At 40.0% G+C, this 144,179-nt stretch overlaps 8 protein-coding genes across 9 annotated transcripts in view; 5 read left to right on the top strand and 3 right to left on the bottom strand.

The window, feature by feature from the left end:
• LOC121986808 (GTP cyclohydrolase 1-like) overlaps positions 1 to 14,302 on the bottom strand; it is a 20,364-nt gene extending 6,062 nt beyond the window's left edge. Inside the window, exon 1 of the mRNA XM_042540745.1 lies at positions 14,198 to 14,302. Coding sequence (XP_042396679.1) covers positions 14,198 to 14,302 — 105 coding nt within the window. The remainder of the gene's footprint in view (positions 1 to 14,197) is intronic.
• A 17,636-nt stretch (positions 14,303 to 31,938) lies between these two features.
• LOC121984818 (COP1-interacting protein 7-like) lies at positions 31,939 to 52,929 on the top strand. The gene is made up of 14 exons (XM_042537961.1): positions 31,939 to 32,073; positions 32,163 to 32,275; positions 32,385 to 32,573; positions 33,116 to 33,295; positions 33,467 to 33,587; positions 33,666 to 33,705; positions 34,239 to 34,291; positions 46,162 to 46,223; positions 46,589 to 46,741; positions 46,894 to 47,114; positions 47,706 to 49,306; positions 50,163 to 51,047; positions 51,453 to 51,846; positions 52,559 to 52,929. Exons 3-14 carry the CDS (start codon positions 32,515 to 32,517, stop codon positions 52,627 to 52,629), a joined length of 3,840 nt encoding a protein of 1,279 aa, XP_042393895.1. The 5' UTR covers positions 31,939 to 32,073; positions 32,163 to 32,275; positions 32,385 to 32,514; the 3' UTR covers positions 52,630 to 52,929.
• A 2,171-nt stretch (positions 52,930 to 55,100) lies between these two features.
• Positions 55,101 to 57,766, top strand: LOC121984819 (60S ribosomal protein L17-1-like). The gene is made up of 7 exons (XM_042537962.1): positions 55,101 to 55,233; positions 55,325 to 55,361; positions 55,745 to 55,785; positions 56,728 to 56,958; positions 57,035 to 57,137; positions 57,221 to 57,288; positions 57,545 to 57,766. The coding sequence occupies exons 1-7, from the start codon at positions 55,231 to 55,233 to the stop codon at positions 57,584 to 57,586; spliced, it is 525 nt and encodes a 174-aa protein (XP_042393896.1). The 5' UTR covers positions 55,101 to 55,230; the 3' UTR covers positions 57,587 to 57,766.
• Positions 57,767 to 59,062: 1,296 nt separating this feature from the next.
• LOC121987587 (NAC domain-containing protein 21/22-like) lies at positions 59,063 to 60,483 on the top strand. 2 transcript variants are annotated; one of them, XM_042541334.1, is made up of 3 exons: positions 59,063 to 59,460; positions 59,546 to 59,814; positions 59,925 to 60,483. In XM_042541334.1, exons 1-3 carry the CDS (start codon positions 59,259 to 59,261, stop codon positions 60,261 to 60,263), a joined length of 810 nt encoding a protein of 269 aa, XP_042397268.1. In that variant the 5' UTR covers positions 59,063 to 59,258; the 3' UTR covers positions 60,264 to 60,483. The 2 variants fall into 2 exon arrangements, with proteins under 2 accessions (XP_042397268.1, XP_042397269.1); XM_042541335.1 differs by having other exon boundaries at positions 59,928 to 60,480.
• Positions 60,484 to 62,173: 1,690 nt separating this feature from the next.
• LOC121984820 (cryptochrome-1-like) lies at positions 62,174 to 67,439 on the top strand. The gene is made up of 6 exons (XM_042537963.1): positions 62,174 to 62,430; positions 62,538 to 63,041; positions 64,117 to 64,338; positions 65,157 to 65,869; positions 66,343 to 67,008; positions 67,215 to 67,439. The coding sequence occupies exons 2-6, from the start codon at positions 62,729 to 62,731 to the stop codon at positions 67,275 to 67,277; spliced, it is 1,977 nt and encodes a 658-aa protein (XP_042393897.1). The 5' UTR covers positions 62,174 to 62,430; positions 62,538 to 62,728; the 3' UTR covers positions 67,278 to 67,439.
• A 25,644-nt stretch (positions 67,440 to 93,083) lies between these two features.
• On the bottom strand, positions 93,084 to 95,886 carry LOC121984822 (phenylalanine ammonia-lyase 2-like). Its single transcript, XM_042537964.1, has 2 exons — positions 95,371 to 95,886; positions 93,084 to 94,968 (listed from the first exon to the last, which is right to left on the bottom strand). Exons 1-2 carry the CDS (start codon positions 95,784 to 95,786, stop codon positions 93,213 to 93,215), a joined length of 2,172 nt encoding a protein of 723 aa, XP_042393898.1. The 5' UTR covers positions 95,787 to 95,886; the 3' UTR covers positions 93,084 to 93,212.
• A 4,355-nt stretch (positions 95,887 to 100,241) lies between these two features.
• Positions 100,242 to 103,005, bottom strand: LOC121984823 (small nuclear ribonucleoprotein Sm D2-like). The gene is made up of 5 exons (XM_042537965.1): positions 102,865 to 103,005; positions 101,343 to 101,366; positions 101,133 to 101,207; positions 100,645 to 100,749; positions 100,242 to 100,565 (listed from the first exon to the last, which is right to left on the bottom strand). The coding sequence occupies exons 2-5, from the start codon at positions 101,358 to 101,360 to the stop codon at positions 100,449 to 100,451; spliced, it is 315 nt and encodes a 104-aa protein (XP_042393899.1). The 5' UTR covers positions 101,361 to 101,366; positions 102,865 to 103,005; the 3' UTR covers positions 100,242 to 100,448.
• Positions 103,006 to 108,782: 5,777 nt separating this feature from the next.
• On the top strand, positions 108,783 to 110,275 carry LOC121986809 (paramyosin-like). The gene is made up of 2 exons (XM_042540746.1): positions 108,783 to 109,901; positions 110,117 to 110,275. Exons 1-2 carry the CDS (start codon positions 108,783 to 108,785, stop codon positions 110,273 to 110,275), a joined length of 1,278 nt encoding a protein of 425 aa, XP_042396680.1.
• The last annotated feature ends 33,904 nt before the right edge of the window (positions 110,276 to 144,179 follow it).

Below are 144,179 nucleotides of genomic sequence, written 5' to 3' on the forward strand. Positions count from 1 at the left end.
TTGCCCTGAACTAAGGGATCATACATATCTACCTAGGCATTTTGATGGTTATGAACATCCGCCAAGGATGTTACTTGTTAGTGAATGTCATTGGTCCTTAATTGCAAGGAATTAAACATGATGCATGATATGTTATGACATACATCAAAAAGAAATAATTTTCAAAAGAAAATTTCCTATAACTACATGATGTATGTATGACATGACATGATATTTTTGTATTTTTCATAATAATCATGAATGTAAAAATAAATATGATATCATGACGTATGATGGGCAAACAAAGCATGGTAAATTAGCATAAATAAAATACCTGGATTACCTATCTAAGTGTCCTTAAATCTTAGCTAATTTTAAAATTAAATCCTAGATTGCCCAATTTCATCAAGAAAGTGCCAAACCCCAACTTGGCATTTCTTTACTCTCTTGATTTATTTATGCCAATTAAAATTAAGCACATTTCTCAAATTTTGACATATTTATCCTTCCAAAGGAGTAATCACCTTATATTTTAAGCCCGGATTTGCCCTTGACTCCCTAAGAACATACCAAAATCCCAACTTGTTCATATGATTCCCCAAATTGTGTTAATTTAATTCAAACATAATTCCTTAAGATTTGACACATGTTACTCTTTCCAAGAGTGACAATTTGGATTAAGGTTTACATTTTCCTTAATTCCATAAGAAAATGTCGAATTTCAAATTTGTCATTACTTTTGCTTCTCTCAAGTGTGTCAATTTAAATTAAATTCAACTCCTCAAATTTTGACACATTTTACTCTTTCAAAGAGTAACGCTAATAATCCTTTTTCATTTTCAAAGGTTAACAATAACCTTGAAAATGCTCTCAAATGTCAACTTTATCAAGGTTGGGTTACCTACCCTTCCAATTAGAGTTGACATGCTCTAAATCCATCTAGGGTGTAGAGAATATGCTCCTAGGAACCCAATACCTATTGGTGCTCCTTGGATGCTCTAGAAACTCACTAGGGATGACTTCCCTAGATACCTTCCTAAGGACCTTTCTAGGCTTCTTAGAAGCCTTGGTCACATCTACTAGGTCACTTCTAGGAATAACTTCCCTTGTAACCTTCTTTGTGACTTTATTAGGCCTTTTTGGAGCCTTAGTCACCTTTACTAGATCAACTTTAGGGATGACCTCCCTTGTGACCTTCTTTGTGACTTTGTTAGACTTCTTAGAAGTCTTAGTCACATTGGTCTTGTCAAAAGTACTCTTAGGGATTCTTTCCCTAATATCTTTGACTTGACCTCTACACCTAGAGTTGGCCCCATAGCTATATGGAACCCTATGAAAAGAAGTCACATCCTTCTTGACTTTAGGTTTGTATCCCAAACCTATATAGCCATTGGATGGCTCTTGTCTAACTTTTCCAAGGTTATGCTCATTTTGACCCCTAAGCATGTTTTCCATTCTTGCTAGAGTCCTTTCTAAATTATCAAGTCTTGACCTCAAGACTTGGTTCTCCGTCATTAAATCCATAGATTTGGATTTTTTTTGACCCCTATGAGCATTTCTATATTTTGGCATATATCTATAATCCTTAGAGTTATTGCCTCAGATACTCTCTACCTTCCTAAACTTAGGTATGGTAGTTCTAGCATGAGGAGGAATATATTTATCCTTAAGGCTATCATGACTCCTATTCTCATGATAAATAGCATTAAGATGATAAGAATTATTTCTAGCATGCTTTTTATCATGTGTCAAAGGAATGGATTCATTAAATGATACCTTTGTTTTAACCTTGGAAGCTCCCCCTAGACTTGTGCTTCCTCCTTTGACTTTGGTTGTGTTATTCCCCTTTGGACATTGGCTTCGATAATGCCCATTTTGGTTGCACAACAAACACACAATGTGTTCCTTACTCTTCTTTGTTGTGGGGATTGTCTCCTTTGGCTTCTCCTTGCCCTTGGGTACTACTTGGCCTTTTTTCTTGGCCAATTTTGGACACTTGCTCTTATAGTGTCCATGTTCCCTACACTCAAAGCAAATGATATGATTTTTATTATTTACAATCGAAATTTCTATACCTTTGCTTGTAGGGGTGACACTTGATCCTCCATTTGGTTTATCTTGCATTGTAGAGGTTGCATCATCTTCTTCTTCTTCTCCTCTTGAGGGTGTGGGTGCTTCCACCTCTTAAACTCTTGAGGATGTGGATACTTCCACCTCTTCCTCTCTTGAAGATGTAGAAGATCTCTCATCTTCTTCCTTCTCCTCCTCTTCCTTCTTCTCCTCGAATGTTGACTTTATGTCAACATCGGATTGGTCCTTCTCTTCTTGGACCAATCTCCTTAAGCTCATCCACTCCTTGAAATTGTGATGAGTCTTCATGATAGGCAATGATATTTTTCCAAAGATCACATGCACTTGTGCATTCACCTACACTCACAATGATATTAGAAGGTAATAAATTTAACAAGATTTTTGTAACCTTCATATCCGCCTCCGCTTGCTCCCATTGCTCCTCGCTCCAATGTTGAGGTCGGAGGTGCTTACCCTTTTTGTCTATTGGAGCTTCAAATGGGTCCTTCAAAATAACCCATTGGTTCCAATCCATTTGGAACCATGTCTCCAACCGAGTTCTCCAAAAATTGAAGTCCTCTTTGTCATATGGTGGTGGAATCCGGATGTCCCATCTGAGCGGTCCTTTGGACTCCATCTTCTTCTTCCTCTAGCTTCTTGCTCTCTTGGCGGTTAGTCCGTAGAAGAGCGACCTTGCTCTGATACCAATTGTTGGGACCTTTGTGCCCGCTAGAGGGGGGTGAATAGCGTTTCGTCACGCACTTGTGCTTGCTTCGTCTTGATATGCAGCGGAAAATAAAATACAAACACACTACAACGCTAACACATGGATTTACTTGGTATCCACCTCAAAATGAGGTGACTAATCCAAGGATCCACACACGACGCTATCTCCACTAATGAAACACTCCTTCTCGGTCGTAGCCGGAGGTGGAGAAGCCTCGTACAAACTCACACAACAACACAAACAAAAATACAAGAAGAGAGTACAAGATTCAAATGAAAACACTACTTCTTCTTGCTTACTTGTTGCTTGTTGTTTCCTCTTGAACCTTGAGAAAACACTCCAAGAGCCTTCAAGAACTAGCGGTGAAGATCGAAGAAAGTCACTGAAGATCGCTGTAAGCTCCCAGGAAAGAAATCGCAAAGATCTGCGGAGAAAACGCTCTGCAACGGCTATATCATGTGCTCCCAATCGATTGAAATCAACCCCAATCTATTGCCACGTCAGCTCCGCACAATTCCAGCCGTCCATCACTTGCATCCTGTGTAACTGTCACTTCCTGATCGATCGATCAATTGGGACTGCTTGAATTGATCACTCGATCGATTCAGTGCCTTTCTGTACTCTCGCGTCCGCGTGAGAGCTTCTGCTGCCCAATCGATCGATCTATCGATTGGCAACTCCCAATCGATCGCCCGATCGATTAGGAAAGTCTCTGTGCTCATGATTTCACATCCTAATCGATCGCCTGATCGATTGGGCCTTCCCACAATCGCAACACAGTCCAATCGATCAACTGATCGATTGGACCCTGGTTCAATCGATTGACCAGCCTGGACTTGACTCAATCTCAAGTCCAAAGTCTCCAACCCAACTCTCGGTCAACCGTGACCTATTGGGTCTCCATGCCTAGCATTTGGCCACACCCGACCAACCTCAAACTAGCCTTCTAGCCTCCTCCACCAGCCTCGCGTCCCTCGGATATCTCCCCATCCTTCACGCCTTGCCTTTAGGAGTTTCCTTCGGCCTCATCCTAGTTGTTGGGTCTTCCTTGCCAAGTCATGCCAGGACTTACCTTACCAAGACCACATGCTTGGACTTACACCCTTTGCCAAGATTATACTTGGACTTTCCAATTGCCTGGCTCCTCACCAGGACTTTCTCCTTTGCCAAGATCACACTTGGACTTTCCAACTGCCTGGCTCCTCACCAGGACTTTCCACTTGCCTGGCTCCTCACCAGGACTTTCCAATTGCCTGGCTCCTCACCAGGACTTTCTCCCGCCTAGCTCCTCACTAGGACTTTCCCGTTGCCTGGCTCCTCACTAGGACTTTCCCTTGCCTAGCTCCTCACTAGGACTTTCCAAATGCCTAACATCCAGTTAGGACTTTCTCAGTCAAGTCTCCTGTCAACCTTGACCTACTTGACTTGTATTCTCATCAACCTGGTCAATCCTTTGACCATCTCCACAACCGGACGATTGCTCCAGCAATCTCCTTATATTGTCAAACATCAAAACTCAAATCCCGACTCAAGCTTGACTCAACTGAAGCTTAGTCAAACTGGTCAAACTTGACCTAGGGAAATTGCCCCAACATAGGATCCATGAGTATGTGAAGGGGGAGGGGGAGGGATGAATCACGTGTATTTTAAAATTTTTATTTTTTTATTTTAAAAAAGCAAGTGTGCAACCAAATTTAAAATAAATAGAAAACAAAAAGACCCACGATCTCTCGGATCTTATTGATAGAAAATTCACAAAAAACCTCTGCTAGAACCATTGAAAAAGAGAATTGAGTACAAGAACAAAGGAAGTGTAACAACCCTACACTTCCTTATGTAATAATTAAATTAACTGAAAAATAATGTTACCCAACACGAAGACAGAAATTTGGTTGCACTCGAGTATCAGTGTTGGTCCATCTGTAATAGTTAGGCGTAGTGGAGTTGCAACACAGCAGTATTGCGAAGATGACATAGCAGGATGATCGTGGAAGCTCATAAGAAAGTTGAGTCCTTGAAGTTGCTCGTGACCTCCTTAAAGCTCATTGGAGGCACCTCCAATGACTCCAAGGCACCTTCTTTGTGGCTTATGAGATTCAAAAGCTTCACAGCTTATCCGCACAAAGACCGCAGCTTATCCACGCGTGGGTGTCTCCAATAGATACACGAGGACACCTCCAATTTGTCCAGGGCACCGACAACCCGTGCGTGAGGGTGCCTCCAACCCATGCTTTAGAGCGCCTCCAATGTGTCCAGGGTACCTCCAACACTGTTCATAAGAGGTTTAAAATGCATTTGACCCTTGCAAAATGTGTTAGTCCAAATAATAAATTATACCCTACAAAATAGAGTCAACACAATTAAATATACAATTTATAAATTAGATCATGTCTTCCTAAGATCGGGATCTAGCCATTGTAAGTACCCCATAGTAGTTTTGATGTGATCAACAAAGTTAAGTTATGTCCTGTTTATGATACCTTATGTCTAAGTGGACAGGAACTTAGGAGCACAAGAAGTCGAGAGGAAGACACGACGAACAAAAAGAATGACACGGGAAAGGAGCCGATGGGATCAGTGCATCTAAGGGACGAAAAGTTACTGAAAAGTACACCAACAGACGAGAAGGACGCGCATGGCACCTCCGAGGGATAAGAAGTCAGAGAAGAAGTCTGCTCGAGGAGAAGGTTGAAAGATGGGTTCGGGTGAGCTCAATTCCTGATAGATGAAACCACCAACACGAAGCTGCTGGAGTCTGCCAGCAACTACTGGAGGAAGGCACCTTCAAGCTCTCATGGAAGGCGCCTTCTAGCACCTTAAAGGCACCTTCAGATAAGTGTTATCCGAAGATAAAGTTTGATCTTCGACGATAAAATTTGTCTCATTGGAGGCACCTTGGACCACCTTGAAGGCCCCTTCAAGCTTCAAATAATATTTTCCAAGAGCTATAAAAAGACCTATGGACCTAAAGAATTACAACACAATTCGAACAACAACTACTATAATCTTTCTTATTCTTTTTCTTGAGCTGTCAATGTTTGTAAGAGGCTACTCCACCTTTAACAAAGGAGTATTTTTAGTAGAGCTTTTCAATGCCTTAAATTAACAACCACCTAAGTTGTAACCAAGTAAATCCAACTTTCTTACTTTCTTTCTTTAGTTGTTCATTTTTTTTATGCACTTCATTTTTTTATTTAAATTAATTGTGTTATCTAACTAAGTTGAAAGATTAAGAAAGAGATTATTTTTATTTTACAGGCAATTCACCTCCTCTTGTCGGTCGCACGAGACCAACAAGTGGTATCAGAGATAAATAGCTTCAGAAGGACTAACCACCTCTAAAGCAACAAGAAGATGGTTGGTTCAAGTATACATCCACTAAAGTTTGAGAGAGACTTCGCGCACTGAAGCGTCGGATGGTGGTATTTTTTGAAACATACTTTGAAATTCTTTTAATCATGAAATATGATTTTGTGGCCCCCAAGGACCAAGGAGCTGAAAAAGAAGAATACTCATGAACAAAGAAAGCAAAAGTTGATTTCGTGGCGAACAACAAATCAGAGTGCCATCTACTGAATGTTCTTCCTCCCTAGGAGGTTAATCGGATTGGTAGGTATGACTTCGCTAAAGAGCTCATGGAGAAATTCTTGGAACTATATGAAGGCACTTCGGAAGCTAAGTTAGCAAGATAAGACATCATCTGAACTCAGCTAACGAACCTCTGGATGAACAAGGGAGAGAAGGTAGCTCAACTCCAATCAAGGATCAAAGAACTCATCACTCAACTTAGCAATCTCGGAGAATCGGTAACGAACAGTGATTCTATCTGGTACGCGCTCAACGCTTTTTTGAAAATTCCTTGATGCGGTGATGATGAGGGGCCCCACCCCCACTGCCATGATGGAGGTCAAACGAGGTCAAAGTCAAGATGGTCAATGAGTGGATGGTGTTGGCTGGTCAGGCGAAGCATACTCCGACCAGGGATTAAGCACCGACCTACCATCCTTAGCACAAGGAGTAACCAAACTGATGCTCAAGGAACGCGCAGAAGTTGAGCCGAGCGATTCTTCTGCTCGACCTGGTAGCAAACTCGACATCAGACGAGCACGCGGACAGGGAACTGCCCGCCGAGCGGCTATCCCACTTGGCTTGACAGTGGAGTTTCAGCCGAGCAGCTATCTCACTCGGCGTAGCAGACAGTGCAGGGATAACAAAACTCTGACCGAGCGGTGATTTCGCTCGGCCAAGCAACAGACACGGCAGGATATCTTTTGATATCCTTTTGGGAGCTAGTGTCACTGACAGGCGACACGATCAGACAAAGGATCGTACGGAGGAAGCTTCCACTGCCACTTCAGGGTTATGCTCGGTCCGTTAAGGTACTGTGTCAGGGACACTTTATTGACACGTCTTTTTAGGAAAAATTTTGAGATGCATGCTCACCTTGGGAAGCATTTACGTGTACTTCCGGAGCTCTATATAAAGGGGGTCCAAGCTGTTGGTGCGGTTAGCACTAACGATTTAACTCAAGTTTTGATGAATGACAAAGTAGGTTAAGTTAGTTTTATATTGATCTAAACACTTTGACGAAGTGTGCAGGAGAAGTCCAGCTAGGTTAACGGGTCGACATGATAGCTGGCAAGAAGCCCAGACTGGTCATTGGGCTGACCAGATGTCTGGCACGAAGTCTAGACGGGTCGACGGGCTGACCTGACGTCTAGCATGAAGTCCAGGTAGGTCGATGGGCTGACCTGATAGCTGGCACGAAGTCCAGATGATTCGAAGGGCTGACCAGACGTCTGACAGGTAAGTTAAGGTAAGTCACTGGAGGGGAGTGACTGTGAGGGCGCGTTCCCGGGAAGGGAACATTAGACGTCGATCCAACTTCGATCCATTTTGGAAATCTAAGTTGAGATCGTGACTAGATTTTAGTCTCGAGGAGATGGAATCTAATTACTGCTTTTATTACTCTTATAACTTACTGTGCTGACACTTTGTTTTGCATGGTAGTTTTGCATTTTACCTCGGACTAATGTTTTTTTATAGGTTGCTGAAAAAGTAAAGGTCCGGGCACTCGGAAGGGATCCGGGCACTCGGAAGGGATCCGGGTGCCTAGGATGCAAAGTTTATCCCTTCGCCGCGTCGCCACGTGGAGTTTCATGTTTGGACGAGCTACATCACACTCCAGGCGCCCAGAAGGGATCCGGGCGCTCGGAGCCTCCAATATAAGGAGGATGCACCCTGGAGCAATCAATCAACTCACAACAAAACCTTCCAAAACTTGCTCTGCTGTGCTGTGCTCCTGCGACGCTGAAGACTCTCCGACACCGCGTTATTTTCTTTCGTTCTTAATTATTGTCGGTATTTAATCTTCTTAAGCATTCCTGTACTTTCAATTTGTAAAATATTATTCGAATTGCTAGTGAATTGCCCAATGAAAGCACTCGACGAGTGTAGACCTTGGAGTAGGAGTCGACCAAGCTCCGGACCAAGTAAAAAATTACTTGTGTTGGCGTTGCTTTAATCTTATTTTTTTCACTGCGTACTTGATCTTCTTTTTGACGTTTTTTAAATTGATATTCACCCCCCTCTATCGACTTTCATGATCCAACACAAGCATCAACGGAGGTATGCTTTAGACGTGATTTCTACTATTGCGCTATAGTTCTTGCTCTTTGCTTCTTCTTGCTTCACTGGAGACTGACTTGAGCGTCAGAGGGCCATCGCCGGGGACCCCTTCCCTGGCTTGGCACTGACACTGCTTGTGTTGCAAGCGGGAGCGAAGTCCACAGGAGGTCAGCAGGAGCGCCACGTCCCCAGCATCCATCTCATCGACTTTCGGACAGGATCATATTTGACGTCGTATGTGGGAACGTCATTTGAATCCGAGCCAAGAAGATGGAAGATGCTGGATAACTAACCACCGTGACGCTCACTCAAGAGGAGCTAGAGATGCTCGTGCAAGCACGAGCAACAAAAATGATAAAGCAACAATAATAACAGGCGTTAGCCGATCGGCTAGCACCGCAGCCTGCGACATCAGCGGCCGCCAAGCGAGCGGGGCAAGAAGACCGAGCGGAGCAACTATCCGTATAGGGACAAAACCGAAGGTCGACCGACACACAGGGGGAAGCGCCACTCGTGCCAATATCTTTCCATCGAGCTCTGTTCCAGACCCCCTCGGAGATAGCCCAAGTGCATCAGGAGCAAGGATCATCTTCAGACGATGCTCCCTTTTGGGATGCACGGAAAGACAAAGCACCCCGAGGCAACATTTCTCTCGAACGGATCAACAAGCAATTCTCAGAGGAGATCTTGCAAGACCCTCTTGTAGGTCCCTTTGGAGGCCGGCAAGAGGGGAGGGGTGAATTGCCCTACAAAATAAAACCAAAAACCCTTCTCGGATATTCAACTAATTTAAAAGAACTTGTAATTAAAAAGGCAGAGACTAATTTAAAACAGAAAATAGACACAGAGGAATTACTTGGTTTGCAATCAGAGGATTGCTAATCCAAGGTAAAGAAGGCGCACTAATTGATTCTCCTCTGGGCGGAGTAGCCTCTTACAGCGTTGAAAGCACAGAAAGAAATAACACAAATGAAAGCACTGGATTACAAATAGTTGTTCTTAATGTACGGATCAGTACTTTATTTATAGTACTAGTCCGGGCGCCTGAAAGTGGTTCCGGGCGCCCCCGGGGGGAACGGTCAGATTACGAAAATCGCGATCCTGGTCAAAATCATGCTCCGGGCGCCCCGGAGCAAAAAGTCAACTGCAGTTGACTTTTTGTCCGGGATCACTTCTCCGTTAAGTCCCAGTCTCGGTCCGGGTCTGTTCGCTCCGGCTCCGCTAGCTTGGGTGATCTCGGCCTTCCGGAATAGGGCTCACCCGAACCCATGTTCCGGCCTTTTCCTCGAGCAGCCTTCCTTCCCGGTTTCTCGTCCCTCGAACGCCACGCACGCTCTTCTCGTCCACCGGTGTACTCTTCCGCGGACACCTCGTCCCTCAGACGCACCGAGCCCGTCGGCTCTCTCCCGTGCCGTCCTTCTCGCTAGCCGCGTCTTCCGCTCGACTTCTTGTGTTCCTAAGCTCTTGCACACTTAGACACAAGGGTTAAACAAACGCAGGACCTAACTTAGCTTGTTTGATCACATCAAAACACCTTGGGGTTCCAACAATCTCTCCCTTTTTGATGTGAGCAACCCAAGTTAAGTTAGGGTAACCATATGCAATAAAAACAATTTATATTAAAATAAGTCCAAATATTTTTCAATTGAAAAATTATAGTACCTCCTCCTAGACTTAACATACTTCTCCCCCTTTGATCACATAAAAATTGGGGTTATAAACAAGCCTAAGGTAAATTCAAACAAGAAATTTTAAGTGTAAAATATTTAGAAAAGACACTCTTCAGAATTTTTCGTTTGAAAAAAAATATTTTTCAGATAAGAACAGTCACAAGTGTAAAAAAAAATTTAAGTTTTAAAACTTATCTCAGCATTCCCAAAAAAAATTTCCTAATTTTTTTTTTTAAAAAAAATTCTAAGTGAATATTCATAAGAAACAATTCTAAGTCAATTTTTTTTAAAAAATGATAAGGCAATTTAAAAAAATAAGTTAACCTTTAAAAAAAAATTCTAAGTCAATTTTCATGAAAATTTCTAAGATAATAAAAAATTTCTAAGTTAAGTTAGAAAGTTTTTAAATATTTTCTAACACAAATTGAATAACTCTTTTAAAGCATTAAGTAATTTAAATTAATGCTTTTTCAGTTAGTCAATTAAACTTTTCATTTCGATAGTTGGCTTCCAGGTCGTGGCGAGGTACTAGGCCTTCTTGGTTATTGGAGCAACAACCACTTCCTTAGACAAAGCCTCATAAAGAAATTAGTTGTTTAATTTCCTTGCTGAAAATGCTAAGTCTGACTTTAATTTTAAGTTAAACAGGTTTTTGGAATCCAGTAAAGGTTCCTACCTACAGGATTAACCAAGTATTTCCTAGGTATATAGATTTTTGATATATTTCTAATTTGACTTTGATGAAATCTATAATACCAATTTAAATTTCTAAAAGTAGGAATATTTGAACCATTAGATTTTTTCAATCTTTCTATTTCTTCTTTTAGTTTTTCATTTTCAATTTTCAATTTTTCAAAATCCTCTATAAGACATGATTTTGCCAAAATTCTCTTTGTTTCTAAAATTTCATTTTCTAATTTGGCATTTTTATTTTCTAATTTATACATGGATTTAGTCATAGCTTTGATACCAGAGTAAAGTTGATCAGGGGGTAAGAGGCATACCTCACTTACCATGTCGGACTTGAAGCCTGAATCTCCCCCTGCTTCACTGCTTTCATCCGAGGTCGCTCCCCCTTCATCGATGCTAGGTTCTGATATACTTTGTCTATCGTAGCTTGCCATTAGTGCTATTCCGGCATATTCTTGAGCTTCTGATTCGGATGAAGAAGTGTCGTCCCAAGTTGCTTTTAGGTTGTGTTTCTTGGGAGACTTCCTTTTAGCCTTTTTGAGTTCTGGGCAGTCTTCTCTTAGGTGTCCCTCCTTCTGACACTGGTAGCACCGCACCTTTCTTCCACCTTTTTGATTCCTTTTATTCTGCATTTTAAATTTATTAGATCTAAAAAACTTTTTAAAATTTCTTACCATGTGTGCTTCTTGATCGTCTTCGGAGTCTGACTCGAGTTCATCCTTCTGGGTTGCGTTCAGTGCCATAGTTTGGGTTGTATCCTTTGTCGTTCCTGCACACCTGGTTTCATGCAATTCAAGAGTAGAAAACAACTCTTCTAAAGTACTTACCTCCAGGTCTTTTGAGATGTAGTAGGCGTCGACGATTGATGTCCACTCCGGAGTTCTTGGAAACGCGTTGAGCGCGTAGCGTATAGTGTCCCGGTTTGTTACCGTTTCACCAAGGTTTTCGAGACAAGTAACTAGTTCTTTTACCTTCGCATGTAGACCAGCTACTTTCTCACCTTTCTCCAGACGGATGTTCATCAGTTTGTTGCGGAGGATGTCCCTTCTAGCGAGCTTCGCTTCGGACGTGCCTTCGTGGAGTTCCAAGAACTTCTCCCAAAGTTCTTTAGCAGATAAATAGTTTCCGATGCGGTTGACCTCTTGAGGCGGTAACACGCTCAGCAGGTGATGTTCCGCACGGCTGTTTGCTATCGACTCATTCTGCTCCTTCTTTGTCCAATCGCTCTCTTCTTTTTCTTTTCCATCTTTATATATTGGAGCTACAAAACCATATTTCATGATAAACCGAATTTCAAAATCTGTTTTTAGGAATACCTCCATACGTCGCTTCCAGTCTGCGAAGTTCCCCTCGAATTTTGGTGGGACGATGCTTGGTCAGGCCATCTTGTTGCTTCGATCGGCGGTTAGTCCTCCTGAAGCGTGCCTCGCTCTGATACCACTTGTAGGTCCCTTTGGAGGCCGGCAAGAGGGGAGGAGTGAATTGCCCTACAAAATAAAACCAAAAACCCTTCTCGGATATTCAACTAATTTAAAAGAACTTGTAATTAAAAAGGCAGAGACTAATTTAAAACAGAAAATAGACACAGAGGAATTACTTGGTTTGCAATCAGAGGATTGCTAATCCAAGGCAAAGAAGGCGCACTAATTGATTCTCCTCTGGGCGGAGTAGCCTCTTACAGCGTTGAAAGCACAGAAAGAAATAACACAAATGAAAGCACTGGATTACAAGTAGTTGTTCTTAATGTACGGATCAGTACTTTATTTATAGTACTGGTCCGGGCGCCTGAAAGTGGTTCCGGGCGCCCCCGGGGGGATAAACTTTATCCCCCAACGGTCAGATTACGAAAATCGCGATCCTGGTCAAAATCATGCTCCGGGCGCACGGAATCATTCCGGGCGCCCCGGACAGCTCCGGGTGCTCGGAATGGTTCCGGGCGCCCCGGAGCAAAAAGTCAATTGCGGTTGACTTTTTGTCCGGGATCACTTCTCCGTTAAGTCCCAGTCTCGATCCGGGTCTGTTCGCTCCGGCTCCGCTAGCTTGGGTGATCTCGGCCTTCCGGAATAGGACTCACCCGAACCCATGTTCCGGCCTTCTCCTCGAGCAGCCTTCCTTCCCGGTTTCTCGTCCCTCGAGCGCCGCGCACGCTCTTCTCGTCCACCGGTGTACTCTTCCGCGGACACCTCGTCCCTCAGACGCACCGAGCCCGTCGGCTCTCTCCCGTGCCGTCCTTCTCGCTAGCCGCGTCTTCCGCTAGACTTCCTGTGTTCCTAAGCTCCTGCACACTTAGACACAAGGGTTAAACAAACGCAGGACCTAACTTAGCTTGTTTGATCACATCAAAACACCTTGGGGTTCCAACACCTCTGCCTCGACATTACACCCCGTTGGCGATCGGGATGTACAACGAATCGACCGACCCGGATGATCATCTGGATCGGTTCGATAATGAAGCTACACTGCACCAGTACACGGACGGAGTGAAGTGTAAAGTCTTTCTCATGACTCTCTCTGGATCGGCGCAGCGCTGGTTCAGAAGGTTGCAGGACGGCTCGATACGAAGCTTCAAGGATTTCCGAGCCATATTCTAGCACCACTTCACCAGCAGCCAACGCTACTAGAAGACAAGCATCAACCTCTTTACCCTAAAGCAAGGGCTCAAGGAAGCGCTCCGAGCATACATTCAGCGTTTCAATCAAGTAGCGATGGACATCTCTTTGGTCTCATCTGAGACCATAATGAATGCCTTCACCTAGGGGCTCACCGAGGGAGATTTCTTCCGGTCACTCGTCTGGAAGCCACCCAGGGACTTTGACCACATGCTCAAGAAGACCAACGAAAACATCAACGTGGAAGAAGCCCAAGTAGCCAGAATAAATAAGGTGCCGACCGAGCATTCAGCACCGACTGAGCATTCGACATCGATCGAGCATTTGGCACTGACCGGCGCCGACCTTCAAGCAACCGTCAACCATCTAAAGGGCCGAGGGCTGAAGGAGTACAGCCGCACCAGGAGATCAGGGCACATGCCGTACAACATATGGCTTTCGATCGGCCTAAGGTATCGAAGGGCAAGGTATGAACACCTATGTTTTGTTCATTCCACTAGTCAATGACACACAACACGCGGGACTACCGAGGACTGCCACCGATTATCAGCCGACCGACCCCCGAGAGGATACCGCTGTCGATCTCCCTCTCCCGATCGGCGACAAAGACATCGATCAACCAGACGATGAGAGGAAGAAAGAAGGGAGTCCGAGTGCCATCACCATCAACGAAGGGAGGAAATCGATCCCTCCAGGATCCCAGCCGAGCAAAATAGGTCATCCACTCGGGAAGAAGAAAACAAGAATATGCTTCCTGAGGAGAGATAGGCATGATAGCCGGTGGACCGACCGGTGGTGACTCCAACTGATCTAGGAAGTCATACGCTCGACGGTTGGAGATCCATGCTGTAGGGTGCAATAAGGAGAAGGCTGATGGGCCTCAAATCAGCTTCGTCCCCAGCGATCTCGAGGGTGTCGAGATCCCTCATGATGATGTCCTGATCATCCGGGTGGTGATCGCCAACTACACCATTAACCGGACTTTCGTCGACACAGGAAGTTCGGTGAACATCATTTTCAAGAAGACGTCCGATCAGTTGTAGATTGATCGGAGTGAGCTGCTGCCTATGGCTACCCCACTCTATGGATTCACAGGCAATGAAGTTTCGCCGATCGGCCAAGCAAGGCTGACCATCTCGCTGGGAGAAGAGCCGTTGAGGAGGATCAGAACCACCAACTTCATAGTGGTGGACGCACCGTCGGCCTACAACGTTATCTTGGGTCGACCGACCCTCAACGAGTTCTGGACGGTAGTGTCAAGTTACTGCCAGAAGATAAAATTCCCAGTGGACGATCAGGTGGGCGAGGTCAAGGGTGACCAACTGGCCACTTGGCGTTGCTATGTGGAGATGGTCAAGATCGAGGCCAAAGCCACTCGGAAGACTCCACGGCTAGAGGTAAATGCTATCACCGAAAAACCTCCCACTTTAGTATATGAAGAAAAGGAGGAGGTTCATATCCACCCAAGCCGGTCGGAAGCCACGACCTTCATCGTCGTCGACCTGGAGGAGAAGAAGAAGGCGGAGCTGATCGCCTGCCTCAAATAGAATCACGATGTGTTCGCCTGGTCGACACATGAGCTGCCCGACATTTCCCTGAGCGTGGCTCAGCATGAGCTTCATGTCCGACCGGACGCTCAGTCGGTCAAACAAAGGAAAAGAGATTTCAGCGCGAAGCAGAACATGATCATTCGGGCGGAGATAGAGAAGCTAATGGAAGCCGGCCATATCAGGGAAGTCCAATTCCTGAGCTGGCTAGCAAATGCTATGCTAGTCTCCAAGATGAGCAACAAGTGGCGGGTTTGCATCGATTTTCGTAACTTAAACAAGGCATGTCCAAAGGACTTTTATCCGTTGTCCAGGATAGACCAAATGATGGACTCAACGACGGGTTGCGAGCTGATCTGCATGCTTAATGCGTATCAAGGATACCACCAAGTGTCGCTCACCCGCGAGGACCAAGAGAAGGTCAGCTTCATCACGGTCAACAGAACATAGTGCTACAACGTCATGCCGTTTGGATTGAAGAACGCCAAAGTCACCTACCAGAGGCTAATGAACAACGTGTTCTGACGGCAGACCGACCGTAATATGGAGGTATACGTCGACGACATACTAATTAAATCCCTCCGAGCTGATGACTTATGCGTAGATATCGACAAGACTTGCCGGACGTTAAGAACATACAGAATAAAGCTGAACCTGAGCAAGTGTTTGTTCGGTGCGAAGAGCGGACGCTTCCTAGACTACATTGTAACCGAGCGAGGTATCGAAACCAATCCGAGCAAGGTTAAAGCTTTGAAGAACATGCCTCCACCTCAAAATTTGAAGGAAGATCAGAGGCTGACCAGTCGGATCACGGTGCTATCCAGGTTCATATCCAAGTCGTCCGATCGAAGCATGCCATTCTTCAACGTGCTTCGCTGAGCCACGAAATTCCAATGGGACGCCGAGTGCTACCGGGCACTAGAGGAGCTGAAGAAATATCTAAACTCACTGCCTGTATTATCCAAGCTAGTTGTGAGTGAACCGCTCTGGATCTACTTGTCATCTAATGAGCATGTAGTTGGGTCGGCTCTAGTTAGGCAGAGTAGCCAAGAGCAGCAGTCTGTGTATTTTTTGAGCCATATATTAAAAGATGTTAAGCTCCGCTACACTGGTCTCGAAAAGTTAGCTTATGCATTAGTACTCTCCGCGCGGAAGCTTTGCCCGTACTTCTTGGCGCACTCAATAATGGTGATAACTAATAGCGCTTTGGGAAGAGTCCTCCTCAATCCAGAGGCATCCGGCAACTGATTAAGTAGACGATAGAACTCAGTGAGTTTGACATTCAATATCAACCCCGATTGACGATCAAGGCTCAGGCCTTGGCGGATTTCGTCACGGAAGTCCAGAGTGACGAGCCGACAGCAACATGGAAGATATATGTGGATGGCTCGTCCGCTCAACAAGGTAGCGGGATCAGCATATTGCTTATCTCACTGAAGGAGGATCGGATGCAACTTTTCATTAGGCTTGACTACCGAGCCACTAACAACGAAACAGAGTAAGAGACGCTGATAGCTGACCTACAAGCAACTCGACACGTGGGAGCAGTTAAAGTCCTCATCCACTCGGACTCCTAGCTCGCTGCCTATCAATTATCCGGGACCTTCGAGATAAGTAACACACAGCTAAGGCTCTATGTAGAGGCTTTTGAGAAACTAAAGGCCAACTTCTAAGAGGTTGTTATGCAGAAGATCCCTCGATCGGAGAACCAAGCAGCGGATGAGTTGGCAAAGCTAGCCAGTTCACTAACACTGATCGTCATAGGTTAGCTGATCGAGCAAGTCTCACTGGTGGCGTACATTGATCAGATGGAGGGAATAACCTTCCCGAACGACTGGAGGATGGCCCTGACAGAGTTCTTGTGTTCGAGAGCTGCACCTACCGATCCGGAAGAAGCTCGCTTGCTAAAGAAGAGGGCTGAACAGTTAACTTTGATCGGCGATCAGCTCTACAAGAGAGCCTTCTCCCGGCCCCTCCTCAAGTGCGTCAGATCAGAGGACGTTGAGTACATTCTGAAGGAGGTGCACCAAGGCTCTTGCGGAGGTCATCCAGGCGACCGCACGTTAGCCCGAAAAATACTTTTGGCGAGATATTTTTGGCCGACTATCAAGGAGGATGTCGCTCGAACGGTGACGACCTGTTTGTCCTACCAGAAGTATCACAACCTGCCGCACCGACCTGTTGGTTGCTACTCAGAAAACCTAACGGTTCCACTGTACAAAAAATTTTGTACAAAGGTCTAAACCTTTTCCTAGCTACCATGTGTTCTTTTAAATTAAACTTGGATCGCCTGCGGAACTTAACACGTTTGATCCAAAGTTTAATCTATTTGTTCTTTTAGGTTTAGACTCGGATTTCCTGCGGAACTTAACACATTCGATCCAAATCACCTAAGTTATTAATTTCATTAAATATTAGTTTCCAAAATTGGCTTCCAGTACTGACGTGGCGAGGCACATGGCCTTCTTGGATATGGGAACAACCACCACCGACTAGACAAAGCCTTTAAAGGAAAGTTAATATTTAATTTCCTTAAATAACGTTAGGTCAACCGAAAAGAACAATCAAATCACAAGGAAAAGAAAAAACAAAAGAACACAACATCGAAAACAAATTTGAAATACTAGAATCGCATGCCTCTTGTATTTGGTATTATTTCCAAAAATAACTAGTATGATACGGAAAGGAAAAATACTAGTTATACCTTTTAGAAAGACCTCTTGATCTTCTACCGTATTCCTCTTCTAACCTCGGACGTTGTGTGGGCAATGATCTTCCGAGATGAGAACCACCAAGCACCTTCTTCTTCCTTACAAGTTTCGGCCATCAAAACTTCTCCTAGGATGAAGAGGTTCGGCCACCACCACCATGCTCCAAGGGATGCTAGAAACAAAACTTTCTTTCTCTCCTTCTTCTTCTTCTTCTCTAAACTTGATCCGGCCACCGTATGAGTCTCCATAAGAAGGATGAGGTTCGGCCATCAAAGAGAAGAGAGGAGGAGAGGATGGACGGCCACACCAAGGAAGAAAAAGAGGGAGAAAATAGAATAGAGTTATATGCCATGAAGCCTTCTCTACCCCCTCTTTTATAATCCTTGGTCTTGACAAATAAGGAAAATTTAATAAAAACTTCCTTAATTCTTTTGCCATTGAAAAGGAAAATTTATTTAATTAAAAACAATTTTTCTTTTCAATTTACAATGGCCGGCCACACCATAAAATTTCCAAGCAAATAAAATTTTAAACACAAATTAAAATTTCCTTATTTGCTTCCGAAAATTTATAAAAATTTCTCCAATAATTTTTATCCCTTCATGATTGGTTAAAAGGAAATTTTATAAATTAAATCTTTCTTTAAACATGTGGATAATTTCCGGAAAGTTATCTCTAAAAATTAAAATCTCCTTTCAATCTACAAATAAGGAAAGATATCAAATCTTTTCTTAATCTTTTGTAGAGACTAATAAAAGAGAATTATTAATTTTTTTTAAACTTTCTTTTAAATCATGAACATGGTTAAAAGGAAAGTTTTTACCAAAATTAAAATCAACCTTTTAATCTACAAATAAGGAAAGAAATTTAGCTCTTCTCTTAATCTTTTGTAGAATCTTATAAAAGGAAAGATTTAAATTTTTAAACTCTCTTTTAAATCATGTTATCCACATAAGAAAATTTTAAAAAATAAAAATCCTTTTATTTTAATTTGGGCCGGCCACACCAAGCTTGAACCCAAGCTAGGGCCGACCACCTTGAAGCACCCATGAACCAAACTTTGGCCGGCCCTAGCTTGGTCTCCAAGCTAGCTTGGCCGGCCCCTATGGGATGGGTAAGAAGGTGGGTATAGGTGGGTATAATACTCTATAATTAAGAGGCTACGATAGGGACTGAGAGGAGGAATTGGTTTTGGTATCCCGATAAAATTAAGCATCCCGTGTTCGCCCCGAACACACAACTTAATTTTATCAATAATAATTCATTCCACTAGAGAACTATTATTGAACTACCGCACCAATCCCAAATTACATTTTGGGCTCCTTCTTATTATGAGTGTGTTAGTCTCCCTGTATTTAAGATGTCGAATGCCCACTAATTAAGTGAGTTACTAACAACTCATTTAATTAATATCTTAGTCCAAGAGTAGTACCACTCAACCTCATCGTCATGTCGGACTAAGTCCATCTGCAGGGTTTAACATGACAATCCTTATGAGCTCCTCTTGGGGACATTCTCAACCTAGATTACTAGGACACAGTTTCCTTCTATAATCAACAACACACACTATAAGTGATATCATTTCTCAACTTATCGGGCTTATTGATTTATCGAACTAAATCTCACCCATTGATAAATTAAAGAAATAAATATCAAATATGTGCTTGTTATTATATTGGGATTAAGAGCACACACTTCCATAATAACTGAGGTCTTTGTTCCTTTATAAAGTTAGTATAAAAGAAATGACCTCTAATGGTCCTACTCAATACACTCTAAGTGTACTAGTGTAATTATATAGTTAAGATAAACTAATACCTAATTACACTACGACCTTCCAATGGTTTGTTCCTTTCCATTTTGGTCGTGAGCTACTGTTTATAATTTATAAGGTACTGATAACATGATCTTCTGTGTGTGACACCACACACCATGTTATCTACAATATTAATTGAACAACTACATTTATCATAAATGTAGACATTTGACCAATGTGATTCTTATAAATATTTATACCAAAAGCTAGGCTTTTAGTATACATTCTAACACGATCGACCGAGCAGCGACGTTAAAATCTTGTCTCCACTAATAGTCGAGCGGCGACATTAAATGCGGGTCTACCACAAATCATCGAGCGCCGGCGTTAAAACCTTATCTCCACCAACCGTCGAGCAGCGACATTAAACGCGGGTCTTTATCGACGGTCGAGTGACGACCCTGAACGCTTGTCTCCACCGACGGTCGAGCGGCGATCTTAAACTCGAGTCTTCGCACATTCTCCATCAACGGTCGAGTGATGACCTAAAACCCGGGTCTTCATCAACAGTCAAACGACAACTATAAACTCTTGAGTCAAAGACTCTCGTGCTGCTCGGCCGGGTTTGAATTGTATTTAAATAATGTACTCGGCATTCAGATCTCATATCTCCCCCGTTCGAGGTCGAGAGGTCGAACTAGCACATTGGTCTCCTTGTCTTCCCCATTCGGGGTCAAGTAGTCTTCAAAAGCTTATTGAGCAGGCAAGCATCGGTGAATGGCCAGCCAAAATTACGAAGTCTTTAGAATATGACGATCGTTCGGTTCTATTCTGTGAAGAACTCCTCGAGCCGAGCAGGAGATTGCGAAATCATAAACATTGAATACTAGAGGGCCAGTCGACTGATAGAAAAATTATGAGCAAAGTTAGAAGCTTTGGAAAATAAACAGAAGTCGAAAAACATGCAAGGAGGTAAAGCTTGTCTTAACGGACGAGTATGTATTAATACTTCAAAATTTACAAAAGGGAGATTACAATGATAGAGCCCGCAACCTCACTCAAGGTAATCTAGGGCATTGTCGGGCAGCACGGCTGTGAGCTTGTCCCAGCTTATGACCTTGTTAGTCAGATCGACCGGCAGGTGGCCTCCCTCTCGAAGCTGATCGATCATCCTGTAGATCGCCAAATCGAATAGTCGGAGGGCCCGGTCAGCGACTTTATCACAGAATGCGTCCGAATGGATATAGGTCTGCTTCATGGCCTCAAACCTACTCCCCTCGGCATCCTGATAAATCCTCAAGGCCGCTCGGGAGCCCTCCAGCTCGTCCTTGGCGGCAGCTAGTGTAGCGTCCTTGGAGGCAATTTGGCCACGGAGGGTCATTTCTTCTACCGAGCGGCTATTCCTCTAGACCAACAAGAAGTCTGCAGCCTCCTTCAGCTTCTGGGTGAGAGCCCGGGCCTCCTTATTCTTCTCATCGAGGTCGGCGATGACTCTGTTCTTCCTCGTGATCACCGACTCGATCTTATTGTCAAAAGTGGTGACCTATTTATTAAGTCGCTCCAGCATGGTGGTCTGACCAGCGCTTTTGGCCCATTCAACCTCAAGCAATTTGTTGCTCTTCTCCAGAGCAGCTTATAGCCTGGCCACCTTAGCATCAGTCTTTTCCTGAGTGGCGGAGGATTGTCCGCTCGACACCTTCAGTTGTTTTACTTCCTCCTCCAAAAATACGAGCCTGTGGCACATGGCCAGGCTCTCTACCTAGTACCGCGGACAATCAAAAAAGAGTTCGTGAGTGTCGATCGGAGGTAAATTATGAATTTACATTAAAATAATTACTCCGGTGGACATTTGGGTGTGACTGTTCATGAGGGTGCTCGGAGGCATGATCCCCGCACGGGCTCGTGCATCCTCCTAGATCTGGGCTAGCGACCCCTAGATAATGATATGATGCTCAGGGCCCCGATATCCGACACTCAGCTCGCTGTACTCTTCGGTGGGCAAGTGGAGGATCACAGTGATATGGCACTGGCGGCTCGGGACCGACTGCGCCGAAGTTGCTCGACTCGAGTTGCGAGACACCGTCGTCGGACGGATGCAGGACTTCTGAACCTTGGAGAGCTTCGAAGTCGGTGGCATGAAGGCCACTGGCGGCGCGACCAAAGTCCCTTGTGGCAGCTCGGCAAGGAACAACGTCCGATCAGACGACTTAGAGACCACAGTTTGTTGAACCGATGCAAGGGTCGAAGTTTCGACCCGCTCAGCCGACTATGCCCCCGAAGTGGCGGAACGCGATGAGGGTTCGGCTCGGCATCTCTTGCGCCTGTTCAGTGGCACATCGGAGGAGACCAAACTTGATGGCTCCTCAACGGGAATGATGGGGCGTCACTCGACTGGAGGCTGTGAGCTCGTGGCGGTGCCCCCACTCGGTGCATGGATGGGTTCCCCTTCGCCCACCATGACGGGCGCCTCCTCGCTCACGCCGAGCGGATTTTTATGAGAGTCGACCGGTTGCAGGCCTCGGCCAACCAGTTCTTCACTAGCCACTACATCGATTGTTGTGTCCTTAAGCTTCGCCTTGCCGGCCACGCATGCTCGCATCATGACTTCGGCTGCAAGAGACAAAGAGAAATCAGTTAGCATCAAAGGAAGAATTAAATGAGTTCCATACCTAGGTTGGTCGGTAGCCGAGTGCGGATCGGACTCAGGCCGAAGATGTATAAGACGCCCTCCAGCAACAGCTTATGAATGTCATACTTCTGACCAGCTGGCATGGAGGCTACGTTTAAATAGTACGATTGGCTCTCGTAGCTTTTCAGAGGAGGCTGATGCGCCACTTCGAGCTGCCAGCTGGTAGGGAAATCTGGCCGCTCAGGAAGGCGCATGAAGAAAAAGTATTCCTTCCAGTGCTTATTGGAGGTCGGCATCTTGTTGAAGAAAACTAAATCGACTCGAGACTGGAAGAGGAAAGTCTCCGGATCAATCAGTTTAGAATAATAAAAATAATGGAAGATCTGGGGAATAAGAGGAATGTCGTGCAGACGGAATAAGATAATGACTTCGCACAACAGCCGAAAGGAGTTTGGCACAAGTTGAGGAAGGGAAATATGAAAATATTTACAGACTGCTGGAATAAAAGGATGTAGGGGAAATCACAGACTAACAATAAATTAGTATCGAAAGAAACAGAAGCAACTGGTTGGCAGGGAGTTGGGCCGATCGGACGAAGAAGGTAGAATGATCTGATGACCAGAAGGAATTTCAAAGGCATTGTGCAGGCTCTCAACATCACCCCCATCAAACCTAGACTCCTAGGATGTGTACCAGAGTCAGGGACAGGAGCAAGCGACTGAGAAGAGCTGGCCATCGTAAAAACAGAAGAAAAAGGGGAAGAAACACAATTGAAAAGGAAGAAAGGTCACTTGAAAACTGTGGGAGCAAAAAAGAAATGTTGAAAAGGATCAAAAGCAGACGCGAGGAGGAGAAGGCTTACAACAGGAAGGTCACCAGGAAAGCGGAGGTTGTCAGAGAAGAAGCACAGAGTGTTACCGGAGAGTGGATTGCATAGGAACACAGACAGCCGCCGGGGAACTCTAAACGCAAAGTGTGCCAATGAAGCGACGCAACGGGCTTATAAGGATCGGGCTCGGCCGACCGGAGCCGTTCGATCTAGGTCGCGGAAACCCAGGCCAAGATCTCACCATTGAATTTAAATCGTCAAATGTCACATCAGCCTATCACGTCAGGCGTGCGGCGACAACGGGCGTGACACGTGGCGTACCACCACAGGTCGACAATTAAGGAAGATGTGGGAATTGTTAGAGCGTATACTAAAAGCCTAGCTTTTGTATAAATATTTATTTTATAAATTAAGAATCACATTGGTCAAATGTCTATATTTATATGCTAAGTGTAGTTGTTCAATTAATTTATATTGTAGATAACATGGTATGTAGTGTCACATACAGAAGATCATGTTATCAATTCCTTATAAATTATAAACAGTAGCTTACGACTAAGATGAAAAGGAACAAACAATTGGAATAGTCGTAGTGTAATTTGGTATTAGTTTTTCTTAACTATAAAATTACACTAGTACACTTTGAGTATATTGAGCATGACCATTTAAGGTAAGTTCTTTTTATACTGACTGAATAAAAGAGCAAGACTTTTGTTATTATGGAAGTGTGTGCTCTTAATCCTGATATAATAAAAAATACATATATCTAGTATTTATTTCTTTGACTTATCAATGGGTGAGATTTAGTTCGATAAATTAAGAGGTCTGATAAGTTGGGAAATGATACTATTTATAGTGTATGTTGTTAATTATAGAAAGAAACTTTGTCCTAGTAATCTAGGTTGATAATGTCCCCAAGAGGAGCTCATAAGGATTGTCATGTAAACCCTGCAGGTGGACTCAGTCCGACATGACGATAAGGTTGAATGATACTACTCTTAGAGCTAGATATTAATTAAGTGAGTTGTCAGTAACTCATTTAATTAGTGGACATTCTATATCTTAAACACAGGGAGACTAACATACTCATGATAAGAAGGAGCCCAAAATGTAATTTGGGATTGATGCAGTAGTTCAATAATAATTCTTTATTAGTATGAATTATTATTGATGAAATTAAGTTGGGTGTTTGGGGCGAACACGGGAAGCTTAATTTCATTGGGAGACCAAAGCCAATTCCTCTTCTCGGTCCCTATCATAGCCTCTTATTTATAAAGTATTATACCTACCCATACCCACCTTCTTACCCACCTTAAGGTGGCGGGCCAAGCCTAGCTTGGAGCCCAAGCTCGGGCCGGCCAAACCAAGGTGAGTTGGTTCCATTGAGTGGCCGACCCTAGCTTGAACCCAAGCTTAGGTGGCCGGCCAAAATAAAATAAAAGGGATTTTATTTTTTAAAATTTTTCTTATGTGGAAGCCATGGTTTTAAAAGAGAGTTAAAATTTTAAATCTCTCCTTTTATAGCTTTCTACAAAAGATTGAGAGAAATGTTTGATATCTTTCCTTATTTATAGTTAAAAGGAATATTTTAATTGGCAAGGTATTATCAGACGTAAGGGTATGGTTGTCCAAACAATTTGATATGAAGGACTTAGGAGATTGTGCACACATTCTTGGGATCAAAGTTATAAGGGATCGTAAGAAAAGAATGTTGTGTCTGTCCCAAGCTTCATATATAGATACAATCCTTGCTCGTTTTAGCATGCAGGATTCCAAGAAAGGTTTCTTACCTTTTAGACATGGAGTAGCTCTATCTAAAGAGATATCTCCAAAGACGTCGAAAGAGATAGAGGACATGAAAGCAGTTCCTTATGCTTCGGCTGTAGGAAGCCTAATGTATGCAATGCTATGTACGAGACCTGATATCTGTTTTGTCGTGGGCATGGTCAGCAGATATCAGAGTAACCCTGGACAAGGACATTAGACTGCGGTAAAGCATATATTAAAGTACATGAGAAGGACTAGAGATTATATGCTAGTTTACCAAGCAGACGATCTGCTCCCTGTGGGTTACACGGATTCAGATTTCCAATCAGATAGGGATAACAGTAAGTCTACATCAGGCTATGTGTTTACTTTAGGAGGTGGAGCCATTTCATGGAGGAGTGTTAAGCAGAAATGCGTTTCAGACTCAACCATGGAAGCTGAGTATGTAGCAGCCTCTGAGGCAGCTAAAGAAGCAGTATGGCTCAGGAACTTTTTAATGGACTTAGATGTGATTCCTGGTTTGCCTAAAATCATCACAATTTATTGTGATAATAGCGGTGCAATTGCAAACTTGAAGGAACCACGAGCTTATAAGGCAAGTAAACATATAGAGCGCAAGTACCACCTGATACGAGATATCGTGAAGCGAGGAGAAGTTGTCATCGCCAAGATTGCATCAGCAGATCCTTTCACTAAGGCCCTTCCGGCGAAAGCTTTCGATCGGCATGTGGAGAGAATGAGAATCAGATGTATGGTAGAAGATATGACAGCTTAGTCATTAGTATAAGTGGGAAATTATTGGAATGTATACTGAAAGCCTAAGCTTTTGTAAACATTTGTTTTGAATAAAGAATCACATTTGGTCAAATTATCTACATTTGTTTGTAGTTGTTCAATTAATTTATATTGTAGATAACATAGCATGTGGTGTCACATGCAGAAGATGATGTTATCAGTACCTTATAAATTATAAACAGTAGCTCACGACCAAAATGGAAAGGAACAAATCATTAGAAGGTCGTAGTGTAATTAGGTATCAGTTTATCTTGACTGTATAATTACACTAGTACACTTAGAGTGTATTGAGTAGGACCATTTGAGGTCGTTTCTTTTATACTGACTTTATAAAGGAACAAAAATCTCAGTTATTATGGAAGTGTGTGCTCTTAATCCTAATATAATAACAAGCATATATATTTGATATTTATTTCTTTAATTTATCAATGGGTGAGATTTAGTTCGATGAATCAATAAGCCCGATAAGTTGGGAAATGATATCACTTATAGTGTGTGTTGTTGATTATAGAAGGAAACTGTGTCCTAGAGATACTAGGTTGATAATGTCCTCAAGAGGAGCTCATAAGGATTGTCATGTTAAACCCTGCAGGTGGACTTAGTCCGACATGACGATAAGGTTGAGTGGTACTACTCTTGGACTTAGATATTAATTAAATGAGTTGTCAGTAACTCACTTAATTAGTGGACATTCGATATCTTAAACACAGGGAGACTAACACGCTCATAATAAGAAGGAGCCCAAAAATGTAATTTGGGATTGGTGCGGTAGTTCAATAATAGTTCTCTAGTGGAATGAATTATTATTGATAAAATTAAGTTGTGTGTTCGGGGCGAACACGGGATGCTTAATTTTATCGTGAGACCAAAACCAATTCCTCCTCTCGGTCCCTATCGTAGCCTCTTATTTATAGAGTTCTATACCCACCTATACCCACCAATAGGGGGCCGGCCAAGCTAGCTTGGGAACCAAGCTAGGGACGGCCTAGGTATAAAATTGGGTGGTCGGCCCTAGCTTGAACCCAAGCTAGTGGGGGCCGGTCAAATTAAATTAAAAAGGGATTTTAATTTTAATTTTTATTATGTGGAAGAAATAATTTATTAAAGAGAATTACAATTAAAATATCTCTCTTGTAAAAGATCTACAAAAGATTAAAGAAAGAGATTAGATCTCTTTCCTTATTTGTAGATTGGTGAGATATTTTATTTTTTCTTTAAAATTATCCACATGTTGATAAAATTAAAATTATAGAAATTTCCTTTTATCAACCATGAAGAGATTTTTAAAGAGAAATTTTATTTTTAAAATTTTCGGAAACAAATTAGGAAGTTTTAATTGTTGATTAAAACTTGTCTAATTTTTTCCTTCATTGATGTGGCCGACCATTAGAGTTTGATTTGGGAAATTTTATTTTATTTTTCTCAATTAAATCATGTCAAGGAAATTAAGGAAATTTTATTGTAATTAAATTTCCTAATTTGCCTAAGCCAAGGAATATAAAAGAAGGGGTAGGGGTGCCTTCATGAGATACAAACCTCTATTATTTCTCTCCCTCTTTTATTCCTTGGAGTGTCCGGCCATCCTCTTCCTCTCTTCCTCTTTGTGGTGGCCGAATCTCTCAAAGGCTTGGAGCTCTTGTGGCGGCCGGATACTACTTGGAGAAGAAGAAGAAGAAGAAGGAGAGAAAGCTAGCATCTCTTGGAGCTTGGTTGGTGTTTTGATTTTCTTCCTTGGTGAAGCTTCTTTATTGGCCGAACCTAGCTAGGAGGAGAAGAAGGTGGTTGGTGGTTTCTCATCTCGGAAGATCGTTGCCCACACAACGTCCGAGGTTAGAAGAGGAATACGGTAGAAGATCAAGAGGTTTTTCTACAAGGTATAACTAGTAATTTTTCTTTCCGCATCATACTAGTTATTTATGGAAATAATACCAAATACAAGAGGCTTACGTTCTAGAATTTCGAATATGTTTTTCGATGTTGTGTTCTTTTGTTTTTTCTTTTCCTTGTGATTTGATTGTTCTTTTTGGTTAACCTAAAGTTATTTTAGGAAATTAAATATTAGATTTCTATAAAAGGATTTGTCTAGTCGGTGGTGGTTGCTCTCATATCCAAGAAGGCCGTGTGCCTCGCCACGTCAGTACTGGGAACCAATTATGGAAATTAATATTTAATGGAATTAATAACTTAAGGTGATTTGGGTCGAACGTGTTAAGTTCTGCAGGAGATCCAAGTCAAAACCTAAAAGAACAAATAGATTAAGTTTTGGATCAAACGTGTTAAGTTCCGCAGGCGATCCAAAATTTAATTTAAAAGAACACATGGTAGCTAGGAAAAGGTTCAGACCTTTGTACAAAATTTTTGTACAGTGGAACCTCTAGGCTTTCCGAGTAGCAACCAACACCCTCAATCGGGATGTGTCCTCATAAGGTCACTCTCCTCTAATGACTTACCTTAACTTACCAACTTGTCAAACATCTGGTCAACCTGTCGACCTGTCTAGAATTCATGCCAGCTATCCGATCAACCCGTTGACCTAGTTGGACTTCATGCCAGATATCTGATCAGCTCGTCGACCTATCTAGATTCTGTACCAGCTATCCTATCAGCCCGTTGACCTAGTTAGATTTTCTTCTAGATATTCGGTCAACCCGTTAATCTATCTGGACTTCTCTTGCACACTTGATTAAGTGATTAGATTACAACACAGCCTAACTTAACTTACTTGTCATTCATCAAAATTTAAGTTAGACTGTTAGTGCAAACTGCACCAATACCACAGGGTACCAACATATAGTTTCACCGGGACTCGTCCTCACCGGATCACTTTCCTCCAATGACTCACCTCACTTACCATTTACAGTCACTTGAGTTCCCTTTTGACCACCAGGTCTTCCCATCAGTTGTCATGTTTGCAAACTCAATTGGACTTCAACCAGCTGTCAGGTTCCGCAAACGCAGCTGAACTTCCTACTACATATCAGGATGCACCTTGACCTATTTGGACTATATGCAGTTATTAGGTCTCATGCCTAACTGGGCTTCAGCCTGGTATCAGGTCTTCTAGACTCGTCAATTCCTACACACTCAATAAAGAAGTTAGACAAATATAACATTTAACTTTAATTCATTTGTCATTTATCAAAAACCTAAGTTTGACAATTGGTGCTAACTGCACGAACACCGAGTCTCGATCTCAATCTCAGATCCCAACATCACTCATGTCTCACCCTCGGTCTCAAATCCCAACTTTACTCAGTCATAAGTCTCAAATCTCAACATCACTCAGGCTTTAGTCTTAGATCTTAATATCACCTTGGTCTTAGTCTCAATTTCAATCTCATATCTTGGCATCACCTAGGTTTTCAGCCTCACTCTCAGATTTCGACATCACCCGTGTCTCAGTCATAGCTGTCAACACTCTCCATACCTCAATCTCAAATTCGGGCATTATCTAGATTTCACCCTCAGCTGCTAAAGCCCTTTCTGTCTCAATCTAAGATCTTGACATCACCCATATCTCAGCCTCAGTTGTCGATTTTATCTATCCTCAAAGTTACTTCACATTGACATCATTTGCTCATTTGTCCTCGAATCAGAACGACACTAAACCCTCATTGATGAGACTAATTTTTCTAGAAGATGCAGACAACGATAACGAATATTTTAAAACACTTGGCACTAGGTGAATGGAGAAACCCTTCTGTGGTTATCAAATCTGATCTCTTAGATGTCCTCCTTTCAACATGTGGTGCTTTATGAAATGAGGGGCAACTAATGGTTGACGACTTTGGTCCCCCATCAGCCCATACGAGGATGATGCAGTGTTTAATGTGGAGATACTCTTTTGACAGCTATATAAACCACTAGAGAAAGTAAGTGTAAGAGGCTCTCAATTTCGAAACTCTCACACATGCTCTCTATGATACCATCTACTCTTCTTCTTCTTTCAAAATATATACGATCTTAAATAAATATTAACTTGAGAGTCAGAGTGATTTATAGGACTCTCAACGCTAGTCTAATGCTCCTTTGGAATTTTCTTTTAGGTTCTCTCATTATCCTCATTGCCAATTTCCGGAGAAAACGTATGTCAGTTGATGGCTTGATAATCCATCGTATTTGGCTGTAACAAATATCAAAGATAATATTATAAAAAACCTAAATAAATAAATGAATGAGAATGACTTCGTGCCTACTTAAAAATCAAATCTATGGTGGCACGACAACATCGATCCAACTCGATCCGAGAGGGTGGCCCGAGCTTGCTTGCTTGAGATTAAGTCGTTCCTGGGCACCATATGCCTACCTATGTTATCTAGATATGAATATATAAATACTTCATATATATCATACTTTAATATTGGATGTTTATTTTTTCACTTTATCCACTTTTATTTTATTATCAGTTTTTTTGATAAGATAGTTACTTTACTATACCTTATTTTATTTTTTAAAAAAATCAAAGTACAAAATTGAGTAAAACCAAAGCACAAAATATATAATAAAATAAACATTTCTATTTGTTCTCCAACCAAGTGTGTACTTGCACAGCTAGGTTGAGTTGTAACTTTAGAAGTCAGCACCTAATAATAATAATAATAAGTGAAAGATATATTACAACCAACGCCGACACTACTTTAGAAGAACTTAATTAGATTTTTTATATGCTCGAATCTCATGTGGGTAGCCAATTTTTATATAAATATAGATATAGAATTATATATCTCCCATCACAACCACCACAAGAAGGCCAAGTGGGCCCTTCCACGTATATTATATATAATAACTTTATTTTTTATCCATATATAATTCAATGATTTAATTTTCTCTATATATATATTTAGAGATAGTAATTAAATTGTTATAATGACAAATTAAATGTAATTATTCAATGAATATTAATAGTACTAAATACATGTGACAGAGTTTTAGGTATGTATAATTTTTTTAGTTTCTAGAAGGATCCATGTACTATCTAATTGGACTTAAGAAAAAGGAAAATTACAGAATTAATAAAGATTGAGTTGGAAAATTATATATTGTTTTTTAAAATGCAACTTTAATGAATTATAGGCTAATGATAAATGCACATGGAATAGTCGTTTAGAAAAAAGACATCACAATTTAATTAAGCACGAAATGGAAGTCTAATGATGCTCTTAATCGAATCATTAATTGCCCCAATAAATATATTTAAGCTGAGCTAGAAACATCGCAGTACATGCAAAGCTTGGAAAGTTGGCAAGTTAGTCCATTTGTTCATGTAATTTTTTTTTGTTTATTAGTTATTTTAATTATCTTGTCTCTCTGTCAAATTCCAGATTTCGGTTTCTCATTTGATTTTGTCGTAAATCAAACTTGTACTTTTTAAAAACAAATAAAAATACAAATAACTATATGGCTTATGTGTAAAAATAAAAAAATAAAATCATTTTTTTACCATAAAAATGATAAAGCTTTTTAAGAAGGCCCCAAAAGCATATAAAAAGAGTGTGAAATGGGTAAATTATATATGAATTTTAAACAAATTGCATTATTAGCACCATTTTTTTTATATTTGTTTTCTTTTTTCTTTTTTAGTTTCTTTTAGGAAAAAAAAAAGAGATTAGGTGAACGAAATCAGAAAAGAATTTAAAGCTTTTGCAACGCCAAGTTTGCCTCTCCTTGTCAAAAGAATCATCAATTCTTCCTACCTTTAATTAAAATGCTTAGGTTGCACCAAGCCCTCTCTATCGATTAATTATAAAGATGATCGATTTTATTTTATAAATAGTTTCTATCGACTGTTAAAATAAATATGAAAGTACAAGTGATAAGTAATCTAAGAATTCAATATCCTCTTAACTTTTTCATCATACTCAAAGAAAATGTCTCATGGTGCGTCATATAATTAGGAATTAAATCATGAGTGCTTTGAGAAATTACATGAACACTTTGTTGATGTACCTTAGTTGGGAGTAACTCGCTTAATCTCTTTTTTAGTTGATATTAAATATCTAATTTATACCGATTAATTTTGAGATATTCGATTTTCCATCGATCATAAATGTAATGCGAGAAGTACTCGTAGTGAGATATAATATTCAAATTTATAATTTGTAATTTATAAAATTATATTATAAATAAGCTTAAATTAACTTATAATTTATAATTTAATTATTTTTATTAGAATAAAAAGTGATATCATTTATTCAGAACAGCCTACAATAAAATACATATAAGTAAATAACAGGGAATATTTTTATTCTAGTACCTAGATAGACATCTAATAAAATATTTTCACATTCATGAAAAAAAATAATCCTAAAGCCTATTAAAGTAAATATCTATATAAATATTACGATGAACAAGGATTGGGTTATGTAAAAATGCAGAACGATTAGATCGTAATTAGCTAAAAACATGGCAATTAAATATGTTTAGCCCAGGAAAATACCAAGCTTGGGAGTTTCTGGTGCGAGAAGACATAAGAGGTGAAAAGGCGACGATGTATACCCAAAATGCCCTCCCTCCGCCTTCCTGCTCCTTCAATTGTTTCCATTCCACTTCCACTCCATATTTTGCACCTCATTTGGCTTTTTTTTTAAAAAAAATCTGCTTTTTAGTAGTGTTCCACCATTCCCCCGGTTGTCCTGTCCGAATCGGAGGCCTGTCTCTCTCTCAACTGTGATCACTACTTTATCTCTTCTTTGAATGAAGAATTTTATTGCTTCAAGTGTCTTAATTGTTTATCTTGTTTACTCTTTGTTGTTCAGGATCAGGAATCCTCTTTCCTGTGACCTCTCCTCCGCCTGACCTTTACCTTGTAGTTGTTTTCTTCGAAGATCCACTTGCTACCTTTGTTTGGAGGAGTGTTCCAGCATTAAAAGTAACTTTTTTAGTTTGTTCTTTGCCTACTGCCGCTCCAAAATTTGTTTTTGTACGAGTCACCCTCGCTGTTAACAGCTGTATTCATTTGTTCTCCATTTTTTCTGAAGTGGGATCCGTGGAGAATAGGGAGGATAGAGGCAAGTAGTGGAGGCGGGAGAGAGGGAGGAGAGGGATCAAAGATCTGGGCTTTGTCTGAAGATCTAAGCTTTTTTCCGAAGGCATTTGCTCTCTAGGGCAATGAGGTCGGACTCTCTGCTAGATTCGGCGGTCTTCCAGCTCACGCCTACTCGGACCAGGTACGTTTCAGATCATTGTTTCTTGTTCTAGGGTTTCATCGAGGCAAGTGAATAGGATCTGGCTGAAGATTTTCTATATCGGAAAAAAGTTCTTTTTTTGAGAGTTTTGCGATGATTTAGAGTGGGTTTGTTCCCTCAAAATGAAAAGAGTCTGACTGCTATTAACTTGGAGTTTAGATGCATGAATCAAGTGAAAATATTGTCAGCAACATTGGTTGCTAATAGAAATTGTTAATTTTGTTATTTTACTTGGAAGAATTTGAAAAGGGATGTTGCCATCGTGGTAAGAGTTCATGCTTTCCTGCTTTCTTACTTAGTAAACCAAATTTCATATAAGCCAATGTGGTATCGATCGGATTATTATGAATCCATCTGTCTTGGGTTATCTCAGTGGATGGTGGCTTGCAGAATATACTGCCGTTCAACTCAATTCTATTAAAGAATGTTGTAGACTTGGGGTTGACTGGATCTTTACAAGAGATATTTTTGTAGATTCCTGGATGTTATTGGGAAGTAGTTTATTTTTTTGTAATTTTCAACAGGTGTGATTTGGTCGTCATAGCAAATGGTAAAACGGAGAAACTTGCATCTGGCTTGTTGACTCCTTTTCTTCCTCATTTGAAGACTGCCCAGGATCAGATCGCCAAAGGTGGTTACTCCATAGTCCTTGAGCCAGATCCAGATAATGATGCTGCATGGTTCACCAAAGGAACTGTGGAGAGGTAAAGAAAAAGGCCTCAAGTGCTTAGCTCTGCAATAAACTGCTGTGTATTGTTTTTTCTTCATAAACTCCTAACTTCTCTACATTGTGATTATACTTTTATCTTCTGACGAACTTTTGGCATGTTGTTAATTACTGGTCCTGAATTAGCTTCTAATTTTGATACAAGCAGATTTGTTCGTTTTGTGAGCACACCTGAGGTCCTAGAGCGGGTGACTACCATTGAAAAAGAGATCTTACAGATTGAGAATGCAATTGCTATTCAAGGAAATGAAAATGCTGGCTTAAGCACGGTAAATATCCCTTTTATACTCATTGATATGTCAGTTATAAAACTCATGATGATTTTTTTTCTTCTATTGTTTTGGCAGGTAGAAGATCATCAAAGCAAACCAGCAGAAACTTTTGAAGGTGAAGTAGATTGACCTAATTACTTCATTTAGTTTTGAAATTAAAGGTATGAAGGGGCTATCAAAAATGTTTACACTCAGATTACTTAGGCATATTAGCAGTGACTGACCAAGTGGCTAAACTAGTTGAGTCCATAAGACTAGTACCATGGTCATGTCATTACTTGAATAGAATCCTTGCATTAATTTTTTGTCACCTGTAGTACGTAAGCAGAACTAATGTAAATTACTTCAACATGCTCAAAGCATTTCATAAGCTTTGAAGTTCTTCTATAATCACATCTCACTAGGTTGATGACCTTAACATCATCTATGCCAGTATAGGAGTGTCTTGTTATGGAACCTCAGTATACTACATCATCTATGCCAGTACCTTTTTTCATTTAAATTTTGTAAGATTTAGCAAAGTGGATGACTGTATTTTCAACGTGTATGAAATAGATTCATCATATTGTTGAGCAGATTTCAGAGGTTTATTCAACTCTTGTACTTCTGGTTATACTAACCTTGCTACCATCACTTGCTTATGTGTAGTTACCAAGACTTCAGTTGATAGTGATGCTGGAAAGGCAATTGTTCTATATAAGGTAATGATTATAGATGTGTCATATATCCATATATGCTTTCATAACATTGCATATACATAAACCTCTAAAGTACCATGAATTTTGTCAAATAATTGAACATTGGCATGCCGCTGTATATTGATGAAAAGAGGAGACATGATGTATCAAAACATGATAATTGCACAACAATAGCATTTCATATGTGATCCTGTCCGAACCAGGAGTCAACGAACACTGGGCACGTGACGCTCCCTGCTGGATCCTCGAGTACTCCGGCGAACCTGCAACAAAACCGAGCCGGGAGGGGTGTCCCGGCGACGGTCCTCCGACGCTCAAGTCAGGTAAATTACGATAAATCAGGTGGCTCCCAAAGTCTCAGAATACCTCCTCTAAAAATTCCCCTCCCGGCGAAGTCTGAGGTTCTTTATATAGAGCTGTGAAGGGTTTGGACACGTGTATCGAGGGGCATACGTGTCCTCTGTCCCTTCCTAGGTATGCGGCTGTCAGAAAGCTTACCTGACCCATATCGCTACAGTCAAAGCCTGCCCTTGATGGGACAGCAGAATCCCCTGTCACAAGATTTGGAGCATGGCACACACGTGAAACCTACCGGTTGTCAGAGAAAGAAGTCCTCTGTCCTTTTCCCTTGCTCCAAGCTTGTCGTCCGGGCGGACAGCTCCATCCACATCCGACCGGACATCCGCAGCGGTTTACTTGTGCTTTGTGGAGACTAATAAACAGGGGTGCTTTATGACTTTGATCGGTCAAAAGGTCAGCTCGGTCCATGACCTTTTCAACTAAGCGTCGGAACCCCGTTTTGACTGGGTGCCTTCCAACCATAAGTACGAGCCGGCCGGACCCACCCGGGTATTCGATTCAATCGTCCGGCCGGCAGTCCGGTCGGACCGGCCGTCTACGGCAGTCCGGTCGGACCGGCCGTCTACGGCAGTCCGGTCGGACCGGCCGTCTACGGCCGTCCGTTCGGTCGGACCACACTCTCCTCGGACAGGCGGCTGTTCCGGTGACTTCCACTCGGCGTTGACTTTGCAGGAGGGGGGGCCCGCTCTTACTGCCGGATCACTTGCCTCCCCTTCAAATCTAGTCGAAGGAGGCGAATAGTCCGACTGACTGGACTGTGAGTCTAGCCGAACGGCTATTCCATGCTAATACTCTCCGACCGGTCAGTCGTAGAGATATCCTTGAATGAATCAATGATGACTTTCACCGAATCTCCTCGCGTTCTGCGCCAATCTTCGACATCAAGGTTAATCATACCTTCATTAACTGCTCCGAATGATTGACTGCCACGTGGAGCAATGCCATCAGAGTACGGAGGCGGTGGCATGATATTTTGATGTGATCGAAGCAATTCGAAATAAACGGCCAGATGCATGCTTTGATTCCCGTGACCTGGATCCGACGGTGGGGGCCGCCCGGCCCTCACCCTATAAATTCTTCGTTTCCCTTTCACCTTCACTCGCCTCCGTTACCTCTACTGTTGCCCTCTGCGCTTTGGAGCTCCGGCGATCTTGCTTCTGCCCTCTGACGCTCTCCGGCGCCTTTCCTTGATCCCTCTCCCCTCAGTAAGGTTTTAGGTCTTTCCTTTTTCCTTCCCGGTATCTAATTCGCATTTCTTCCCCTAGCCCCAGTCTTTGCAACTCCTTCTCTTCGCCTTTGAAACTTCTTTTTTGATTTCTTCTGTCCAGACCATGGCCAATTCTTCTTATCCCGAAGAACAATCCCTAGGCCCATGGTATACTACCATGCGGTCCCGTTTCGAACAACGGGATTTTGATATTTTGGATGACAATTTCGAAATCCCCGAGGATTACGAAGTTCGCCTAGCTGGTCCCGCCGCTCGGCCACACAGACCGCCGCGTGGCGGTTTCTGTGTTTTTCGCGACCAATTTACCGCCGGTCTGCGGTTCCCCGTGCATCCTTTTATAGTAGACGTCTGTAATTATTTTGGCGTGCCGCTCGGAAGTTTAGTACCAAATACCTTCCGTCTCCTCTGCGGTGTTGTCGTTTTGTTTAAGATTCACAACATTCCCCTCCGACCGGAGGTCTTCTTTTATTTTTATTACCCTAAGCAAGCCGAGCCGGGTACCTTTATGTTCCAAGCTCGGCCCGGTCTGGTCTTCTTCAATAAACTACCCACTTCCAATAAACATTGGAAGGACTATTATTTCTACATCCGCATGCCAACCAAACTTTCCGACCCAGTGGCAAGTCAGCCTACCTACTCTCGAGTTGAAGAAATTCAAGACCCGACCGAATTATCTTCACGCCGCAAATGTAGGCGACTTGACATCAACAAACTTCTTCGTGAGGGAGTGATGTACATTTTGGGCTGAGTCTATACGGACCCCACCCGGCTTCGGTAAGAATTTTGCTTGGGCATTTGCTTTAATTGCTAACCGATTTCTTCTTCTTTTCCTGCAGTGATAATCGTCATGGACTCGGTGATGTCCGGCGTTCGAAGAGAAAAGCAGCGGCGCTGGAAAATGGAGGCACTGGGTATTCAGCCGGTCGGTTCTCACGAAGGAGAGAGCGGCACCAGTGAATCGACCGCTCACCTCTCGGCGGTGGCGGAGCTACCCTCCGAGGAACCAACGGCCCCCGAGGAAGGGTCCGTTCGGGAGGAGGAACAGCCATTGCAAAAGAGGCGCCGGGTGGAGACTCCGTTGCGCTCGGCTACCTCCGCGGTCCAACCCTCCGACCGGGCCGCCGTGATTGCTAAAGGCAAGGCGCCTGTGCCCGAGACCATTTCGTCCGACCGGACGCCTTCTGACTGGGACGAGTTGACTGACTCCGGTTGAGGCCACTCCGGTCGACACTCTCCCCCCTGCTCGCCGTTCAGTCCAACGCTCGACCATCCATTCGCGGTTTTCTGCGCCAGCTTCTGATCCTGGTCGAGCGATCCCTGGTCACGGCCGCACAGTACGGGTCACTCTTCACCTCCCGACTGAAGAGTTGCTACCCGAAGCCGATCGACCAACCGTGCCCGAGCACACCATTACTTTGAAAGGGCCCCTCGCCGAGATGTGGGCCGACGCTCGAGCGCGCGTAGCGATGATCCCCCTCCGGAACTTAGCCGATAGCCACATGCGGGAGGCTACGGGGGTAAGTTAGTTTTTTTTTTTTTTTTTTTTTTTTAATAATTTTTCCGCTCGGCTTTTAACAATTGCGCCTTCTTGCTTCAGAGATGGGTGGAAGAGATAGCGGTTTCCAGCCGCCTGGCTATGGCGGACGAGGAGATAAGGCAACTGCGGGCGGCAGGCGGTCCGAGCGGCTCTCAAGGCCCCTCGTACGCCGAGTTACAAAAGGAGCTGAAGAAAGCTCAAACTCTGCTGGCTGCTGAGCAGAAGAAAACAGCTGCACAAGCCCACGCCCTAGCCGAGTCCGAGCGACAAATCAAGTCGCTTGACACAAAGATAACTCTGGCCACCACTCGGAAGAACACAGCCATCTCCGATCTGGAGAAGAAAAACGTGGAGGCCCGGGGCCTGGAGTTGAAGATAAAGGAGCTGGCGGAGCAGCTTGACCGGGAGAAGGCAGGCCGCTCGGCCGATGCGGAGAAGATTGAACATCTGAATGAGGCCCTCACAAGCTCCCAGGCGACCTTCAAAGAATACCAGGATGCCGAGCCGAGCCGAGTTGCCGCTCTCCGACAAAGCCATATCCGATCGCCCGAGTTCTCGGAGAAAATTTGCGAGCGGATGTATTCAGCTTTCGACTTGGCCATTACGACCACTATGACCTATCTGAAGTCGAAGGGCCTCCTTCCGGAGTCCACCAATATTCCAGCCGGCGATCAGGTGGAGCTCCTGAGCAACATTCCGAGGGACCTCTACGACTACATCGAGTAATTCTTGTAATTTCGCTGCTCGGCTGAACGTGAATCTTTTTGTACCTAGGCCACTCGGCCTAAGGTTTTAATTTTAATGAAATGCTTTCTTTTCGTGTACTCTATCTTTTTGCACTGTCCCCTTGCTAATACTTGTGCTGCCCGCTCGTCTACTATCACCCCCTTGGCCTTCGAGGTGCATTCTTGCAAGTGTTTTCCCCTGTCCTTCCGTTCGGCCGAATATCATTCTGTGTGGCTAGCAAGAATCGCTCGTTTATAAGCCGATCAGAACCTTTTATACCTAGAGTCTGAGCGGAACTTAGCGTCGGTCTAACTATCGGCGGAGAATACGGATAGACGCCGGCTCGTCTCTCGATCTTTAACGTCGGAGCTCGACGGCGCGGATATTTATAGCCGGTCGGCTCGGCTTTACGGTTTAACGTCTGGGCTAGACGGTCTTCCGCTCGGAGGGTTTATAGACGCCGGCTCGTCTCTCGTTATTTATCGTCGGAGCTCGACGGCGCGGATATTTATAGCCGGTTGGCGCGGCTCTACGGGTTAACGTCTGGGCTAGACGGTCTTCCGCTCGGAGGGTTTATAGACGCCGGCTCGTCTCTCGATCTTTAACGTCGGAGCTCGACGGCGCGGATATTTATAGCCGATCGGCGCGGCTCTCGATCTTTAACGACGGGGCTCGTCGGTCTTCCGCTCGGAGGGTTTATAGACGCCGGCTCGTCTCTCGATCTTTAACGTCGGAGCTCGACGGCGCGGATATTTATAGCCGATCGGCGCGGCTCTACGGTTTAACGTCTGGGCTAGACGGTCTTCCGCTCGGAGGGTTTATAGACGTCGGCTCGTCTCTCGTTATTTATCGTCGGAGCTCGACGGCGCGGATATTTATAGCCGGTCGGCGCGGCTCTACGGGTTAACGTCTGGGCTAGACGGTCTTCCGCTCGGAGGGTTTATAGACGCCGGCTCGTCTCTCGATATTTAACGACGGGGCTCGACGGCGCGGATATTTATAGCCGATCGGCGCGGCTCTCGATCTTTAACGACGGGGCTCGTCGGTCTTCCGCTCGGCGGGTTTATAGACGCCGGCTCGTCTCTCGATTTTTAACGTCGGGGCTCGACGGCGCGGATATTTATAGCCGGTCGGCGCGGCTCTCGATCTTTAACGACGGGGCTCGTCGGTCTTCCGCTCGGCGGGTTTATAGACGCCGGCTCGTCTCTCGATTTTTAACGTCGGGGCTCGACGGCGCGGATATTATAGCCGGTCGGCGCGGCTCTCGATCTCTAACGACGGGGCTTCAAGGCTAACTCCTTACCAGGTCAAGCGACCCTGGCCTTCATATCTTATCCCGTGCTCGAGCAAATTTTATGCCCATCCGACCGGCACGTGTCATTTGCTTACGAATCTAAATGCATACGCCGTTCAGCGGAGAATGCTCAATGTGTTTTCATCTTTGCTCCTGCTTCGAAGCGTATCGGCGACCGACGTGTATCAATTTATATTTAGCGCACCTCTTACCCAGCGTCGAGAACGTACTCTCGGCCGAACGGCTCAGGCTCGACCCATTTACCTCCGGCCGAGCGGCTCGGGGCCTTCGTTCTTTCGTTGGCTGTGCCTTATTTGTTCTCTTGATTTTTCGTTTCGCATTTCAAGTATTCAATCGAAAAAATACACAAGATGATTTACATAGGCACACCTTTCACCCCTCCCGGTAAGGTGGTTCGCGCTCACGGCCTATCTAGCTGCCGACCTTCCTCGTCCTCCAAAAATCGCACCGAGCGGAGCTTCTCGATGATTTTGAAGGACCTACCCACGGGCTTCAAGCTTGCCGCGTCGCCGGCGACTTTCTTCGCACAAGATCGCCAGACTGGAATGATGGGAATGGCCGGTTGTAGTTTTGCTTCATCCGTGACGGTATGCCATCAGCCGACGGATGCCTTGGCCCGCTCCTCGTCAATCAAGTCCACTCCACATTCCTCCGATCGGCGTTGCCTTCATCGTACTGATTGGACCCGGACGGACTCGGCCGACTTCACCGGAATAAGCGCCGCGCCGTACACGGATGAAAAGGTGTGGCGCCGTTGCTTCCTTAGAGTCGTCCGGATGGCCCGTAAACGCCCGACTTCATCCGCCAACTTCCTCACGTGGTCGAGCCGAGCGCGGTCGGAGAATTTCCGGTTGGCTACTTCGCTTGACCGTTGCTTTGGGGTAAGCCACGGACGTGAAGTGTTGCTCGATCGTAGCTTTTGCACGATCTTCTAGCACCTTCCACATGGTGCCGCCCGTTGCCGAAACCAATCGGCGAGGGATACCGAACCTACAGATGATGTGTTGCCAGATGAATTTTTTGACCATCTGTTCGGTGATCCTGGCTAGTGGCTCGGCCTCCACCCACTTGGAGAAATAATCGACCGCCACCAGCAAAAATTTCCTCTGCCCGGTCGCCATCGGAAATGGACCCACAATATCCATCCCCCATTGATCGAACGGACATGAGACGGTTGATGCCTTCATCTCCTCTGCCGGTCGGTGGGAGAAGTTATGATGCTTTTGGCACGAAAGACACGTAGATACTGTCCGAGCGGCGTCTATTTGTAAGGTCGGCCAAAAGTATCCAGCTAGCAGGATCTTCTTAGCTAGTGATCGTCCGCCCGGATGTCCCCCGCATGATCCTTGATGTACTTCCTGGATGATGTAAGCTGAGTCCTCCGAGCTTACACATTTCAGCACGCGAGAAAGCTTTCTTGTAAAGCTGATCTCGATGAGTGTAAACCGGCCGGCTCTTCTTCCGAGGAGCCGGTCATCGGAGGGTGTGGCGCCCGAACGGAGAAATTCTATAATAGGTGTCCTCCGGTCGCTTGGAAGCGTGAGGCCTTGCATCCGATCGACGTGCGCCACCAGCAATTGTTGGATGGCGACCGGCGTTATTGAACTCGCGAGTTTGGCTAACTCGTCTGCTGCTCCGTTCGGGGGATCTTCCGTATAAAACCTCTCGGAAAGTAGCTTTGAGTTTTGAGGCCTCAGCGTAGAGTTTAAGCCGAACATCTGTTGATCTCAAAGGTGCGAGAAAGTTGTTGAGCGGCCAACTGTGAATCCGACCGACTCCCACATGGCGTGCTGACTGCAATCCGGCTATGAGGGCCTCGTACTACGCTTCGTTGTTGGTAGCTTTGTAATCTAGCCGGACGGATAGGTGCATCTTCTCTTCTTGAGGTGAGAGCAGCGATATTCCACACTACCTAGTCGGGTGGAGGACCCATCCACTATATTCTCCACATAGCTTCTGGCTTGCCCTTCGGTCACAAAATCAGCCAAGGATTGTGCTTTGATCGCACGGCGGGGCTGGTATTGGATGTCAAATTCATTTAGTCCACCTGATGAGCCGTCCGGACGCTTGGATTCAAGATACTCTTCCGGTGTGTTCGTCGGACAATGATGGTCGTCATTGAGCCGAAATACGGTCGGGCGTCGATCGGCTAGAACAAAGCGAGGCCAACTTCTCGAGCCGGTGTAACGAGATTGATCTTTTAAAATGTGGCTTAGAAAATACACGGCTGCTCTTCGCCCCTCACAAGTGCTGAGCCTACAGATGCTCGATTGACGACAAATAAATATAAAGTGACTCACCCGATCGGCTTGGCAAGACCGGAAGAGAATTCATCAATTCTCCGAACGCTCGGTCACATTCTTCATCCCACTGGAACTTGGTAGCCTTGCGCAGGATCTTGAAGAATGGTAGGCTCCGGTCGGCGGTTTTGGAAATGAATATGGACAAAGCAGTTATCCGACCGGTCAACCTCTGCACTTCTCTTGTATTTCTCGGGGGCGGCATGTCTTGCAGAGCTTTCACCTTGCTAGAGTTTGCTTCGATTCCCCGCTCGGTCACTATATACCCCAAGAAGCGCCCTCCTTTTGCTCCGAACAGGCACTTCTGGGGATTTAGTTTGACTCCGTATTTGCGTAGCGTTCGGAAGGTTTCTTCCATGTCCTTGAAAAGATCGGCCGCTCGGACGGATTTGATAAGAATGTCGTCCACATAGACTTCCAGATTACGCCCGATCTGCTCCTTGAACACTTTGTTCATGAAAGTGGCCCGACATTCTTCAATCCGAACGGCATCACATTATAGCAATATGTGTCGTTATGAAGCTTACTTTTTCTTGATCTTCTCGATGATGATATCCTTGGTAGGCGTCGAGCATGCAAATTAATTTGCAACCAACTGATCTATCCGGGGCAGGGGATAAAAATCTTTGGGGCATGCTTTGTTTAAGTCCCGAAAGTCGATGCAGACTCTCTACTTGCCGCCCGGCTTGGAGACCAATACTACGTTAGCCAACCAGCTCGGGAACTGCACCTCACGTATATGGCCGGCCTCCAGAAGTTTCTCTACTTCCGCCCGGATGATGGCATTCTGCTCGGCACTAAAATCCCTTTTTCTCTGCTTCACTGGCCGAGCGTCCGGTCGGACATGCAACTCATGCTGCGCTATGCTTGGCGAAATTCCGGGTAGCTCATGTGTTGACCAGACGAATACATCATGATTTCGTCGGAGGCATTGGATCAGCTCCTCCTTTTGCTTCTCATCCAGATCAGAGGCAATAAAAGTTGTAGCCTCCGATCGGGTCGGGTGAATCTGTACTTCCTCTTTTTCTTCATAAATTAAAGAGGGTGGCTTTTCAGTGATGACATTTACCTCGATTCGAGGTGCCTTCCGAGCAGAGTTGGATTCTGCTCGGACCATCTCGATATAGCATCGCCGAGCTGCTAACTGATCTCCCCGTACTTCTCCCACCTTGTCTTCGACGGGGAACTTCATCTTCTGGTGGAAGGTTGAGACGACCGCTCGGAATTCGCTGAGCGCCGGTCGTCCCAAAATGACGTTGTAGGATGAGGGAGAGTCGACCACCACGAAATTTATGGTCCTAGTCCTCCTGAGCGGCTCCTCTCCCAGCGAAGTAGCCAGCCGGATCTGTCCGACCGGCTGAACTTCGTTGCCCGTAAACCCATAGAGCGGGGCTGTCATGGGTAGCAGCTCGGCTCGATCAATTTGCAGCTGATCGAACGCCTTCTTGAATATGATGCTAACCGAGCTCCCTGTGTCAACGAATATGCGGTGGATAGTGTAATTTGCTATTACCGCTTTAATGAGCAGAGCATCGTCGTGGGGCACTTCAACTCCTTCTAAGTCCCCGGGTCCGAAGGTGATTTCCGGTCCACTTGCCCGCTCCTGGCTGCAACCGACCGCGTGGATCTGGAGCTGCCGGACGCCCGCCTTTCTGGCTCGGTTGGAGTCTCCTCCGGTCGGCCCACCAGCAATAACGTTGATCTCGCCTCGGGAAGTGTTGCTCCTATTTTCCTCTTCCCGAGCGGACGGCCGGGACCGTTCTCTGGACGCTCGGCGATTCTCCTGTCTTGGAGATCGGTGCCGATCGGGCGTCTGCTGATGTCGCCTCTCGGTGCGAGTCCGGTCGGCTTCATGGGTCCTTTGTCTTCGGTCGACGGAAGGAGACCGTCGTTCAGCCTTCCTGGGCACGGGATTAACCACGAAGGGAAGACTTCGACAATCCCTCGTGTTGTGCGTATCCGTCCGGTGGAAGGAGCAGAACATAGGGGTCCATTTCTTCTTTGGCTTGGGCCGAGCGGCAACTACCTCTTGTACGTGCGATCTAGCGTGGGGGGATCGGATTGCTTCGGCCCTCGGTCCTCTGGGCGGCTGCTGAGCGGCGTTCTGTTTCCGCTCGGCCTGAATAGGCGCCCTCTCGGTTGGAGTTTCCTTTTTCCGGGCGGCTTGCGCTCTTCCACGTTGATGTATTCATTGGCTCGGTGTAGCATGTGATCATAATCTCGGGGCGGCTTTCGGATGAGCGACCGGAAGAAGTCCCCATCCACTAGGCCTTGTGTGAAGGCATTCATCATGGTCTCCGATGTGGCCGTTGGAATATCCATTGCCACTTGGTTGAATCGCTGGATGTAAGCTCGAAGCGATTCTCTCGGCTCTTGCTTGATGGCGAACAAGCTGACACTTGTCTTCTGATACCGCCGACTGCTGGCGAAGTGGTGGAGAAAGGCCGTTCGGAAGTCCTTGAAGCTAGTGATGGATCCGTCCGGCAGCCTCCGAAACCACCGTTGAGCCGATCTCGAGAGAGTTGTAAGGAAGACGCGGCACTTTACTCCATCTGTATATTGATGGAGTGTAGCTGTGTTATCAAACTTACCCAGATGATCATCCGGGTCCGTTGTTCCGTTGTACTCGCCGATCGCAGGAGGCACGTAGTGCTTGGGTAGAGGGTCTCGTAGAATAGCCTCCGAGAATTGGCGATTGATCCGCTCGGGAGATGAGTCCGCCCGGGGAGCTTTCCCTTTTCATCGTCCGGCATTTCGTCCGAAGAAGATCCTCTATCTCTTCGAGTCGGGGGTGCGAAATAAGGCCCGATGGAATGCGACGGTGGCACGGGGTGCTTCCGCTCGGCCACCCGACGCTGATGTTGCTTGGCCGTTGACGCTGCTGTTTTGCTCCACAAGTTTGGCGGCCTCATCTCGACCAGAGCGCCGAGTTCTTTTGAAAGCGCCACCGTGTGTTGTCGTCCGCCCGCCTCGTCCGCCGTTTGTTCGGATGCGGTGCGTTCCCACGACGGCGATTTGATCTGTCCGAACCGAGTCAGCGGACCTGGGCACGTGGCGCTCCTGCTGGATCCTCGAGTACTCGAACTGCAACAAAACCGAGCCGGAGGGGGGGCGACGGTCCTCCGACGCTCAAGTCAGGTAAATTACGATAAATCAGGTGGCTCCCAAAGTCTCAGAATACCTCCTCTAAAAATTCCCCTCCCGGCGAAGTCTGAGGTTCTTTATATAGAGCTGTGAAGGGTTTGGACACGTGTATCGAGGGGCATACGTGTCCTCTGTCCCTTCCTAGGTATGCGGCTGTCAGAAAGCTTACCTGACCCATATCGCTATAGTCAAAGCCTGCCCTTGATGGGACAGCAGAATCCCCTGTCACAAGATTTGGAGCATGGCACACACGTGAAACCTACCGGTTGTCAGAGAAAGAAGTCCTCTGTCCTTTTCCCTTGCTCCAAGCTTGTCGTCCGGGCGGACAGCTCCATCCACATCCGACCGGACATCCGCAGCGGTTTACTTGTGCTTTGTGGAGACTAATAAACAGGGGTGCTTTATGACTTTGATCGGTCAAAAGGTCAGCTCGGTCCATGACCTTTTCAACTAAGCGTCGGAACCCCGCTTTGACAGGGTGCCTTCCAACCACATAAGTACGAGCCGGCCGGACCCACCCGGGTATTCGATTCAATCGTCCGGCCGGCAGTCCGGTCGGACCGGCCATCTACGGCCGTCCGTCCGGTCGGACCACACTCTCCTCGGACAGGCGGCTGTTTCGGTGACTTCCACTCGGCGTTGACTTTGCAGGAGGGGGGGGCCCGCTCTTACTGCCGGATCAATATGTTAGAACTCAAAATTTAGTTGAAGAATGTGAGGCTAAAGATCATGATAGATTGTAACTGATTAACTAGAATCCTTGACATATTCATCACCGAGGAAATCATCTTTTGGTTTTTAAAATAATACATATACTAATTAAAAAAAAAAAACTTAAGATATTTGAATATCAAGGTTATTCTGATTTTTATCCATTGTACGTGATCTAAATGTTTTACCAAAAGTAATCTGCTATGTCAACAGTTGCATATATTTGTTTTTACTGTACAGATCAAAATACAAAATAAGCTATATTTCAATTGAATTTGATCTTAAACCTTTCAAGTATCACAAGGGAAGTGTGGAGTTTGAAAGAAAAAATAACTTTCATTAAACAATCAAATGATTATAGAAAATACATGCAACTTATTCAGGAAGTATTGACAAATATTTGTATCAGCTCATTTTTTATTATGATATATCGAACTTGTTAAAACATTCCTTCTTAGGCATGTATAGATGGTTGTATGCCACACATGTTCACATTTTTATACAAGTATTTGTTTGCTGTACGTTGTTCTGAGTGTGTTGTCTTATGTACAGCCTGGCTCACAACCTGACCCACCTGATTCTAATGGATCTGCCAAGCCTCAGGAAAATTCAAAGTATGAGCAATTTAACATGCTGTTCATATTTTATTATCTGTAATTTGCTCTTCTAAGCGTGCAAAAGTAACAGTAGTTGTATTGTCTAAGATGCAAGGCTTTCTGCATAAGATGTTAAATAAATAATTAATTGGTAAATAAGAGAAAAAAATTCAATATCTATATTTTTCTGCTTTGCTGTTAATGAAATAATTTGATCATGTGATTTGAATGGTACTTGAAAAACTAGTCTTCTGCTTCTATGGTTGCCAATATTGCCTTCAAGTATTCTTTGTCAATTTGTCCTCTTGAAAGCTTCTAATGTAAACTAAATCTTATTCTTATGCATTTTACATTCCCCCTTTTTTTTCTCTCTTTTTGTGCAGAGTTCATCTTTTGAAAGTTCTTGAGACTCGGAAAATGGTATTGCGCAAAGAACAAGGCATGGCCTTTGCACGTGCTGCAGCTGCTGGTTTTGACATGGACACGCTGCTAGATTTGATCTCTTTCTCTGAAAATTTTGGTGCCTCACGTCTAAAGTATGTGTTTTCGATCAAATTTTCTTTTGTTAATACATTCGGAAACCAGTATTGGTTCTTGTATTCATAACTTGTACTTGTCATTTCTTAAAATTGTGGTATAGTGACAATGCAAACCTTAAGGCTTTCACATATTCCACATTGTAAAACAGGGAAGCCTGCGTATCCTTTATGGATTTATGGAAGAAAAAGCATGAGACTGGACAATGGCTTGAAGTCGAGGCTGTAGAAACAATGTCAATGCGGTCTGAATTTTCTGCTTTGAATGCCTCAGGCATTATATTTACTGCAGATGTTATGGCTCAGAAAGATCATGGGGATTCACAATCTGTGTATGCTGGTGATATGGTTGCTGATAGCAATGGAAAATCTGGTATATATGCTCTAAATATGTTTGCTAAACTCACTTTACATTAATATCACTGTTAAAGAAAGATGGCTCCAATTCAAATAATTCATACTATTTTAGTAAAGATGAAGTTCGGCAATGTTATATTTAGCTATCTAGAATATGTTAGTTGATGACCAAATGCCTTTGGAAACTCAAGGTTTGTGTGCAATTGAAATTGTCAAGAAGCTTCCCCATATTGATGCTCTCAACATTGCAATTTCTTGTGTCTTACAATAAATCAATTCTTATTTTGTCTGGTTGGCTTTCTAATCCTGGTTCAAAATTTTTGAGAAAAATGATCAGTTCTTAATCTCACTTTTGATGGGATTATTATTATCTAAATCTTATATAATATTATTTAAACAACTGTTGTTGAGATTATTGTTATCTGAATCTCATGTAGCATTCTTCAAATGACTAGGCTGATTAAATCATGAATGGAAAAAAATACTTCAGTGAAACAGAAGTACTGTTTGCAAGAACATTGTCTGATTCATCCCATTTCTAACTTTATGTTGGTTCTAATTCGTACATTGCAAACCACTGTATCTTAATCATCAGTTTCTTTTCCAGATAAGAAGATCCCTTCAGAATCAAAAGTACCACCTCACCCGGAGTATTTTCAAGGTCAATTTCAGCCTCCCACTTATCCACAGTGGCCTATGCATACTCCACCAGGTCAGCCTCCTATGTTTCAACCATATCCCATGCAGGGAATTCCCTATTTCCAGAACTTTCCAGGAAGTGCTCCATATTTTCATCCTCCTTATCCTCCAGTGGAGGATCCTCGATATAACAATTCTCGCAGAAAGGGTTCAAAAAGGCAAGCAATGGATAGTAAAGATATTGAATCCGAGGCTTGGGATAGGAGCTCACAATCACAGGACGATACAGATGGAAATCCATCAGATCTTGAGAATGAAAGTTCTCATGGGCATAAATCTCATAAAAAAAGTGGTCGTTCGGGAAAGAAGAAGTCTGGTGTTGTTGTTATTCGCAACTTAAATTATATTGCATCCCAGAAGCATGGAGCTAAGAATTCTGAAGGTGACCAACAGTCTGCTTCTGGATCTGAATCAGAAGAAGAAAGTGAAGATGCACATCCCGAAGTACGAGAAAGCAAGCACAAACACTCCAAGCGAATTTCAAAAAAAGATCATGGAGCAAAACCTGTTGAATATTCAGATGCATATGGCAACGATAAAGGTTTATTTGGAGAGGAGGCAGATTCTGGAAATTGGCAAGCATTTCAAAGTTTCTTACTAAATGCTGAAGAAAAATCAAGAAGAGCTGATAAAGACATGTTTGCAGGAGAAAAAGATCCTCCATCAAAAAAAAAACAAAGCAAACTTGAAGCTGATCCCATTGTCCCTTTTGAACAAGATTACGATGAATTCAATGACCACAAAATACTAGGAATTGATTCTATTAATGGGAAGGCAAGACGAATGAAGCAGGCAACTTCTGATGATCACTTGTTAGTTTCAAGCTACGGAAGAGACTCAATAGATAACCAGTTCAAAGAGATAGAAGGCTCAGGCGGAGCATATCGGCAGAGGAGTAGTGAAGAGTTCATGATTTATGGGGAAGACAAGCAATTGAGTGTTATGAGGTCTTCTGATCCACTCATTGATCCTACCAATGAGCGAATTGACAATGCACTGAAGAACTCTTCATACACTATGACAGATGAGTCCTTCTTGATCCCTTATAGGTCAGACTTGCCAGAAGTTGGATCAGGCAACATAGCTATTATTGGGATGGATTCTGAGATCCCCACAACTCATGAGGAGCCTCAAGACTCTAATGATAATGCTAAAACCCAACTTTTTTATGAACCAGATGAGTTGTCTATGGTTCCTGATCGTGCAATGGAAAGTTTATCTATAGGATATGATCCAGTTATGGATTATGATTTTGAGCTTCCTGTTGAGAACACCATCAAAGTGATAGCTAGTCACGAAGAAGACCTCTCTACAAACACAAAAGAGGAACCAAAGAAATCAGACAAGGAGAAAAACTTGAAAGCATCAAATGACAGCTTGGAGAAAAGGAGGGATGCACTGGCAAAAAAGGGTGCATCCTCAAGGCTTAGTTTGTTGACAGAAGCTCAAAAACGAGCAGAAAAGCTGCGATCTTATAAAGGTGATCTCCAGAAATTGAAGAAAGAAAGGGTAATTCTCATGATTCATTCACAATATCTTTTTGGAAATTGTACACATTACTCTAATTGCTGATCATAAACAAAGTGCTAGACATAAAATAGTATTTAGAAGGGTAATCACATTCTAAAAAACATGCAGGATAAACAATCATCATGTTTGCCCTAGTTTCCTTAAAAACTCGTATGTGATTGTTTTTTTCTCCCCTGAAAGTATTTCATTCACTGCATAAGTCTTCAACTGTTCTTTGAGTAATCTTTTAAGCATCTTTTTGATGAAAGCCTTAGTTAAGTGCATAAAGAACAGTGCTTATGACCTCACATTCTACACTACATTATTCGTATTAATCTGCAATGAACTGTTATTCGAGTTTTTGTGGGATTTTTGAGTGTGCTTCACAATTCTAAGCCAACATGTTTAACATTGTAAGGTAGTAAAAATTGCAATTCAGTTCTTCAGATGAAACTGAGGTAACTCTTCTTTGGCTCTTCTGATGTAGTTGTATATATGTATATCTTGCAAATGATATATTTCCAATGTGGTGTGAGGACACGTTATTGAGACCCAGAAAAACTATAGATATAAAAATAATTTTATAAATATTTGCTTAGTCTAGTGCTAAATGAGCTAGATCCAGTTCCGGAGCACTTTCGGCCAAACATCAGATTTGAATCTGCTATAATAGCGCTATTAATGGATTGTTCAAGGATTTATTTCACATCCAATTTGGTGTAGATTTACACATAGTGGTCAAAGACCAAAAGTATATTTTGCAAATAATCAAGTATAATCATATTAATGTGTCCTACTAGAATGCCAGGTTTCTTTCTCTGTACTTTTTTCTGACTATGGATTTTCCTAATTCTAGGAAGAGGAAGAAAGAAAGCGTCTGGATGCATTGAAAAGAGAGAGGGAAAAGAGGATAGCTGCAAGAAGTGGGCCCACTACCACCCAGCCAAAATCCCATTTGGCTGCAAAACCTTCACCAAGTCCTCTCAAAGGATCAAAGTTTAGTGATGCAGAGCCTGCTTCTTCACCCTTAAGGAAATTGGCACCCCAAACCTCTTCAAATGGTTTCAGTGATCTCCAGAAAGCTACCAAATCTAGCAGATTAAATGGAATTAACAATGGCTTGACTCGATCAACATCAGCTTTGCCTGAGGTTAAAAAAGAAAGTAGTGGACTCATTTCAGAAGCAAAGACAGAGTCTCTCCGTATGAAACGACTCTCAGATCCGAAAAGCAGTTCCACTTACCGTGCTTCTACCATTAAGTCAGCAACTGCAGATCAAGGTCCCAAGAGAAATGTGGCTGATGAGCCCCAGAAAAAGATTACTGAAATTACACAACTAGATCAAAGTAAATCAACAACTCTTCCAGAACTCAGAATTAAAACAAAAACTTTATCTGAAAGAGTTGAAGCTAAAATAACTACCAAAGACCCAGTGAAGAAAGAACTTCAAAGCAGAACTTCTCAAGTTTCTGATGGCACAAAACCAACCAATGAAAAATCACCTAGCACTAGTGAGGACAATCATGTCATCGAGAAGACGGTGGTGGTGCTCGAAGACAATGTGGTTGCTGCACCTACTGTCCAGCAACCCGATGAGATAATAGGCAAGAAAGAAAGATCTCATGGAGATGGTTCAGTTATAGCTTATGCATCTACTCATGCACCACCTTCATCTATTACTATAAGTCAGGTTGGGGATTCTAGTCAAAGCAAGCTGGATGAACTGCAGAATCACCCAGAGGTATACTTAAATAAATGCTACATTTCTCTTAGAAAAAGATTATAAGAGTGTATGCCCTTTTTTTTTTTTTTGGCAAATATCCTATTTCTAATTGGGATTTCATTTGAGGTAAACAGTGATTTGTTATTCTTAGTTTGTAATTTCAAATTCACATATTTATTCCATTAAGGTTGATGGTTTTGCTCAGTGCTTTCCTTTACTCCATTCTTGAGGGGATAACTGTTGTGGAATGAAAATGGCTACTAATCACCTTAGGAACTTTATGCTCTCAATACTTTGCTAGTTGACTGTCTCCCTGATGCTTTTGCTCAGAGCACTTGCATTGTCATAAATGAAACTTCCATCTTCATTGTTCCATAATTGTTCATCATGCACTGATTCAGGATTGGTTCTCATTCTGATCAGGTTGTCATTCCTCAGCCAAGGAGCGAACCTCCTAAATTTGTAGGCTCAACTTCAATGGAAAAGCCTTGTGAAGCCCCTTATGCCAAGTTAAGTTCCTTTGACAATCCTATGAACACTGTTTCAGAGTATGATGGTGGTCTATCTGCAACGGATTCTGAAACAGTTGCACTGCATGTTGAGGATGCTATGGTTCATGTCTCCAATTTTGAGGTTCCGGATTCAGGGCATCAAACTCATGAAACACTTGAGAAGCCTCGAAGCAAGGAAGCAAAAGGTTTTAGAAAGCTGCTGAAATTTGGCCGGAAGGGCCACAACTCAACTTCAGCCGAAGGTAATCAGGATTCAGATACTACTTTGGATGATCAAGCTATTGCTGCCACTTCCTCCAATGATGGTAAGATCTTAGCCACTAGGTATTGTAGCTTACATACGGTTTTGTGTTTAGTATTTGGCTCAGCTGCTTCTACAACTTAATTAAAATAATTGAACACATCAAGAATGAAAAACTCCTTTTGTCTGGAATACATTGTTATTCTTACCAACAACTTCTATAGCATTTATGCTGTCAATACAAGAAGTTTTGGAAGCCATACGTGAGCTTGTGGTGGAACCACAGTTGAATAAATAAGTGTGCAAAGTATTTATTTCTATATCTAATATTATTTAAAATGATCTTATATCCATATGCAATTCTGGAGGCCGCTAGCTTCACTGCTTGTGTTTTCCGCAAATGATAATGTAGAAAAGAGGTGATACTCAAATGCATCTCTTTAATCTTTGTGGTTGCCTCCATCACCACTTGCCTAAGCTCAGGTATAGAGTTCAAAATAGAGTACGGACATGTGGGAGACCTTCATATTCTGATTGATGTATTTATGAACTTCTCTTATGATCATACTTATACTGCACCATCTAAAGGTAAAAGGTAAACTTCCAACCTCTTTATCAGATTTACTATGAAGTTGAATGCTCTGATAATTTCCAGTCAAAAATTAGCTTTCTGTTTTTTTTTTTTCTTATAAGTAACAGGTTACTCGAATTGCTGTAGCTGTTCTGATATATTGTTGGTTTGATAGCACTTTCACATAAGTTGTATTCTGTTGCAGTTTCACGGTCTTTTTCCATCCTTTCACCATTCCGAAGCAGGAACAGTGAGAAGAAACAGGCGGTGGCATGAGCAGCCGGAGAATGAATATGCATGAAGAGCGGGAAGAGAGTGATATATTTCTGCCAGGCAGATAAACACATGGATTGGGATATTTTGGTTCTCTTAGGAGTCGCACATCATTGTTCTATAGTCATAGTAAAGCTTGTGTTATTTATTCACTACTGTCAATATTGTTGTTTGCTGCATTCTTATACCGTTTGTTTGTAGAAGAATTAATTATGGATTGCTATTCAAATTTGTTTCTTGAAGCACTCAATATGTATGCAACATATCGATTGTTCAGAGATCTAGTAAAAGAACTTGACGCAATTGTACATTGATTGCAATTATTTTTATTTTCTTTTGATATATAGTCAACTTTGTAGACCTTGTGAGCATTGTGTAAATTTTTTTTTTTTTTTTTGATTTTGATTTTTTTATCTAAAAATTTGATTTAAAATAATTTTTAGCTATTTTTATATAATTTGTCATTTTTATGTTAATATTTTATTATTATCATCCTGATATTACTAAATATAAAATTATTTTAAATTTAATTTAATAAAAAAAATACAGATTAAGTGATTAAATTTTAAATTTGGGTCAACTTGATTTGATTTAAAAATTTTCAATCTAAAATTTCTTCAATTTGAACTCGATCCGAATTCAAAAATAAATTTAATTTGTTTCGAATTGACTCGTGCAGTCAGATTGGATTTATTTTTGACAACTATATTATAGGTCAAATCTTAAACTTTAAAGATTAAACCCTAAATTCTAGATCGTAATCTCTACGAAAATAATATATATATATACACAAAAAAACTTATACTGCGGTGCTTTCTGTGTGGGACAAGCTATTCGCGTCATCCGAGCGGGCAAAAAACCTGCTGTACTTACACATCAGCAGCGTGGGTAAAAGAAAAAGCAAAACCTTCCTCTCCACAAATCCTAACTGAAGCAGCGCCGACTCCTCTCCTCATCGCGTCCTTCTCCTCCCTCTCAAAATCCCCTCCTCTCCTCGTCGCAAAACAGAGCCGCCCCCCTCTCTCGCCGAAGCTTGAATGTGATCCTCTCCGCAAAACACTAGATGAAGCAGAGCCTCGGACGCGCACTTTCTCTCGGAGCGAGACCCCTCCCTCGACACTAGGGCATTTCTCTCCGTCGAACTAGGGAAAAATCCGTGTTGCCTCTTGTAAAATCTTCCGAGTTAGGTTTTTCGCTATAAAATCCTTCTCTCTTATAAAATCTTGTTATCTATTCTTTTGTCCTGAACAATGCTCTTGTTTTTTATTGTATTGTGCTTGAAGATTCCTTATCCCTCTTATACTAAATGATACGTTACAAACACTCTTGATAAAAACTGAAGTTTCTTTATTTATGCAATGTGTCGTGATTTGTGATTGAGTTTTGCTTAGTTGTGTCAATCAGACAAGCATGTGAGTTATATATATATATATTACACACGATCGCTAGCATTGTCTATGCCCAGTTTAACATGTTTTTTCTATTTATTTATTTTTTTAAATTTATGATTATGTCAATTAAGTTTTATCTTTAAAATCTAGGAGTTAGTCATAATAATAGAATATTAACCCAAAAAAAATTCAAAACCAAACTGTTTTTTTGAAATATATATATAAATCTGATATCTGACTATTCATCCACGATTGAGTGGTCAAGACACTCAGAAATGGTCCGAGCATTCCAAAATAAATGCACTCGGAGAGTCTAAAATATTTTTGGGTAGCCGATCACTTAATCGTGGATGAATGCCACAGATGGATGGTTAAGCAACGTGTGTGTAAATATATAATTTTGATACGTACACGATAGATCCTACGTGACATGACATGATTCGCAAGTCACAACTTAGGGCACTGGGCGTGCCATCAGTCGTGTTTTTGCATGCACCATAGGAACCCAGATCCTCTGGACCGCAAAAAGTGGTCCAGGGGATGGTCCCTTGATTTGGATTGGTGGGAATGAATGATCCCCATCTATTTTATGAATGGGGACCATCCTCTGAACCAATCTAGATCAAGGGACCATCCCCTAGACCGCTTTTTGCGTCCAGAGAATCTGCCCTCGCACCATAGAGATAATTTTTCTCTTGGTTCGTTTATAATGTATCATAATTTATGCACATTTAGAAGAACATTTGTACCATTTGTAAAATGAGTTATTTGTATTCACCGTCTGTTTTGTTGTTACAATTTTGAATATAATATATTAGTTGTATTTAAAAATAAGAGTAAAAGAAAAAAAATATTTTTCACAGAAATAATTCTTCTTTTTAAAAAAGTTTAACATTAATTTTCTTTTTATAAGAATTAAGAAATGCAGTTTTTTTTACTAACTGTTTTTTAAAAAGATTAACATTAATGTCAAAAAAAAAAAAAAATCAACAACAAATATTTGTTTATATGATTATATCATATAAGAAATTTACATATTAAGAACTTTTGGAAATCAAACAGGCCCATTAGGGTTTCCTTGGAAGCCCACTTTAGCCCTAGTTTCGCTCATCCCAATCGTGTATTTAAAGAGTCGCAGGGTTCCATTCAGCATCCTAAGCCGCCACTCTGCTGCACAGGGAGACTCGAGGATCCTGAAGAATCATTTGCAGTCATGGTGAGATCCATCATTCCGGTTTCCTCGAGAAGTTAGGTTTGGTGGTAATCCGATGCTAATCTGTTTTTTGTGTTACAATCTTTTCAATCAGGTGAAGTATTCGAGGGACCCTTCCAATCCAACCAAGTGTAAGTTTCCTCCTACTTGCCTTTCTTCTTCTCGCCGGTGTCTTCTTCTCTTCAAGTTTCGATTTTGGTTGTTCTCTGCTGTTTTTCTTTGAATCATGCTTTTGAGTTGGTTTTACCCTCTTATTTATCCATTAGATTGGCGTGATGAAAGCGGAAGTTTTGAAATTTGGGGCCTATTTGTTTTTCTAATGTGGTTTCTATGATTTAGTTTTTTTCCTTGACATGATCGGGGCTGGACTTGTGATTATAACCACAGTTTTGTGTTGCTTGAGGGGGAACGTTCTTCCTTTACCTTTACTGTTGTCATATACTACTTTAAGTTCCCGATTATCTTGTTTAAGTTACTTGTTATTCTTCTTAAGGTTTTTTTTTGGTTCATGCAGCTGCTAAGGCTATGGGTCATGACTTGAGGGTTCACTTCAAGGTACATTGTAGATATTTGCTATTCTATTCTTAAAAAAATTTTTTGGAAAAAGTTTACTTGCTAAAAATTCTAAGACAATGCATCTCAACTCCCCTTTCTGAGAATGGTGTCAGTGTGATTGATAAAAAACATGATACTAAAAAATGATTGCTTTGTTGGTAGTATGTTTCAAATCTTATGTGCTATTTGGATTGGTAAGGATTAATTATGTATCTGATTAATGAAGAAGGTTTTTCATGATTTTAGTTATCTAATAGGTTTTAGTTTATTGTATAAGACATTAGTGCGCACATGGCAAATTGTTATTGTATACAGAAGTTATTTTATTGGTTATTTTTATGATAATGTATGGCCAGGCAACAGATGCATATTTTTATATGTGCATTGCTGCTCATTGATTTATGTCCATTGAATGCATAAATAATATGCATCTTTTTGTTGAGCTCATTGATTTATGTCCATTGAATGCATAAATAATAAGCATATTTTGGTTGAGCTTATTGATTAACATACAAAAACTAACATTTAATTAAAACCTATATTTAAACATATCTAAATTACCCTTTTTCTTCTTATTTGTAATATATTTTCAATAGACATTTTTGTGAATTTAGTTGTATGTTTACTTGTATCAATAGTTTAATAAAATTATTTGCATTGCTAGAGTATATTAATAGTTGTACTTGCTAGAGTATATTAATAGTTGTATGTTTCAATAAAAAGTTATTATTGTTGGAAATAAGTGTTTATTATTGAGTATCATAACATTGTTATTTGTAATCTTTGTGACCTTTATTGATAAGAGTTTTGACCATTTTGATTATTCTCAGTAGTCATTAAGCAAAATTACATGTTTACATCTTGATTATGTCACCAGAACACTCATTGATAGTGCACATTCATATAGTACATTACATGTTTAAAATTTGATTATGTCTACAGAACACCCGTGAAACTGCACAGGCGATTAGGAAACTACCTCTATCAAAGGCGAAAAGATATTTGAACGACGTCATTGCTCATAAGCAGGCTATTCCCTTCCGGAGGTTTTGTCGTGGAGTAGGTCGAACTGCTCAGGCCAAGGGCAGACACCCGAATGGGCAGGGTCGTTGGCCTGTGAAATCAGCTGGATTCATTTTAGATCTCCTAAAGAATGCTGAAAGCAATGCAGAGGTATTATGGATACAGGCAATGAATTTCTAGCTTCAGTGCTCTGCTTATATTGCTAACTTTTGTTTCTGTTATGTAGGTCAAGGGCTTGGATATTGACTCACTCTTCATTTCACACATACAAGTTAACCAGGCCCAGAAGCAGAGGCGCAGGACATACCGTGCTCACGGTAGAATCAACCGTACGTTCCTCCGCCAAGCTAAAATGTTTCTTATTTTTTTTTTAAAATCAATATCTAATTGAGCTGCAATGTCTGTATTGCAGCCTATATGTCCTCTCCTTGCCATATTGAACTTATATTGTCTGAGAAGGAAGAGTCAGTCAAGAAAGAGGTAATCTCCTTCCTTTCAAAGTTATTCTCAAGAATATCCGTCTTATTCGAATATTCGGAAGAACTTACGCAAAACGTTATTGAAAATTGCCGTTTTCTTTGGGTCCTTTCATCTGTTCTCATTTCTTTCAATGAAAGAATAAATTCTTAGAAATTATTCCCTTTGGAAACATCCCAACCTTTTTCATTCTTTGTATTGCCATTTATTTTTTTGTCGTGTTAATAATTTCTGGTTGCATCATATTTTGTTGCTGCAGCCTGAGACCCAGCTCGCCACCAGCAAATCCCGGAAAGCTTAGCCGATTAGAAGCGAGACATCTCCACAGGCATAGCTTTTAGTTTACTGGATGCTAATATTACTTGCTTGTCATTTTGGTATTGAAACATTTACTTGGGCATGTAACAAATCATTATCAAATTGCTTTTGTGCTCGATGAGCTTTGTTCCAGCTACTCTTTTCAATGGGAAAACTTCTATTATATTTTGGCCTGTTTAAATTTTTTTTGTAATCTTTGTTAGCCCCAAGTTCATAGTCTTTGGAGCTTAACGTGTGATCAAGGAACTTGTTTGTAGGTTCCTGCAAGAAAATAAGATAGAATATTTCGTGCAAGTATCTTGATTTCAAGGTTCGCTTTCAGTCTCTCAATCACTAGTTAAACCATGCTTGCAAACAAACGCTTCTCCACTCTCCCAAGTGATCATGTGAACTCCACACCTAACTTGCTAAGAAGTCGTACGTATGTTGATTTATTCTTGTCATGTACAAACAATAGTCTTCTCTGCTCTGTCATTATCATTAATTAATTAACTAACTGCCAAAATGATGTATTTGGTGATGCAATCTATTCCATTCTGTTATTCATGAAGTAATACCTGATGGAATATTAATCACTTGTTAAAAGTTTTTTTTAATGCGAAGCCCAATTATTGTTGGAAAGTAGTTAGAAGTGTAAGCTTTGCTTTTTATGTTTGTGATTTTATGTATAATTTATCAGGATTTATCTCAACCAAAAAACAAACACAGTTATTCTTAATGAAAATAAAATAGAATACTCTACAAATCTATAGAAAATAATAGCCTTGATAAAAACGACGCTAGGGAATGGCTGTATCAATAGGATTGGCGGCTGAATGCCCATTATTAAAAGACACGTGGAGGAGTGAAAAAGAAGCAACCTGGTGGTGAAAGAAAGGGAACATGGAGTCGTCACTCTTTGTACAAACTCTACTATTTAAAAATTTTAAATTATTAAGTATATAAATAGAGAGAGAAAATAAATAAATAAACTCCCAATAATGGAGTTTAATAATTGAAATCTGATGTGATGTATCTCAACTCTTTCAACACCAACATTTGTTTGCCTAATATCTGCATGGACCCTAGTTTTTTGTTTTCTTTTGTTTTAAAATCACTCAATAATTTGCTCGACAATATTTTATACTATATTTTCTTTTAAAAAAGTATGATACAATGAATAAAATGTGATCAATTAATGACGCATGCCCTGAAAAAAAAAACTCCTCTCAGGGCGATTAATTAATGCTTAACACAACCCTACCCAATTGCTCGTGACTTGTAGTGATCAAACACTGCAAATTGTGAACAGTATGATTCCCTCGGGGCCACTTAAGTTAATAATTTCTCCATTTATCATTAATTATAATTACATCATATGCTGATGTGTCCACGTCACAATTATTATTATTATTATTTTTTCTCGTACTGCATCATCAAGTGTATAACAAACTCCATTAATCTCTTATGAATTATTGATCACCGTGCTTTGCTCTTCCTTCGACCTTCTTCATAACAAGCAACCGTGGAAGAATATATGTATATATATATATACAGAAGAAGCAACTTCAACACGCCTGCTCATTAAAGCGTTAAAGGTTTTGGATAAAGTAGGAAATTAACAGTGTATATATATATATGCACATACATATCGATCAAATTTTCGTAATTAATTAATGGGATTGAGGGAGATAGAGGCGAGGCTGCCTCCAGGGTTCAGATTCTACCCGAGCGACGAAGAGTTGGTGTGCCACTACCTCTACAACAAGGTAGTAACTCAGTGGAGCCATGACGATCAGGAAGGAGAAGGAGAAGGAGAAGCTGAAGGAACGATGGTGGAGGTGAATTTGCACACCAACGAGCCATGGGAGCTTCCAGGTTTGTTCTTTAATTAATTAATCAAACACACGCATCAAATTAAAGGTGGTTAATTAACGTGGAATTATATATTATTATATTGCAGATGTAGCTAAACTGAGCACTGCGGAGGAGTGGTACTTCTTTAGCTTCCGCGACCGCAAGTATGCCACTGGATTGCGCTCCAATCGAGCCACCAAATCGGGTTATTGGAAAGCTACGGGGAAAGATCGAGTCATTTGTGATCCGAGAACGCAGGTCGTCGTCGGGATGAGGAAGACGTTGGTGTTTTACAGTGGTCGAGCTCCCAATGGGACCAAGACTGCTTGGGTCATGCATGAGTTTCGCCTTCAAACTTCCAATTCTCCTCCCAAGGTATTAATTAATTAATTAACTCTTTATTTTAAAGACAGGGAATTTAATAAGTTTTTGTTTTTTTTAAAAAAAAAACTTTATTCGTCGCAAATTAATACTTCTCATCGAAGCAGGAGGATTGGGTTCTGTGCAGAGTGTTCCACAAGAGGAAAGGATCAGGAGATCAAGCAGCAGCGGTAGCTCATGACACAACTTTGAGCTCGCCACCATCTTCTTCTTCGCCTCCTCGACAGCTCATGAACCCGCCCATGGCAGCAGCAGATCATGCAGCAGTAGTGTTCACCGACCATTTCATGTCCCATGACGATCTCTCTAATTCCCTGCTGCATTACTGCAGCTCATCATCAGATCAGGATGAGCTAGGGTTCTTGGCGGACGTGGGGTTGGATCAGATAATTCAGCAGCACAGCTTGGGGGTTCATCAGACACCGAGGTGGCAGTATCACTAATTATTGTCTAATTAATTAGAGTTTATTTTGGATGGATCAGCTGGGAAAAGTCGATTTGAATGTGAAAGACTGTGACTGCAATGCACATTACATTGTTTTTATATATATATATATATGTCTGTGTACATGTATATGTATATATTTATATATACGCATATCTTATTATATATTGTAATTTTCAGTACGTGTAATATATAATGATTGCATTTCTTAATCGACTATATATATACACATGAATATATTTTTGAAGTCGAGTGGAATTAGACGCGCGTGCCTTGGACTAACCCAGGATTCATATAAAGTTTGTCGATGATCACTGACCCGAGTTCATATATCACACAAATGATTAGAGACGTTGAGTGCATGCATGCACTTAATCTTGAAATGGTTTAGGGCAATCATTTTGCATCAATAACACCGAAATCCGACAGCTTGGAGACTTTCTGCTACGTCTCGATGGAAGATTGTCACCGGTGGCGGCGATCCTTAGTCGATCATGGAAAGAGAAAGGGGGGAACTTTTCGAGGTCGAAGAGATGATCGGAGAGCGTTCCGCCGGAGATGAACTCGAAGACGAGCAGCGGGAACTCGGTCGGTCTGGAGGCAGCAGACGAAGAGCTAGCTTGACGTTACGGTGGCTGGTCTGCGACAGGATGAAGACCTCGTTGATGAGCCGGCCGACTCGCTCTGGTTGGTGATCGATCTTGGGCTTCTTGATGGCCACCATACGCAGGCCGGTCAGACAAAATGCCCTTGTAGACTTAGCCGTGCCCTTGTCAACGGTTAACAAGACATCGGCACCGTGTCAACGACATGTCGCAACCGGCAAGACATGGATTGGCTTGGCCCGGCCTGGCCGGCTTAGTAAATATATAAAGAATGAAGCATTCGAGCACAAGTTTAATGTCTTATTTATATTCGTTTAATATATATAAAATTAATTAAATAAATAAATTTGAATAAATATATATTCAACTTATTAATATTCATAAATAATATTTATAAAATAATATTCATGAACAATAATTATGAATAATGTTTATGAATCATGTTCATTAATAAATTTTTTATTAATATACTAAATAAATAAAATAAAACATATAAAGAAGTTTGAATTAAAGATCAAACAAATTTAAATTGAAAATTTGATAATATCTAAATAAATTAAGTTTAAATCAAATTTGAATTAAGAACTTGATAATATTTAAATGAACCAAGCTCAAATCAAATTTTAAATAAATTCAAATTTATAAAATATAAATTAAACTAAGTTTAAATAATCATTTCAAAAATTTAATTTATTTTAAACTTGATTCAATTTGACTCTATTATTTTATCAAATAAATTTAAATGCTCTAAAACTCAACTCGAGTATTACGCCTAAAGTAATTACTTAATCATCAGATAATATCAAAATATAAATAGCTCATCCACTGAATTAGTATGGTCACGTGGTCCAGTTCAAACCGAATCGAGCCGCTGCGTCGTGACTGGACCAGTCCCACAGCCAAATGGGCTGCCGGGCCCGACACTAACAGCGACATCCCGGTGGGCCCCAGGCTTCTCGGCATGGGCTGCGTTGTGCAACTGATGTGACGTTCGACGCGACACTATTAAAATCCACTTCTTATATTTATTTTCAATAAATAATATTTCTCACCATAAAATAATTATATATATTATTATTCAAGTTAATTCCAGAATTATTCACGATGGGGGAGAGTGTAGATTGAGCATTTGAAATGCTTTATTTCCCCCTTTAAATTATTGAGTTACGATGATTTCTTTCAATTATTATAATAATGTTAAATATATTAATGGATAACACGAGATCCAATTATTTTGAAATAAAGCTTGATTGTAACATTTTTAAATATTAAAGGGTCAATTTGAAATTTTGGTATGAAAAAAATAGCAGAGTCGAGATCGAGGACAACGCTCGTTACGGATTCCAAAAGCAGAGAGGTTTTGATTTTTACTTGTGGTCGGTAGAACTGACTGAAAATTTGGGAGTGAGATTTCTCCGATTGGACGGAGGCACCTCGGGATCTTGGATTGAAGCAGACCATCATTGATTACCAGATCTTGGGAGAAAGATTTTGTTTGGCTCCCATGCTTGTGTTACTGCGCTGCGGATGATTGGGTGGATCTTATGGTCTTCTTGCTGGGTAGGGTCGGCCGTTCGAAGATTGTGCAATCTCATTCCTCAACTATTTTCTTTCTTTCATTTTTTTTTTCCTTCTGAAAAACTCTTCTTTTGAATGATGGATGCAAGTTTGGAAGAATTGGAGCGGTTTGTTTCGAGATTGGTGCGTTCCTTTCCCAAAATTTGGGATTTTGCCTTGGGTTGGGTTAGGGGAGCAACTTGACTTGAGGAGTCTCTTGCAACTTTGCCTTGTTGTGCAAGAAAGCGCTCGCCTTTGGTTGAGTTCCTGGTGGCGATGAGCGCCTGAGGTTGCTGCGGCGATGGGAAGCGGAACCAAGACGGTGGTCTGGTTCAGGAGAGATTTAAGGATCGAGGACAATCCGGCCTTGGCGGCCGCCGCCAGGGACGGCTGCGTCCTCCCTGTCTTCATTTGGTGTCCGGGCGAGGAAGGCCAGTTCTACCCTGGCCGAGTCTCTAGATGGTGGCTGAAGCAGTCGCTCATACACCTTGAACAGTCGTTGAGGTCCCTTGGCACTTCTCTCGTGTTCATCAGAGCTGAGAGCACTCTTGCTGCTCTCTTGCAGTGCATTGATGCCATTGGAGCTACTAGATTGGTTTATAATCATCTTTATGGTAAGTTTGAGAGTTTTTTCCTGAGTAATAGCGCAATAGGTGTTATTTCATGAATATTTTTCTATTTCCTGGATGTGCACGTCAACAACTAGATCACGAGATGTATTGATTGTTCGCTCCATATGGTTTTCTGTTAGAAAATTATGTCCATGTTTAGTGATTGAATAAAGATTTTTGTCAGCGGGAGGTGAGCTTCACAAACATCAAAGTGATACAAGTTCGACTCATGAACAAATTTATTGAAGAAAAAAAACGAAGTAAAATTTTGATAAACATAATAAAATCATACTGTCATTATCATGGCATCAGCAAGCTCCTCGTTGTCCTGTCCTTTGACTATTTGTTAGAAAATGATGCTTGTGTTCACTGTTTGAACAAGATGTTTTTGAATAGGATCTGGCAGCTTTAGCTCTCAAGTATCCTGTGAAAATTAATTATTCCAAGTTAAATTAGTTTTCAATAATGTTCTCTGTTATTTATGTTTGGACAATTATTGCCATCAGGGACAAGTAGTACATATCATTTAGACAATATTGCAAGCGAGGATACAAATTGATCCCTGCACATTTCTATATCAATCGACTTCAGTCATTGTCCTGTTTCAAATTGAATTGCAGTTTATGTCTACAATAATTCACCCCAACAAGTATAAGGTGTTTTACCTAAAAGATTGGATTGCAAATGTTCTACCTTCAGAACAAAGAGAGTGGTCACCTGATTCTTCTCTTACCGATCTAGAGAGTTTTAGACCTTGTAATAACCCGAACAATAACCAGTATAGTCTACATCAGTTGGCCTCTTAATTCTTATCCAAAATTAGAAGACTTTAAATATTATTGAAAGTCTAAAATGACAATATGTTTAGAAACTTAACTTATTGTGGCATTGCATTCTCTACTAATCATGTTCAGAACATTTAATGATTTGAATAGCAAGTCTTTTTTAAGCAGCTTGGACTAGCATACATATATTTTTGTATTCAATAGTCAATGAATGTTTATTTTTATTTTGTCTTATCTGAATGTAGTTGTTAATTTCCCCCTACTTTTTCAATTAATCTTCCAATTCTATTTAGATCCTATTTCTGTCGTCCGTGATCATAAAATAAAAAGCCAGCTAGTGAGCCTTGGAATTACTGTTCAAAGTTTTAATGGAGATCTCTTATATGAACCATGGGAAATCTATGATGAGAGTGGGCATGCGTTTACCACCTTTGATGCATTCTGGGAGAAGTGCATGAGCACACCAATTGAGCTAACTTTGCCTCTTCCTCCGTGGAAATTGGTTCCACCTCCAGGTGTTTTGATCTAACGCTTGAGCTTGAGTCATATCTGAACTTTTGTTTGCTTTATTGTGTTTATGGCTATTCATTTTGCTAATTTATTCTTTCTTATTCTACTCCAAATGTCCACTATAGCACCTATTGGTGCATAAGGAAGTAACTTAATTGTAGAACATTTTGTTCTGGGTTAAGCTATGGATCATGCCACTTAAGTATCTAGGAAACACCAAAACTCAAAGTAATCAGTCCTTGTTCCTTGCAAATCAGTTGGAGGTAGTGCGAGTGTCTATTACCAATGGTTCTTCCATAAACCTGAAACTTGTGAAACATTCATAAGAGTAATCAATATATTTAACTCAAAATGGAATTCAAATTGTTCATGAACATTTGTCCTTATTAAGCTATGGTTCTCATGACCCAGTACTTACTATAGTCAAACATTCAGATTCATCTTTGTTCTTGAGCTTGCCCTCCTTGTTTGAGTAACTCAGGTTTTTTTTTAATCAGAGTCAGAAGCTTTTCTTCTATTCAGAAATACTAATGGTTCTATCTAGAGAGATTACAAGTTACAATGCTTGCCTGACAATTGCAAGAGCGTTACATATTTATCTAAGGAAAGTATTTGAATATTTTTATCAACTCTTGCAAAACTAATATTTTTAAAGATTGAACTTTTAAATTTTAGATAAGAGGGACAAGATGTACACATATGTCATGCAGGATTCAATTTAAGTACCATTTCCTGCCACTTATGAAGCTTCATGATGTTTAGAAACAAGAATTGATCTGTATTTATATTACTACATTTCATCTCATTTGTTCTGATGTATCAGGGATGGAAAAGGTTCAGGGTTGTTCAATCGAGGAGCTAGTGCTTGAAAATGAAACTGAAAAATTAAGTAATGCTTTATTAAGCCGGGTCTGGTCTCCTGGCTGGAGCAATGCAGATAAGGTGTTAAGTGAATTTATCAATGGACATCTAGTAGATTATTCTGAAAACAGAATGAAGGTAGAAGACACCACCACTTCCCTGTTATCACCGTATATCCATTTTGGTGAACTTAGTGTTAGAAAAATTTATCAAAATGTTAGAATCAAACAACTGCAATGGACAAAAGATGAGGACTGTAAAAAAGAAGAAAGCATGAATTTGTTCTTGCGATCAATTGGGCTAAGAGACTATTCACGTTATCTTTGTTTTAACTTCCCCTTCACACATGAGCGATCACTATTGGGTAATCTTAAGCACTATCCTTGGCGTGTTGATGAAGGTCAGTTTAAGTCTTGGAGACAGGGAAGAACTGGTTATCCCTTAGTGGATGCAGGAATGAGAGAACTTTGGGCAACTGGCTGGCTGCACAACAGAACAAGAGTAATCGTGTCAAGTTTCCTTGTGAAATTTTTGCAGCTTCCCTGGACTTGGGGAATGAAATATTTTTGGGACACATTGCTAGATGCTGATCTTGAAAGTGATATCCTTGGTTGGCAGTATGTATCAGGTAGCTTACCCGATGGGCACGAGCTCAAACGCATGGACAATCCTGAGGTATGAACCACCTGATGATTTGCTATAAAGAACTCTTATGATTACCAAAAAGGGAAAAGAACATGATTTGATATTGCTAACTGATTTTAGATTTTTGTAAGAACACTATCCACCAAAATTTCATATTTTCCTTGCTAAAAGAAATTCATGTCCCTTTTGAAATTGTTGGTAGTCATCATTTATCATTCTAATTAGGCATTATGGTCTTTACTGCTCTAGCTCTACTACCCATTAACTGAATAATAGTTATAAAGGGATCATTTATCATTCTAATGTCGTATTGTTACATAAATCATCGGTACTTTCATTGTCATTTATATTGCATTGTCTTCTCATGATAATTAATGATTCATTCATATATGCGTGTAATGATCTCTTACGGATCTCCCTCCTGTGAAAACCAGCTCTCACATATTCCTATCGTCGGTAGTAAAACATTTCTTAGACCCACTGTCTTTTCAATTTGGAACCAGGTTCAAGGTCAGAAGTATAATCCAGATGGTGAATACATAAGGAATTGGATTCCAGAGCTCGCTAGAGTGCCGACTGAATGGATTCATCATCCATGGGATGCTCCCATGGCTGTGCTGAAATCAGCTGGAATTGAGCTAGGTTTGAACTATCCAAGGCCAATTGTAGACATCAATACAGCTATGGAACGACTTGATGATGCGGTGGGCAGGATGTGGGAGCTTGATAGGGCTGCGAAAGTCGCACAATCAAGCAATTCAGACGAAGTTGTGGCTGATAATTTGATTAGTATCAATAGCCTGGACATCCCAAAAGTCATCGTAAAGAAAGAGGTGACTTGCGATTATTCATCCCTTGACCAGAGAGTACCCTCCTACAACATCAAGGATAGCTCAGAGAAGGAGGTGAACGTGCTAAATGGAGAAAGATCTAACCCTATTGCCTTGTGTTCTCAAGTTGATGCTGCCAAGTCAAAGGATGTTGATCTGATTTCAACCGCTGAATCCTCATCTGCGAGGAAAAGGAGCATCAGTGAGAGTCGTTGTGCCGTTCCAACCCATTTCGGCACTCCAGTGGGATATCCTCTACAACAACATGATTCAGTAGACCAACACCATTCAGAAAAATCCAACTCTCATAATCCAGCATATCAAATTCTTGATGAAAAGGTAGTTGCTAATACACTTTCAGTTTTGCAGAAGACATGGTTGATTTTTTGTCAAAAATCTTGATATCTTAGAATAAATAAACTTGACAGATCTCAGACCCATGTTTATATTGAAATTTACATTTTGATTGATTTACAATATGCTTTTTTGTTTGTGTGTTTGTTTCATATCCAGCTTCTGATATGTAAATGATGTTGTTGATGCAGGAGGAGCACTGCGATGCTGAAAGCAGCTTCCATGGCTTCAGACCATGCAAGAGACTTCCTTAGCATCAACAAGTGGTACCATGGTTATTCAACTGTTGTACATTAACAGTCTTAATTTTCTTTCTGTTTTAGAAAATCGAAACAATAAATGAAACAGTTTGTTTAATCTGTATCTTCCTCGGTCGGTTGAAATAAATGTTCAGCAGGTGAGTCTCTTATAATTAAGAATTTTTTATTCAATTTAATACAGTTGGATATGCGTTTATTCTAAAAACAATTATTTGAAGTTAAATCTATAAGACTAATAATAAATTTAATCCTTTTAAAAAATAAATTAAATTGTATTTTATAAAAGAAGAAAATATAATAAATTTTATATTTATATTTAGATAACATAGAAGATAATGAAATTTTTGAATGAATATATTAAAAATTAGATATAAAGAGGTATTTATAGAATAATTAAAGTAAAAAAAGAAAATATTTTATTTAGATAAAATGTATTATAGATAAATGTAATAGGATATTAATAAACGAGGGAGAAATAAACAAGCGGAGAAAAATATATTTTTATTAACTTTTCAACGAAGGTTTAGATGATCAATTTAATTTAAGTAGGTCAAATGAGTATGAAAATTTAATTTTTTATCTAAAAATTTAAACTTTAGAAGTATAATAAGTTATAAATGTAGGGGTGTAATCGAGTCAAGCCGAACTTTTGAATGTTTGAGCTTAGCTCGTTTATAATTGAGTCGAGCTCGAGCTTTATTTAACAATTATATTCATGGTTCACGAGCTTATTCGAGCTTTTATCGAGCCTAAACGAGTTTAATAAATATAAATTATAAATTTAAATATTCATTAAAAATTAAATTATATATTTAGAGAAAATTATAATATTCTTATTAAAATTTATAATTTTATTCTAATAAATAAATTTAATATATTTGTCTATATTTTTCATAAGTAGAGCGTAAAATTTATAAATTTAATATCAAAACTATTATTATTTTTATTTAAAAGTTGATTCATCAGCTTAACGAACGTGTTCACGAGCTAACGAGCCGAGTATTGTGAAGCTTGAGCTTAGCTTGTTTATTTTAACGAGCCTAATTAAACGAGCTCAAACGAGCTTTGAATAGCTCACGAGCGGCTTGGTTCATTTACACCCCTATATAAATGGGATGTACAATGGAAAAATCATTGGACCAGATGATATTCCAATAGAAGTATGGAAATATCTGTTGGGTTACAAGATTACAACTAAAGTCCCACATTAAAAATACATGCGAAAGATCATAGATTTATAAAGAAAAAATATCTCTATTGGTATGAGGGCTTTTGGATATAGCCCAACAGTAAAATCATGAGGGCTTAGACCCAAAATGGACAATATCATACTATTATGGAGATATCTAAATTCTTTTCGATCTTACAATTGATATCAGAGCCAAGGAAGTCCTAGTAGAACGAGTTGACCGAGGGGTAGGAAGACCTGGTGGGTCGAGGATTGGACGTAGAAAACCTGGGGTCCTTCGTTTGAGTGGGGGGGGGGATTGTTGAGTTGCAAGGTTGCAAACAAAGTCCCATATTGAAAATACATAGAAAAGATCATAGATTTATAAAGGAAAGATATCTCCATTGGTATAAGGGCTTAGACCCAAAGTAGATAATATTATATTGATACGGTGCATAATGGTAGGACCCGGTTGTCGGGAGTCAAGGAGACGTGACAGTCAGAAGTCAAGGGGATGTGACAATCAACAGTCAGGAGGACGTGGCAGTCAGCAGCTATGGAAAGAAGAGGTAGGATCGCATAATGCACGATCGGGTGCTTACATATCAGGATCCCATATTTGAATCAGGATATGCAATCGAGGTGAGGCCTAACCTGCTCCGACTGGTCGGATTTTTACAGCTCGGTTATATCTAAGCATGATTCTCTCAATAAGCCAACTCTTGGTCAGCTCTTGAGCGATATCACCTCAGCTCTCCCTGCTCCTCAAGACTTAGGCTAGGTGTTATACCTGACAGATTATCCCGAGCTGCCCTAGTCATACCCGGACGGGACAGAAGACACTACACGACAAAAAGGTCAGGGAATCGTAATCGCCTGTTAGAGAATAACTGTTGTATGGTCTGCAGTCATCTACGATTGAAACCTTCTTCTGGTCCACAAAAGGGTGTCACACATCCTCCATCACCAGACAGGTCCCGACACCCAACATTTCCTGACATCAGTCAAGCTCCAGAGGTACACACTGTCATATAAAAAGGGAGGTCCTCTCCCTTGAGCAGGTACGCTTTCTCGCACATTTGCACTTGTCTTCTACTTTTATTTCTCCTTCGTACACTATTCTTTTGGGGAAAGAGTACCTGACTTGAGCGTCGGAGGGCCTACCCCGGAGACTTTTTCCCTGGTTTCTAGCCTCTAACGTTCCGTGTGCTTGCCTGAGTGTGCGCAGAGCTCAAGTACCACCGGCTTAGTTACCGTCGTTTGTCAGCGCCACGTGGGGGTCTGTTCTCTGGGGCACGTACGATAAGGGTGTCATAGTCGCCTCTCCGTCAACACCAGCGACAGCTCATCCGACATTCGTCTGACTCAGATTCCGGACAGGATCAATTTGGCACCGTCTGTGAGAACTTCCTTCACCTGTTCTGGAGCGTGAAGATGGAGGAGACCGAAAGAATCAACGTGACCATGACGGCAGGGGAGTACGAACTGTTCAAGGAGGCCAAGAGGCGAGCGACTTTGGAAAAACAGACCACTGCTTCGTAACCATACAAGATGCCTGCAATTTTCAAGGACCCTACTCACGTTTCGGATAGAGGATCTAAAAGAAAACAGCTCGAGGAGTTCCCCCAGCCTTCTATCGGGAATTTGGCCCAGACTATACCACAAGAGCCTGGACTGTTATAATAAGAAAGAGCAATTGCAGGCCTCCATAGCGGAAAGCTCCCCGCCCAGGGACTCAAAGAAAGGGAAGACCATAGTCCTCAGGGAGGAGTCTCGGGGGGAGCCTGAGGAGCAAGTGCCCTTCTCTCTAAGAGTACTCGAGGAGAAGCTACCGAAGGGGTACAAGCTCCCATCTATCGTAGAGTATGACGGTATCAAGGATCCGGAAGATCATCTCCGAAAGTTTCGGAATGCTACGCTGTTGCACCAATACAACCACGCCATCAAGTGTCGAGTGTTCTTGAACACTCTGTCCGACTCGACACAAAATGGTTCGATGGATTGCCGAATGGGTCCATCACCTACTTCCATGACTTCAAGACTATTTTCCTGCGTCATTTTACTAACAGCAGGAAGTACCAGAAGACAAACCACTATCTCTTCGCCCTCAAGCAAGGGTCTGCCGAGCCCTTGAGAAGCTATACCAAACGCTTCCACCAAGTAGCCCAAGACGTCCCGTCCGCTACCTCTGAAATATTGATGAGCGCCTTCTCCCATGGGTTGGTAGAAGGGGAGTTCTTCCGAGCCCTCATCCAAGAGCCTGTGAAGAACTTCGATGAGATGCAAGGGAAGACCGCTAGTTACATCAACGTAGAAGAAGCTCAGGCGGCTTGGCGGAAAGCGGATAAAGCGCCTGCTCCCGCCAACAAATCGAAAAAGAGGCCACCCCAACCGCCAACTCAGCCTCTTCCACGCGCCCGGGATGCCCGACCGCAATTCCCTCTTGGTCGAGATTCCAGATTCTCGCCCCAGCGCGAGTTATAAGTGAGCATGCTCTCACGACCAACAACCTCTCGGTCTGGATTCTAGACTCTCATCCCAGCGCGAGTTATAAGTGAGCATGCTCTCACGCCTCCAGATTCTCGCCCCAACACGAGTTATAAGTGGACATGCTCTTACGCCTCCACACTTTCGCCCCAACATGAGTTATAAGTGAGCATGCTCTTATGACCAACGACCTCTCGGTTGGGATTTGAGACTCTCGCCCCAGTGCGAGTTATAAGTGAGTATGCTCTCACGACCAACGATCTCTCGGTCGGGATTCCAGGCTCTCGCCCCAGCGCGAGTTATAAGTGAGCATGCTCTCACGCTTCTAGACTCTCACCTTAGCGCGAGTTATAAGTGAGCATGCTCTCACGCCTCCAGACTCTCGCCCCAGCGTGAGTTATAAGTTAACATGCTCTCATGACCAACGATCTCTCGGTCGAGATTCTAGACTCTTGCCCCAGCATGAGTTATAAGTGATCTTGCTCTCACGACCAATGACCTCTCGATCGGAATTCCAGATTCTCGCCCCAGCACAAGTTATAAGTGAGTATGCTCTCACGCCTCCAGACTCTTGCCCCAGTGTGAGTTATGAGTGAGCATGCTCTCACAACCAACGACCTCTCGGTCAGAATTCCAGACTCTCGCCCCAGTGTGAGTTATAAGTGAGCATGCTCTCACGCCTCCAGACTCTCGTCCCAGCGCGAGTTATAAGTGAGTATGCTCTCACACCTCCATACTCTCGCCTCAGCGCGAGTTATAAGTGAGCATGCTCTCACGACCAACGACCTCTCGGTTGAGATTCTAGACTCTCGTCCCAGCGCGTGTTATAAGTGAGTATGCTCTCATGCCTCTAGATTCTCGTCCCAGCGTGAGTTATAAGTGAGTTTGCTCTCACAACCAACAACCTCTCGGTTGGGATTCCAGACTATCGCCCCAGCGCGAGTTATAAGTGAGCATGCTCTCACGACCAACGACCTCTCGGTCGAGATTCTAGGCGCTCCCCAGCGCAAGTTATAAGTGAGCATGATCTCACGACCAACAACCCCTCGGTCGGGATGCCAGACTCTCGACCTAGCCCGAGTTATAAGCAAGTATACTCCCGCACTTAACAACTCATGAGTCAGCTTTCTATGCTCTTATTCCCGGGCGGGTTATCGACAAGCAGAGCCTTCACTAACCCCCCTCAGGGTCTGCATAAAGTAAAGGAAGTACCAGTGGGACAAGGAAAAAAGAAACATGAACAAAGACCGACACCTAGCCAGATTTGCATTTATTTGATAAAATATAGGAAACACTCCTCAAAGGATCATTATTGCATTTGAGGCATCCGAGCAATCATAGTTCGTTACTAATATCAGCAGTCGGTTGGCACCTCGGGCAAAAGCATCCTGCCTTACCTACCTGCTTCATATAAGCTTGAGCCTGAATTAGCTTCGCCTTGGTGGACTGAATAATGCGACGTTGTTGAGCAATGGTTTCCTCTTTGAGCCGATTTTCTTCTTGAAGAAGGGATATGGAAGAGGCATGTTTCTCTTTCAAATAGATCAGGAATTGAGCTTGGCTCTCCAGATCTGAATAAGATTTCTGTTTCAACGCTACTTCGGCCCGGGCCAGAGATTCAGCGACTAACCAAAGTTCCTTAATTTCTCGGTGAAGAGAAGATTGAAGATCTATATCCTGCGTCACCTCGGCTAAGGTCGTACCCCTTTAGGTAAGCAGTTGAGTCGTCTGCTCCAATTGTTGACGGAGACGCTGTAATTCATCCGACTTAGAATCCACATACATGGGTAAAGGGCGTCAGTAGAAAGAAAGTACGATTCTATGGATGATAATCGACCTCCTTTCAAACAAGAGGGGAAGGGGAAAACAACTTATGCAGAAGTTAAAATGACCCTTCTCCCTAGGTTGATTGAGTAGTTAAACAGGTTACACGATCGAGGATATGAGAAAAGGAGCAGCATTTAAGGACATAATGACGGAATAAATGAAACTAGGGTCTGAGTCTAGTCAGTCGGACCTGAGCGTCCTTTGACTAGACTTGGAGGAGGCTTGTGATACGGTGCATAATGGTAAGGCCTGGTCGTCGAGAGTCAAGGAGATGTGTCAGTCAGAAGTTAAGGAGACGTGGCGGTCAGAAGTCAAGGAGACGTGACAATCAGAAGTCAAGGGGATGTGGCAGTCAATAGTCAGGAGCACGTGTCAGTTAACAGTCAGGAGGACGTGCAGTCAACAGTCAGGAGGACATGACAGTCAGCAGTAAGGGAAAGAAGAGGTAGGACCGCCTGGTGTCGTCAGACGTATAATGCTCGGTTGGGTGCTTACAAATTAGGATCCCAGATCTGAATCAGGATGTGCAATTGGGGTGAGGCCTGACCTGCTCCAACTGGTCGGGTTTTCACAGCTCAGTTATATCCAGGCCTGGTTCTCTCAATAGACCAACTCCCGGTCAACTCTTGAGCGATAACACCTCAGCTCTCCCCGCCCCTCAAGACTTAGGCCAAGTGTTATACTTGATAGATCATCCTGAGATGCCCTAGTCATACTCGAGCGGGACAGAAGATACTACACGACAACAAGGTCAGGGAATCGTAAGCGCCTATCAGAAAATAATTGCTGTATGTCAGGAAAAATTCCAATGGTCCGCGGTCATCTGCGATTGGAATATTCTTCTAGCCCACAAAAGGGTGCCACGCGGGCCTCCATCACTAGACAGGTCCTGACACCCGACATTCCCTGACATCAGTCAGGCTCCAGAAGTACGTACTGTCATATAAAAAGGGAGGTCCTCTCCCTTAAGCAGGTACGTTCTCTCGCACATTTACACTTTTCTTCTACTTTTCTTTCTCCTTCGTACACTATTCTTCTGGGGAAAAAGTACCTGACTTAAGCATCGGAGGACTTGCTCCGGGGACTTTTCCCCTAATTTTTGGTCTCTAACGTTCCGTGTGCTTGTCTGAGTGTGCGCAGAGCTCAAGTACCACCGGCTTAGTTACCGCCGTCTGTCAGTGCCACGTGGAGGTCCGTTCTCCGGGGCACGTACGATAAAGGTGTCATAGTTGCTTCTCCGTCAACACCAGCGATAACTCATCCGACCTTCGTCTGACTCAGATTCCGGGCTGGATCACATACCATTATAAAGATATCTAATTTTTTTTTATCTAGGGAAATAAAGTATTGAATTACTTATAAAATTATTTAATATGATATTTAAAACAAAGGAAATGTCTAATCAATAGAGGGTAAACACTCACACTCTACTTCCCTTATATTATTTCCCTTATATAAGGATAAAGAAGACATACAAAATTGTATAAATTATAAGAGTATTAAACTAATGAGTTCTACTATGAAACTTTGGGAAAAAATAATAGAAAAAAAATAAGAAAGGAGATCACAATGACCGAAAATCAATTTAGATTCATGCCTAGAAGATCAATAATAGAAGCTATACATCTGCTCAGACAATTAATTGAAAAATATCAGGAGTAAAAATAAGATCTGCACATGATATTTATTGATTTAAAAAAAACTTATGAAAGAGTCTAAAAAAAATTATATGGAGAATTCTAGAAAATAGAGGTGTTAGCGTAATATATATTAAACTAATTAAGAATATGTATGAGGATGTAATGACAGTGAATACTTTAGGAGAATTAATTGAATCATTTTCAATAAAGATAGTATTACATCAAGGATTAACTCTAAGTTCTTATTGTTTTACATTAATTATGGATGAACTTACTAGATACATTCAAGGCATAGTACGTGGTGTATGTTGTTTGTAGATAATATTATTTTGGTAGATGAGATACGTGAAGGAGTAAATGTTAAACTAGAATATTGACAGAAAATACTAGAAATGAAAAGTTTTATGCTTAATATAATAAAAACAAAATATATGGAATTTAAGTTTAATAATATTAAATGTAATGAGATAATTGTTAAGATAGGAGATAACGAGTTGTTTGGAACTGAGAACTTTAAGTATTTAGGATCATTTTTGTAAAATGATAAAGGGATTGAGAGAGATGTCTTATATAAAATATAAACAGGATGGTTGAAATGGAGGAAAGTGTCGGGTATTTTTTGTGATCGTAAAGTACATCTAAAACTTAAAGGGAAGGTCTATAAAATGATGGTTAGACCTGTTATGTTATATGGTACTGAATGTTGGGCTATGACTCGAGCACATGAGTAGAAGATGAGAATTGTCGAGATGAGAATGTTAAGGTAGATGTATGGACATATAAAGATAGATAAAATAAGAAATGAGAGCATTAGAGAGAAAGTCGGAGTTGCATCTATTGAGAAAAAAAAATCCTAGAAATAGGTTTAAGATGGTACGAATATGTACTTAGACAACCAATAAATATTTTAATTAGACGATATGAAACTATAACAAATATATACATCAAATGAGGAAAAGGAATACTAAAAAAACTTAATTAATAATAATAAAATAAAATAAAATAAAATTTATTTAAGTATAGATGATGATATAGTAGGGGATAGAGTCTAATGACTTAGTGCATTTGACTTAGTGAAACTAATTGAAACTACCCCTTACCAATCAAAAATTGGTTAGACCAAAGTTTTGTATTAAGTTCTTAGGGTTGAACTATTTGAAATATCTTGAAGAACATAATTAATTTAATGATATCCAGGTGACTCACCATAGCCTAAAAATTTATTCAAAGAATATTTGCTTGATGAACCAAAAGCTAAACTTGAATCTAACACATGTTAAACCGACCCCTAAAAATTAACTTAACTCATCTTATAAAATGATAAGATATCTTTGTCTAAAAACTTAAACTGAGTGAGATGATTAGATCAAAAGAATTCAAATCTAACCTAAACCTAACTTAATTTAAATTAAATTCAGATTCAAACTTAATCTAAATAAAATTCAAACTCAAATTCAAAATAATCTATTTCAAAACCCATTTTAAAATCCTTTATAAAACTATTTTTAAAATAAAAATTCTTTTAAAAACCATTTTAAAATTCCTTTTAAAAAACTTTTTTTAATATTCTTTTAAAACATTTTAAATCTTTTAAAAAAACTTTTAAAAACTATTTTATAAATCTTTTTATTTTTAAAAATATATATATATATATATATATTAAAAATATTTTTAAATTCTTTTTAAAAAATCCTTTTAAAAACTATTTTAAAAATCCTTTTAAAAAAAACAAAAAAAAAATTAACAAAAATTAAAATTTAAACTTACATCCTAATTAAACATGATTAAAACTTAATCAAAAATTCAATTTAATTAAAAATGTAACATTAACTCAATTTAATTAAAACATTAAACTACATTCAACTCAACTTAATTAAATTTTAACATCAATTAATACTTTAATAAATAATCTAAGCTTAATTAAGAATTTAGGTTAGTATTAATTAAGAATTTAATTTAACATTAATCATATTAATTAAATTTAATTTAATCTAATTAAAACGTTAATCTAACTTAATTTAACTCAATCAAATTGCTTTATCAATTAACATAACTTATAATATAACCAAAGTTTAACTCTAACCTTAATTAAAATCTCAACTTTAACATTCATTAAAATTTTAATTTTACTTTAATTAAATTCTAATTAAAATTTGACTTTAATTAAAACTTGATAAAACTCAACCTTAATAAAATTTTAATTAACTTGATTTAATTAATTTTTTGGTAATAGAATAACTCTAATTAAACCTTAACTTTCTTTAACTTTATACAAACTTCAATTTAATTAATTTTAATTAATAATTTAACTTAATTTAAATTTAGTTAAAGTTAAACATAATTAAACATAGACTAATTAATTTCAGGAATAATTGATTAATGATTAATTTAAATAATTTTATTTTAATAAATTAATCAAAATTAATTAACAATTCAAATGGGAGAATAGAAAATATTAATTTTTTTAAAATAATATATTTTTATTCCCAATAATAAGTCCTTTCAACACTTAGATAGAGCTCCTTGTAACTAACAAGGTAAAAGAAGAAGGGGTGGTCAACTTAAGGGAGAGAATACTGGTATTTACTTGGAAAATATTGTTTTTAAAAATTACTTATTTTAAAAAATAGTTTACAATACTTGTAAATTTTTAATTACTTGAAAAATTAGTGAAATATATAATTGCCAAAAAAATTTGACAAATTTGGTTGAAAAGTATTGTTTTAAAAAATTTTGTTTCGAAAAATGTTCAAAACTCATTTGAAAAATTTGTCTATTTTTTAAAATTGATTGAAAAATATATTTCCAAAAGTGTTTGACAAAAGGTATTTTCAAAAATTCATTTATACAAATTATTTATAAAATTATATTGTAGAAAATATCTTGTAAAATATCTATTTAAAAAATTTCTTTCAAAAGATTGTACCTTCTCATTGAAAAAAGGTGTTTGTTTTTAAAAACTTGTTTCAAAACATTACTTGAAAATTTATTTGAAACCTTATTTGAAAATTTATTTCAAACTGTATTTGAAAACCTGTTTGAAAAACTTGGTTTGCAAAATCTATCTATTTTATTAAAAAAAAATTGCACTTGTTTCAAATCAACTTCAAAAATTTAGTCTATAAACGGTTGAAAATTGAAAAATTATTTAAAAATACTTTGAAAATTATCTTGTAAAAATTCTACTTAGACATTTTTTTTTAAAAAAAAATATGTTTTCAACAATTGATAAATAGAACATCGACTTGCATTTTGTATTCTTAAAGCATCTTAATTGCTCTATTATGCAAATGATTGCATTTACTTGTATTTAATGTATTGCATCATTTTGATGTATACCAAAGGGGGAGGATAGTGAGTTAGGTTAGAAAAATCAACTAATTTTACTCAAATTTAAAAAAGTAAACTTAATTTACATCACATGTTTAATGCTTATTTGTATTTTTTTTTCTAACTTTAACGTAGGTTGTCATTACATTAAAAAAGGGGGGATTGTTGGTGCAGGTCACGCTAATAATAAGGTTTTGATATATGACAAATAGGTTAAAGTTAGATGTATTATTTGCCTAACCTTTTTACCAAGTATGTAGGACTGAAAGATAGGGACCTGACACCAGGCTGAAGCCCAGTTAGGTCTGGAGGACCTAATAACTAGCACAAAGTCCAAATAAGTCAAGGAGTGACCTAAAATTTAGCAGAAAATCCAGTTGGGTCTGCAAGATTTGACAACTGGCTAAAGTCCAGATAGGACATTTGACAGGAAGATTTAGTGGGTCAAAGAGTCAAGTAGGTATGCAATGGTAAACACAGGAGGAGAGAGTTTCAGTAAAGGCAAATCCCAATTAGGGGTTTTAGGCATTGGTCCATCTTAGAGCCATTTTAGAAGTCTATGCTGAGACTATGATAGGATCCTGGTCTTGGGAAGACAGGATCTAATTAATAATCATTCTATTTATTTTATACTATCCTAAGTCTATGTTCCAGCGTAATTTTTTTTAACACTTTGATGTAGGGAAAAGGCTGGAAGAAGGTTGTCTAGGCGCCCGGAGTTGCTCCAGGCTCTCAAGGTGGGTGTGGTAGGAGGTGACTAGTTGAGTTGGTAATCGCTGTTTGGCATGCACACATCATGGTCTAGGTGCCCGGATAGGTCTGGGCGCTCGCAGGTGGATAAAGTTTGCGAGATAAACTTTCAATGAGATATAGCCATGTCAACACACTCCAGGTACCTAGAGAGGAGCTCCAAGCGCCCGAAACAACATATATAAGTATCTTTGACTAGCAGCTTCTAAACACCAATTCCTACGACTTTTATACTCACGAGTTGCTCCAAAAAGGTATATGGGATGCCAAAAAGTTGCTCTAACAAGCTACACTCGAGTCTTCTATTTTTGTATTGCCGGTATACTTTTATTTCTTGCAGTTTGTATTTAATTTCTACATCTATCTTTTTTTGATGAAAGGTAAATTATATATCATCAAGAAAATAGTACAACAAACAGGTGTCCAAATATAACCAATCATTTTTGATGAAGTATCAGATCCGGATGTCTATCTATGGTATGAACTCTCAGGAAGCCCACATACATGTATGTGTACTCTCACTGTACCAACCTCCTAAAATACATCTTCTATCATCAATCCCCCATAGTACCAACTAAGCATAATAACACTCATCAATCCTAGTCGCCTCCTGCCAATACTAGTTGGGTAATCTATCCGTTTGAAGAATACATCCAACAACATGCTTGTAGGTGGCTAGCCATCATCCACTATCCCTTCCTCTACTGTCATCATGGCTATCCACTGAATCTAGCCATCTCCGTGTCATCATATGAAGTCCATATCTGGTAACCAATCATCATCGATCTCAGAAGGTAAACACGGGCCTCTCCAATACTGCAAGCCAGTCTCATCCAATCATCCCTATCTGTTAGATCATACATCGCCAAACAATTAGCAATACTAGGTCGTTGTACCCACTTTTAGCAAGTGGTCAGTTATCATTTGTTATATCTTTACTGTGAGTCGTTTGCTACGGACTAGATAAACATTATGATGGACCTATGCATAATCCTCATGTACTCACGTTTGCCTCCTCATTCATGTCCCCAAGCAACAAAAGTTTACAGTCTCTCAAGTATCCTATCTCCTCTCAATATGGGACCCCTCATAGATAAAAAATATGTGGGATCCTATCAGTGTGTAACCTCACTATGTGTACCAAAATGTGAATCACTCACCCTTATATATGTGGTCCCACCCCACAAAAAACTAAGTGTGGGACCCTCTCACTATAATCTGGGTATACTCTATTGCAGATGCAGAATAGCTCTAGGAAAGCTCCAAATGTGTGGTTGTTGGAGTGTATACTGAAAGTCTAAGCTTTGTAAACATTCATTATGAATAAAGAATCACATTTGGTCAAATTATCTACATTTGTTTGTAGTTGTTCAATTAATTTATATTGTAGATAACATAGTATGTGGTGTCACATATAGAAGATGATGTTATCAGTACCTTATAAATTATAAACAGTAGCTCACGACCAAAATGGAAAGGAACAAACCATTGGAAGGTCGTAGTGTAATTAAGAATTAGTTTATCTTGACTATATAATTACACTAGTACACTTAGAGTGTATTGAGTAGGACCATTTGAGGTTGTTTCTTTTATACTGACTTTATAAAGGAACAAATACCTCAGTTATTATGGAAGTGTGTGCTCTTAATCCTAATATAATAACAAGCACATATATTTGATATTTATTTCTTTAATTTATCAATGGGTGAGATTTAGTTCGATGAATCAATAAACCCGATAAGTTGAGAAATGATATCACTTATAGTGTGTGTTGTTGATTATAGAAAGAAACTGTGTCCTAGAGATACTAGGTTGATAATGTCCCCAAGAGAAGCTCATAAGGATTATCATGTTAAACCCTGCAGGTGGACTTAGTCTGACATGACGATAAGGTTGAGTGGTACTACTCTTGGACTAAGATATTAATTAAATGAGCTGTCAGTAACTCACTTAATTAGTGGACATTCGATATCTTAAACACAGGGAGACTAACACACTCATAATAAGAAGGAGCTCAAAATGTAATTTGGGATTGGTGCGGTAGTTTAATAATAATTTTCTAGTGGAATGAATTATTATTGATAAAATTAAGTTGTGTGTTCGGGGCGAACACGTACGGGATGCTTAATTTTATCGGGAGACCAAAACCAATTCCTCTTCTCGGTCCCTATCGTAGCCTCTTATTTATAGAGTACTATACCCACTTATACCCACCTTCTATACCCATCTAAAGGGGGCCGGCCAAGCTAGCTTGGAATCAAGCTAGGGCCGGCCTAAGCATGGTTTAGGGTGGCCGGCCCTAGCTTGAACCCAAGCTAGAGAGGGTCGGCCATAATTAAATTAAAAAGGATTTTAATTTTACTTTTTATTATGTGGAAGATATAATTTATTAAAGAGAATTAAAATTAAAATATCTCTCTTAAAAGGATCTACAAAAGATTAAAGAAAGAGATTAGATCTCTTTCCTTATTTGTAGATTGGAAAGATATATTTTATTTTTTCTCTTTAAAAATTATTCACATGATTGAAAATTAAAATTATAGAAATTTCTTTTTATCAACCATGAAGGGATTTTAAAGGGAAATTTTATTTTTTAAAATTTTCAAAGACAAATAAGGAAGTTTTAATTGTTGATTAAAAATTGACTTATTTGTTCTCCATGAGGTGGTCGGCCACAATTCAATTAATTAGGAAATTTTATTTATTTTTTCTTAATTAATTATTGTCAAATAAAGTTAAGAAAATTTTATTATAAATAAATTTCCTTATTTAACAAAGCCAAGGAATATAAAAGAAGGGGTAGGAGTGCCTTCATGAGGTACAACTTCTATTATTTCTCTCCCTCTCTTATTCCTTGGTGTGGCCGACCATCCTCTCTTTTCCTCTTCCTCTTTGTGGTGGCCGAACCTCTCTCTCTTCCTTTGGAGCTTTTGTGGTGGCCGGATACTACTTGGAGAAGAAGAAGAAGAAGGAGAGAAAGCTTGCATCCCTTGGAGCTTGGTTGGTGTTTTTCTTTCATCCTTGGTGAAACTTTCTTTGTGTTGGCCGAACCTAGCTAGGAGGAGAAGAAGGTTCATTGGTGGTTTCTCATCTCGGAAGATCGTTGCCCACACAACGTCCGAGGTTAGAAGTGGAATACGGTAGAAGATCAAGAGGTTTTTCTAAAAGGTATAACTAGTAATTTTACTTTCCGCATCATGCTAGTTATTTATGGAAATAATACCAAATACAAGAAGCTTACGTTCTAGTATTTCGAATATGTTTTTCGAAGTTGTGTTCTTTTGTTTTATTTTTCCTTGTGATTTGATTGCTCTTTTCGGTTAACCTAAAGTTATTTTAGGAAATTAAATATTAAATTTCTATAAAAGGTTTTGTCTAGTCGGTGGTGGTTGCTCCCATATCCAAGAAGGCCATGTGCCTCGCCACGTCAGTACTGGGAACCAATTATGGAAATTAATATTTAATGGAATTAATAACTTAAGGTGATTTGGGTCGAACGTGTTAAGTTCCGCAGGAGATCCAAGTCAAAACCTAAAAGAACAAATAGATTAAGTTTTGGATCAAACGTGTTAAGTTCCACAGGCGATCCAAAATTTAATTTAAAAGAACACATGGTAGCTAGGAAAAGGTTCAGACCTTTGTACAAAATTTTTGTACAGTGGAACCTCTAGACTTTCCGAGTAGCAACCAACAGTGGTGCCTCCCATGTATGCTCCATACAAAGCATGTATTCCAGCTCTATAGCAGGCTCCAAGAAGAAGTGCCATTTTTTTTTCTTTTTTTTAGACTCCATAGGATGGTACATGGCTCCAAAGAAGGCGCGACACGATTCTGCATAAAACTCCAATGAAGATGTGGAATCGCTCCAAAGGATACTCCAAAGAACGTGTGGTGTCTCCCATGGGTGCACCATCCAAAGCATGTAGCCAAAGCTTACAACACGATTCCAAGTATAACTCCCAAGAAGATATGGCCTAGCACTAAGGTAGACTCTGAAGAAGATGTGACACAACACCGAAGGAGGCTCCAAAGGCACGGCGCCTAGCATGGCTCCAAGGAGATTGCATGACACACCTCCAAAGAAGATATAACACAACTCCATGGAAGACTCCAAAAAAGATGTAGCATAGCTCCATAGAAGACTCCATAGAAGATGTAGCACATCTCCATGGAAGACTCCAAAGAAGATGCAACATAGCTCTGTAGAAGACTCCAAGGAAAATGTAGTACAGCTCCGTAAAAGACTCCAAAGAAGATATAGCACAAATCCATGGAAGACTCCAGAGAAGATGTAGTATAGCTTCGTAGAAGACTCTAAAGAAGATGTAGTATAGTTTCGTGGAAGAATCCAAGGAAGATTTAGCACAACTCTGAGGAAGACTCTAAAGAAGATGTCTGGCAGCTTTAAGGAGATTCCCTTGAAGGAGTGGTCACTCTCATGTTGCATCCAAATAGCACTGCTCCAAGGGGACTCCATAGGATGAGGCACAATTTAAAGAAGTGTCCATGGCATGGCTTCAAAGGTACGGTGCCTCCCATGTATGCTCCATCCAAAGCCTACAGTAAGGATGTGCCACAACACCAAATAAACTCTAACGAAAATGTAGCCCAGCTCCACGGAGGACTGAAAAGTTTTTTTTAAATTTTTTTATTCAAGCTGGCGCAGCACCAGGTCTAAATAAACATCCAAGAATGTTAGACATGGGTTTGGATTTTCCTAAATACAACATCTCCTTCAAATTCCTCACTCTTAAATCTCAAAGGGTTGTGGGCCTGCCAAACATAATGGATCATAACGACCATAGCAGTGTGACGTGCTAGCATCAACATACCAATCCCTCGATAATAGTGCATAAAAACTCGTTGCATCCTTTGATAGGTAGTCATCTCATGTGTCATGTGCAGCCAGAGTCTGATACAGTCCTATAGCTATCATACTTATAGGCATCCAAAGGAAATATGCTCCTGTGTCTCCTCCTCCACTATGCAGAAAGGGCAAGCTCTGTCAAACTCCTCAAGGTACTCTAACCAATCTCTGGTAGGCAACCTAAGGTGTGCAAGTAACCATAAGATAAACCTGTGGTTGGGCTGGATATGCTTCTTCCATACTATCCCTGCCCATGGCTTACGGACTCTAGTATCCCCGAAAAAATCATATGCCTTTGTGATACCTTTATGACTCAAATTGTGCTGGCTAAACCACCTTGACCAATGTCTACTGTATCAACCTTGTGGATCCAACTGATGAGACTATCTGATCCCGTATTTTTGCCAATCTCTTGAGGAGTGGGGAGTCAATGTGCTTGGGTTGCCATCCCCATATATTGATATCCTGTAAGTAAGTGTTATGGATCCATTGAACCCAAAGAGCATCTTATTTTTCCTGCAGATTGTATAGAATTCCAGCAATTGAGCTAAATTCTGAATTTCCCAATATGAATCCAATCTCTTCAGTTTCAGAAATTAGAATCCTTGAAATTTCCAACTTAATGTGGCAAATCCTTAAACTTAAAATTAATTTCATTTTGTTTTTGATACAGGTCAGCAATGAGCATAGGCACAAAACAGTTCCTATTTCTCTGTTAATTTGGCAAATAAAATGACTATCAAGTTTTAATGTACCATCACAAATCTCATCTTAAGGATTTTGCTTCAATGAATTCGAAGAAGTTCATTATTCACCATTCTCTTAATCTTTACTCAATAATTTGTATTCTTGGCAGGCAGCTGCAATTCTAATTCCTGAAATAGCAGTTTTCAGTTTCAGAAATTTAAAACCCAAAGAACCCCTTCTACAAATGGAATTATATATGCAATTCATGAGCTACAGTCCAGATTTAGGACTTTAGCTTCTTCATGTTCAGAAAGTTGCACGAAGAAATAGGTACTCCACAAATTGAAATTGGCACTCAACACCTCAAGTTAATACACATTTTTCCAATTCATTAATTGACTTCTGCACCTTATGCAATAAGTATCAGCTAGGAGTCTCTAAGTTGGAATCAATTTCTTCTGCAATTCATGTCTTCAACAACAAAATCTAAAAGAATTTTAAGCTGTCGGCTGATCAATTGGAGGAACAAGCAATCCACAGATTGGAAATTAGTTTCCCAAAGTTGATCTGCAGCTTCCTGTTTCAATTCTAGACTTTGTATCAATCTATCACTGTTTAGTCACAAAAACTTTAATACTTCTTTCATCTTGTCTCTTATGAGTCTTCACAATGCATAACCTAAAACTTTTCAGGTTTCTACAGTTTCATCTCATTACAATTCTCTTCCCAAATTGGTACAGTGCATTGCCACATTATTTTGCAGCAATCTGTATTTCTTGAATTTCTGCACTCTTGACATTTCTATCCTTGCAGCAAACATTTTCCTTGTCTTCATTTGTTTCATCTCAAAGTTTAGATTACAATCCTTAAATGAAGTATCACTTCACAACTTTAAATCCCTCACCCGTTCCTCATCTAGCAATTAGGATAAGGCATTGTAAAGGCTATAGAAGGCTGAAATACCAATTGTTTCTGCATCATACAAGACTTAATTTGAATTTCTTTCTTGTTTAGATGTTGCTCCTGATTTCTGATACAACAACTGCAGAATTGGCTTTCTGAATTACAACTCAAACTAACTCATCTTACGGGTTCCTTAGTTACAAGCACTCCACTTGGCACCTACAGATCAAAATTGGCTTTCTGATTTGCAATGATATTTAGTTGCAGCTTCTGAATTCCAGCTCCAACACTTCAATTCAGTTGTAGTTTTCAGATTCCATGATTTTGATTGATTCTAGTTTTGATCTATAGAACACTCAGATAATTGGAAAAACTAGTTATCAACGAATAAGCAAGAATTTAACTTGAATCTTTCACTAATCATGGAGTTGCACAAAAAAATTGGCACAAACTGCACTGACACAATTTCCCAGACTTCTTACTGCTAAGTAATTGATAAGATTCTTCTAATACTTTCAATGAATTGAGATTCAATGAAGTTACAACAATCAAATTAAGTCCTTGATAAATAGAATTTCACTGCATTTACTAGCACAGTTCAGCAGGTTTCAGATTTTCAAAAATCTGAACAAAGAAATCAAATTCGGCGACACTCAGAAAATTAACTTCAGAAGTTCAGATTCAAACAGATCAGCTACTCATTAGTATTCACAATAACTCATTTCAGCCTCTCACAAAAATCTATTGTTCATAGATTCAGTAACAGTCTACTTGCTTTAATTCCTACATTTAGCACTGCAAACAAGATTTCAGCATTCAAGAACTTCCTAAGATGTTGAGTGTATCACCATAGAATCAAATTCCAAACTATTGAAGCTTGCTCTTTCCATGAATAAATTCAAAGAACGATTAGATTTAGCATTCAATCCAAGGAGCCATCCAAAACCTTCAACATCTTCAATTGTATACCAATCCTCCCCCACACTTAAACCTTTACCCATCTTGCAAAATCCAACTCATCAAGAATTTAACCCAAACTCTAAATAAAATAAAGGCAAAGCAAAGTGATTCAAGGGTCAAAATGCTAGATGAGGAGGTTTCAAGAAAATTGTGAAGAAAGAAATGGGGAATTATAAGAAAACAAGAATAATAAAGATCCTTCATTTCCATGCATACATATGCTATTGTGACTTTGAAAAGAAACAAAGCAAGTTCTAGAGTTTAATTTGCTATGAGTGCATGCCACACAACAATTAAATAAAGTGTAGGCTTTAAGTGATCCTCTCTAGGTATTTTCATGCAACCAACTCAATTAATCAAATTGGAATCCACTACCTCATTAACCAATATCATGTAAGAAAAGCATCCACTCATGTCCCATGACCTAAAATTGATGATCAAATTTAAGAAGCTTTTACCATCTTAAAAATATTACTAGAACAATTCATGGAGAATTTTATTCAAATGAAAATGCTATGTACTAACAAAATGCAAAGTATGAAACTAAATAAATGCATAAAAAGAATTTATTAACAAAGCATGAATTAAAATACAAAAGAAAGCTAAATTAGAACCAACTCCTCTTTCGTTCCTAGTGGTTGAAGAAGATTTAGAAGAAGTATCCCCCCCCCCCCCCGGAAGTGGAGTAATCATGGTTCCACTTAAATTCTTTTTATTCATCCTTTTTCCATTGAAAATTCTTTCTGGAGGTGTGAGGCGGTTCAGTGTAAGTACCCACTCCGGAAGCTTATGTTCTCCTACCGCATCAATAAAAGAAAACACCTCCCACATGCATGTGGGATACAAAGAAAGTAGGAGAATATTAATGTGGGTATAAAATTTATCCAGAAATGAATCACATCTAATAAAATCAACAATTAGTACCTCTATTAAATTTTCTGAAAAAATAAAAAAAATACTCACCTTGTCATCTTGAAAGGTACCTAGAGTGGTGTTTATTACCTCTTCCTCATCAACTAATGGCTCAAACTCTAGTTCTGGTGAATGTTCAGCTTCATGTAGTGATTCTTGGGTGCTTGGTTCCATAGCACAAGTCCCTACACTTACATCCTCATGATCATCAAATCCAGGTGATTCTTGAGGTAATGCTTCCAATAAGCATTCCCCTACACTTACATCATCTTCTGCAACAATACCTGCACCTTTAACAACATCTAAAGCAACATTATTAGTAGAATCAAAAATTTGAATAACTACATCATCATCGCAAATAAAACTAGATAAATCTTGTGAATAAATGGAAGTAAGATCAGACCTGACAAAATCACTACTCTCCATCTCTCCACTAGAGTTTCGTGCTTGTAAATGATCGATGGATGATGCAATATGATCTAACTGACTCTGAATATTTTGTATCCTTGCAAATTGTTGCTCTTGATGCTCTCTCATTTGTTGCATAACTTCATTGAATTTCCATATTGATTCTTCAATTTGTTCTTGTGCATCCTCATACCTATTTCGCTGCTCCATAGGTAGGTAGCACTGCGATTCAAGCTGATAAAACTGAGTCTGAGGCTGGTAGTAATAACTCTTCATCCCATCTCCAAAATACAAATAATATGGATCCATGGTCAAATAAAATTTCCTGTTCTTACACAATAACTAGCAAATAAAATCAGAAAACTCAGGAATAAATAAAATCAAACACATGGATATATAATCATGAAAGCAATCAAACAAAAATCCTAAAAACACCACTACAAGTTTCCCCGGCAACGACGCCAAAATTTGATAACAAGTCTGTCATACTTGTAAAACAAATTAACAATGAATTATTCCATGAACCCCTTATCTACACAATTATGTTGTAGTAACGAGCCCAGGATCGATCTCTCGAGGAACCAACGGTAGGATGTAATCTACGATTGTATGTTATTCCTATTTTTGAGGTTTTTAATATAAAATTGGGGGTTTTAACTTGAATTTAAATCTAACAAAAGTAAAACACAACAATAAAGAAATTAATCTAAAGCAATAGTGAAACCTAACTTGGTGCCAACAATAAAACCATAACGCATTGTCACTCTACGTTGCGATTAAATCATTAACACACTTAAACTAAGAATGAAATACAAAACACAATTAAATCTAATCTTAAGCATAGAATAAAATAACAAGACATAGAATAAATCTGACCTAAAGCACCAATTAAAACCCTAATTTAAAACCTATCCACTTAACAATTAACCAAGCACAAATTAAACACGAATTAAACTTCAACAAGGAAAGAAATGCTAAATTACTTGCATAAAAACATAACAAACATAAAAAGAATCTGTTCTAAGCTATAAAACAATAGCAAAATGAAATAAAAGGGTAAACCAATCCATTCTCACAACCAGTCTATCAAGCAACACACTCTTGCTGTTACACAAGAGTGCCGAAGTCGAGAACACCCAACTCCAGTCCTCAATGGAGCATCTCAGCTGAGCCTCAGTTCAAGGAATGCTCAACAGTGCCGACGGAACACCCCCGAGACGTTGGAAACAACCCTAAACCAATCAAGTGCCGAAAATCTAAACATCTTCAAACATGAATCTTTGAATCTGGAATGTGGTTGCGGATGCTGGAGTGTCGTCGGATTTGGCTCAGGACCATCAGAGGAACGCCGCCGATTGATCCTGTGGTGAAATGGAAACCTAGACCAGAGGAACCCCGCCGATCCAGGGCGGAAACAGAGACTCACAGAGGATGAAATTGCGCGGGAAGGAACGCCTGCCAACGACTCAGATGATCGGAACTCAGCTGCTTTGAAGCTCTATCACTGAGGTTGAAGCTCGGAAGATCGATCGGAGAAGGAATCGGGGTCGGAATCCAGAAGAAGAACGTCATTGGACAAAGAACAGTGCGGAGGAGTCGACGAAGGATGAGCACTATAGCTTCTCTGTTTTAAATCTGACCCAGATCTGAACGGACAGCTGTGAGCAATTTGGGTCTTGATCAACGGTGAAAAGTCGCCTAAAATCTGATCTGAAGGTGTTAATCTTGATCAAGGGTCTAGATCTACTCTCCCTTAGGTCGGATCGACCAAATCTTCATTGGATGGTTCAGATCTGCCCAATCTTTGATGAACGGTCCATAATACTCCGTAGCTTGATCTTCTCGTTTGAACTCCGATTCGAGCACAAATTCGGTTCGAATATATCCAAATCCAAGATCCTTTGATGCCTACAAAATAAGAATCAAATATTAGCATCAAATAACACCAAAAATAAGATAATTTATAATTAAGTCAAAAAATAAAGACAATGCATGAAATATGATGCAAATATTGGTTTTATCTATGAACATAACATCAAATCATGCATGTATGAACCAAAATAATACAATAAAATCATGGTTATCACCATCCGGGACACCATACGCTACGCACTCAACGCTTTTCCCAGAACTCCAGAATGGACGTCAATCATCAACGCCTACTACATTTCAAAGGACCTGGAGGTAAGTACCCTAGAGGAGCATGAAACTAGATATGCAGGGACAACAAAAGAATCAAGTCAGATAATGGCGCTAAACACAACCAAGAAGGGTGAATCCGAGTCAGACTCAGAAGAAGATCAAGAAGCGTATATGGTAAGGAATTTTAAAAAATTCTTTTGATTTAATAAATTTAAAGAAATGCAGAATAAGAAGAATCCAAGAAATAGAAGAAGGGTTTGTTGCTACCAGTGTCAAAAAGAAGGACACTTAAAAGAGGATTGTCTAGAACTCAAGAAGGACAAAGAGAAGATACCCAAGAAGCACAAAAATCTAAAAGTTACTTGGGATGACACTTTATCATCTGAATCTGAAGTACAAGAATATGTCGGACTAGCACTGATGGCGAACTATGAAGGACAAAGTATATCGGAACCCAGCATCGATGAAGGGGGAGTGACTTCAGATGAATGCAGTGAAGCAGGGGGAGAGTCAGACTTCAAGTATGATATGGTAAGTGAGGTATGTCTCTTACCTCCTGATCAGCTTTATTTCGGTATTAAGGTTATGACAAAGTCTATGTATAAATTAAAAAGTGAAAATACTAAATTAAAAAATAAAAACTTAGAGATAAAAAGAACTTTAGCAAAATCATGTTTGATAGAGGATTTTGATAAAATTAAACTTGAAAATAAAAAATTAAAAGAAGAAATAGAACAATTGAAAAACTCTACCTATTCAAACTTTTCTGCTTTTAGAAATTATAAGAGATTAAACTGGTACTATAGATTTCATAAAAGTCAGATTAGAAAAATATCAAAAACTTATGTACCTAGAAAATACCTGATTAACACTATAGGATGGAATCTATATTGGGTTCCGAAATCAAGTTTAATCTGAACTATTAATTAAGTTTAGCGTTTTTAGCGATAAATTAAACAGTAAATTTCTTTATAAGACTTTGTCTAAGAAAGTGATTGTTGCTCCAATAACCAAGAAGGTCTAGTGCCTCGCCACTGCTTGGAAGCCAAGTATTGAAATAAATAGTTTAATTGACTAACTGAAAAAACATTAAAGTTAAAATTAATTAATGCTTTAAAGGGTTACTCAATTTGTTTTAGAATATATTTTCAAAAATATTCATGGTTACGAAAACTTAGGAAATTTTTTTAAGGAAATTTTCAACACTTATGAATATTTTTCTCTTTTCTGTTGAAAATTTTGAAAAATATTTTTCCTTATTCCATTGCACTAAATTCTTAACTTAGATTTTTTTTTTGAAATTACTTTAGAGCAACACTCCATTTTTTATGTGATCAAAGGGGGAGAAGAAGGTTAAGTCTAGGGGGAGGTGCATTTAAAATTTCTTTCATTGAAAAAATCTTACTTATACTTATTTTTCAACATTATTTGTTTTTACATTATGTTTGTTTTACCCTAACTTGGGTTGTTCACATCAAAAAGGGGGAGATTGTTGGAAGCCCAAGGTGTTTTGATGTGATCAAACAAATTAAGTTAGGTCCTGTTTGGTTTAACCCTTGTGTCTAAGTGTGTAGGAGCTTAGGAACACAGGAAGTCGAGCGGAAGACGCGGCTAGCGAGAAGGATGGTACGGGGAGAGAGCCGACGGGTTCGGTGCGTCCAACGGACGAGGTGACCGTAGAAGAGTACACCGGTGGACGAGAAGAACGTACGCTACGTTCGAGGGACAAGAAATCGGGAAGGAAGGCTGCTCGAGGAGAAGGTCGGAAGTTGGGTTCGGGTGAGCCCTATTCTGGATGGCCGAGATCACCCAAGCTAGCGGAACCGGAGTGAAAGACTCGGACCGAGGCAAGCAGCACCGGAGCAGAAGGCCCGAACCAGAAAGTCAACTAGGTTGACTTAGTGGTCCAGGTGCTCGGATCCATTCCGGGCATCCGAACCGTCCGGGCGCCCGGAACCATTCCGGGCGCCCAGAGTTCTTTTTGACCATATCACGTCAAACGCGATCTATTGTGTTGGGGATAAAGTTTTATCCCCCCAAGGCTCCCGGAACTCCTTCGGGGCACCCCGACCAAGGCTATAAATATAGCCTTGATCCAGAAGCTTTCAATCAATCACAAGTAATTCAATTCCAGCACTTGTACGCTCTATTTTAGAGTTAAGCTTCTATTTCTTGTGCGTCAACGTTGTAAGAAGCTTCTCCGCCCAAAGGAGATGTTTTAGTACGTTTTTCATTTGCCTTAGATTAACAACCTCCCCTGTTGTAACCAAGTAAATTGTGAGCCTCGTTTTTTCTGTTCTATTTTGTTTACTCTGTTTATGCAAGTGTTTTAGTTGAAAATTTGAGAAAGGGATAATTTTATTTTGCAGGGCAATTCACCCCTCTCCTCTTGCCGGCCTCCAAAGGGACCAACACTTTCTTCTCGGCTTATACCCTCAAGAGGCATGCGGAATAATGCCTCGTGATAGACAATTAGTGAGGGTGGCACAAGCGGCAGGTTGACTGGTTAAACATGTGGCTGCACGAAGCCAACTGCTAGAGGGATTGGTTGGGGTCCTGTTGGGCCTTCCACTCGGGCTCCTCTTTCAGCGTGAGGACCTGTCGTTGACACGACAGAGTCGTGCGGTAAAGTACCACCGATTACTGCTTGTTGTTGTTGCATTAACCTTTGCACTCAGGCTGCTACCAATAACCCAAAATCTTTTGGTGACAAAGTGACGATAGGAAATCATCTAGCATCTTCCATCTTTGAGTTTCATATTCAGGTGAAAGTTCTTAGAAATAGTATCAAATTTGATCTTGTTTGAAAGTTGAAGAGATGACGTGCTAGGTAGATGACTCTACTATTGATTGGGAGAAGACTTTGAACGGGATAAAAGACTATGAATTGAAGCAAAAAAGGACTCCGGATACTTCCTTCTTCTCTGCGCACAACAAAAAGAGAGCAAACAAAATGTTAGAATGAGAATCAGGGAAGATGCCCCTTACATAAACACTCCGACACTCAAGTCAGTAAGTACAGTGACCGAAAAAAAAATGGAGAAGATGAACAGTAGTTAATAAATATGTATGTGTGTGCGTGAGAGCGTGCACTTAGCCAACGGAGAGGACTTCTTTTTATATTGTCTCTTATAACCTCCGCAATAATTAGGTGCCAGGGAATGTCGGGTGTTAGGGTATGTCGGATGATGGAGGATATACGATAAATTTCCATTATGTGAAGGAAGGTTCTACAGTATGCATGTGGAAGAGCATCAAAATATTCCCAGATAAATGACTGTTATCTCTAACAAGTGGTTGCGATTCCCCCGACAATGTTGTTCCTTGGCGATAGTCCGACCAGTGCTTGGTTCGATCGAGAGTATACTCAGAGTCATGCCCAAGAAGTGAGGGGGCTCAGTCTTGAGAGGCCGATCGACTCTGGAGCTAATCGGGAATAGATTGGGAGTCATGCACCTGAGAAGTGAGGAACTGAGTCCTGAGAGGTCAGTCGACACTGGACTGACTAAGAATAGACTGGGAGTCATAGACCTGAGAAGTGAAAGATTGAGCCCTGAGATATTGACGGACGTTGAGACGACTAGAAGTAAATTGGGATAGTACCTCGAAAGCTATTTTAAAGGAAATGGTTAGTTTGACCACATACTCCCCGGCCTTAACTATCATATTCTATTGATGATTGACTATTATCTCAACTATTGACCTTGGGTAATCCATTATACGCCATGCCAAACATATTTTCGATTAAAAAGCAAACAAACTACAAGAAATAACATGCTTCTGATTTCATTGAACACAATTCCACACTTTTTGATTGAATTAAAATCTCTCTCGTTTTTTGTTTTTATTTAGCAGATGGGAATTGGCACGCCATTCCATTCCTTTAAGCATTCGAGCAGAGGATCGATGATCAGCCCGGCGTTGATCGCCGCGAACACCTTCTCGAACTCCTCCCCCGGTGACCGCACTTTCTCACCGGTCAGGTAAGCCGCCCCCAGCTGCTCCCTCACCAACCGATACAGCGGGTACGATCTACACTCCTTGATCCGGATGCCGATGGCCGCGCTGCCGCTCTCCACGGCGGCACGCGCCGCTTCCACCTCCTTCGGCACCACCGCCTTGAGTTCCTCCTCGAAAGCCGCGATCTTGTGGAAGATGGACGCGGCACCGGCGGCGTCCTTCTCCTTGGCGCCGTGGCCGAGGGCGTGCTCCACAAGCACCATCCGCAGCTTGGGCATCAGCTCGTAGGTGGAGCTGCAGGGGTCGTCGGCGTAGCTCAGCACGTACTCCCGGTCGACCACGGTGAGGAGGTTCTTCTCGCAGAAACGCGCGGGGTGGAGCTCTCCGTTGGCGCCGGTGGTGAGCACGCGCTTGCCGACGAGACTCACCGCCGCCTTCACCGCGTGCTTTAGGTTCTCCTCCAGGTGTCGCAGGTCGATGGCCTGGCAGAGGGCCACCAAGTAGGTCGCCGACATGAGCTTGAGGATGTCGACGGCCTCAGCCGTTTTCCTGGCGGAGATCAGCCCCAACGAGTTCACGTCCTGGTTATGCTGCTCCGCACTCTGGACGTGGTTGGTCACCGGATTGCCCAGAAATTGGAGCTCGGAGCAATAGGCGGCCATCGCGATTTCCGCCCCCTTGAAGCCGTAGTCAAGGCTAGGGTTCCGACCGCCGGAGAGATTAGAGGGCAATCCGTTGTTGTAAAAGTCGTTGACGAGTTCGGAGAATTGGGCGAACATGAGCTTGCCTATTGCGGCGATTGCGAGGCGAGTGTTGTCCATGGAGACGCCGATGGGCGTGCCCTGAAAGTTGCCGCCGTGGAGGGCCTTGTTCCGGGCGACGTCGATGAGGGGATTATCGTTCACGGAGTTGATCTCGCGCTCGATGGATTTGGTGGCGAAGCGGAGGACTTCGATTTGAGGGCCAAGCCATTGCGGCGAAGTTCGAAGCGCGTAGCGATCCTGCTTCGGCTTCTGCAGCTGATCCTGCTCGTGGAGCTTCTGGGCGTGCTTGATGTAGGCGCTTCCGTCGAGGACGTGCTCCATGATGGCAGCCGCCTCGATCTGCCCCGGGTGGTGCTTGAGCTTGTGGGTGAGGTGGTCGGTGAACTCCGGCTTGCCCTGCATCACCTCGGCGAAGACGGCGGAGAGGACCTCGGCGAGGAGGGCGAGGATATTGGCGTCGTAGAGGACGAGGGAAGCGAGGCCGGAGCCGACTGCGGTGCCGTTCACAAGCGCAAGCCCTTCCTTCGGCTGCAGCTCGAAAAAGCCGTGCGGGATGCCGGCGCGGCGGAAGGCCTCCGCCGCGTCGACGGGCTCGCCGCCGGGGGCGATTGCCTTGGCGTTGGGCCTCCCGGTGAGAAGGCCGGCAATGTAGGACAGGGGGACGAGGTCGCCGGAAGCGGTGATGGTGCCGCGCAGGGGGAGGCAGGGGGTGACTCCGGAGTTGAGGAGGCTAGCCATGGCCTCGAGGATCTCGAAGCGGATGCCGGAGTAGCCCTGGAGGAGGGTGTTAATGCGGACGAGCATGGCCGCCCGTGCAGCCGGCGACGGCAGCGTGTGTCCGGAATCCTTCTCGGACCCGAATATTCCGGCGTTGAGGAATCTGCACCGACCAACATGAAGCTTCGCGGTGAGAAAACAAATGCCGACATTCTCTGCATCTTTTCCTTTTTTTTTTAACTACTTCTGCAATTTTATTTTATTTTTAATTTGACTTAATTTTTTTATTCGCATGGAGTTGGTGAGGACTGAGGAACCCATATAGATGAATTAATATTTAAATTAAATTAAATCTCACCCACCAAAAACAAAAACAGGTTACCTACAAGCTAGCGTGTGATGCAATGCAGTTGCGCAAACCATTTTTCTTTGAAATTTCTCTCTCGGAAATTTAATTTCACCCCTTTAATTTCATTTTTTTTTATCAAAGTGAATAAAAATTAATATTTAAAATAAATGTGAGTTAACTTAAAAGAGATTCGCAGTGTGAACAGAGATCACGTACCTGATGAGCTCCTTCTGCAGGGCGCCGCCCTCCTTGGTTCTCCGGTGAGAGGTGGCGCCGAATCCGGTGGTGACGCCGTAGCTGTCAGTTCCCTTGGCCATGCTGTCCAGCACCCACTGGTTGCTGGCGCGCACCCCTTCGCGCGCCGCCTCCGACAGCTCCACCCGCACCTCCCTCGCCTCGGCCGCCACCGACGCCACCTGCGCGACCTTCAGCGTCGCGCCCTCCAGCCTCACTAGCGGCCGGCGGAACTTCTCCACCATCCGCTTCACCTCGTCGAGGTGGCTCCCCGAAAGCGCGTCTGCGGCCGCGCCCCAGTTCAGGGGGTCGCCGCCGCTCTTGATGCAGAGGCCATCCCCGTGCCCGTTAACGGCGATTTCGGCACCGTTTGCGTGCGCGCAGTTGACGACCTCCATCGATTCGAAGATCGGAGAAAGAAGAGAGGAAAAGGGACGATGAAAATAAGCAGAGGAAAACAGAGCGGTACGCTTTCTCTTTCCTGGAGGAGAAGGAAGAAGTGGACGGCTTTAAATAGAGAAGGAGGCATGGATGGAGTTGGGTGGTTGGAAATTGGGTTTGTTGGCATTGGATTTCATCCGTCGGATTAGATTCAGTGAGATCTACGGTAACGAAGTAGCTTCCATTCCATGGGTGGCGGGTGAGAGAGTAAACGAACATATATTTTTTTCAAAAAAATATATATAAAAAAACAAAAAACAGAGAAAGAAAAATATTAATGAGACCAAAATTAATCATTTGAAAAGGAACCAATTTATACACCATTTCTTTCTTGAAATTTCATTTAAATCATTTTCCGGAATTATTGTAAAAAATGACAGAGAAATTGTAGGAGCTCGACCATTTTTCTCCACAGGTTGCAATTGTTAATGTTGTCGTTTTTTTTTTGAATTTTCCCCCCAATTGAACATGTAAAGCTTGTCAATTTCCTCACCTACCGTCTCCTTCTCATGGGTAGGTAAGAAAACAGCTCCCTCTAAGAAATTCTGAGTCATCATTTTGATTATTTGTCCCTCAAATTATTTGGGTATTATAATTTATCTCTCTTTATATAATTTAAAAATAGACTCTGAATAACATCTAAAGTTTGTTACAAAAGATACGAATGAATTGCCAACTATTTTAGAAATTAGAGGGGTTTTATAGAAAAATATCAAGAATTTGTATAGTTACAATATACTATTTAGATTTTTAGAATTTGCTTCGTTTTACCTTTTAGAAGTTGATTTTTGGGTAATTTAATTTATTTTTTAAAAAAAAAAAAAGACAAAAAGAGCATAATGAAATTTTATTTATCCTTGGAAAAAATTAACATTTTTGAACAATTTTTTTTTAGTTTCTTTTAACGAAATGAGACTTCAAATATCAAATCTATATTTTCTTTAAATTACTCCTAAGTATATTAATCATGATAATTCGGGAAAAAATAATTAAGAGGTAAATTACGAAAATGAAATTTGCATAAATAATACAATAAATGAATTGAAATATTATAGAAATAAAGTCGTTTTTCACGTGTGACGTGATGCTCATGTCACACATGATCTAAATAATCAGTCAACCCCGCGTTGTTTAATGAATTGCCGGCTAAATGATTAATGAAAATTCTTCGCACTTTCTGTCGTAAAAGCGCTGTCTTGTAGGTATAATTGGGTATTACAAACGCTACAAACGAACAATTAAGACAAAACTTTCATTAGTTTGCTTTCTTCTCTTTTTTTTTTCTAAATAAAAAATAAAACATATTAATTCAACAGCCGCTAGACACCTAACTAACTATTCATGAGGATTAAATTATTACACATGTGAAATAAATTAATTATTATCTCAGTTTTAAAATTTTTCAGAATTTCACTAAAGGCACAATTAAGTTTCACTATTATCCAAATCACATTCAAACTTTCATAATACTCAAATTACTTACTATATTTCTAAAATATCTTTTTTTTTAAATAAGTTCATCAGTCAATTTTAAACGAAATTTACTATTAAATCTAGAGAACTCCGAATCATTTAACAAAAAACAATATATTATTAAAAATCTCTTTAATATATTTATGTCTTTAGATCTAAATTTAATAGAGTAAATTGAGAATAGTGAATTAAATTAAGAGCATATTTTTATTATTAATTTAAAAATTCACTGTTTTGAATTTATGCTATTGTATTCAAAGATGTTTATAAGAGTACATTGATTTTACTTTAAAATAATTCAGAGTTATCTAAGTTCGAAATTGGTTAATAGACCTACACTATTTAAAAATTAAAAAGTTTAATATTTTGTAAATTAGGAGAGTTTTATGAGTCATTGCTAATATTGGTTAGTGAGTATCATTGTCTTATTATCTTATGTTTTATAATTAACTTGTGATAAATTTTATTAAATCTTTATAAGTAATTCATGGCTAATTTACTATTTCCGAGAGTATAAATACCTTAAATAGATTTTCAGGACTACATAAATCTAGAGTGAAAGAGTGCTATTTTAGGAATATCATACATGAATTAGGTATTATAAAAGTTAAGCGAGTGATTTAGATAATACCGAAACTTATTAAGCGATTAAGTAAACTGTCCATTTTTTTAAAAAAATATTATTCTTATTGCATGCACGCACGCACGCATCAGTTCGTCAATCCACCTAATTGTCGATGTTGAAAACAAGTTCTAATGTCCGTGTCAATGAAGGATTTGTTGACGGCCGTATTTTTAGAACTAGATCTGTTTAATTCGGTTCATTAATTAGTTAATTTTATTATAACTCAATTAGAAAATGGAAAATTTTAAAAATATAATAGAAGCACTTGAATTGACTATTGAATTAATGCATTTTCCTTGGGTGAGGTTAGGTAGGGGATGCTCTTCACCAACGACACCACCCAAATCATCATTAATATTAAACCTAATGCCCCAATAGTTTGACGCAGTTAATATTTACATGAATATTCACTATAATAGATTTTAGAGTCAAGTTCTGGATATAAAAATATTTTACTGGTCTGATCTCTCCCATATAAAAGATTACTGTATTAAGATAAATATCTCAATAATTTAACTTTTTTTTAGAGTATGGGGGCTCTCGGGAGAGATTGTTAAGATTTATTGTAATTAATAATAAACACAATGAATATCTAAAATAATCGGTAGGCTTGGTCGCACCCTAAATTAGAAAATTAACAAATGAAAAATAATACTAATAAATGGAGAATGGAAGATGACAATGTGACACACACATGGGCCGCCAACCAACCTATGAGTCCGTGAGTGGAATGGCCACTAGCATCACTACTTCCTACATTGGCCAACAGAATTCCACAAATTTCCCTATGCAATATCAAGTTTAATTAACTTTTAACCCTGAATTTTCTTACCACAAATAGCTTCTATTACCTTTCAAGTGTTAGTCAAAGATGAGGATTATTTATATATACACAGTTACACACTCCTGTTATTCTCCACATCCACCGTCGGCGCCCCTCGCATGGAAGGTGCCTTAGATAATTCGAAACACTAGTCGCCCCTCATTGGATGTCCACGCTGGAAGTGAACAAGTCTGGTCCTAACTTTTGGGGGACTTTGGAAGAAAAGAGAAAATGAACCTCTATAAAAAAAATGTACTAACCTACAATTTGAATATAGTTTAATAGAAAATTTTAAAAATTAATATATTTAATTTAAAATATGGTAAACCCCATACAAAATATATTTCTCAAGATTTTTTAAAAAAGTGTAACATCATATAAAATATATTTTCTATGTTTCTCCAAAAAACATAATAGCTACAAATATAAAAAAAATATAAAATAATTATTAAAAAAAATCTATATCTTCTAGCATTTTTAGAAGCAAAATTATCAATAAAATCTTCAAAATCAAGTTTTTCTAACAACTCATTTTCAATACACAAAATTGTCAAGTCATTTACATTCAAATAATTATCATCATTTTCTCTCAATTCTTTCTGCTCATTCGTTGTATATTATGATTATCATTTTCTCTCAATTCTTCTTGTTCATTAATTGCATGATCATTTAATTCTTTTTGATTACTCGATTGCTGCTCATTTATTGTATCATTTAGTTTTTTTTTACTTTTCTTCTTGTAATTCATATCTTCAATTGAAGAGCTAGCTTTAAAAAATTTATGAAGAATACATTTGTGAGTTTTAATAATCGGTTCTATTCTTTTTCTTTTATTTCTTTTAATACTCCAAGATTGATATTTTTTTGGAAATATATTTGTACTACAAATTTTAAGTGTAAAAATAAAACACACAAAGCTAACAACAAAACTATCAATGAAACAAATACAAACAGTAAAAATATTAGTCAAAAAATAATAAAGTCTGGTTTGTGTTTGAAGTAATCGATATAATCTATTATATGATGATTAAAATTGGGATAATTTATTTAAACTCTTTTAAATCGATAAGAAAAATCATAAAATATTGACTTCAATGTGATAGGATATTTATATATATATATATATATTTTGAAAGGGTCAATGTGATAGGATATTTATAATAGGTGTTAGTGATGGATAATTTGTGTGGAAATGGAAGTCTGAGGCTACGAGAGGTGGCCGAAGCAAAGGGGTCACACATTGCTTGTTCTCCTTGACCATTAACATTTGTTGGATGAGAATGACCATTCCGCCTATAGGAGCACTTGGATGATTAGGGAAAGAGACAATGAAACGCATACACATTGAACAAGAGGGGCATGCTTTCTTCGTTTTCTAGCTTTTTGATATACAATCCATCTATAATTTTAAGAAAATACACAATGTTTTTTGTTCCTATCTATTCAAACAAGATCTAGAATATTTTTATGTAGTCCATGAATCCGAATGGATAGATAAACAGACCAAAATAGATAATGGATCTAGCATAGTTTAAGATCACACCTAAGCAACACAACTTTCTCGCCCATGTTTTTTTTTACATTAACAATGTTCAGCACATAACAACACGACTATAACATCAAGCTAACCATGAAACAAGTTAACAAGTCAGTCCCCGTTAACAAGCTATTGGCGATCTCCACTTCGAATTTGAATCTTCATTTGGGGTTACGTAGCACAATGATGACAGAGTCTCCACGAAGGAACATCTTGCTGATGAATCTATCCTTGTTGACTGGAAGAGCTTTCTTCTTCCCCTTGCCCGTCTTGGGTACCTGTGATCAGGGTAAATTCCATAAGGAGCCATACATGAAAAGAGATGATGAATCATGTGCGTTTGTAAAGTTGCAATACCTCGGTCCACATCTCCCTAACATTTTCTAGGACCATGTTGCAGTGGCGATCAAATGCTCTCACTCGACCAAGTAGTTTCTTGTTGTTCCTGCAATTAATAAGCACCTGTGGCAGAAAAGATTTGTTAGAAACTCAAATGTATGGTTGAGAAAGAGAGCTGCATCTATGAACTGAGTATTGCCATCTACTGAAGTCTTCCATTATCAAAATGAAGACAAGTAAAACTAATAGGAAACTAATAATTCATCCAATTTCAGTAAGCCATATAAAGAAGTCTGTCTCACAGAGTTAATAGGCTAAAAATGACAGAATTATATTCTCTCTGCCGAAAATTGATAACTGTAAACAATGTAAAGCAAGATACAGATATGCATCTAGTAAATTGGTGAAAATCCATCTAGCGCCGCCATTGTGTTAACTATATCCACACACATACTTTAGCAACTTTGCCAGTGTCAATACTATATTATGTGTAAGCTTCAAAATACCTGAGTATTATTCTTGACACTCATCATCAGAACAGAGAGGGGTCCTGTATTGAATTCTTCCTCTTCTTTCTTGGCCTGAATATAGTAGAATATATTAAAAACAAATAGCTTCATACAAAACTGTAGCAATTATATTCAAACAAGAGAAAACTTGATGAGAAACTCTTTTCAATAAATAAAGGATTGAAACGTTTGAGGTTGGAAGCTTACATTAGTTTCGTCCTCCATTGAGTTCTACAAAATGAAGCAGGAGTAATGTTAGGACTTGGAAAAAGTAGAGAAAGATTAGCTACAACATTGCAGCAGTATAATAAGAATGAAGAGCATGGATGATCTTTGAACACTAAAAGTTAGTAAAAGCAGCAAGCAAAGACAAATCATAAAATTCACAAAAACTAAATGCATGCCACAAAGCACACTTCTCAGACACTATATATGTTTCTATAAGTGATGGAAGATGATTTATGGATAATTATAAGGCAAAAGAACTCTTAAAACAATGTCAATTGCCAGCATCCATAGTTTTTATTCAAAACATAAGCAAATGAAACTTCAGGTTTAATTTCCGAACGTAAATTCAAACATATAAATTATGACCCAAATTTTCAGGAATTATTTTATTTTCCAACAGGAATTTGCTACATGAAAATTGCTTAGATTCCATTTGAGATGTACAGCGATGATACAACATCTGCTAACCTCTAGGCGATAGCAAGATAAGCATTTAAGAGTATATATATATACTTCACAATTGCAAAATTGTTAAGACTGATTATTCTCAACTTCCTGTGACTATGGTGACTTTTGCACTAATTTGGCTATAAACATGCCAGTGTGATGCCTAGTTGACAAATTATTCAAATAACAGCAAGCAATAGATCTGGTCCCCGTTATGGAGTCTAGACAGACACCACAATCAATCACAAAAATGACAGAATTAGGCAACAAGATGAAATCATGGTTCATTGGAGGTCAATGCATAAAACATAAATAATTATTTCAGTACAGATAAGTGGCTCAATAACTAATATATTGTGCTTGAGATGATGTATTTTCAGCTTCATCAGAGGAATTAGATGTAGAGAAGACAAAAAAAAAGTTGGCCCGTAGTCTCAACAATACTACATTCTTTTACATGTCCCAACATTATCATGTGTTAGTCCAAGCTATTTGGGATAACTACACGGTTCTTGTCTCTCCAATAAGCACTATTATCACAATGCAAACCATGTTAGTCCTTGGGCATCTAAAGAAGATTAAAGTGGTCATTTTCTTGAGCGAAAGATCAAATGACGAAGATGTATTAACCTTCCAAATAAATAAGATTAACCAATAATCATCATCTGGTTACGAGTGAGTAGAGTTAGACAACGAAAATTTGCAAAGTAACTCGCTCATATATATGATATGTCAACCAGCTTGACCGAATCGCCTAACTCGGATAGCTAATTCACAGCATCCTTCCTACTCACAAAGTCTCATTCTACATCCAAAGTTTAAAATTTTCTCACGGCATAATGGTTCTCTTGCCATGTGTCGATTTTACTGGGTCGAGAATTCCATCCTATTTCTCCAGCAAGAATGCAAACGAAAAACCAACAAAATGGAAATTGGTAAAGCTTGCTCCTTTCAAGACTGAACCAAAATAGTATATGAACGAGGGTAGGGCAGCAGATTAAAGTTGCCAAAACTTCGCTAGAAAGTAAAATCGAAAGGGTAGAAAGGATGTGACCTGAGAAGGAAGTGGAGAGGGAGGTCAGCTCCGAGGAAGCGCGGTAGGACGACGGCCGCCCTAGGGTTACGACGTTCGTGGAGCAACACCGCGTGCGTGCGTTCGGGTGGGTGGTTCGGCGCAAAGTGACGATTTCCATCTGTTTTAAACTAGGGTTTTGAGACATGGACCATGGTACTATGGCTATGGGCTTTAATGGACTGCCTGCTCAATCCATTACATATCTGTAAAAATTTATTTCAGAAAACAAACTCAATAATTTTTTTTTTTGAAAATTATTATTAAATTGATTACATTTTACTTTCTAGTATTTATTAAATTTAAAGCAAGACCAGAGTCCTGTGGGAGTGAGAAAGGATAGATAATTACTTCACTGTACATTTATGCTATGTTTATTCTAGAGTGTGGATGAGGAAAAGAAAGAAATCAACGATAGAAAGTTATCATTGGAGGAAGAGAAAAGAAAGGGTGAAGAAATCTTTTCCTTTGCAGACTTGTTTACCTTGATAGAGGAAGGAGAATACTTGTGATGTAATTTTATAAATAAAAAAGGATACATGCGTCATTTTTTTTGTACATAGTGTAATTTTGTGAGTTAAAAAGGCTACATGCGTCATTTTTTTTAGTATATGGTGTAATTTTGTGAATGCAAAAGGGGTACATGCGTCATTTTTTTTTTCATCCGTTGCTTTCCGTCCGATTTTGAGGTGATCGATTTTGACTCCAAAATTATCCGCTGATGGATTGCGTTACTTTTCCTTCGGAAAATTTTAATGAAGTAAACGACGGAAACTTTTCTATCGTGGAAACTTTTCCTTAATTTTACTTTCCACTCTCCCAAGTAAACAGAGCCTTACCAAACAAGAGATGGCATCTAAAATACTCTTATATTATTTAACATTTGATAGTCTAAAAATTAACATGTAACTTAAGTGTCGAAACTGATTGTTAACTTCCATATATTATAGATGTTAGTTGCTAGATTTTATAATAGTTATTTTATATTATTTTGATTTTTTTTTAATGATAATTTGATTAAAATAATATTTTAATAAATAAAATAATTTCTCCTCGCGACACCACCGGATGAGGGATTTCGACGGTGACACGAAGAAAGGAGAGGCAACTACAGTTCCTTATGCAACTGTGAGACATGTTAGGTAAGGAGGTAAGAAGTGTGAATTGTTCTTTTAGGTAGAGAGATCGGTGAAATGGTTTGTGAAAGGTTACTATCTTGTAGAGTTTCGTTCGGTTTGAGGTTTCTATGGAGTTTTGCTCGAATTCGCAAGGTTTTTGGACTCTTGTCACTGCATCCTGTTATCGATGGAGTTTGATTTCCGGTGGACAACCCTTTTTGTGAATCTTGAGGTTTTCGCATGCTTGTGTATGAGATTGGATTTGATTTTCACTGTGATGTTTGTGGTTCGAGCTTGCTGCACGAAATCTGTGTTAAATATCAACTCCAACCCAAATAAAGAATAAAACTTATCCAATAAAAGATAAGAGTTATAGATAAGATTTGCTATTTAATTATTTATTTTTCTAATAGATAAAGATGACGACTTGGTAAAAGATAAAATTAAATATATGGTCAAGAGTGTTTTTCTCATTTCATGGATAAGAATTAGAATTTCAATGGCTAGGATTTAATTTAATTGAACGGTTCAGATAGTATGAAGAGTACTATAAATACTCTACCTTGTATTTAGTTTCAATTATCAATCAAGTATCAATTTGTGAGTCAAAGTTTTTTGTTTTTCTTCTTTGTCTTAGAATTGTGAGCGATCCACAAAAAGGGTGTTGTAGTGTTGTTATTGTTAGTGTAAGACAAGTAATTTATTTACTTGTTTGTTGGTCCAATTTTCAACAATTGGTATCAGAGCCAAGTTAATCAGGGATTATTCTTGGTGGAGCTATCTTAAATTGTGAGGAGTTTTATGCTTTACAAGTTTTTTAATCAAACTTGTTTGGTATAATCAAAGCTTTTCGACGTGATGGGGGACCTTCAAGTAGTAGGAGGTATCAAGAAGCTCAACAACAAAAACTACAACACGTGGGCAACATGCATGGAGTCTTACCTACAAGGTCAAGATCTTTGGGAGGTTGTTGGTGATAGTGAAGCTACGTAGCCGGCAGAAGACGCCAATGGTATTTTGCGAAAATGGAAGATTAAGGCAGGTAAAGCAATGTTTGCCTTAAAGATCACAATTGAACAAGAAATGTTGGAGCACATCCGAGATGCCAAAACACCAAAGGAAGTGTGGGATATCTTTGCTACACTTTTTTCAAAGAAGAATGATACAAGATTGCAACTTCTGGAGAACGAGCTATTGTCAATAGCGTAATGTGACAAGACGATTGCCCAATACTTTCACAAGGTGAAGTTGATATGTCGCGAAATTTCAGAGCTAGATCCATCAGCTCCTATTGGGGAAGCAAGGATAAAAAGAATAATTATTCATGGTTTGAGGCCAGAATATCGAGGATTTATTGCTGCTATACAAGGATGGCCAACACAGCCATCGCTTCATGAATTTGAAAATTTACTTGCAGGTCAAGAAGTTATGGCTAAGCAAATGGGAGGACTCTCACTAAAAGATTAAGAAGAAGCGCTCTACACCAACAAAAATAAAGGCAACTTCAAACGGCACACTGGTGGATCTAAAAAGGATGGCGACAAAGGAAAATCTATCATGGGAATGGAGGCTCTCGTCCAGGGGGAGCCTCGAAGAATTATGGTGATCATAAAAAATTTTCTAGCGAGTGCTACAATTGTGGGAAGGTGGGCCACATGGCAAAAGATTGTTGGTCCAAGAAAAGGTTCGTTCAAAGCAACACGGCTACTTCCAATTCTAAAGAGAATAGCGAAGATGATTGGGATGCTGAAGCTTTGATGGCCTACGAAGATGACAAATCCGCGGTCCTCAGCGACGTCAAGGGCGACGATGATCCCCTCCCTATTGTCCTCCCTTCTTCCTCCGCCAGTTCTTCCTCGGCCTCGGAGCAGCGCATCCGCGACCTCCTCGCCGAGCTCGAGAAGGAACGCAGCGCCAGGAAGGCCGCCGAGGGCACCTTCAGCCGTCTCAAGTCCATGGCTCATGACGCAATCCGTCAGCGCGATGATGCGCTCCGCGAAAGGGACGAGGCCGTCAGGAGGCGCGACGAGGCCCTCCGCGAAAGGGACGAGGCATCGCGATCCGCCGAACGCACCGCAGCGGAGCTCGCCGATGCGATCCGACTCAGAGACGAGTCCATGAAGCACAAGGACTCGCTACGGTCCGAGATGGAGACTGCCGCGCAGATGCTCCTTTCCGGCATCGGCAAGATCTCCAACAAGGTCAGCGGGTACAAGAACTTCTCCGCCTCCGGTGGTCTACCGACTTCCCAGAAGTACACCGGTCTTCCCTCCGTGGCCTATGGCGTTATCAAGCGAGCGCATGAGATCTCCGAGGAGCTTATGAAGCAGATTGACGCCGGCTCGAAGGCTAGGGATCAAGCCAGGGAACAGGTTGAGCAACGGAATTACGAAATCGCAATTGAAATTTCGCAGCTTGAGGCTGCAATTGTGACTCTCAAAGAAGAAGTCTCCAAGAAGAGCTCGGAGCTGCAAAACCTGGAGCATGTAGCCGCTGAGAGGGGGACACGGATCTCAGAGATCGAGAGTGAGATGTCCAGACTGACACAGCTAGGTGAGGATCGTGATGCCAAAATCAAGAATTTGGAAATGAAATTAGAATCGCAAAGACCGTTGATCATCGACTAGTTAAATCACACATCAAAGGCCTATGAACAGATTTGTGAGATTGTTAAGAGTGTTGTTAAGAATGATAATGATTCTATGGAATCAAATTTCAGAATGTGTGCACATGAAGGAAAAAGCTTAGAAGATACAACTATGTATCAAAAATTGGTAGACAGTCTCATCTACTTAACCTTAACTCGACCTGATATTTCTTATGCAGTTAGTGTAATAAGTCAGTACATGCAAAATCCAATGAAGCCTCATTTGGAAGCAGTTCGACGAATACTAAGATATGTGAAGAGCACAATTGATTATGGTCTTGTGTATAAAAGAATTGGAGACTGTAAGTTAGTTGGTTACTGTGATGCTGACTATGCAGGAGATCATGACACCAGAAGGTCAACAACTGGTTACTTATTTAAGCTTGGTTCTGGAGCAATTTCTTGGTGCAGCAAGAGACAACCAACTGTATCATTATCAAGCATTGAAGCTGAGTATCGAGCAGCAGCAATGGCAGCTCAAGAAAGCACATGGTTGATTCAACTATTAAATAACCTACATCAACCAGTTGATTATGCAGTTCCAATATATTGTGACAATCAATCGGCAATTCATTTGGCGGAAAATCCGATCTTTCATGCAAGAACTAAACATGTTGAAGTGCACTATCATTTTATCAGAGAAAAAGTTCTCCAAGAAGAAATTGAGATGAGACAAATCAGTACAGATGATCAAGTTGGAGATTTGTTCACAAAAGACTTGAGCTCCAGCAAATTCAAAAGGTTTCGTGATCAACTCGGCATAGTACAAAGGGTTGGTGTTGAGGGGGAGTGTTAAATATCAACTCCAACCCAAATAAAGGATAAAACTTATCCAATAAAAGATAAGAGTTATAGATAAGATTTGCTATTTAATTATTTATTTTTCTAATAGATAAAGATGACGACTTGGTAAAAGATAAAATTAAATATGTGGTCAAGAGTGTTTTTCTCATTTCATGGATAAGAATTAGAATTTCAATGGCTAGGATTTAATTTAATTGAACGGTCCAGATTGTATGAAGAGTATTATAAATACTCTACCTTGTATTTAGTTTCAATTATCAATCAAGTATCAATTTGTGAGTCAAAGTTTTTTGTTTTTCTTCTTTGTCTTAGAATTGTGAGCGATCCACAAAAAGGGTGTTGTAGTGTTGTTATTGTTAGTGTAAGACAAGTAATTTATTTACTTGTTTGTTGGTCCAATTTTCAACAATTGGTATCAGAGCCAAGTTAATCAGGGATTATTCTTGGTGGAGCTATCTTAAATTGTGAGGAGTTTTATGCTTTACAAGTTTTTTAATCAAACTTGTTTGGTATAATCAAAGCTTTTCGACGTGATGGTGGACCTTCAAGTAGTAGGAGGTATCAAGAAGCTCAACAACAAAAACTACAACACGTGGGCAACAAGCATGGAGTCTTACCTACAAGGTCAAGATCTTTGGGAGGTTGTTGGTGGTAGTGAAGCTACGTAGCCGGCAGAAGACACCAATGGTATTTTGCGAAAATGGAAGATTAAGGCAGGTAAAGCAATGTTTGCCTTAAAGATCACAATTGAACAAGAAATGTTGGAGCACATCCGAGATGCCAAAACACCAAAGGAAGTGTGGGATATCTTTGCTACACTTTTTTCAAAGAAGAATGATACAAGATTGCAACTTCTGGAGAACGAGCTATTGTCAATAGCGCAATGTGACAAGACGATTGCCCAATACTTCCACAAGGTGAAGTTGATATGTCGCGAAATTTCAGAGCTAGATCCATCAGCTCCTATTGGGGAAGCAAGGATAAAAAGAATAATTATTCATGGTTTGAGGCCAGAATATCGAGGATTTATTGCTGCTATACAAGGATGGCCAACACAGCCATCGCTTCTTGAATTTGAAAATTTACTTGCAGGTCAAGAAGTTATGGCTAAGCAAATGGGAGGACTCTCACTAAAAGATTAAGAAGAAGCGCTCTACACCAACAAAAATAAAGGCAACTTCAAACGGCACACTGGTGGATCTAAAAAGGATGGCGACAAAGGAAAAATCTATCATGGGAATGGAGGCTCTCGTCCAGGGGGAGCCTCGAAGAATTATGGTGATCATAAAAAATTTTCTGGCGAGTGCTACAATTGTGGGAAGGTGGGCCACATGGCAAAAGATTGTTGGTCCAAGAAAAGGTTCGTTCAAAGCAACACGGCTACTTCCAATTCTAAAGAGAATAGCGAAGATGATTGGGATGCTGAAGCTTTGATGGCCTACGAAGATAACAAATCCGCGGTCCTCAGCGACGTCGAGGGCGACGATGATCCCCTCCCTATTGTCCTCCCTTCTTCCTCTGCCAGTTCTTCCTCGGCCTCGGAGCAGCGCATCCGCGACCTCCTCGCCGAGCTCGAGAAGGAACGCAGCGCCAGGAAGGCCGTCGAGGGCACCTTCAGCCGTCTCAAGTCCATGGCTCATGACGCAATCCGTCAGTGCGATGATGCGCTCCGCGAAAGGGACGAGGCCGTCAGGAGGCGCGACGAGGCCCTCCGCGAAAGGGACGAGGCATCGCGATCCGCCGAACGCACCGCAGCGGAGCTCGCCGATGCGATCCGACTCAGAGACGAGTCCATGAAGCACAAGGACTCGCTACGGTCCGAGATGGAGACTGCCGCGCAGATGCTCCTTTCCGGCATCGGCAAGATCTCCAGCAAGGTCAGCGGGTACAAGAACTTCTCCGCCTCCGGTGGTCTACCGACTTCCCAGAAGTACACCGGTCTTCCCTCCGTGGCCTATGGCGTTATCAAGCGAGCGCATGAGATCTCCGAGGAGCTTATGAAGCAGATTGACGCCGCCTCGAAGGCTAGGGATCAATCCAGGGAACAGGTTGAGCAACGGAATTACGAAATCGCAATTGAAATTTCGCAGCTTGAGGCTGCAATTGTGACTCTCAAAGAAGAAGTCTCCAAGAAGAGCTCGGAGCTGCAAAACCTGGAGCATGTAGCCGCTGAGAGGGGGACACGGATCTTAGAGATCAAGAGTGAGATGTCCAGACTGACACAGCTAGGTGAGTATCGTGATGCCAAAATCAAGAATTTGGAAATGAAATTAGAATCGCAGAGACCGTTGATCATCGACCAGTTAAATCACACATCAAAGGCCTATGAACAGATTTGTGAGATTGTTAAGAGTGTTGTTAAGAATGATAATGATTCTATGGAATCAAATTTCAGAATGTGTGCACATGAAGGAAAAAGCTTAGAAGATACAACTATGTATCAAAAATTGGTAGGCAGTCTCATCTACTTAACCTTAACTCGACCTGATATTTCTTATGCAGTTAGTGTAATAAGTCAGTACATGCAAAATCCAATGAAGCTAGCCTCATTTGGAAGCAGTTCGACGAATACTAAGATATGTGAAGAGCACAATTGATTATGGTCTTGTGTATAAAAGAATTGGAGACTGTAAGTTAGTTGGTTACTGTGATGCTGACTATGCAGGAGATCATGACACCAGAAGGTCAACAACTGGTTACTTATTTAAGCTTGGTTCTGGAGCAATTTCTTGGTGCAGCAAGAGACAACCAACTGTATCATTATCAAGCATTGAAGCTGAGTATCGAGCAGCAGCAATGGCAGCTCAAGAAAGCACATGGTTGATTCAACTATTAAATAACCTACATCAACCAGTTGATTATGCAGTTCCAATATATTGTGACAATCAATCGGCAATTCATTTGGCGGAAAATCTCATCTTTCATGCAAGAACTAAACATGTTGAAGTGCACAATCATTTTATCAGAGAAAAAGTTCTCCAAGAAGAAATTGAGATGAGACAAATCAGTACAGATGATCAAGTTGCATATTTGTTCACAAAAGGCTTGAGCGCCAGCAAATTCAAAAGGTTTCGTGATCAACTCGGCATAGTACAAAGGGTTGGTGTTGAGGGGGAGTGTTAAATATCAACTCCAACCCAAATAAAGGATAAAACTTATCCAATAAAAGATAAGAGTTATAGATAAGATTTGCTATTTAATTATTTATTTTTCTAATAGATAAAGATGACGACTTGGTAAAAGATAAAATTAAATATGTGGTCAAGAGTGTTTTTTTCATTTCATGGATAAGAATTAGAATTTCAATGGCTAGGATTTAATTTAATTGAACGGTCCAGATTGTATGAAGAGTACTATAAATACTCTACCTTGTATTTAGTTTCAATTATCAATCAAGTATCAATTTGTGAGTCAAAGTTTTTTGTTTTTCTTCTTTGTTTTAGAATTGTGAGCGATCCACAAAAAGGGTGTTGTAGTGTTGTTATTGTTAGTGTAAGACAAGTAATTTATTTACTTGTTTGTTGGTCCAATTTTCAACAATCTGCTCGTTTATATGCCTGATTGGATTACGTTTGGTGGATTGAGTTGCGAGTTGGTTTTCCTGAGGTGCTCATATCTCAGCTTACGAATCCTGCGAGTTTTGGTTTCGAATTGGGTCTTACAAAGTTTTTCCATGATCTGTATTCGAAATAAGTTTTAATCGGTTTTCTTTCCTTGTCGATATGGTCTGGTGATCCAGTTTTTGGTAGCCTTAGTTAGTTGCGATGGTGGTAGACTGTTTTTTTTTGTGCATCTGTAAGTTTTGGAAAAGATCGTCGGGATTTTTGTGGTGTTTGCTAATGAATTGGCTGCATTCCTTTGTTTTCGCGTACATTGGATCGTCGGGATTCTTTGTTTTGGAAAAGATCGTCGGGATTTTTGACATGGAAATACCTGTTTAGATCGTTCTATTTGGGTGCTGTGGAATGTTGATTTCCGTCGTGGTTGTTAATGTTCTCGATGCTGTCCGATTGGGGTATGTGGTTAGAAGTCAATGACATTCTTTCCCTGTGATTCTCGGGTTCTTGATAGATTTGGATTTACGATTGATTTCGAGAACATTCAGTTCCTTCATGAGACTTTGGGGTTTTTAATTGGAAGTTGGTGTTGAGATTTGAATTCAATGTTTCCTTGGGTTGTTGAGATTTCTGATGGTTGAGAAGGTTCGACTCAATTATGACGTGGCATTGTGTTCCTCCGTTTTGGTTGGATTGTCCGAGTTTGATTAGGAAGGTTTCAGAATTTTCGCAATGAAGTTATGTTCTTACAATGCAGTGCACATTTCCATGATAACTGAATTTACTTTATAATCACCGAATTATGCTAGCTGTGATTCATAGATTTAGGATATTTGAATGTTATCGCTCTGCAGTAGCTTATTGTAGTTGCTTCTTCCATTGCTTATGAGGTGTCTGATTATGGAGTAACTATAGCTGTAGTCTTTGTAATACTATGCATGAGTTGAATTCTGTTATTTTCTTGCACTAGTTATTATTATGTATTTAAGATTTCTGATATAGAATTAAGAAGTAGGAGTGAAAGATGTTGACTGTTAATAGATGCTAAGTTATTACATGCTATTGTTAAAGGAATGACTGGACAGAACTGGGCAGGAGGATAATTGAGGTACATGTAGCTGTTTGCTTTGGGAGGATATTGTTAGCTTTGGCTATATTGACTGCATGTTCTCTAGGAGGTACCTCTAGGTTCATGGGACTATTGACTGGCTCTAATTGTGGTTACTGGATATGTGACATATTCACCTTATTAGCTACATAGGATCATTTGTGCATGATTTACCTTTCTTTGCTGTATCGTAATTGGGTTAAGATTTCTTATTTATGAGACCCCTAGTTGCTATTTCTGTTATCTCATAGATGTCCTTTTATACATATTAGATTGTGTTTGCTGGGCCGTAAACTCATGATGTCTACATTACAGGTGAGGATGATTCTCAAGATACGATAGGAGGCCCACGGACGGAGTAGACGAGGAAGCGGGATGAACGCATGGTACTGTTCATTTGTTTAGGAGTGCAGAGCATACTGGTTTCATCGCGAGTGATTTTTCTTCATTATACTACAGTGGGATGTTTGGGGTTTGTTGTTCTTTTTCGTTAAACTCTTGTGGATACAAACGTTTTCATTGAACATGATAGTTTTCCTTGGAGGGATTATTCTATGATTATCTATATAGCAGTTGATGAGAGAGTAGTTTATTTTTTTTAAAAAAAAAGATAAAATAAACTTGAGGGGTAATAGAGGGATGTTTCACTAGGGTTTCGATTGTATATTGTAAATCTTGTAAGATTTTACTTGTATTTGTTTACCTTTTCTTCTTGTTGTATTGTGAGTGTTGTATAAGGCTTCTCTGTCTTCGGTAGTTATCGAAAAGGAGTGTTTTCATAGTGGATGAGTGAGTGAGGGTTGAATCCTTGTACTAGTCACCTCTTCTTGAGATATATACCAAGTAAATTCTCGTGTTAGTGTTGTGAGTCTTGTTTCAAGTCTTTCCGTTGCATATTAACATCACGAAGCAAGAAAATGAATGTGACGAGCTATTCAACTCCCCCCCCCTCTAGCTACAAATCGACTCTAACAAGTGGTATCAGAGCGAGGTCGCTCTTCACCGGAATCATCGTCGGAAAGGGCAACAAGCTAGAGGGAGAAGAAGTTGAAGCAAGTTTAATTACAATTCAAAGACTTCATCAAAGGCTCAACTTTAAAATAGAATTTCGAGATGGACTCAGATTTGACACAACGGTGCCTCCACCATTCATATCAATGAGCTTCGATTCTTGGAAATCGAAAACTTCTTCATGATGGAGATAAAACAATGGTTTACTCTAATGGAAGGCTTTGAAGCTCCAACAAATTCAAAGGCTCCTCAAGAAGAACAAATGGAGTCAAGAGCAAATTCAAAGGAGCGATGCAAATAACAAAGTGATCAAGCTATTGGTTAATTTATTATCAAGCAATATTTTGACTCAAATTAGAGAATACGAGGATGCCAAGGAGCTTTGGAGCAAATTAGCAAAGATTTATGAGGTTTCCTCCACTGTACCAAATCAAGAGAAATTCAAAGAGGGCAATGTTGGTTGCTACTCGGAAAGCCTAACGATTCCACTGTACAAAAATTTGTACAAAGATCTGAACCTTTTCCTAGCTACCATGTGTTCTTTTAAATTAAACTTGGATCGCCTGCGGAACTTTACACGTTTGATCCTAAGTTTAACTTATTTGTTCTTTTAGGTTTAGACTTGGATCTCCTGCGGAACTTTACACGTTTGATCCTAAGTTTAACTTATTTGTTCTTTTAGGTTTAGACTTGGATCTCCTGCGGAACTTAACATGTTTGATCCAAATCACGTAGGTTACGAAGACAATTAAATATCTATTTCCAAAATTGGCTTCCAGTACTGACGTGGCGAGGCACATGACCTTCTTGGATATGGGAACAACCACCACCGACTAGACAAAGCCTTTTAAGGAAAGCTAATATTTAATTTCCTTAAATAACTCTAGGTTAACCAAAAAGAACAATCGAAGCACAAGTTTGAAAAGAAAACAAAAGAACACAACATCGAAAACTAATTCGAAACCTAGAATCACATGCCTCTTGTATTTGATATTTTTACAAAGAAATAAAACTAGTATGATGCGGAAAATAATTACTAGTTATACCTTTCTTTATGAACTTTTAATGACCTCTTGATCTTCTACCGTATTCCTCTTCTAACCTCGGATATTGTGTGGGCAATGATCTTCCGAGATGAGAACCACCAAGCACCTTCTTCTTCCTTGCAAGTTTCGGCCATCAAAACTTCTCTTAGGATGAAGAGGTTCGGCCACCACCACCATGCTCCAAGGAATACTAGAAACAAAGCTTTCTTTCTCTCCTTCTTCTTCTTCTTCTCTAAACTTGATCCGGCCACCATATGAATCTCCACAAGAAGGATGAGGTTCGGCCATCAAAGAGAAGAGAGGAGGAGAGGATGGCCGGCCACACTAAGGAAGAAAAAGAGGGAGAAAAATAGAATAGAGTTCTTGTCATGAAGGCACCTCTACCCCCTCTTTTATAATCCTTGGTCTTGGCAAATAAGAAAATTTTAATAAAAACTTCCTTAATTCCTTTGCTGCCATGAAAAATAAATTTAATTGATATAAAATCAATTTCTCTTTTATTAATCAACATGGTCGGCCACAATAATCTAAGCAAAGAAATTTAATTCAATCAAGAATTAAAACCTTCCTAATTTATTTTCGGAAATTTTAAAATAAAATTTCTGTAATAATTTTTATCCCTTCATGATTGGTTTATAAAAAGGAAATTTAATAAATTAAAATTTTCTTTTAAACATGTGGATAAAAAGAAAGTTATCTCTAAAAATTAAAATCTCTTTTAATTTACAAATAAGGAAAGATATCAAATCTTTTCTTAATCTTTTGTAGAAACTTATAAAAGAGAATATTTAATTTTTAAACTCTCTTTTAAATCATGAACATGGTTAAAAAGGAAAGTTTTCTTAAAATTTAAAATCCACCTTTTAATCAACAAATAAGGAAAGATTTCAAATTTTAAAGTCTCTTTTAAACATGTAGATGATTTTCAAATAAGGAAAGTTTTTACCAAAAATTAAAAACATCCTTTTAATCTACAAATAAGGAAAGAGATTAATCTCTTCTCTTAATCTTTTGTAGAAAGTTATAAAAGGAAATTTTTAATTTTTAAACTCTCTTTTAAAAAACTTTGATATCCACATAAGAAATAATTTTAATATAAATTCTTTTAATACTCTAGTGCCCGGGCACCTAAGCTTGGGACCCAAGCTTTGGTCGGCCACCAACTTGGCTCATCCACTTGGTCTTGGCCGGCCCTAGCTTGGGTTCTAAGCTAGCTTGGCCGGCCCCATTGGATGGGTAAGAAGGTGGGTATGTGGTGGGTATAAATCTCTATACACAAGAGGCTACGATAGGGACCGAGAGGAGGAATTGGTTTTGGTCTCCCGATGAAATTAAGCATTCCGTGTTCGCCCCAAACACACAACTTAATTTCATCAATAATAATTCATTCCACTAAAGAACTATTATTGAACTACCGCACCAATCCCAAATTACATTTTGGGCTCCTTCTTATTATGAGTGTGTTAGTCTCCCTGTGTTTAAGATGTCGAATGTCTACTAATTAAGTGAGTTACTGACAACTCATTTAATTAATATCTTAGTCCAAGAGTAGTACCACTCAACCTTATCGTCATGTCGGACTAAGTTCACCTGCAGGGTTTAACATGACAATCCTTATGAGCTACTCTTGGGGACATTCTCAACCTAGATTACTAAGACACAGTTTCCTTCTATAATCAACAACACACACTATAAGTGATATCATTTCCCAACTTATCGGGCTTATTGATTTATCGAACTAAATCTCACCCATTGATAAATTAAAGAAATAAATATCAAATATATGTGCTTGTTATTATATTAGGATTAGGAGCACACACTTCCATAATAACTGAGGTCTTTGTTCCTTTATAAAGTCAGTATAAAAAGAAACGACCTCTAATGGTCCTACTCAATACACTCTAAGTGTACTAGTATAATTATATAGTTAAGATAAACTAATACCTAATTACACTACGACCTTCCAATGGTTTGTTCCTTTCCATCTTGGTCGTGAGCTACTGTTTATAATTTATAAGGTACTAGTAACATGATCCTCTGTGTGTGACACCACACACCATGTTATCTACAATATAAATTAATTGAACAACTACATTTATCATAAATGTAGACATTTGACCAATGTGATTCTTATTTTTAGATAAATGTTTATACCAAAAGTTAGACTTTTAGTATACATCCTAACAGGCAATTCATTGGATCAAGAAGGAGAGGAGTCTGAAGTTGAGAGACACACAACATCGGAAGAAGAACAAGAAGCTTCATCCTCAACGGAATGCAATGAAAAAGGCAAGAAGGAGCATACTCTTTGTTCCATGTATAAGATGAAGATGAAGAAGTCTCTATCTCTGGGATTGAGGGGGAGCGACATTTATTGACTTCGAATCAAGTAGGAGAAGCTTCTACTTACGGGTCAAGTGAAGAAAAAGAAGATGGGACATCTTCCAAAAATCAAGAGACATCAAATGGAGGATTATGTGTCATCTTTACACGTGAAGGTATAAGTAGTTCAATTAATAATAAAAATTATATTATTTGCTTTGAGTGTGGGAAACATGGGCACTATAAGAGTAAATACCCTAAATTGACCAAGAAAAAGGGTCAAGTGACACCAAGGCTAAGGAGAAGCCTAAGAAGGTTGGTATCGTGGAACGCAAGGACAAGGAGCACATAGTGTGTATTGGTGTGGTTAGCACCAACAGTTTAACTCAAGTTTTGATGAATGACAAAGTAGGTTAAGTTAGCTCATGGTGATCTAACACTTTGACCAAGTGTGCAGAAAAAGTTCAGATGGGTCGACGGGTTGACCTGACGTCTGGCACAAAGTCCAGCTAGGTCGATGAGTTGACCTGATAGCTGACACAAAGTCCAGCTAGGTACCTGATAGCTGGCACAAAGTCCAGACGGATCAGCGGGCTGATTTGACTTCTGGAATGAAGTCCAGCTAGGTCGACGGGCTGACCTGATAGTTAGCACGAAGTCCAAGCGGGTTGACGGGCTCACCTGACGTCTGGCACGAAGTCCAGCTAGGTCGATGGGCTGACCTGATAGTTGGCACGAAATCTAGACGGGTCGAAGGGCTGATCGGACGTCTGGTAGGTAGGTTAAGGTAAGTCACTTGAGGGGAGTGACTGTGAGTGTAATACCCCGGTTCTGAGATTCTGATTAAATATGGCTTAAAAGGTTAGATGGTACTATCTATATCACTAAGGTGCACCTTCCTTTTTGGAAGTCCAAACTTAAGAACTCCAAAGTTAAGCGTGCTTGGCTTGGAGAAATCTGAGGATGGATGACCTCTTGGGAAGTTTTCCAGAGTGTGTGCGAGTGAGGACAAAGCACGCTGAAAGGACCTCTGGTGGTCTGTGGAGCTAGTCATCAACCCGATGGGCAATTATAGAGGTGTTCCCGGTTCGGTCGGGTGGGGCCCGCCCGAGCCGGGGCGTTACAGATGGTATTAGAGCAACCTTGCGACCGTGAGTGCGTCTGTGGCAAGAGCACCAAGGGCACCACCTAGCGAGGGAGATTCTGAGATTTATTTATGGTATGATTCGTGGTTACACAACGAGGACGTTGTGTCCTTAAGTGGGGGTGCTTGTAATACCCCGGTTCTGAGATTCTGGTTAAGTATGGCTTAAAAAGTTAGATGATACTATCCATATCACCAAGGTGCACCTTCCTTTTTGAAGCCCAAATTTAAGAGCACCAAAGTTAAACGTGTTTGACATGGAGAAATCTGAGGATATATGGGTGACCTCCTGGGAAGTTTTCCAGTGTGTGTGCAAGTGAGGACAAAGCACGCTGAAAGGACCTCCGATGGTATGTGGAGCTAGTCATCAACCCGATGAGCAATTATGGCGGTGTTCCCGGTTCGGTTGGGTGGGGCCGCCTGGGCCGGGGCGTTACAATAAGGATGCGTTTCCGGGAAGGGAACATTAGGCGTCGACCCAACTTAGATTCATTTCAGAAATCTAAGTTGAGATCATAACTAAATTCCGATCTCGAGGAGACGGAATCTAATTACTATTTTTATTACTATTATAATTATATTATGCTAACATTTTATTTTACCGGGTAATTTTGTATTTTGTAGGGGACAAGATGACCTACCCAGGGGTCAACGAGGCAAAGAAAGCAATATCATCGGGTCACAATGCTTATGCAAAATCTGATCTTTTTTCTGCCGCTATAATGTGGCTCGTCTATGAAAATCAACTGGCAATCCACGAACAGCTCGGTGTTTTGCCGCCGGCCGGAAGTCGAAACGCCGTGCCCTTGCGGAGATCGAAAGGGCCGGCAATCGCGTACAGATGAAGAAATGAGGGTTGGAACTAGCAGAAGGAAGGAGCAACCCAATGTGAAAATAACATTGGCCACGACGAAGACGACGACAAACGACAAGAAACAAGGAGGGAAAGACATTGTTGACGTCGCCGCCGCTTCGCGAGGAAACAGTCTCTCACAGCATCCACTGCCGGACGTCAACTAGCCGTTACGCCATTGCATTGGCATCCAAACAAGAGAGTCAACGAGATTGACGGTTGAGATCAACCAGATTAGCCACGACGCTTCATGTTGTTGGAAAAATATTGTTTTTTTATTTCATTTTTAATATTTATCTCTTTGTTTCTTTGATATATATTAAAGTTAATCTCTCTTCGTTTTTTGCAAAATACCACATTATTTTAGTGTTATCAAAATGTCGTCTAAAGTTTACTTTTTTGATTGCAAAAATATAATTGACAGGAGGACTTGTAAAAGTCAAATTGCAAAATATAGTCGGACAGAAATTAAAAGGCATCAAAGACATATCAAATTCATATCTATTTTTTAAAAAAAGTTAAATGGATGTCCTCCGATAGTTTTATCCTAAAATTATCCCTGAATTTAGTACTTTACGTATTATAAAAAGCTACTCAATAACTTCTATAATTTATAGAAGCTAGCAAGTAATTTCTAAATATTATAAAAGTTATATGATAACTTCTACATAATCGATTGTGATCGGATAATATTCATATAAAATATAATATCATGAATGTTGGTACAATTGACCTCTAAAATTTTAATATTTGTTTGATAATATGTTTAATGAGATCTTGTCAAGGTTGACTAAGTTAATTAGAAGTTCTGACATATCAAGACTAACCTAGGTAAAATGAAAAATCTAAGCAAGTCAAAATTGACCGAATGCTTAGCAAGAAAAAAGTCCAGTCAGGTCAAAATTGATCAAATGACTGGCAAAGGTAGAAATCCGGATAAGTCAAGATTGACCTAGGAAAAGATAGAATTCTTGACAGATCAAGGTTAACAGGGGTAAATGTAGAAGTTCTGATAGGTCAAAGTTAACCTAGGCAAGAGAGAAGACCTAACAAGTCAAAGTTAACCTAAGCAAGTGAGAAATCTTAGAGAAGTGAACTTCAAGGAAGAGAAAAACTCCTAAAGGAGTAAAATTTAGGTAGTGAGAAATCTTGAATAAGTGAACTCCAAACAAGTGTGATTGAAACAAAATTTCTAATCAACTGTGTGTGATCGACTATACCAACGTATTTTGAATATTACTAATATTATTTTACCTTTATTATTTGTATTTATTATGCTAATTCAGTATTGCAATAAAGTCTTAGTGGATCAGGGCAGTGTTCTAAAAAGCGCTAGGTGGGTAGCCACCCACCGCCTAGGGCCTAGGCGGCTTTTTTTAATATTTTAAATAATTATAAATTTTTTTATAATATCTAAAATTAATCAAAATATGTATAATTTATTCAACATATAATGAAAATAGTAAAAGTATACGAACTAACTCATATAATCCTATATCCTTAATTCTTCTTCTAGCTCATCTTTATATTTCTCTAACACTTTCTTTATATTGGATTCAAACTCAAAATCCATGACATCATCCTCTTCTTTATCAGATATAAAGTATTCTTCATAAAGTTATTTTATATATTCAATATTTGTCTCAACTTCTTCATCTCCACCATCAACAATCCATTCTTGTGTCATAGTTGTTTCAGTAGCAAATATCACATCAACTTCTTTTCTTTTTGTCTTCTCTTTTTGTTTATGATTTTGACATTGAATTGAATATAAATTAAATTGTTCAACCTTCTAGTATTTAGTTTATTCTATTTCTTATCTTTGTATGGATCTATATTAAAAAAATATTAATATTAAATACATATTTAGATATTTAATAATTAGTAGTGAGTACACTGTACACAACAAGTAATTAAGCACTCACCCCCTCAAAAGTATTTTAATTTCTCTCATAATTGGAAGAACTTATAGTTAAATAAAGGATTCTTTTAGCTATCTTTCGCAATTTGGGTACAACATTTCCAAAAATAAGTCATCATCCAACTAAATAAAAATAAATCAAACAATAATAATAAGCAAAATAAAAAAACAAACAATAAAACTTACAAAATAAAGTAAGTGATTATTACTTAATTCTTAGTTCTTACCCAGATCATACTTCTCATCATTTTTTGTGCATCCCACCATAGTCAATGTTCTTCCAAATCCCCCCGCTTTGTTGATATACTTCAACAACTCTTATTTACTACCTCACTTTGGCTATCAATATTATTGGGAAAGAATGCTTCAACATAAGTGAAAAATCCATTTGTGACCACTTCTTCACTTCCTATGCTCTGGTCATTAAAGTAGTAATAAGAATTCAAGAGATAAACCGTCAAATATAGAGGACTATCAAGCCGATCATGACTTTTCTTATCAATAATATCAATAAACGAACAATAGTAAAGCTCTTGATTTTTGAATGTCACTTTAATATCCTCTCTCGCTTTAAGTAATTCTCCATACACAAAACCCATAGATGACTTCTTATGCCCATCAATAAGACATAGTCAAACACCTGTAAGCAAAAACATGCCTCATTCCAAAAAGAGACAGTCAAAATGATATTATATGATTTCTTCCCCTTTGTACTCTTTGAACATGTGCATGCATTCCATTCTTCACAAGTAACCATAGCTCTTAATTCACTTTTCTTCTCCATCAAGTTTTGCAAAGTTAGAAAAGTGGTTGCAAATCATGTTATTCCAGGCCTCACTATTTCCCTTTTTTGGTAAAATTTTTCATCATTGATAATGTCTTGTGATATGCATAAATAAAGATTATCAAGCCCTTTGCCTTCTCAATCACCCCTTTAAACTTAGGTTGGTTCCCAATTCCTTAAAGTATAAGATTCATAGTGTGAGTTGCACATGAAGTCCAAAATATACATGGTCTCTTCTCCTTCTTCAACAAATTTGTTGCCGCCATATTATTCGAAGCATTGCTTGTTACCACTTAAACTATACTTTGGGCCCAACTTCTTCAATGCACTTGTCCACATATTCAAATATATAATTTTTGGTGTGTGCTTCATCCGATGTTTCCCTAGAAGAAAGGAAAAATGTGCCTTCTTTACAATTGATACATAAATTCATGATACTTCTTATTTTCAATCGGTCCAAGCATCGGTTAAAATTGAGCAATCATTCAAAGCTCATTCTTCTTCTTGCTTCTTTATTAGACTTTTAGTTATATCTACTTCTTCCTTAAATAAAGGCTCCCTTAATAGATATTGAGTTAGAGGATGATAACCCAAGCCAACTTGATGAACCGCTTTCGCAGACCTCTTGAAGCTATCATTGTCAATGACATGAAAAGGAATACCAGACTTTATACCCATTAAGCTAAATATTGGTGCGCACTATGTGTCCTTTTCTTCCAAAGTGCATCAATATTTTTTTATTTTTTCTTCTTACTTCCACTCAATGAAGAATCGGGATCAATAACTAATGCAAATTAGTACATAAGGCCAAGAGTAAGCAGGTTTTTTTTTGTCCCTAGACTCCCCTTGTATTCCTCATATTCTTCAAGAATAACTTCTCTCACCTCCATTTCTTTCATATTCTTTTATTTCTTTTTTGTTCTTGCTTCTTCAATGACATTCTTATACTTAACTTTATCATTATCTGAAGACTTCTTACATAGGGTAACATTTCCCTTGATATTAACAACATGTTATTTGATCCTAGAAATTCCATAACTAGTAATTTTTTCACACAACTTACATTTCAACTTATCTGAATTTTTAGAATCCACCAAGTCTATAAATTTCTGTCCAATATCATTTGAATTACACTTCAAAGGAGTATCAATCTCGACATTAATTAGATGCTTCGGAAGATATAGTACATGACATTTTACTACACAAATAAAAAAAGTATCAATATCTATTTTAAAAAATCATTTGAATCAAGCAATGATTATCAAGCATTCAAAAAATCAATTATCAATTCAAGCCAAGCAAAAACATACAAGATTTAATACCAAAGGCTCAAAAACTAAAAATTAACCCTAACACACACAATTAGTCAATCACACAAATCTGAAATTTCAAGTAAAATAAACTTGAGCCATAGTCCCTAAAATTAACACAAATTTAAAATTTGAGCCAAATAGATAACAAATTGCTTACTTTATGATCGGGGTATGGTGGGATTCACTAGAGGCTTAGACAAACAAAGTAGAAACTAAAAATAGAAACTAAAATCTCATCTTAGTTCTTCTGTAGTGCATCCCACCATCCCATCATATTTTATGCATCCCACCAAGGAGAGCCACAACTCGCCACGTGACCCTTTGTTAGTATTAGCCCCAGTACCAATTATGAAATGATTGTAAAGAGCTCCCTTTATATCATATTTTATTATTAATAGAGGCAAAGTTCATTATTATATTTACTTCAATTCAACGCCGAATAGGAGTGTCAAAAATGAACCCAACCCGACGACCCAACTCGAGTCGACCCAAAAAAAAGTAGGCTCAGGTTGGGCATTTTCAAGTTCGGGTCGGGTTCGGGTTGGAGGGTTTTGGGGTTGAAAATTTCGGCTTGGGTCGGGTTGGGTTCGAGTTGACCCGGGTTGACTCAAATATAGGGTTTATTCAATTTTTTGGGGTTAAATCAAATTTTATTTTAAAAATTAAGATATTTTTATGTATATTAATATAAATGTTAGTATGATAATGATAGAGCATTGGGATAAAAGTGAAGAATTATAGAAAAAATAGCCAAAGTAAGTCGTTTTGAATTGGGTTTTTGGGTTATCCAGGTCGGGTTCAGGTTGGTCAAGTTCAGGTTTGAGTTTAGGGATTTCAGGTTGAATTTGGATTTGGGTTGGGTTAAAAAAAAATTCAACCTGACCCGACCTGACCCGACCCACCCAAATTGACACCCTTAGTGCCGAATGAATAAGTATAATAATGTCCTAGAGTAAGAGGTTCTAATATACAACATATCAATTAGTTGAATTAATAGTGAGATATTATAGATATACATAGAACACTACTCTTTGTTGGGACCGGTAGGCCGGCTAGAAGGGGGTTGAATAGCCCTTTAAAAATAAAAAAACAACCCTTCTCGAACTTTCAAAATAACACTTGCATAAATAAAGTAAACAGAAATGAAAAAGAAGAGGCACAAGATGTTTACTTGGTTACAACCGGAGAGGTTGTTAGTCCAAGGAGTGGAATGCACTAAAATATCTTCTTCAGGCGGAGAAGCCTCTTACAGCAGTGAAAGTGCAAAAAGAAAGAAGCTAAACTCTAAAAGGAAGCGCACAAGTGTTGAATACACAATTCTTGAATTGATGAATAGCTTCTAGAACAAAGCTGTATTTATAGCCTTGGTTGGGGCGCCTGGAAGGATTCCAGGCTCCTGGGAGGGGATAAAACTTTAACCCCGATGTGACGATCAATGCCCACGTCAGATCTGAAAACTTTTAGGTTTCGGGCGCCCAGAACCCTTCCGAGCACCTGGACCCTCAAAGTAGTCTGGGCGCCCGGAATGGTTCTGGGCGCCCGGACCCTCAAGTCAACACAAGTTAACTTTTTTGGTCCAGACCCTCTGCTCCGGTTCAGCTCGCCTTGGTTGGGTCTTTCGCTTCAGCTCTGCTTGCTTGGGTGATCTCGATCATCCGGAATAGGGTTCACTCGAACCCATCTTCCGGCTTTCTTGAGCAGGCTTCTGCTCTGGCTTCTCGCCTCTCGAAATCATCGCATGCTTCCTTCTCATCTGCCAGCATACTCATCCACAGCTCTTCGTCCCTCGATCGCACCCCGTGCCGACCTTCTTGCTAGCTGCGTTTCTTGCTCCTCGAGCAATCTTCCGCTCTGGCTTCTCATCCCTCGAAACCACCGCGCACTTCCTTCTCGTCCGCCGGTGTACTCTTCTGCAACGTCTCGTCCCTCAGACGCACCAAGCCCGTCAGCTGTCTCCCGTGTCATCCTTCTCGCTAGCTGCGTCTTCCGCTCGACTCCCTGTGCTCCTAAGTGTTGGAACCCCAAGTTTGTTTTGGTGTGATCAACAAGTTAAGTTAAGTCCTGTGTGTTTCTAACCTTGTGTCTAAGTGTGCAGGAGCTTAGGAGCACAGGTACTCGAGCGGAAGACGCAGCTAGCGAGAAGGACGGCACGCGGTGAGTCCGAGGGACGAGGCGCTGCGGAAGAGTACACCGGCGGACGAGAAGGAAGCGTGCGGTGGTTCTGAGGGACGAGAAGCCGGAGCGGAAGATTGCTCGGGGAGCAAAAGGCGCAGCTAGCGCGAAGGTCGGCACGGGGTGCAACCGAGGGATGAAGACTGCGGATGAGTACACTGGTGGACGAGAAGGAAGCACACGGCGATTCCGAGGGACGAGAAGCCAGAGCGGAAGCCTGCTCGAGAAGACCGGAACTTGGGTTCGGGTGAGCCCTTTTCCGGATGTCAGAGATCACCCAAGCAAGAGGATTCGGAGTAGAAGACCCGGACTGAGCCGAACTAAACTGGAGCAGTGGTCCCGGACGAAAAAATCAACCACAGTTGACTTTACTGGTCCGGGCGCCCGGAACAACCCGGGGCGCCCGGAATGCTTCCGAGCGCCCGGACCTGGATTTTGACCAGATCGAGTCAAAACTCGATCTGAGCGTTGGGGGATAAAATTTATCCCCCCCCCCAGGGCACCCAGAACCATTCCAGGCACCCCGACCAAGGCTATAAATATAGTCTTGGTCCAGAAGCTTCAACAACGAACTCATAATTTGTAATTCCAACACTTGAGTGCTTTCTGTTAGAGTTAAGTTTCTGTTTCTGCGCTTCAACGTTGTAAGAGGCTTCTCCGCCTAAAGGAGTTTTTAGTGCTACGCTTTCCTTGGATTAACAACCACATCGGTTGTAACCAAGTAAATACCTGTGCCTCGTCTTTTAATATTTTATTTATCTTCTTAGTTTATTATACAAGTGTTAGCTTAAAGAGTTCAAGAAGGGTTGGTTTTTCTTTTGATTTTTTACAGGGCTATTCAACCCCCTTTCTAGCCGGCCGCAACGGTCATACAAGTGGTATCAGAGCCAAGGCGCTTCAGGAGGACTAACTACCGAACAAAGCAACAAAGTGATGGCCGGAGCCAACGTCTACCCACCTTTATTCGAAGGGGAGTTTGCTTTATGGAAGCAAAAAATGGAGGTATACCTTAACTCTGATTTTCGTATTTCTTTAGTAATGAAATCTGGTTATGAAGCACCGAAGAACACGAACGGAGAAGAAATCAATATACGCCTTTGGACTAGCAAGCAACGTGATGAGTATATGGCAAACGCTCGGGCAGAGTTTCACATTCTAAGCGCAATACCAAATGAAGATTTCGACAGAGTGGAGAATACAAAAGCGCGAAAGAACTTTGGGAAAATTTCTTGAAACTCTACGAAGAACAAATCGAGGCTGAATCCAACACCGATCCATCATCTAAAGAGTCGAAAATCGAGGTAAGTGCCGCAATAGCCCCAACAACCGAATTCCATCCCGAAGCCACAGAAAGCTCATCCCAGATGAGCATCAATGAAGGGGGAGAATCTTCGGAAGAAAGTAATCCAATAGGGGGAGAACCAACGGCCGACGAGGTAAGTAAGGTATGACCTCTACCTTCTGAACAATTAGTTAAAACAATTGAAAAATTGCCTGAAAATCTTTCCGAATTAGAAATTATGTTATCAAAAGTTTCATTCGAATCTAAATTTTTTTTTGAATTACAAAATCTATTGTTGAACGAGTCTTGCAAATCAGAAATTTTTTCGAAAGACTTTTGTGAGTTACAAAGTATTTTTTCGAAAGATTTATGCAAATTAGAAATATTGTCGAAAATTTTCTTCGAATATTTTTTCGAATTGCAAATTATGTTATCGAGAGAATTTTGTAAAATAAAGTCTATGAAATTATTAACTGATTGTGAGTTTAAAGAAATTCGAGAAAAAGATTGTTGATTAAAAAATCTTGACAAATTAATAATAAAAAATAATATGATATAATTTTCTGCATGTTTAATATTACTCATTTTAAATCTAAAAGATTATGATTTAAGAAATTATGTTATATTAAAATGGAAATTTAGATATCATAATGATATTAGAGAAATGACAATAACTTGAGAAAGGATTTTTTTAATAAATAAATATCTTTTATACTTAGAAAAATTTCTTAAAAAATCATTTCGCCTAAGTTAAAAAGTTTTTCTGAAATTAGAAATTTTTGCTTAAATGACTTAGAAAAATTATCAATTTTTTTTGCTGCTTAAGTCATTTCTGTTTTAATTACTAAGAAAAATTTCTTAAAGTTTCACTTAGATTTTTTTTAAGACGGTTTTTTGTGAAAATTTTTGCAAAACTTATAATTTTGTTACTTAAGTTTTATTGATACAGTACTTAGAAATTTAACAAGAAGTCTTTTACTTAGAAATTCTATTAAATTGAAATCAGTTTCAAAATTTTCTAAGTTTTAAACCCTTAGATTTTTTTCTTACAAACCCCAATTTTTATGTGATCAAAGAGGGAGAAGGAAAGTATAAATCTAGGGAGAGATAGACAATTTAAATTTTCTATCTTTTTGCACTTAAATGCAAAAATTTTATTACTCTTAATTTATGTTGGTTTCTCTAGCTTAACTTGGGTTGCTCACATTAAAAAGGGAGAGATTGTTGGAACCCAAGGTTGTTTTGGTGAGATCAACAAGTTAAGTTAGGTCATGTGTGTTTCTAACCTTGTGTCTAAGTGTGCAGGAGCTTAGGAGCATAGGTACTCGAGCGGAAGATGCAGATAGCGAGAAGGACAGCACGCGGTACGTCTGAGGGACGAGGCGCTGCAGAAGAGTACACCGGCGGACAAGAAGGAAGCGTGCGGTGGTTCCGAGAGATAAGAAGTCGGAGCGGAAGATTGCTCGGGGAGCAAGAGACGCAGCTAGCGCGAAGGTTGGCACAGGGTGCGACCGAGGGACGAAGATTGCGGATGAGTACGCTGGTGGATGAGAAGGAAGCATGCGGCGATTCCGAGGGACGAGAAGCCGGAGGGGAAGTCTGCTCGAGAAGACCGGAACTTGGGTTCGGGTGAGCCCTTTTCCGGATGTCAGAGATCACCCAAGCGAACGGATCTAGAGTAGAAGACTCAGATTGAGCCGAACTAAACCAGAGCAATGGTCCTGGATGAAAAAGTCAACCACAGTTGACTTTACTGGTCCGGGCACCAAGAACAGCCCAGGGTGCCCGGAATGCTTCCGGGCGCCCGGACCTAGATTTTAACCAGATCGAGTCAAAACTCGATCTGAACGTTGGGGGATAAAATTTATCCCCCCCAGGGCACCCGGAACCATTCCAGGCGCCCAGACCAAGGCTATAAATATAGCCTTGGTCCAGAAGCTTCAACAACAAACTCATAATTTGTAATTCCAACACTTGAGTGCTTTATGTTAGAGTTAAGCTTCTGTTTCCGCGCTTCAACGTTGTAAGAGACTTCTCCGCCTAAAGGAGTTTTTAGTGCTACGCTTTCCTTGGATTAACAACCACATCGGTTGTAACCAAGTAAATACCTGTGCCTCATCTTTTAATGTTTTATTTATCTGCTTAGTTTATTATGCAAGTGTTAGCTTAAAGAGTTCGAGAATGATTGGTTTTTCTTTTGATTTTTTACAAGGCTATTCAACCCCCCTTCTAGCCGGCCGCAACGGTCCTATACTAAACTCCTACACACTTAGACACAATGTTAAAATACCACAGGACCTAACTTAACTTGTTGATCACACTAAAATAACCTTGGGGTTCCAACAATCTCCCCCTTTTTGATGTGAGCAATCCAAGTTAAGATAGGGTAAATAGACATATAAATAAAATAACTAATATTGCAATAAAGTGTAAAAAGATAGAAAAATTGTAGTATACCTCCCCCTAGATTTATACTTTTCCTTCTCCCCCTTTGATCACATAAAAAAATGAGGTTCTAAGAAACTCTAAGGGTAATAATTTTGAAACTTTGAAAAATATTTTGATTTTACTTAAAAATTTGTAATAATTTTCAAAAAAGTTTCTAAGTTTAAAAAATTCTAAGTAAGACAAAATTCTAAGTTAGAGAATTTGTAAGAAAATTTTTGATTTTTTTTTTAAAAAAATTTAATTTCAGAAGAAATTTTAACTTAGGTAAAAATATTTTTGAGAATTTTTCTAAGTAAAAATTTTACGCAAGAAAATTTTTTAAAAATTCTACAGTAAAAATTTAAGTAATTTTCAAGAAAAAATATTTGAATAAACTTTTTAAAGCATTATCTAATTTTGATTTTAATGTATTATCATAAAGTTAATTAAATATTTTATTTTAATATTTTGGCTTCCAAGCAGTGGCGAGGCACTAGGCCTTCTTGGTTATTGGAGCAACAACCATTTTCTTAGACAAAGTTTCATAAAGAAATTAACTGTTTAATTTTCTCGCTGAAAACACTAAGTCTAATTAACAGCTCAATTTAAATAAGACTTTGGAACCCAATATAGGTTCCAGCCTACTAGATTAACTAGGAATTTCTTAGGGACGTATTTCTTTGAAATATTTCTAATATGTCCCTTGTGATATCTAAAATATCAATTTAAATGATTAAATTTTCTAAAATTAGATGAGCATGCACGGTGTTTCAAGTTATCTACTTGTTCTTTCAAATTATCATTTTCTAATTTCAATTTTCAATTTTTTAATTCTAATTTTTTAAAATATTCTAACAGACAAGATTTATCTAGAATTAATTTTAATTCTTTATTTTTTTTCTAGCATGTAACAATCTTTAGTTAATAACTTTACAAATTTGAATATTTGGTCAGGTGGTAGAAAGAGTACCTGACTTACCTTGTCGCCTGCTAATGCTCCCCCTGTTGAGCTGCTTTCTTCCGAAGACTCTTCCCTTTCATCGATGCTCTCGATGTTCATTGAGGATAAGCTTACTTCGTCTTCTGGTAGGTACTCAGATATTAAGGATGTTCCAGCGATTTCCTCGGTTTCAGATTCTTCTGATGATGACTTGGTGTCCATTGAGGAATTGGATTCGGCTTCTTTTCGTTCTTCATGGAGCTTTAAGAACTTTTCCCAAAGTTCTTTTGCACTTTGATAGTCGCCAATTTTGTTGAGATCTTCAACCGGTAGTACACTTAAAAGGTAAAATTCAGTCTTACCATTTGATGTAAAATCATCACGCTGCTTTTTGGTCCAGAGGCATTTTTCAATTTCTTCTTCGTTCGTAGACTTCGGTGCTTCATAACCATATTCCATAATTAATAAAATACTAAAATCTATTTTAAGAAATACCTCCATTCGTCGCTTCCAAAACGTGAACTCCCCCTCGAATGTTGGTGGGTAGATGTTAGCTCTGACCATCTCATTGATTCAGTTAGCGGTTAGTCCTCCTGAGCTGTCCTGGATCTGATACCATTTGTTGGGACCGGTAGGCCGGCTAGAAGGGGGTTGAATAGCCTTGCAAAAATAAAAACACAACCCTTCTCGAACTTTCAAAATAACACTTGCATAAATAAAGTAAACAGAAATTAAAAAGAAGGGGCACAAGATGTTTACTTGGTTACAACCGGGGAGGTTGTTAATCCAAGGAGTGGAACACACTAGAATATCTCCTTCAGGCGGAGAAGTCTCTTACAGTAGTGAAAGCGCAAAAATAAAGAAGCTAAACTCTAAAAGGAAGCGCACAAGTGTTGAATACATAATTCTTGAATTGATGAATAGCTTCTCGACCAAGGCTATATTTATAGCTTTGGTCGGGGCGCCTAGAAGGGGATAAAACTTTATCCCTGATGTGACGGTCAATGCCCACGTCAGATCTGATAACTTTTAGATTTCGGGCGCCCGGACCCTCAAGTCAACACAGGTTGACTTTTTCGGTCTGGGCCCTTTACTCTGGTTCAGCTCGCCTCGGTCCGGGTCTTCCGCTCCGGCTCCGCTTGCTTGGGTGATCTCAGTCATCCTGAATAGGGCTCACCCGAACCCAACTTCCGGCCTTCTCAAGCATACTTCTGCTCCGGCTTCTCGTCCATCGGAATCGTCGTGTGCTTCCTTCTCGTCCGCCAGCGTACTCATCCGCAGCTCTTCATCCCTCAGTCGCACCCTGTGCCGACCTTCTCGCTAGCTGCGTCTCTTGCTCCTCGTCCCTTGGAACCACCACACACTTCCTTCTTGTCCGTTGGTGTACTTTTCTGCAGCGCCTCGTCCCTCAGACGCACCAAGCCAGACGTCGGCTCTGTCCCGTGCCGTCCTTCTCACTAGTTGCGTCTTCCACTCGACTCCCTGTGTTCCTAAGCTCCTGCATACTTAGACACAAGATTAAAATACCACATGACCTAACTTAACTTGTTGATCACATAACAACCTTGGGGTTCCAACACTCTTAACTATTCCTAATCAAGCATTAATATGCAAGGACAATATTAATGCGTTGAGACTAGCATGTAGGTCAACGGATGACTTAATCTCACAAGTCATGGATATGAGATATCGGGTTGACACATGAGTATATATTAGAGAATATATACTGAATGACCCGCCATGAGAATATTTCATGGATCGTTATATGAGTGTTATAAACATTCTCATGTGACTATTAGTATGAATAGTCCTTAGACTTGAAGTCACTATGGTTCTCTATATAAGGAGTTGTATACTTTGGTATCAATAAACGTCACCCGTAACAGGGTAGACCATAAAGTCGATCACTGGGTATGCAATAAGTTATGCAGAGGGATGTGAGTGATGTAGATGGGGTCTATCCCTTCCATATAACGAAAGTGATATCTGTGAGCCTCTTGACTACTAGAACACAAGAATGCATGACCATGCTTAAATGAGTCAATATGTGATATTGAGCTTATTTGATTGAGTGTGTCTACTTAGAGATCAAGAAATACAAAGACTGATAAGAGGATGACACGGTCTATATCTTATTGATCAATCTAGATATCAAGAATAGAAGGATTGAGTCATACAAGATAATAGCCACGAAAAGGTTAAGTCAGATCTTGATATTCTCGTCACTTGAGTAGCAATAATGTCTTGTTAGATGTCACTCATTGCTTATGTATCTAAATGTTGATTTAGATACATTGCCAACATTATGAGAACCTATTGGGTCACACACAAAGAACAAGTCAATGGAGATGGATTCATATGATGGATCATTGGATTAAATCTAATTCAAATTAGACTCATTGAGTTAGACTCAATTAGATTCAACTATTGGATTGAGTCCAATTTGAATTAGACTCATTGATTCAATTGGATTGATGATTAATAAGTTGGACTCATTAAGTGATTTCATGAATTTGAATTCATGAAGAAAGAGGAGTGTACAACTTGAATTAATCATGCATTGGATGCATTGGATGAAGAGTGAACAATTTGAATTGCTCATGCATTGCATTCATTGGATAAAGACAAATATTAATGTCAATTAAGACAATTGACATTAAGGCATGAGTCAATTTTATGAATCTATAAAAAAGAGATTTTTGGATTCATTTTATGATGTATTTTTGGTGTTTGTGCTCTTCTTCCTCCTCCTCCTCTCTTCCACTTGGCCGAAACTTCCAAGAAGGGTTGCTAACACAACCTTTGGTTGTTTCATTCTCCACTTTGTGAGTTTGTGAGACAAACGAGGATAGTTCATATGGATACTATAGAAGCGCGATCACTTGATCACGCTAAGATCCGCATCTAAAGAAATGTTGCTGTCGGGATTGTGAAGGGCACGCAACAAAGGTATAACTCCCTCTCATGTAAATCTTAGTATATGGTTCTCTTTCGCATAAATCTTCTGGAGGAACTAGATATTTTTCACTGTGCTTTCGCGTGTTTAACATCCTAGTTCCTTACACCCTTGCACTGGAGTCTCATACATACAAAGTAGAAACTAAAAGCGCCAAAGAAAATCATACCTGGAAGCTATGAATGCCTTTGAGGCACAACGTCGAGGACAATGGTGGAGATGGAAGGTGTCAATCCTAGTCATGATGTCAGGGGAGAGGTCTTCAAGGTGTCAACGACAAGAAGTTGGTGATCGACAGTTGGATCGAAAGAGTTGGGAGAGAGGTGTTCCGTGGGAGGTCGATGATGTAAGCACTCTGGGTTAGTTTTGATATGGTCAACAGAGTTAAGTTAGGTATTGTTAGATTTAATCTGTGTCTAAGTGTGTAGGAGCTTAGGAATACAAGAAGTTAAGTGGAAGATGTAGCAAATGAGAAGGATGGTACGGGAAGCAAGTTGACGGGCTCAGTGTATCCTAGGGATGAGAAGCTGCGGAAGACTACACCAGTGGAGCAAGAAGGATGTCCGTGCTTCCGATGGACCCAAAGTCTGAACGGAAATCTACTCAAGGATAAGGCCAAAGTTGGGTTCTGGTGAGCTCAACTCTGTATGGCCTAAAAATCACTCAAGCGACCAGAAAAAAGTCGGACGAATCAGTATGAAGCTAACTCGTCCAGGCGCCTAGACCAAGTCCAAGCGCTCGGACGTCCAGGCACCTGGACCCCCTTTTCACCAGCCAGGTGCATTTTCAGGCTGTTGTAGCGTGGATCAAATTTAGGTTCACATTAGCAACGGTTCGGGCACCCGAACTAGTCCAGGCATCCAAAGGGGATAAAATTTCATCCTTGCATCGTTATGTAGTCGTTGCGTAGGAGATAAGTTGCACCGTTGGAGACGCCCAGAGATGCCATGTCAGCCAACAAATGTATTTGACTAGCAGACTATAAATAAAGCCCTGATTCACTTCATTTTACAACAACTTATGTATTAACTTTTCTAGTCTTTTTTGAGCTATCAACGTGTGTAAAAGGCTTCTCCACCTTAAACGAAAGAGCTTTTAGTGAGTTGTTCAACGCCTTGGATTAAACTCTGGCCTTTTTACTTATTCTTTTTAAGTTGTTTTCTTTAATAGTAATTGCTTATATTTGCTTAATCTAATTGTGCATCTTTACTAAGCAAAAGCAAGAGATTTTTTCTAACTTACTTGAAGAGTTTTTCACCTTCCCCCTCTCTAGTCGACCTACCGGGACCTACGATTGGTCTTAGAGTCCAATCACCTCAGATGGACTAACCGCTAACTAAAGTAACGAAACAATGGACGGGCTAAGTATCTACCCACCTAAGTTCGAGGGAGAGTTCACAATGTGGAAAAAGTTAAGGGAGGTATTTTTTTTAAAATCAATTTCAAAATTTTGTTAACAATAAAATATGATTTTGTAGCTCCCAAAGATTGACAAGGAGAAGAAAAAGAAGAGTATCTGTAGACCAAGAAGGAACAACCTAACTTCGTAGCAAACGGACGAGCGGAATTCCACCTCCTGAGTGTGCTACTACCGCAGGAAGTCAACAAAATTGACACCTACGGATCAGCAAAAGAACTCTGGAATAAATTCTTGGAGCTACATGAAGGGACTTCCGAAGACAAGCTCGTGAAACGGGACCTGCTCTGAAATCAACTGATGAACTTTCGGCTAAAAGAAAGAGAGTCAGTCACTCAACTTCATGCCAAACTGAAGGAGCTTATCACTGGACTTATAAATCTCAGAGAAAGGTAACAAACCGAGATTCACTAAGGTATGAACTAAATGCTTTCCAAAGAACACCCGAGTGGACGTTCATAATTGACTCATATTATATCTCTAATGATCTAGAGGTAAGTTCGTTAGAAAGTTTATTTTCTATTTTAGAACTTTACGAATCTAGATGTACAAAACTAAGGAAGAAGTCAAATCAAAACATTGCCTTAAAAACAAAAATGGATGAACCAGACTACGAAGCTTCTATCGACGAAGACGAAGCAACCCTCATGGTAAGAAACTTTAGTAAATTTCTTAAAACTAATAAATTTCACAAGTCGCAGGCAAAGAAACACCCTCGAAATAAAAGGAAGGTTCAATGTTACAACTACAAGGAAGAAGTCACATCAAGGATGATTGCCCTAAACTAAAAAAGAAGGAGAAAGAAAAAGAAAAGGGCCAAGACGAACGAAGCAGAGAAACTTAAAAGCTACATGGAATGAATCGTTGTCTTCTGAATCTGAGATTGAGACCTATGCCGGACTGGCACTAATAGGGAACTATCAAAGGGATTGAGAACATACATCATAAATGAGCATCGACGAAGGGGAGCGTTAGCAGACGGAAGCAGCGATGAAGGAACGTAAGATCAAGAGGTAAGTAAGATACGTTCTCTATCTCCTGAATAATCATATAAATTTATTAAAATATTTTCTAGAAATATATACAAATTAGAAAAAGAAAATATAAAGTTAAAATTGACCTTAGCAAATTCATGTCAATTAAAAGATTTTGATAAATTAAAATTTAAAAATGAAAAATTGAAAAAATAAATAGAATCTTTAAAAAAATGGCTATACATGTTTAAAATCAAATGTTTTACAAAAGTCAAATTTTAGTAATTATGGTAGCCTTAATTGGTATATCAAGAACCAAAGGGGCAAATTAGAAAATTCCCTATAAATTATATTCCACCAAAGTTCCTGATAAATCCAGTAGATAGGAACCTATATTGGGTTCCAAAATCGTGTCTAGAGTAAATCCTTCATTTAATTGATTTACTAGTATAGAAATTGCTTTACTTAGAAAAATATATTTCATACAAAATGTTCTTTAGAATTTTTTATTCAAAATTTTTATAATGATAGACAACAGAGATTATTTGTTAGATTAATTTTTCAGAATTTTCTGATTAATAATGAATTTTTTATGAATCAATTATCAAAAAATTAATTTTTAATATTAAAAAATCTCAAAAATAAAATTTTGAAAAATTTATTTTTTTACAGATGTTTATTTGGTTTTCCATACTTAGAAAAATTAGCAAGAATTTTCTAGATCAAAATTTATTTTTAATATATTTATTTTTCTAAAAATCAGGTTCTATAATGAAACGATTTATTACTACTAAAATGAAAAAATCATAAAAGTTTTTTATTGATCTAACCACTTTGTATTTGACTTTGATAAAAAAATTTTAGGATTTTTTGAAATAGATAAATTATTTTTAAATTATTTTTATTAAAATAGAGAATTAATTAGTAAAATTAGAATATTTTTAAAAATTATATTTGAAAAATGTTATATTATTGTTCATTCTGTTCGTGATCCCTTAAAAAATTTTTCAATATTTTTTCCAAATATTTTTTGTATTTTTTCTAATTTTTGGATATGATCAAAGGGAGAGAGATAAGATTAAGTTAAGGGGATGTAGGAAAATTATAAATTTATTCTTGTGTTTACTTACAAGTTTTCTATTATAATTTTAATTTTCATTTAATTAATCAAATAATTTTATATTGGTTTAAACCCTAACTTAACTTGAGTTGATGCACATAAAAAAAAAAAGAGATTGTAAGTATCCCGGATTAGTCTTGATGTGGTCAACTAGGTTAAGTTAGGTCCTGTTGGATTTAATCCTTGTGTCTAAGTATACAGGAACTTAGGGACATAAAAAGTCAAGTGGAAGATGCAGCGGATAAGAAGGATGACACGGGAAGTGAGTTGATGTGCTTGGTGCATCCGAGGGACGAGTAGCTAAGGAAGAATACACCAATGGAACGAGAAGGACAAGCGCGGCGATTCCGAGGGACTAGAAGCCGGAGTGAAAATCTAATCGAGGAGAAGGCCGGAATTGGATTCGGGTGAACTCAACTCTAGATGGCCAGAAAATCACCCAAGCAATCGGAGAAGAAGCCAGACAAGTCAGTACAAAGCTGACTTGTCCGGGCGCTTGGACCAAGTCCAAGCGCTCGGACCACCTTGGCACCAGCCAGGCACCCTTTCAGACCGTTATAGCATGGATTAAATTTAGGTACACGTCAATAACGGTTCGAGCGTCTGGACCAGTCTAGGCGCCCAGAAGAGGATAAAATTTTATCCCCACACAGTTGCGTAGCCGTTGGGCAGGAGATAAGTTGCATTGTTGGATGCGCCTAGAGCTATTCTAGGAGCCCAGAGATGTCACGTCAGCCAACGGACGTATTTGACCAACAAGCTATAAATAAAGCCCTGGTTCACTTCATTTTACAACAAGTGAACAACAACTTTTGTATTAACTTTCCTAGTCTTTTATAAGTTATCAACGTGTGTAAAAAGCTAGTTCTTTGTCTTCAACGAAGGAGCTTTTAGTGAGCTTTTCAACGCATTGGATTAACAACCACCTAGGTTATAACCAAGTAAACTCTGACTTTTTACCTATTCTTTTTAAGTCGTTTTCTTTAATATTAATTACTTATTGTTAGGACCAAAAGTAGCTAGAGGGGGGGGGTGAATAGCTCGTCGCGTTCGCTCGGTGCTCGGCGGTGCTTGTTTCTTCAAAGATGTGCAGCGGAAATACAAAGAAACAATCACACAACGCTAACACGGTTGGTTTACTTGGTATCCACCTCACAAGAGGTGACTAGTCCAAGGATCCACACCACGCACGCACCCTCCACTATGAAAACACTCCTTTTCGGTAACTACCGAGGGCGGAGAAGCCCTACAAGACTCTCAGTACAAGAAGAAAGGAAAGGGTAACAAAATACAAGCGCAAAGCTTACAATGAGTACAGAAAACCCTAACCCTAGCTTCTCTTCTTGCCTTTGATCCGCCTCTTGACTTGGAAAGCTTCCAAGATCCTTCAAGAACTGGCGATCTGATCTTTGAGAGCGCTGTGGAGGAGTTGGCGAGAGATCTGAAGTGAATCTGCGAAGAGATGCCGAAGACAACGTTCGCCTGCGGCTATAAACCCGACAGTCGGATCCCGATCGATTTGAATGTTCCCAATCGATCGGGAGGCTTGATCGATCCACGGATCGATCCGAGTGTCTGCTCGGAAAGGCACGGATCGATCCATGGATCGATCCAGGCGCGCGAAGCAGCGGCGTCCCAATCGATCCACCGATCGATTGGGACATCTGATCGATCCACGGATCGATCCGGAGGCTCGCTCGCAGAAGGCCCGGATCGATCCACTGATCGATCCATCTCCTGGATCGATCCACTGATCGATCCAGCACTTGGTTTTTGCCCAAAACCAAGTCCCAAGCCTCTCAAACCAACATCCGGTCAACCTTGACCTGTTGGTACATCATGCCTAGCATCTGGTCACTCCTTTGACTTACTAGGACTTCCCACCAAGTGTCTGGTCAATCCCTTTGACCCACTTGGACTTTTCTATTCATGCCAAGTATCTGGTCACTCCCTTGACCTACTTGGACTTTTCTATTGATGCCAAGTATCTGGTCACTCCCTTGACCTACTTGGACTTCCATCAGATGTCTGGTCAATCCCTTTGACCTATCTGTATTTCCTCGTGCCAAGTATCCAGTCAATCCTTTGACCTACTTGGACTTCCCAACACCAGATGTCCGATCATCCTTGATCCATCTGGATTTTCCCTTGCCTGGCTTCACTCACCAGGACTTTCACCTAGCTTCACTCACTAGGGTTTTCCATCTGCCTAGCTTCACTCACTAGGGCTTTCACCTGGCTTCACTCACCAGGACTTTCACCTAGCTTCACTCACTAGGGTTTTCCATCTGCCTAGCTTCACTCACTAGGGCTTTCACCTGGCTTCACTCACCAGGACTTCCATTCTACCTAACATCCCAGTTAGGACTTCTCAGTCAAGTATCCGGTCAACCTTGACCTACTTGACTCATCTTCAATCAATTTTTTTATTGTCAAACATCTAAACTCAAACCAAGACTCAGCTTGGTCAACCAGGTAAACCTTGACCTGAGGGATGTTGCACCAACAATCTCCCCCTTTTTGATGTTTGACAATACCACAATAACACTTACAATACCACATGTAAGTTAGGCTAATCCTATAGCCTCAATCTTCATGCCACTGGGTAATGAACACATAAATTAAGCTCTTCATTCTCCCCCTAAGAGGGCACACTCCCTCTAGGTAATGAAAGCCTAACTTACACCCATTCACAGGTCCTTTCATTCTCCCCCTATTGGCACACATCAACCCATCTTTGGGCATACATCAACAAATCCATTTGTTGAAAACTCTCCCCCTGAAGAGTTGCTCATCATTGGTTACAACTTCACTCGTTGAACCAACACGATAATGAAGGTCTCATACCCTTCATTTATCCTTAACTTCTTCCTCAATGTAGACAAATACCCAACCTTGAGCATTTTCTAACCTCTTGAGTTCCCACTTGAAATAATGAGGATATCCACTCCCCATTTCAAGTTCAAAAGCTCATCCATGAGCATTTTCTTTAAAGAAGGTTAACCACCTTCCAAGGTTCATGAAAAATAATTTTTCATGTCTTTAAAGAGTCCCTCCCCCTAAAGACATGGTGGTAACTTCTGTCATTGCACCAACAATGACTTGGAATCCCTAAACCTTTAGGAAACCCAATTTTAGAAGTTTTGAGGTTCAAATACTCAAAATTTGAAGCAAACCTCAACCTAAACTTCAATGAAGCCTTCCTTAACCAATCCATCCTTGTTTTCACATGAAAACACCCTTTGTATGTATACAAATGTATTTTAGGGGTTTGGAATGGTTACCTAGACTCAAAGAGGTTCAAAGATGCTGAAATCAGGCCTTCCCAGCCAAAATCAGCAACTTGGATCGATTGGAGTTGGGTTCCAATCGATTGAACCTTTCTGAATCGATCCACTGATCGATTCAGACTACCTGGATCGATCGGCTGATCAATCCAGCGAGCTTCTGCTCGCGGGAGAATTGCCTTCTGAATCGATCCACGGATCGATTCAGGCACTCCAATCGATCCATGGATCGATCGAAGTTCTGATAGTTGCTGAAATTCCATTTCAGTCAACTTCAGAAACCCCTAGAAAATTCTACAAAAATCATAAAATTTCGTGTAGACATTATTTAGGACATACTTAATCATGGAAAAATAGCTTTCTATGAAAATACATCATATTTTCAAAGATTGACACAAACTTGAAAACTTGCAAAAACTTTAGTGTTTTCTTCAAGTTTGTGTCTAACTATTCAATGGTGATTACTATCAAAAGATAGCCTTCACCAAGGTTTTCCAAAAACATTTTAAAAACATTTTCAAAACCAATATCCCATCATGTTCCTTGGGCATAATGCACATGACTTGTACATTAGCTTTCCCAATGATGGGAATACACATAACTATGTGTTTTGATGAACCTAAAACTCAAAAGAATGCACTAAATCAACATCTTGAGTTTTGTTCATCTTCCTAACATCTCACTTGTATCTAATGTGCACTAAAGCACATACAAGTCACCTTATAGTCTTTGTGAGATGTAGATTTTGGTTTTGCCCTAATTTGGGGATCATGCATGTCTATCTAGGCATTTTAAAGATATTAGACATCCACCTAGGATGTCACTTGTTAATAAGTGTTGTTAAACGCCATTTGTCCTTAATTACAAGGAAATAAACTAATGCATGACAATGTTATGGCATACATCAAAATAAAATAACTTTCAAAAGAAAGATTCTTATCACTACATGATGTATGAATGTCATGACATGATATTTTTGGATTTTGCATAATAAAACATGAATGCAAAAATAGACATGATGTCATGGCATATGATGGGCAAACAATCATGGCAAGATTTAGCATAAATAAAGTATACCTAGATTAACTATCTAAGTATCCTTAAAATCTTAGCTAAACTTACAACTTAAACCTAGATTGCCCTAAAGTGCTTCAAGAAAATGATAAAGCCTAAATTGGCATTTCTAATTCCCTTGATTAATGTATGCCAATTGAAAGTAAGCATATCCTCAAATGTTGGCATATTTCATTTTTCCACAAGAGTAGCACTTTTAAATTAAGGCCCGGATTGCCTTAAATTTCCTAAAAACATACCAAAATCCCAACTTGGTAGTTCTTATGAATTTCCCAATATGTGCCATTTAAGATTAAAATCAATTCTTCCACCATTAGGCACATTTTACTCTTTCAAGGAGTAAATAATAATTCCATTTCATTTTCAAAGATTAACCAAACCTTGAAAATGCTCCTTGAGTGTCAATTTCCTCAAAGTTGGGTTAACTACCCTTCTAATTGGAGTTGACACTCTCTAACCCATTTATGGGGTAGAGAAAATGCTCCTAGGAACCCAACACCTATTGGTGCTCCTTGGATGCTCTAGGTACTCACTAGGGATAACTTCCCTAGATACCTTCCTAGTGACCTTGTTGGGCTTCTTAGAAGCCTTGGTCACATTTTCTAGATCAACTCTAGGGATAGCCTCCCTTGTGACCTTGTTTGTGACTTTCTTAGACTTCTTAGAAGCCTTAGTCACATTTATTGCAAAAACACTCTTAGGGATGACCTCCTTAGTATTTTTGACTTGCCCACTAGACCTAGGGTTTGTTCCATAACTATATGGAACCCTATGATAACTAGGCACATCCTTCTTAGCCTTTGGTTTGTATCCCAAACCTCTATTGCTATTGGATGGCTTTGATTTTCCTAACCCTAAGTTATGCTCATTTTGCCCTAATAGGATATTTTTCATCCTTTTTAGGGTCTTTTCCATTTTATCAAGCCTTGACTTCAAGACTTGATTTTCTATCATTAAGTCCTTAGTCTTTGGTATTCCATTAAATTTATGAGCATTTTTATTTTTAGGCTCGTAGATAAAATCCTTAGAGTTTTTGCCTAGACTTTTACCTACATTCCTAGCCCTAGGTGTGGTGGTTTTAGCATGAAAAGCTATATGTTTTTCCTTAACACTATCATGCTTTCTATTTTCATGGTAAATAGCATTGAAATGATATAAGTTAGAACTATCATGCTTTTTACCATAATTTAACGGGGTAGGCTCAATAAAAGTTACCTTCCTTTTTACCTTAGAAGCTCCCCCTTGACTTGAGCTTCCTCCTTGAGCCTTGACCATCTTCTTCCCCTTAGGGCATTGACTCCGATAATGCCCCTTTTGATTGCAAGAGAAACACACAATGTGCTCCTTGCTCTTCTTTGTTCCGGGGATGGTCTCCTTGGGCTTCACCTTACCTTTTTGTGCCACTTGGCCCTTCTTCTTGGCCAATTTAGGGCACTTGCTCTTGTAGTGTCCATTTTCCCTACACTCAAAACATATTATATGATTTTTATTTTTAATTGAAACATTTATACCTTTGTGTGTAGGGGTGACATCTTTTCCTTTGGATCCGGAGGTAGAAGCTTCCTCTTGATCGGACCTTGATTCTCCTCCATTTGATTTTTCTTGACTTGTAGAGGTAGTTGCTTCTTCCACCTCTTCTTCTCTCGACCCGGATGTAGAAGCTTCTCCTTCTTCTTGATCCGGCGTCACCAAGGATTGCTCCCCCTCAATCCTAGAGGTGGAGGCTTCATCATCTTGAATATGAAACAAGGAGTATGCTCCCTCCTTGTTCCCTTCAGTGCATTCCCTTGAGGATGAAGCTTCTTGGATTTCCTCTTCTTCGGAGGTTGAGCATCTCTCAACCTCGGAGTCCTCCTCTTGGTCTTACTCCAAAGAGTCACCCTCTCTGGATTCTTCTTACTCTTGTACAGTGGAGGGGATCTCTTCATGAAGCTTGGCCAATTTGCTCCATAGTTCCTTTGCATCTTCAAATTCTCCAATTTTGCAAAGGATGGTGCTTGGCAATAAATTGACCAAGAGCTTGGTCACTTTGTCATTGGCCTCGCACCTTTGGACTTGCTCTTGGCTCCACTTGCTCCTCTTGAGAACTTTGCCCTTTGAATTTCTTGGAGCCTCGAAGCCTTCCATTAGAGCAAACCATTGCTCTATCTCCATCATAAGGAAATTTTCGATTCTTGATTTCCAAGAATCGAAACTCGTGGAAGTGTATGGTGGAGCCACCCTTGTGTCAAATCCAAGCCCATCTTGGAATTGCATCTTGAAGTTGAGCTTGATAAAGTCTTGAACTTGAAGAATTTGCTCCAACTTCTTCACCCTCTAGCTTTTCTTGTTATACTTGACCCTTCCGGCGATGATTCCGGTGAAGAGCGGCCTCGCTCTGATACCACTTGTTAGGACCAAAAGTAGCTAGAGGGGGGGTGAATAGCTCGTCGCGTGCTCGTTGCTCGGCGTTGCTTGTTTCTTCAAGAATATGCAGCGGAAAATACAGAAACAAACACAACAACGCTAACACGGTTGGTTTACTTGGTATCCACCTCACAAGAGGTGACTAGTCCAAGGATCCACACCACGCACGCACCCTCCACTATGAAAACACTCCTTTTCGGTAACTACCGAGGGCGGAGAAGCCCTACAAGACTCTCAGTACAAGAAGAAAGGAAAGGGAAACAAAATACAAGCGCAAAGCTTACAATGAGTACAGAAAACCCTAACCCTAGCTTCTCTTCTTGCCTTTGATCCGCCTCTTGACTTGGAAAGCTTCCAAGATCCTTCAAGAACTGGCGATCTGATCTTTGAGAGCGCTGTGGAGGAGTTGGCGAGAGATCTGAAGTGAATCTGCGAAGAGATGCCGAAGACAACGTTCGCCTGCGGCTATAAACCCGACGCAACGGTGGGATCCCGATCGATTCGAATGTTCAATCGATCGGAGGCTTTGGATCGATCCACGGATCGATCCGGAGTGCCTCTGTGCTAAAAAGGCCTGGATCGATCCATGGATCGATCCGGCGCTTATCGCGTGAACGCCCCAATCGATCCACCGATCGATTGGGACATCTGGATCGATCCACGGATCGATCCGGAGGCTCTCTCGCTTGGGGCCCGGATCGATCCACCGATCGATCCATCTCCGGATCGATCCATCGATCGATCCAAGACTTGGTTTTTGCCCAAACCAAGTCCCAAGCCTCTCAAACCAACATCCGGTCAACCTTGACCTGCTGGTACATCATGCCCAGCATCCGGTCACTCCTTTGACTTACTAGGACTTCCCACCAAGTGTCCGGTCAATCCCTTTGACCCACTTTGACTTTTCTATTGATGCCAAGTATCCGGTCACCCTTGACCTACTTGGACTTCCCTCGATGTCCGGTCAATCCTTTGACCTATCTCTGATTTCCTCGTGCAAGTATCCGATCAATCCTTTGACCTACTTGACTTCCCAACACCAGATGTCCGATCATCCTTGATCCATCTGGATTTTCCTGCCCGGCTTCACTCACCAGGACTTTCACCTAGCTTCACTCACTAGGGTTTTCCATCTGCCTAGCTTCACTCACTAGGGCTTTCACCTGGCTTCACTCACCAGGACTTTCACCTAGCTTCACTCACTAGGGCTTTCACCTGGCTTCACTCACCAGGACTTTCCTTCTGCCTGGCTTCACTCACCAGGACTTCCATTCTACCTAACATCCCAGTTAGGACTTCCCAGTCAAGTATCCGGTCAACCTTGACCTACTTGACTCATCTTCAATCAATTTTTTTATTGTCAAACATCTAAACTCAAACCAAGACTCAGCTTGGTCAACCAGGTCAACCTTGACCTGAGGGATGTTGCACCAACACTTATATTTGCTTAATTTAATTGTGCATCCTTACTAAACAAAAGCAAGAATTTTTTTCTAACTTACTTGAAGGATTATTCACCCCCCCTCAAGCTGACCTACTAGGACCTAAAGGTGAGAGTGAGATGGCCGAGGCCGATGCGAAAAATTATATTAGGGGTTATAAAAATTAATCAGT

Source organism: Zingiber officinale, chromosome 5B, assembly GCF_018446385.1.
Source record: "Zingiber officinale cultivar Zhangliang chromosome 5B, Zo_v1.1, whole genome shotgun sequence".
Classification (NCBI taxonomy): domain Eukaryota; kingdom Viridiplantae; phylum Streptophyta; class Magnoliopsida; order Zingiberales; family Zingiberaceae; genus Zingiber; species Zingiber officinale.

Bases quoted from the DNA above. Each gene is read 5' to 3' on its own strand.
- LOC121984823 (XM_042537965.1), bottom strand. The intron at 100,750-101,132 runs GTATTTTGAAGC...TTTCTGCCACAG, and splicing joins GTGTCAAGAATAATACTCAG to GTGCTTATTAATTGCAGGAA. The intron at 100,566-100,644 runs GTATTGCAACTT...CCCTGATCACAG, and splicing joins TTAGGGAGATGTGGACCGAG to GTACCCAAGACGGGCAAGGG.
- LOC121986809 (XM_042540746.1), top strand. From the start codon at position 108,783: ATGGCAAAAGATTGTTGGTCCAAGAAAAGGTTCGTTCAAAGCAACACG. The intron at 109,902-110,116 runs GTAGGCAGTCTC...CTGACTATGCAG, and splicing joins CAACTATGTATCAAAAATTG to GAGATCATGACACCAGAAGG.
- LOC121984819 (XM_042537962.1), top strand. The intron at 56,959-57,034 runs GTATTATGGATA...TCTGTTATGTAG, and splicing joins ATGCTGAAAGCAATGCAGAG to GTCAAGGGCTTGGATATTGA. The intron at 57,289-57,544 runs GTAATCTCCTTC...TTGTTGCTGCAG, and splicing joins AAGAGTCAGTCAAGAAAGAG to CCTGAGACCCAGCTCGCCAC.
- LOC121984818 (XM_042537961.1), top strand. From the start codon at position 32,515: ATGAGGTCGGACTCTCTGCTAGATTCGGCGGTCTTCCAGCTCACGCCT. The intron at 33,296-33,466 runs GTAAAGAAAAAG...TGATACAAGCAG, and splicing joins ACCAAAGGAACTGTGGAGAG to ATTTGTTCGTTTTGTGAGCA. The intron at 51,847-52,558 runs GTAAGATCTTAG...ATTCTGTTGCAG, and splicing joins TGCCACTTCCTCCAATGATG to TTTCACGGTCTTTTTCCATC.
- LOC121984822 (XM_042537964.1), bottom strand. From the start codon at position 95,786: ATGGAGGTCGTCAACTGCGCGCACGCAAACGGTGCCGAAATCGCCGTT. The intron at 94,969-95,370 runs GTACGTGATCTC...TGGTCGGTGCAG, and splicing joins CTGCAGAAGGAGCTCATCAG to ATTCCTCAACGCCGGAATAT.
- LOC121984820 (XM_042537963.1), top strand. From the start codon at position 62,729: ATGGGAAGCGGAACCAAGACGGTGGTCTGGTTCAGGAGAGATTTAAGG. The intron at 65,870-66,342 runs GTATGAACCACC...ATTTGGAACCAG, and splicing joins AACGCATGGACAATCCTGAG to GTTCAAGGTCAGAAGTATAA. The intron at 67,009-67,214 runs GTAGTTGCTAAT...TTGTTGATGCAG, and splicing joins ATCAAATTCTTGATGAAAAG to GAGGAGCACTGCGATGCTGA.
- LOC121987587 (XM_042541334.1), top strand. From the start codon at position 59,259: ATGGGATTGAGGGAGATAGAGGCGAGGCTGCCTCCAGGGTTCAGATTC. The intron at 59,461-59,545 runs GTTTGTTCTTTA...ATTATATTGCAG, and splicing joins CGAGCCATGGGAGCTTCCAG to ATGTAGCTAAACTGAGCACT. The intron at 59,815-59,924 runs GTATTAATTAAT...TTCTCATCGAAG, and splicing joins CTTCCAATTCTCCTCCCAAG to CAGGAGGATTGGGTTCTGTG.